At 39.3% G+C, this 127,521-nt stretch overlaps 2 protein-coding genes across 5 annotated transcripts; one reads left to right on the top strand and one right to left on the bottom strand.

Moving 5' to 3' along the window:
* Positions 1 to 26,900: 26,900 nt before the first annotated feature.
* On the top strand, positions 26,901 to 86,989 carry cntn3a.1 (contactin 3a, tandem duplicate 1). 2 transcript variants are annotated; one of them, XM_026368841.1, is made up of 23 exons: positions 26,901 to 27,294; positions 34,169 to 34,309; positions 42,511 to 42,643; positions 45,458 to 45,633; positions 50,701 to 50,796; positions 58,665 to 58,868; positions 59,638 to 59,740; positions 60,102 to 60,286; positions 62,747 to 62,886; positions 66,454 to 66,586; positions 67,542 to 67,692; positions 73,318 to 73,445; positions 75,514 to 75,689; positions 78,451 to 78,568; positions 79,223 to 79,381; positions 79,598 to 79,747; positions 80,398 to 80,468; positions 80,902 to 81,136; positions 81,789 to 81,904; positions 82,163 to 82,349; positions 83,717 to 83,829; positions 84,635 to 84,803; positions 85,487 to 86,989. In XM_026368841.1, exons 2-23 carry the CDS (start codon positions 34,255 to 34,257, stop codon positions 85,576 to 85,578), a joined length of 3,090 nt encoding a protein of 1,029 aa, XP_026224626.1. In that variant the 5' UTR covers positions 26,901 to 27,294; positions 34,169 to 34,254; the 3' UTR covers positions 85,579 to 86,989. The 2 variants fall into 2 exon arrangements, with proteins under 2 accessions (XP_026224626.1, XP_026224625.1); XM_026368840.1 differs by having other exon boundaries at positions 34,166 to 34,309.
* A 619-nt stretch (positions 86,990 to 87,608) lies between these two features.
* On the bottom strand, positions 87,609 to 120,445 carry si:dkey-178k16.1 (band 4.1-like protein 1). 3 transcript variants are annotated; one of them, XM_026368836.1, is made up of 25 exons: positions 120,142 to 120,445; positions 108,419 to 108,507; positions 107,972 to 108,121; positions 102,604 to 102,708; positions 101,738 to 101,780; positions 101,543 to 101,618; positions 100,971 to 101,189; positions 100,776 to 100,863; positions 100,543 to 100,695; positions 99,331 to 99,428; positions 98,468 to 98,643; positions 97,870 to 98,114; positions 97,297 to 97,335; positions 96,178 to 96,207; positions 95,452 to 95,607; positions 94,067 to 95,188; positions 92,894 to 92,944; positions 92,170 to 92,579; positions 92,123 to 92,126; positions 91,176 to 91,397; positions 90,972 to 91,031; positions 90,680 to 90,763; positions 90,416 to 90,496; positions 90,163 to 90,279; positions 87,609 to 90,049 (listed from the first exon to the last, which is right to left on the bottom strand). In XM_026368836.1, exons 2-25 carry the CDS (start codon positions 108,488 to 108,490, stop codon positions 90,044 to 90,046), a joined length of 3,807 nt encoding a protein of 1,268 aa, XP_026224621.1. In that variant the 5' UTR covers positions 108,491 to 108,507; positions 120,142 to 120,445; the 3' UTR covers positions 87,609 to 90,043. The 3 variants fall into 3 exon arrangements, with proteins under 3 accessions (XP_026224621.1, XP_026224622.1, XP_026224623.1); XM_026368837.1 differs by lacking the exons at positions 92,123 to 92,126; positions 94,067 to 95,188; positions 96,178 to 96,207 and having other exon boundaries at positions 92,190 to 92,579; XM_026368838.1 differs by lacking the exons at positions 92,123 to 92,126; positions 94,067 to 95,188; positions 96,178 to 96,207; positions 97,297 to 97,335 and having other exon boundaries at positions 92,190 to 92,579.
* Between the last annotated feature and the right edge of the window lie 7,076 nt (positions 120,446 to 127,521).

The raw sequence follows: 127,521 nt of genomic DNA, 5'->3' as shown, positions 1-127,521 counted from the left end.
GATCTCTGTGAAACACTCAAACAATAAAAACATCTCAAAATCAGCAACTCTTTCCGAGTGAATGAAGCATCCATGACATTTTATTTCATGTGACAAAAAAAAAAAAAAAGTCAAATTTTCAACACAAAAATCAAAGATGTGTTGCTATGGAAACTGTGAATTTCAGTGCGCGTGCGCGTGCACGCGCGTGTGTGACTGAAAGTCTGTCTTGCGGGCACGATGGCTCCAACATCACTCTGGAGCCACATCTTATCGCACTCCTTGCTTGTTAAAAGTTTGTGCCACTTTTTTTTTTTTTTTGGTGCCTGATCTCCATTCTTCTTCTTAGTTCCAATCAATGTGCTTGACATTTTGGTTTTGCCTGAGTGAAACTTCCATTGATGCGTACACTTTTTAAAATGCTGGTAAAAATGTGTCAATTAACACCTTCTCCTGGCGCCGCTCATAGATTGTATATGAATTCATAGTGCTGCTTCGTTATCTTAGATGGCACTGGTATTAGCAAACTTGTTGTTTTCATTTTCTTTAGTCCTTCTTTCACAGAGAAACTTCATTTATTTTTGCCCTTGCACATGGAAACTGCTGATAAGAGCCTCTCATTTGATAAAAGCCTGAATTCTAACTCAGTGCAGCTGGAGAGTATAGCTTACTATTGTAAAGCTGACTAACTACACATCAGATACATAACTGTCTACACTGCTCAAACTAAGGTTCTGCACACGCTCTCATTATGTTGTAGCTATTTATGGCATCTAACACCGTAGTAATAATAACGATATTTCGCAGAAAATGATATCTCATTTTGAAATGGTGTTGGGTGACCTTAAGTTAATTGGCTGTGCTCTAACAGTGTGTTTGCTTCACCGCATATCAATGCAGTGACATGTACAGTGCTGGGGAGTTTTAGCTGCTCACTGGAAATCTCACAGAAATCTAGACTGTCTGAGCTGTAAGATGTCTGACAGTGAATCAAGTTTGACCAAGAGAAAAATCACACAGATTACATATTACCCATGTGCTTCCAGAAACCGGCCGTGCAAGGAGAATGTGTTGGGCATCAAGGTTTTTGTGTATCATACTGCGCAAACAAAGCTCTTATATGCATATATATATATGTATAAATATATGTGGGTTATAGGCTATATGCCTACATAATGTGAATCATTCAACTTGATCTGGTGTGTGGACTTGTTCAGCACATTCTTACCAATGTGAGAACACAAAGTCTGACCTCAAGACCCAGGAAAGCCACTGAATATTATCATTATTAACCTCGGTTTACCCCCAGAGGGGATCACATCTCCTCAGAGCTATTGTGTTTCCAGCTCACTCCTGCTTGAAACACAATATTTGCGATGATGAGCTGTGAAATTCGCTACCTGTGAATCCTTGGTCATGAAAAATTAATAGGGGAGTTGAGTATTGACCTAGGTAGCATCTGACTTTCGAACATGAAGAAAAGATACAGTAAGTAAAGACGTATTTACAGTATGGAAGTATAATTAAATAGCTTCACCTTCGTCTCCCACTGAATGTTTTTCTTCACAGTTTGTAATAACAGAAAGAACACGGTCTGAACTTGTGAGGAGGGGGGAAAAAAAAAAGCTTTTTTGTTGTGTTCCTTTCACAAAAATAGCACTCGCTCATGAAGAAGACAAAGTTTTTTGTGGAATACACAATGCTTCGTATTCATTATGAGTATCCCATTTTTCTCTGCGGTTTTCAAATAACTAAACAAAAAAAAAATGTTCTTGAGTTCTGAAAACAGACAAAAAACAGGCATGAGGTTAGGAGCAAAACGCCTTTGCTTTTTCTGCTCACTTTGTTCGCTTGATTTTCTGAGAAGCAAGGTCAGAATTGCTGCCAGAGATTTCTGTCTCCTCTATTTATGCGTTTGTATTTTTGTCAGGTCTTTGAGAGTGGATGACTAACGACATGGAAGGATCGACATGCCGCTGCCTCAAGCTGTGAGAAAGATATGATTTATCCCTGTTATTAACCTGTGTCATTTCCCTCCACACTTATTCAAATTCACGACTATATCCATCTCTTTTCCCCGACCCATTTTTTTCATCAGTGTCCTTTTGCATTCTTCCTGTTTTGATCTATATTCCAGGATAAAGATTTGCTGTTTATACAAAGGAGCCATTTAGATGGCACCCGCTAGTTTGGTGGAGCTATGGATATGAATCTGATATGACAATGGTTGTGATTAAAAGCAGTGTGAGGTGTGAGCTCCAGAAACGGCTGTGCACAAACACGCACCTACATATGTATGCACAGGGGTGAGTCTCCTCCGGTTGGGTAGCTGACTGCTGGCACCCTGCGAGCTGCACAACACACAGACAGTGAATTAACTCAAACAAAAGCCTGCAGTTTGGTTTAAATTGAATTTCATGTCTCTAAAGCTATGATTCACAACAAAAGAGCATGTCAGGAGTGCTGTTTTGACAGGTAGAGAGCGGTTCAAGATTTATTGTAGCTTTCAGTCTATATCAGCATCTCACTGTTCACACATCACATCATCACTGTTTTCCACACTGTATTTTTCACTACTCTAAGTGATAAACTGTCCGTACAGCAAGGCAAGGTATGATTATTTGCATAGCAGAGAAACACAGAGGCAATTCAAAGTAGTTTTACCCAGTTCAGTTAGGAAAACATAAGTGGAGAGAAAATAATTAAAGGCACTGAAGAATTACGTTATTTCTCTTCTGTAGTACACTGATTATATTACATTATGATATTATTTACATTACACTGTTAAGAGGGCAGTGGTGAAAGTATCTTAGGTAAAAATACTAATACCATACTGTAATAAATAAATAATAAATACAGTACTAATGTCCCTAAAGCAAAAAGAGTAGTATGTATTGACTTTTGTTATTATTGTTATTGCAATACATTAATATTACTTCTGCATTAAGGTGTAAGCAACATTTTTAGTTTTTGTACCAATGTTTTTTATATAAGTCAGCAACTAATGGTTGTTTTTGATTGATTTCCTCGATTAATCTATTGATTTATTGTTTAATTTGTAAATTCTAATGTCCAAAGTGACAAATTACAAATGTAAAAATTACAAATTTACAATGAACAGTCCAGGTTACACAGCACAACGACAGACTGGTAGAGTCGTTTCAGTTTGTATCTGTCCGCACACTTGATTTTAGAAAAGTGTAAGGTGTTTTTACAAAGTCTGGGTTTCAGCTAGCTCTGCCTTTCAGAGAGACAGGTTAAAAGAATCATAAATTCAGTCATGAAACCAGTGGTGATATAAATAGTTGTTTTATGCTGTTGTAGGTCTAACAGCTCCATTTCTCACCCACCTCTTGGCAGTTGAGACATGTTCTCAGTGACTATAACAGCCAGAAAAATCCATTGCAAGCATGACCTGAAACCTAAAACAGCCCTTCAGTGGCCCTAAAAGATCCGGGAGCGACTCTATTCTGCCTTTCGTGGACTTTGTTATATGAGTTTCACTCTGCCTTCTTGTTCCTGCAGGCTTCTCAGCTAACTCCAAAGAGATTTTTTAACTGATTGTTAATTGCATACAAGTCCTCAGAATCCAATTGGCACAAGTGCACTGCACAGAAGTGACCTCATGATTCTGACTTTCAAAGAAAAAAACTGTGCAAAAACAAAAGTCAACCACAAAGGAAACATGTCCTTGACATTGTATTTATAAATGATGCCATCTCTCTGCTACGTATTATCAAGGAGTGTTTTTGAAGTCACTCTATGCAGAATAAAGTGTGGTTGGCTGCATTGAGAGATGCAGCTCACAGCAAGAGCTTTCTTCAAAACCATGTATGCATGTCAAAATCGGAGACTATGTTTAATATGCATCAGCATGCAGACCACCACCACGACTGTGAGTAATAAAGCATTTAGTTTTGTGCTCTGTTTGGTATGTTGTCATAATGTAATGGAGAAAAAACCAAGCAAAGAGGCTTCTAGCCTTTTAATGACCTTGACTAGAATTAAAAAAGTATTCAATTTTGTTTTTTTGTTAAATACTTGTGTGAGCCTTGCACAGATCGAGCACTACCAACAATCCAAAGCAAATTAAAAATTTCAAGATTGATGGCAGAGTAATTATTTTAAACTCTTCTGAATTTTGCTGTTTGAAGGGTGTTTTGACAGGCAGGGTGCGATTGCTGAGGAGGCTAATTGACTTGCAGCAACTAATTAATTCAAAGGTTGCAAGGTTGTGATAACAGCGTAATGAGAGAAGGGAATGTCAACACCAGTTGATATTAGCCCCGCTAAATAAAGATGAGATAATGTTCGACAGCTTTTCTATGGGGAACTGGAGTTCCAGATGTAAAAACAGATGGTGATAACACAATGTAGAGACAACAGGGATGTTCACACTGTAGCTGCACAACAGGTTACACAGTCATGTTAGAATAGACCCTCAAATTGAAAGCTTTTATTAATGTTTTATCATGTGTGTTTTCAAAGTGAAATGTTTTATTCACCTCAACACACTGGCCTCTGCCCAGTGGGACTACAGATGGAAATGAGCTTTTCGCTATTTCGGGTATATCTAGGCCTACTGTAGTCTGCACTGTCCCTGTTAAACAAACTATAGGTGAAGTGAAATGGCAGTTTATAGTAGTTTATAAGCAGGTCATTGTTGCATTTATGGACACAAACATATATATGGATAGTTCCTTAAATTCGTACTCTACATAGAAACATCTTGAAATGTCTTTGTAAATGTCAACAAATATAAATTTGAATAACTAACTTACAAAAGCTTAGTTTTCTTAGAGTAAGTAGCCAATACCGAAGGTGTATCGCTCCATCCCTTTAACAATCAAGATGTATACATTAAATAATAAAAAGCAAAACAAAAATCTGCCATCCGGACTCTATTGTCACCCCGACTTGACATTCTGTAGGTGGATATGGCTCTAACTTTGGTTGTAATAAGACATCTCTGCAACTATAGCTACCTGTTGTAATCCAAACTGTCAGAACCCTGCTGGCTTGTCTCGGTGAAAGGCAGTAAGCCCTTTAATAACCCGAGCCACTGACACCTGGCTGTTCGGGTATTTGACTTGTGTGAGAAAATTATAACGTTGAGGAAGTTCAACAAAACCAAATAGTTTAATTGTGACAATTTACTTCAACATTCTGTTGTTGATGTGACATTAACATTTCACTACATATTTAAACACGATTCATTTTAAAGGAAGAAGTCAAAAATTACATTACACAAACATATTTAGTACAACTTAATTTAAACAATATCGAAATGTATATAAAATAACATAAGTACTGCCTTTGGAGTCTGAAACAGTGACATCAAACTGTTAAACTCTAGTCTGTAGGGTCCATTTGGTGGAGTGTCTGTTAAGAAAACTACTATTTGTTACACTTTCTACTCAAATAAATCCTCAAGGATATGGTTTTAAAAAAGAGAAACAAAAACGCTGAGTAACTCACATGAGCCACCGGTGTACTCTCCTGAAATGAACCGCTGTTTAAAACACAATGTTCCTTGTACGCGTCTTAAAGAACAAGTGAAGCTGAAAATCTCGAGAGGCATCTTTTGGCAACCATGCTGGGCTGAACTTGAACATATTTTCTAATTATGTCCTGTCCCCTTTGGCTGACAGAAATGTTAAGGGAGAAATAAAGTTGTGACATTTTAAAATGAGGAATGCCAAACAATTAAGGCTTATAGTGGGATTACCTCCTCATGTATGACTATAACTTGCATGATAGGATGGAAAGCTGCACACAACCCAGTAATAAACTCTTAATTCTGGCTTCATATGCTTTTTTTTTTTTTTCTTTTTCTCATCCAAATGTCACCTCAGATGGGGGATTATTTTTTGTGTCATGAAGTGCTGGGGCAAAGGCGGCTTCTCATATGAGTGTAAGGCCACTGACATCAGTTTAACCCAAGGGTCTGTCTGCTAAATGTCAAGTTTTCTTGGCGATTTGAAGAATAAACCTTGCAAATTGTGATGAAATGACCTTAACCAAAGATCTGCACATTGCACCGTGGCTTGTTGTTTTTAACTTCACTGTCTTATGTCAGATCCTGACTTCATCAAAATTAAATCTGCTTTTCCTGACATCACATTCTTTTATGTGGCTAAAAAAAGAGACTATCTATGATGCCATCTTGAGCTGGTGTCAGAAAGTAACACCCATCCACTGCCTCTTCTTCGGTGGCTGCATAAATAGCTGCTCAGATCGCTGATTGATAATTATCCTTATCTCCAAATGTCTCTTGTTACGAGGAAACAAATAAGACGAGACAGAAGCGGGAGCTGGCAGACAGAGGTCAATGGAAGGACTTCTACATTTCATCAGGCTCATACTGAGAGATGGAGGTGCCACAGAGTGACAGCCTCCGACCCTTAGGTGAGATCTAAAAGGGATGATAAAGGCAACTGACAGAGAGAAAATTGGCAGATAATTACAAAGGCCAGAGGGGCACATTTTGTGTCGCATGTCTCTTTCTCTATGTCATATAACACCTACACCAGCATACACACAAACACATACATATGCATTCAGCAAAGGCTGCAAGTCAGTGTGAGCAGCAGAGTCCACAGGTAGGCGCCGAAATTACCTGAGACTCTTGTTCCATTATGATACCTGCTTGTTAGTGTGTGTGTTGGCTTGTTTTCAGAAGGTAAAGTATATTATTTCACAATATATATATGTGGAAATGCTGACAAAGTGTAGTAAAATTATGGTTGAAACTACATCAGGGAAAATGGAACCATGTTTGTGAAGTTGTTTTATCTCATGTTTGGTTTGAAAATGCCACCGACTGATCAGGTAATACAAGGCCACACTACAGTAGATGTTTCCCGAAGTAATGGAGTTACTCAGCCGTCGCACTGTGAGACAGGCAGGTGCAATCTGACAAAGCTCGAAACTTTTCCTCCACAGCAGAGAGCTCTGAATCAGCCTTGTATTCCAGTGAATTAAGCACAAATTGGATTAGTCCACATCTCACAAATTGCTTTCCAGTGCCATTCAGAGCCGACACAGGAAGCAACGCTCCCTACAGTATATGTAGGAAGGTTGTGAAAGCTGGGGTGGAGTTCCGGTACAGTATGTGCAACACAGCTGACTTTTCAAACCCCAAGCAGGTGTTACTATAAAAGAGTATGCCACTGCTTTTATATCTTGCACTGGCAAGTAAAAGAAGTTGCATGTAAATCAAGATTAAAAGATGTTTAATATTCATATGCTGTTAATGAATAACTGCATATATTAAACTAAAAACATTTTAAAACAAGCTGTAATAGAATATTTTTCCTGAAGGTGATCGTACCAAATCTTCAGAGGGACACCTGCGTGTGTCTTGTCTTTCTGCTCGTTCATTTACTCCGCACCCTAATTTAGAATTTCTCCTAACGTGATGTTTGTGGCTCTTCTCCTCTTTCTCTCATTAGCTACCTCTGTAGCCCATTAATCATGTTACGTGTCACTCACTGCGATGAAGCCCAGGGACTGCCGAGCGGATCAGAGGACTGAACTGCACTTGAACTGGGAAAAATGCGCCGCAGCAGAGCAGCTGAATCAAATCAAGTCTTAAGAAAATCGCATATGTGTGTGTGTGTGTGTGTGTGGAGGAAAAAGTAAAGTGTTGCTCCTGTGCCTGCGCTGCTGTCTGACTGGCTATACTGTCCAGAAGGATATGCTTGCCTTTTAGTAATGTAATTCTTTCTGAAGTGTATTCTTAATCCCAAACATTGTTTTTTTTTCTTCCCTTCTTCACAGCCACCCTCGCTGATTCAAATTGACAGAGGTAAGGTGGGCGCAGATATATCACATTCTGTTTCAGAAGTGATGGCTTACTGGGCTCCTCTGCGAATGTGAGAGAAACTGCAGACGATATTGTTCTCTTTAAAACTCCACCACATTCCACTGAATAAATTGAAGGCATGTGATCTGTGGATATCCGAGGTGTAAATCTTAAATTACTCTGTCCTCTCACCGGACTGCTGGGCTGAGTTTATTTGTTTCCACACATTAGGTTGTTGTTTTGTCTCGGTGCTGTTGTTTTATAGACAGAAACAAAATGAGGAATAGTAGGCGCCACAGTGACGCCTAGCTCTGAATCAGATACGCAACCTATACACAACAGTTTACTTCAGCATTTTCACACTTATTCACTTTCTCGCCGAGCGTTAGATGAGAAGGTTAAAGCCACTCTCACACCTGCCAGGGCAGCAGCCAGCTGGGATTTAACTCAGTGTTAAAACTCACTGTAGGTTTAGAGGAAAGTAACCTAACTAGCAGCTGGTTGTAGCCTGGAGTTGTTGGAAATATCTGGGAGTGGTGATCAAGGAAAAAGAGTGAATGCATCACAATTTAAATAAATTTTATTGTGTATGTTAGTAAATTAAAGCATCACCGGCCATATCTGACTGTTTGAGTGCATTAGTCCTGCATGTTGGGTCAGTTGCTGGTTAATGTCGTTATGTTGAGCTCAGTACAAACCAAGCCCCACACAAGCACTGCACACAGGGCTAATAGCCCAGTGAACAGCAGCAGTGTATCGCATCATGATTGTTTCTGTGGCTTTTGTAGCCTTTTAATCAGATCCGCTTTTAAGAGGAAGTAAAGTACAGTGAGGCTCCACTGTTAAAAGCCACTGAAAATGCTTGATGGAGTAGAGCCAGTCAGTTTAAAGATTCATTTACATACGTGCAGGGAAAAAAACCCATGAGAGTGTGACACATTCAGGTCGTTTATTTGAACATTACATGATGGATTCTGATTGTAATCAGTATAGCATAGAATAAATGGAAAAGTTGTATTTATTCAAATTTTAGTTAGTTGGATAAATAATATGGGATAAAATCCCTGATCCACAATTTAAAAAAATAAGAAAATGAATTGATACTGAACCATTTCCAGATCAATTGTCTTGATGACAGAGAATCTATACGTCCCAGCGTTGCTTTAGCAAGGGTTTGCTCCATTATGCTAGGGTAGACCTAATTGTCTAAACAACACACACCACATTCTTCATTTGATGCGGCATTGACATCTAACATATTGGATTCCATGCTGGAGCAATCAGGCCAGGACTGCAGCGATGGGGCACTTTGAGACACGACCAGGAGCCAGGATAATTAACATTTATTGATACATGACTGCTGTAAGCCTGTTTGCCCAGTGAATTAAACCAGCTCATTACAGGCTTAATGGTGGGTAGGGGAGATAAATAATAGATGCCAGTCCACTCACGGGCACTTTAGAATGCATCAGGAGATCTCTCCACCACTGTCCCCCTCGATTCCACCATTGCTGACATCAATTTGCCCTACACAAAGTCAAGACATCCTCCCTTGAAACCAAAACTGACATCACCACTTCAATCCAATCAAGTGGTCTCATGTGGTCTTGGTTGGAGGTTTTAATGACGGTACTTGTGGATAAAGGTTCGGGTTAAGTTGCGTACTAAATCAGAAATATGCTCATGTGCAGACACATTTTTAATAAAGTGAGAGAGCAATAATTGGCAACATAAACAACATTTCTATTATTTAATGTGTTTATATTTTATGTTGTTCATTTAATTTGTGCTTCTGGGACACTCCCGGGAGTGTTTAATGACAAATACACAGATGTCAAGACAGAGAGAATTTTGTGCTGCAGGTGTCGGCAACACCAAATGGAAGCATTTTGACCTTACTCTTAAAACACAGCGTTATCTCTGCTCACAGAAATGAAACATGGGAAAAACCAATACATTTTAGTAAAGCATCACAGTAAAGCATCCTTTCCTTCCTGATAACATAACTTTCACAGTCCTGCTCCCCCGCCTCCCTCCTGTTACCCCCACATTATCGAATTCTAACACAAAACACAGCAACACGCGTCCGTGTTCTGCTCGGCCTTGTAAAATTCACTCAATTCACAAAGTCAGAAACACACAAACACTGACAAAAAGGCTAGAAACTGGCTGGATGAAAGCTTTATTTGTCTATTTATGCATAACACTGCCAAACCCAGCCTCATCTTTTCTGCAATTGTCCAGACTTGTTACAGCTATGGAAAGACAGGTTTTGAAGAAAAGTTTATGCTACATTTTGATCTGAGGCATCACAAATAACATGGATATAATAAAATTCTCCAAAGAATAAAAGTTTTGATAAAGAAGATTAGAATTTCCTTTTTATTACAGCACAGAAATTAAAGATTTAAAAAACTTTTTATCTGTGTTGTGTGTTTATTAAAACAGTCCATTGAAATTTGAGATTTAATGCATATTTACATGATCAAATATTTTCCTGCAGGCGTAACGTCAGCTTTCATGCAAACTCAGCTCTTATGCAACTTTCCGCAGTGCTGGTCTGTTTTATTTAGGCACTGGAAGATCAACTTGATTGCGCTGGTGCGATAGACGAGGCGCAGGTTGGGCTGTGTTTATGCAGCTGAGGTGACGGGGTGCAAATTTTTGTGCACACACACACACACACGTGCGCACACACACACACACACACACACACACACCAACACACACACACACACACACACACACACACACAGGTAGTGCTTCAAATTAAAAATAAAAAAACTTTTTTATTTATGTCATTAGTGTGACCTCCTTCTGTTTGCTAGACTTTTTCATCAACGTCTGATTAATATGTATTATTGTATATTAATGTATGAAAAGAAATCCATCCATCAATTATTGTAACTGCTTTTTCTGTTAAGGGTCACTGGGGTGCTAGAGCCAATCCCAGCTGTCGCACATGCTGGACAGGTGGACAGTCTATCACAGGGCTGACATATAGTGAAACACATCCATTCACAGTCATATTCATACCTAAGGGCAATTTAGAGTCACCTGTTAATCCATACCACATGTCTTTGGACTGGAAATCAAACTACCCACAGGAAATCCACACAGGGAAAGGGAGAACATGCAAACTCAACACAGATAATACAGAAACTGAAATTATATATTGGAGACATCTCAACTGCAGCCTCTGATGTTGGCATAACAATATTTTATTAGTTAAATGTCTCCTTTGCGGTCATATTATTATTACCATAACATGCAAAAATTGTGGATGAAACTTCAAAAACAAAATGTTAATTTTTTAACTGTAATGATTCTTTAACAGGAACTGCTGAACTACAAAAAGTTACATGTCTATATCTTTACAGCTTCCTGGTCGGATCTAATATGACAGAGACAATCTGGCGAGAGATAAGCATGGGTGTGATTTGATGAGTGAATCATGATGATACCCTGGCGCCTGCGTAGGGGGAAGTCTCTCTTTCCGCTGAACAATTGCTTCTGTTATGACCAGATCCCAACTCATTAAGACTCGATAAGTCTTAATAAACGTTAGTTGCTTGAATTATCTGTACATTTGTGGAGGAAGTACATTTAGGCTGTGCAGGGACTATACTGTAATGTGTATTGTGTATTCTACAATAGGAAATCAAACAAAATGCCACTATCCAGCACATATACAGCTGATGAACTTTAGATAGTTCAATATAAATTTGCATGGAGCCATTTCTTACTAGAATTAAACATGACACACACACTCCAGCTTTTTATCCAGACAATGAATGACTGATTTTGCAGACTGATTTTTGGAGTTTACACCTAAAGGAGGTGGAGATGGGGGCGCTCGTCCGGCACCTTAATATTGAGATCTTCTACACTAATGGTCATTGAGTTGACAGTGAAGCAGGCTACACTTCAAAGAGTTCAATTTCAATAATCACTCATGATTTAATTTGATACTGCATGCGGTATAATTGTATCAATACACATACTGTGTTTCATTTCCTTTTCCACACAGGTCAGTGGATGGAATTACAACGCTCCAACCTTGTCTCTCTCATGGCCAGTCAGCATTCAGTAGTTCAGCTGTAAGAGATGTTCTCTCATTGTCCTCATTATGTCACTTCTGACATTTGCTATGCTTTTGCCGGTTTGTTTGTTCTGCTTTATAGGAGGACTCCTCCAGTGCCACCCATGAGGGTCTATCAGTATCAAAGCAACACGTCAGAAACCTGACAATCCAACACTGCCAAGGCTGCACTGGGAGAACGTTGAAATCTATGTGAAGCAGGCTTTTGTGAATTATGTTAGATGGATCTAAGACACCTCTGTTATACAGTTATATTGCATGTGAGTATATACAGTACATGGCACATAGGTGTGAGGATAAAAACAGCTATATCATGTTGTGTTGCCTCAGTACAAATACAGAAGCTGGAATTGTGTTTATTTTGCATGTACAGTATTTTACCAACAGTCTTACAGAACTTCTCACATTTATAAATAGCTTGAATACAATTTGTAGTCTAGACACCAAACCATATTTAGATTTTTGGTTATATTGCTTCCTATAATCTAACAGGTTATCTTATAGGGAAAATGTTGCCAGGTTTTCTAAAGCAAATACAGTTTGCTGCAAACAGCTTTGAGAAGGACCAAATCAAGCGCAGTTCATGTCTGTCAAGTGTCCAAACAAATTAAAGTTTAACCTGAAAACTTTTTACACTTTTTCAAGTGTAGTCAGATGTAACTGACTTTGCTGGAGCACAAAGGAGTTTTATGTTTAGCTGAGTTATAAAGAAACATTGTTCACAGCTGCTCACTTTATCACAAGTGTAGTTTGTCTTTAATGTTCAATTTCCTGTTTTGCTTATATTTCAGGCACTCAAGCACAGACTCAACCCTCATGTTAAGCACATGATACATATTGGCTCAGAAAAGTTAGAAAAGTATTCTATTTGATCCCCATGTTGTATAATGAGACTGAAAAAGGCACATGCCCAAAAATGCAAATCATCCAAGTAATTTAAGGACTAAAGTAGTGAGTGGTTAAACATAAATTATAGCATATATTGTTTAAATGCACAGACACTGTAAGAGTAACTCACTTCACGGGATAAGAGTAAAGTCTACTTCCAGTAGTATCAGCTAAATTACTCTCTTCATGGAATCAGATGAGTTAGTATCTTTAGGTTAATTATATAGTTCACGTAGCTCTGGTGTGGTGACAAGGCTAATAGATTAGTAATGCTAAGAGCAAGTAGAACCCAGTTTATGGCATGGTTATGTAAAAAACATAGACAAATAAAGCAGGCAGGGTCAAACGCAGAGATTCAATATGACAAGGAGCAAGCAGAGGCAAAGTCAGGAAGACAAGCAGGTGATTAACAATGAAGCAGGATGAGAAGACTGGACAGTCACAAGGGAAGGTCGCATGAAACGCTGAGGAAAGTGACAAGCAAGTTCTGACAAGACAATCTGGCAGCCCGTGCATGCTGGGTGCCGGCTTAAATGCAGAGTGGGGAAGGGAGCAGATGCAAGTCAGGCGTGTGTGTGTGCAGGCAGAGAAGGATCGACCAAGTATTAGAAGAGGGAAAACAGAAAAAACAAATCGCAGACAAGGGGGGCTGAGTGAGTAGGTGGCTGGGTGATCGTTCACAGGGAAGTCAGGTGTGTGCGCATGTGTGAAAACCGGGACACCCACTGACCGCCACCTTTCTTTCTGTCTGTGTGCACTGTGGCATCTTTTTAATATCTTGATGTTCAAAGGCTATATGTGCTTTAGTTTCTAAGAATTGCTGTAATGCTAACACTTCCCTTTAATTCCAAACTAATAATTAAAATAATAACATCCTGGGAGGTCAGGGTAGTAACATGTGGCCCTGTGAATTTACTTCTATCTGGAAGATCAGCACCCAGTTATACAGAGCCAGGTGGCTCCTCAGCCAAGATGACTTTTGAAACTTGAGTCAAAGTGGGAACATCAGCTGCGTTTGGAACAGTTTAGCTATTCCAAGCTCTGTAGGAACCATCGATTCTGAGTCTCAGTAATATTCCTCATTAGTGCGTGTGCCTGTTTTTCTCTCTCTGTCACTACGTGTTGCTCAATCTTGGTTGTACTTATCTGACCCCATGTCTAGATGGCAAAAGCTGCTTCAGCATCTCCACAGTGACTATTTCTAAGGAACATTATAAGGAACTTTTTTATATACCATGCCCACCATTCAGATAGATGAACCTCTGCTTTTTAAAAATTATATTAATTTGACATCAGTTGACATCAGCAACAAGTGGAGATTACTTCCCTGTGAAAATAGCTTAATAACTTTAAAATAATGATTGCTGGATTAGAAGCAAAAATTTGATTCCAAGAATGGATTTTGCCTTTGGTTATAGTTTCGTGCCTATTTACAGTATTTGCCAGAAAAGAGCAAACACCATTGACAGTATGAAAGTTTCGCCATTTGTCAAATATGAAACTTTCTACTTACTACATTAGTTGTTTATGGTTATTGGCAACTGTTGACATTCATAAAGGAACAAAGGTGGTGGACTGGACTAGAAACACTGACTTTCAACCACTGTTCTCTAGGTTATCCCTCCCTTGATTAGACTTAAAATGGTCATTTCTTTATATTCTGATGTCATATTTACTTTTGCTAAGTGTCCATGTTACACACAGTGGGAAAGGTTTTGCTGTATTTTTTTTCCTCTTGGAAGCATCGATTTATATGAGGTGTACGGGGACCAAGTCATGTTTAATATCATCCTTGGTACAGTATAAGAATTTGTATTTCAGTTTAGTCAGATTTTAATCCCATGACCGATTAGAGATTTGTGATTGAACATCTTCAGAAACTTCCACACTGTCTTGGAAATTCTCAAGCATTTCAATGACCTAACACATAGCACTCATATTTCAAAAGAAAGAAAATATAGGAGAAATACAATGTGTACATAAAATGGACTGAGGTGTCCCTGGGGTAGTTCTCCGGTTATGCAAGAGTAGAAATATATAAGTTTGATAAACCACATAGTGATGATTGTGGCTGTGCCTGTAATCCAGCCATTAAACACTTAGATTAAACAGGTCTTAGTTACTGCAATGTTCCCTTACAAAAAGGCATAATTATTTCTCTAAAATACAACAAAGATACCCCTACACCAATAAAAAAATACAAATAAGTCTAGTACATTGTTTCTCCAGTCATACATTGCACTCCAGTGAGGAGCACTCTGGTCGAGATGAGTCAGATAAATTTCCTTTGGTAACCACTTGATCCCAGCCTGTTGTTCAGTAGAAGCAATCGCCTTTATTTACAACCGAACACAATAAAATGTATCCACCGCATTCACTAGTTTCCACTATGAGGACTGTTCTGCTAAATTATTGGTGATTAAACTGATGGTGGTAATGGGGACATTTCTGGAACAATTCAGTTCACCAAGTGAGCTTCACCTTATTTAATGAATGTTAACACCCAAAATTAGTGCTGGCAGGAGAACAAATGTTAATTACAATCAAATTATGTTTTAGCCATGCTTCACTGATTTTAACTACATGGAAGAACAGGCGGAAACTGGTGGACGAGTTGAATTGCACTGTGACAGAGTCATTTTCCGGAGAAATACCGGTCCATCTCAGCTGAACACCGAAACAGCTGGTGAGATGTTGTTATGATTAAACTCTGTAATGTGGGAAAAAAAAACTAGAACCACATAATAGCTGTGCATGCTTCTACACATGCTTACATTTCATATGAGATGTACTGTCTCTGCCACCAGCAGAGTACCTCCACAACCTTCTCCATGTTTTCATCCTCTCTGTGTGTCTATCTAAAGTCTGGCCAATTCAAGTGGCCAGATGCAGCCTCTTCAGAGTCGAAAACACATCAGCCCTCCAGTCCCTGTGTTCTCACCAACACTACAATCATATGTGACAAATTATTCTGCTGTTTCACACTCCAGGACTGAAAACATCAAGTTGGCTATCCAGTGTTTCTTCTTTAAAATTTTGAGACCGATTACAGAAGCCATTCGGACTTGCAGGAGATCTTTTCTTCTTGCTTTTCACTGAACTTTTGCTTGATACCGTTTGTCAGATCTGGGAGATCTAAATAAATCCAGTCGACATCCTAACAAGCATTGTTAAATACTATATAGTAGACTTAACCTATAATTGTCAACTTTTATTAAAATGTCAACTATAATTGACATTGTTATGACAAAGATTCAGACGGTGTGTGAGATGTGTTGCTGGAGATTAACCTACAGACAATTATAGAGAGTTTCAGATCTTTGTTTAGCTCCTCTTACCTATTACCAGTTGCTTTCAGCAGCACAGCTCCAAAATCCTGCTGCAAAGGAAACCAAATGGCATGCAGATCCAGCTAAAAGACTTGCTGGTGAACACAGTTTCACCTTTACCATCAAGAGTCAACCCCAACAGAGTTAAGTGGGAGTAAATACTGGACCTCTTTTCATCCATTGGCCAGAGACTCAACTCAAAATGGATGGAAAGTGCTGTATTTCTAGATGTTTTCCAAGGTATTTTCCAAGGTGTCCATTTAATTGAAAAGGTGTTGTGTTCAGAACTTGATTAATTTTCCCCTAAACAGCCGAAATGAGGAGTTATTACATGTTAAAGTTTAAAGTCTAATGGGTGGTCAGAGGATTTATGGTGGTTCAGAAAATACTGTTCTCTCTGACGTTGTGAGGTCGAGCCACTGATCCCACAGCAGTGCCTCAGGGCTGTCCATCCCAAGTCTGTGTTAGCTAATGGTTTATAGGACTGAATGGGGTCAAAGGGGGGGTTCCTGGCATAGACACTATATCAAATAAAGCCAAGGTCTTTTGTTTCTGCTGTCGCGTGACCTATGGTGACACTGTGACTGCGGCTGAACAGAAAACATAAAAGGATGCCTCTGACATTTCCAGTGGCTTCACACAAACCTATTCCAGTGACAGTTAGTGCTCCACAACATCACCCAGGCTTCACTTATGTGCTCGCAAATGCACTATACAGCCACAAACAACATCTGTTTAATTATATGCCATTAAATCATTAGCTGATGTTCATATAATGAGGTCATCAGGAGGGATGTTATCGCCCAGTACATTCCTTTTCCTGCCACACACAGGCTCCATGTTTGGCCAGCTCAGCATGCCAATCTATGTAATCAACCCCCACCTCCCTCGCCACCACTACCATCTCTCTCAGCCATTCTTCTGCTCCGTTGAGTACAGAGCCACTCGCGCCCCTCTTGTTCTCTACTCAAGCAGAATCATTGGCAGTGACAAACTTCATTACAATGTTCCTCAATGAGCACTCCACCTTTAGCTGCATGTTGTAGCCTGCGGGGGGCTCTTCTCCTGACCGAAATCTATGTGCTGACCCATGTTCACATGCTCACGGTTTGACTGTTCACTCCAGTGATTCACACACCCAAGCCGCTTCCCCGTCCCCATCGCCTCTCAGGATATTATGCATTAGCTGGAAGACTTGGGGGAAGAAGATTGACATCATGTAGCCTTTTCACTACAAATGAGTGAAATTGCAATGACAATCTGCATGAATGACTAAACAGCTTTACTGAAAATACAAATGAGAAAATAATAAATAATGTGCCAGATCATTGTTTGTTCAGCAGTTTTTGTAAAGTAACTCTGCAGTGATTGAATCTAATCTAATTTACAAAACTCAATAATATATAAAATAATAATATTTTTAGTGGTGCATTGTCAGACGAATCAAGATGAAGGAGGAGTGGGAGCCTCCACCCTGACTTAGGTAAAGCAAACATTTAGTTAGAAATCACTGTTCAGCCTTTGATACACTAGTGACATGTTCAGAAGTGTACCCCTCCTCTCCCCTCATGCAGCTGGGATTGGCTCCAGCTCTGCTACAAACCTTTACTCAAAAAGCAGTTAGGATAATGGATGGATGGGCCCTAAAATGCACGATATGTTAATCAGTGGACCAATAGAGACACACTGTCACCGAGACTGTTGGGGCTTAAGTGTTCATTACGACAGAACTGTGCTTGGAGAAAGTCTCCTGCAGACTGTTAAGTATTAACGCTTTGGGCCCTCTGTGAATTCGGCATAAATACTGAGCTCCAAAAAAGGAGGCAGGCATTTCTCTGGGAAAGATTTTTTATTAATATACTCTGAACATATTATTTCATTGATTCTTTTACACTCACACATAAACTATTTTATGGTCATTTTGACTGCACCAACATTATTGGTAAAATCCAGGCCATAAAATGAATATTCATGTTCAACAACAAAATAATAATGGCTGATTCTTTGTCTTTATACGTCTAATGGGTGGGTAGTGGAGGTAGATCAGTAAAATGACTCTGCTTAGAAAGCATGTGGTGACTTTGACCTTTTACAACCTTGGCAAGATGATGCTGTGGCCAACTGTGAGGCCGGCTGTCCGTCTCTCACTGGGTCCTTTTCTTCAAGTGACAGCCCTGGAAATGTTGCCAGCACATTCCTTTTTCCACTAACGTATATCCTAATATATGTACAATGTGCTCGTTAAGGTAGTATGAGAATATCTTTGTTGCTAAATTTAACCAATTGTTTTGATAATCACAAGAAAACTAAGACCACGCTGTGACTGCACAGTGTAATCCTGTTTATGCTGACGATGTTCCTCTACCCCTTGTTTGTGCCATCGAACATAGTTCTGTGGGTCCTTCATGGAACAAATCACGAGGAACAGATGTACCTGTTGTCAGAGATGGAGGCCCCTGCAGGGCTTTGCTAGCTCTGTGCTCTGGGATCATGTGTCCACTCTGTTAGCGAGTCCAAGAGGTGTGTGACACATTTGTGACAGGTGGATTGCCAGGTGTCCTGGTAGGTGTTCACACTTTCATGTCCTCAGCCAGCATTTTCCTGAGTACTCAAGCAAACAATGAAGTATCTAAGCAGGTCTGCATGAGGCAAAGAATAAACTGGTGACCAATGCAGCTTCACCAAGCTGCCCGGCTATGCACTTCAGATTTTCCTCCCTGATTCCCCTCTAGAATCATTAATACGTTAAATATCTGTATGACATGTGATTCATTCAGTCAAATCACAAACAGTATTACATATATTTCCAAGCCAACTTTAAAGTATCTTAATTTCAAAGTATGGTACACTCCACTCTCAAGAGTTGTGTGAAAACAGCTTCCCCTTAGAGGCATGGACAAAATAAGTGACATGCAAAGTAGAAAGGTGAGACGACTCCTGAAAGCTAATGTGACCGTGTGTGTGTTTGTGTGTGTGTGTGTGTGTGTATATATATATAGGAGGTAGAACACCTGTAAGCCCTGCACTCACTGGAGCAAAGCCTATTAGAACAAGCTTAAGACATAGCCCTCATCCTGTGAACTGTAAACACAAACACACACACACACACACACACACACACACACACACACACACACACACACACACACACACACACACACACACACACACACAGGTAGATAAGACAATGCAGGCATGAATTACCATCTTGATCATACCCACAGCAGCCATGATGTCATGCAAACTTATTGTTCTGTCCGATGCTGAGGTCACCTTCAGCAAGACAGCAAGTCTAGGAGCGGTGTTGTGCTGTCTGCAAGTGTGATGCTTTGTTCTAGTCACACGGCGTATTTTTCACCCCTTGCAAATGCTTATTCATCAACTGACAATGAAGAATCCAGTGGCTGTCAAGGGTAAACGTATTGTTCTGCATCCTGCAGAGACTGCAGGGATCTGAGCAACTGCAAACACAAGGTCTAAAATCCACTTGATGCTACAGTAATGCCTTTCCACACACAAAGTTTATTTTTAAGCCTTTCTTTAAGGTTAGTCATTTCATTGACACCAACCACTGGAACTGTCTATAGCATTTAGCATCTCAGACTGTTTGGTGCGTTGTCCAATATTTGGTGCAGATTAAATATTGATTTCTATACATTTTGCAACACTGTGAAAAATGTTCCCTTGAGCTGGATTATACGGGGCATTACTGGAGGCCACTCATCATTTTTCTGATTCCTACAATTTGGACTCAAGAGGTGAGATTATTCCATACACTTTGCTCTCGTGGCGTTACAACATTGGAGTTATTTGAGTATTCAGTAAGCCTTTCTCAAATGACTAGCAGGAATGAAATTCACTAAACTTTCTTTCCAGTGTGCTAAGTCTTTAAAGCAATCAAGGATGATGAGAAAATAGACAATCTCCAAGAGAAAATCTCACGCTGATTTGCTCGCCACGCTTATCCAAATAGCCTGGCTCTTTATCAAATTGGATTGGTTTATTTGAATGGAAGTGAAGTCCCTTTTGGTCAGCAGAAGATTAATATTGATTAAATCTGAAATTGTTAAATATAGGACAGATGGTGTCAGTACAAAGACTCAGAATTCTGACTTTAATACACTGTTCTCTTGATGGCTGTCTGTCTTTTCTTTATAGAAGTAAGACAAGAAGAATCTGTGGACTATTAAAGAGTTCCTAATATATAAAAGCGAAAAGAGAGAAATAGCCTTGGTTCTGTGTCCTCTGTACGTTATTGATCTGTAAAACCAATAATTTCTCATGCAACACTGACACTTGTCAAATGTTTGGATGCGCCATCTGTTGTTGTTGATGTCTGATTTAATCTAATAAGCAAAAATTCAAGCACACAACTGTGATAGGAGTGTGAAGACTGAATTAACTCAATCACAAATGAATAAAACATTCCTGTTCCCATCATATCCTGCTATATGTACAATAGATGTTGCTGATGATCATTTCTCGTGAGTGAGTGATGCTGTGAAAAATTCTAATTGGTTTCAACTGTAGAACGGAGGTTGTTGCCGCATCCTCGTCCACAGCTCATTAAAAGCTCTCTTCCTGTGCCAGCAGATAATTACAAAGGATTTAGTACAAGCTCTCACCTTGAAATAAAGTAAGCCTCCTCAGGGCTAAATGTCAGTTATCTGTTTTAAGGACGATAACAGCAAAGCCGACGGCGTCACCTCGATTGAGTTCGGCTGAACTTGTAATTACAGATATTATATGTACTGTGATCATGTGGCCTCTGCATTCATCTGAGCACCAGGTAGTGAACTACAGAGTATCCACAAGTGCACTACAAGCTTTGTGCTCGCCTTGTTGTTGTTCTTTTATCCCTGTACCTCACACACAGACACAGCCTTTGAGCCTCTGCAGATGCTGGTGAGAGCTTGGAAATCAATGCACTCAAACAGGGATAAGAGGGGCTTGGTTTTGGATAACTCAGGGTGTCTTAGTGTGCATTATTCATTAGACAGAAGAGAGACAGTCACAATTGCTGCCACTGCAGAGGTGAACTAGACACAAAGAATGTGAAAGCTAAAACATATGATTCCCTAAAACACAGAGCAGAAGTATTGCACAGGTTTAGGTTTCCTTTTCTGTAATAGAACGACAGGGTTTTTAAAAATATATATATTTAATTTATCTTTATCACAACAAAAATCTATTATAGTCATTTTTCAAGTACAATACTGTTAAGTTCATGCTAAATATATACATTTCTCCTACATAAGATGTTCCAAGAACTTGGCCTTTGTGTGCTCAAAGAACTTGGCGTGCACTGCAGGAAAAATAATATAACACCCATATTTCACGTGTGCTTCTCATAAATTAAGTCCTGAAAATGTTCCACGGCCAGGCGCTTACTCACACACTGGCACAACCACCCTGCAACATGCAAAACACATACAGTGTGCAACTTTTTCATATGCTCAACAAAGGTTGAAGCTGTCATTTTCACTGTCAGTTTGTTCTTTGAATAGGTAGCAGTCATTTCGAATCTGGAATATTGCTCAGCTGCCTACTAAAAGCACAAGAGAGTGTGCCTCTTTGTGTTGCCTTGCAGACTCTCTTTCTAAAGTGTTTTGTTATGTCTTTTGGAAAATATTTAATTTGTGCACGGGCACAAACATGCACAGACGGACACAAATCAATATTTTGAAGTCATTTCTGCGTGAAGGTTTTGCTTTGGAATGTGACAAATTCAGTGGGTGACTTACAACGTTGCTTCATCCCCTCTGTATGGCAGACCTGTGGTTGCATTGAGACTGGATGATTGTCAAAGTAAACTTTTTAAAAATGAGACCAATTAAGTGATGATGATTCCAGCCGATCACTTGCTATTCCAGTTGAAATGACAATAGTTGATTAATCCTGAAGTAGTCTGGGTTGTAACCTCCGACGAAAGAGACAACTGCCCCTATTTCATGGTTCAAGAACTCACCTTCTCCAAGTGAGAAGACAGATTGGCTCAAGGTTAAATGGTTTGGCAAGACGGTCATTAGTGTGCAGCAAGCGAAGGCCAGTGGTAAGAGAGAGAAGTCTACCTCTTGATTTTCTGTGAGATATCTCCCACACAGACAGTTTGGTCCTCAGAGGCAAGAGTCACAAGCCAACATCAAAGTCCCTGTGTTGAACCATTTCATACTAATATCACTAATCAGGAAAACATAGTCGCATTCTCATTAAAGAATTACATTCTCATTAAAGAATTAGGTGCTTGTTTGGTGTTAGACGTCATAAGATAAGGATTTAACTATCTCTGTTTGAATAATGTTCTTTTTCTTACAGTATTTTTTACTGTGTAAAAAAAAAAAAAAAAAAAAAATCATTTAGCATGTGAATATAATAATTATAGCACAACACAAATATAAATAAAATTGTATTTATATGCATTTTTTCTGGTTTGCTCATTCCCAGTAGTTAAAACAAACTTCAATATACAAAGTATAAATTGTGTTTTTACAAAGGCAGTTTTAGGAATGAAATAACATAAGAAAAAAAAAAGAGAAGAAATTTACCTATACACATAAAACTTTCTCTTCTGGTAAAAAAAATATATATGTATGAGCACATCAATACTCACAGAATAATTCCACAAGAGCTCGATATAGATTTTACTCTTTGCTTCTTGCTTGAAGCCTTTGTGGGCTTCACCTGTATACTATTATCCTGGAGCTGCTCCACAGCCATGTGTTGCCGCTGTACGTTACTCCCTCAGTGAGTGGGTGGGTGTGGGACTTCTTGACAGATCGAAGGCAGCTACCTGTCAAACCCTGAGATGCAGCACAGGTGTGCCACAGGGTATGTGTGTCTTTTCCTCTCCTACACTCACAGTACATCTGTTTTTGTGTGTCATAACATGTCCATCCAGCTTCCTCAGTTTACCAACAACACTGACTACATCATCAGTAACCGTGAGGTAAAACTGAGGAGATGGGATTTGAATGTCATAGGTTACTAGAAAAACTAGAAGAACAGCTAATGACAGGTGAACTTTTATTGTTGCTTAATTGCTTGTGTTGCATAATCCTAAGGTATCCAGTTCCCAATGTTATCAAACAAGCAACAAATCCTCACTCTTTGTATGGAGGGGATGGCCTGAAATCATATAAACACAACTGCAGTTCCTATCAGAGCAGCAGAACCTGACAGAGCCTTTAAGCTTGTTGCTTTGTTTGAACAGCAAAGTCCCCAACTTCGCTGTTTGATTCACTTTCTCCACTCTCCATGCTGCTGGAGCATACGGCTTTTACCTCGAAACAGCTCTGGCTTAGCCTCAAAATCTGTCCAGGGTTAGACCAAATCAGTGCTATAAAAAAGGGGGGGTTCTGGACACAAACAGGAATCCAAATGAAATGGCAAAACAAGCAGCAAGTTCATCATACATAACATACAAGATGTGTATGTTGTCGTTTAATAGCCTGATTGTAGATCTAATTGTGTTTGGTGGCATGTGAGGTTCACACTATAACTCAGGTTAATGGATATTCAAATGCTTCATAGCCTTTGAATATTAAAGGACAAAATAACAGGTCAACCTTGTAGGTTTCCTGCCTCACTTTAATAATAATGACGTACTTTATTGATCCCCTTGTGGAAATTGTTGTTTGGACAGCTGCAGTAGATGACGGCGCTACTGTGGGGTTTCGATGTCTTGTCTAAGGACACCTTGACATTTTGGAGGAACCAGGAATCCGACCCGTAACCCTGGGGTTAATAGACTACTGTGCTACAAACTGAGCTAACGTCCGCCCAAATAGGATATCATTGGCAGCGGTGGGATTTAAACTCATGCCAGTGTAACGACTGGAGCCTAAATCCAGCGCCTTAGATTTAGATTTCAGTTAGTTCACTTAGTTTGGGGATTATTATGTCTTGTTATCCTCTTTAGTAGACAAGAATCCATCACTGCAAATTGTCCTGAACCAGTAAATTCAGTTTAACAGTTTAGGGCGATAGTGAAACTGAAACTCTGGATTTATTTCTATAGACATATTTATTGCCTGGTTCATTGTTGATCACATTCTAAGGTTTATAGACACATATTATACAGTGGCGAGACAAAGTATGTAGAATTTCATGGTTTTCTAGTGGCAAAAATTAATAGCACAAAAAAAAAATCTGATCTTTCATGTCCTTATTGAGATCAACTATAAAAACCTCATAGTGTGAGTGGAAAAAGTATGTGAGCCCATTTAATAATGACCTCAAAAAAGCTAATTGGAGTCAGGTGTTAGCATGAGATAAGAAAATTAGTTTGGAGGTGTGGACTACATACAATAAAGACTTTCTGTTATTATTTTAGGAACATAATAGTTAATGCTCTTGACTTAGATGAAGATCAGATCACGTTTTGTGACAAATTAATGCGAAATAACATAAAATTCATAAATAAATTTATTTCAAAAGGTTCAAACACCTTTTCTTGCTTGTACAGGACACATCAGGCATCAGATTCATCTTTAACTCCACATCTTCCTCACCTAACAATAAGTGAGCAGGTGACTGAACTGAGTGGTTGACTGTGCCTCATCTGATTAAAGCTGAATGGCATCATGCAGCAACAAGGACGGGAATGATTGACCTAACTCAGTCAGCGCACACACAGGCTACCATCTGTGCTGTGAGCTTTGCTCGGTGCAGGTGCAACATAAAATCCTCCTTCACCTCAGTCACTTCTCACAAGCACCACTTAAACCAGTTTCACATAAAATACAGGTTGAATAGATGAAAGAAAATACATCCATTCAAGCAAAAAGGTTTGAGTTGGGTATAGTATATATACACTGTGGCTGTAGATGGCGTTTTGTCCAATGATTAGTTTCTGCCAACAAAAGTACTGGTGATTTTCTATTGATCATAGGTGGCAATAAACCTGTAAAGGATCCTAACATATAACAGCACAATGTTTGTAACGTCTTCTATTTAAAATCATTGTTCTGCACGCGTCTAGAGCGGCGTCTAGCAGTGTGACATCTCTGCAGTGAATAATCTGCCTTTTCTTGCACAGACGGCCTTGAAAATGTTTGTCTTTCTGTCTCCTGGCATCGCTGACATCAAGTGGCTCATTCCAGCATCTTGTTTACTGCCCCAGGACAAATGCAATTCATGTGTTTAAGCGATATCTTCCAAAAACAACAGCGAAAAAAGCTCATTGTCGGATAGGACACATGCTACATTTGTCCTCTTGGAGAGCAGAGAGAAACGAGTAAAACTGCACGACGCAAATTTCAGTTGTTTTTTTTCTTTTGGAAGAAATCATCACAGTAATGTGATAAGAAATTTTCCCTCTAGTCTTGAGAATTTAAGGAATTCATGAAATATTCAAGCCTAGCTGCAGATATTTGTATTTAGGGTGACTATACTATTAAGTGTTCCTTGGAGCTTTGATCTCCCATTATTAGCTGTGTGCATGGGTGGCTTAGGAATACTAAATGTTCATTCCTTAGGTTAATCCAAATATTCTCTTTTTCCTCTTGCCTTTCCAAGGCCCAGCAGGGCATTCATTAATTTCTTCTGTAATTATCCCTTTCCCATTGGCTCAAAGAGAAGAAGATTCTCTTAAATCCCACTCAACATTATGAGTGGATTATGAGCCGGAGGCGTAGCGCGTACAGCATTACAAGTTCTGACTGTTTAAACTTTGTGAGCTTCATGGGTATCTCTCTTTTGTTTTTGTTTTTTTTTGTAGAAGTAATGATGAGATACAAGTGCATAATGGCACATTTAAATCTCATATCAGCTGAAACAGGTGTGTTAATCAGTATACAATGATGTTTTCTTTCAATTGTTGTGAAAATGTTGTGTTAATTATCAATAATACACAAAGGCTGTGGAGAATATATACTGTATATAGATATACATATATTATCACATATATATTCCCTATATATTTCTTAACAATGTTGTTTATTATGTCAGTAAAATAGTCCTGAAAGCAAATGTTAAACATTCACAGCCTGGCTAACGAGGACATAATGAACCATGAGTCACTTAAGGGTTAAAAGAAAGTGGCAGTATAATAATACTACTGTACGGTGCACTGTACAAAACAGTACAATGTTCTACAGCACTATAAATAATATTTGACGGCTATGGTGTTTAGTTAATTTGCAAATAAGCCAAAAAAAGACTCTGCAAACCCACAGGGGTGTTTTCACTCAGACCTCTGGTCTAGTGTGTGTGGGCTGCTGGGTGGAAGTATAGGGATAATTAGGTGATGTCACCAAACCTTGATGCACTAAGAAGGAAACTAGTGTGATAGGAAGAGCTCTAATAAGTAAACACAGAGGAGGGAACAGACAGTCTGCATTCATCATATGATCATTAGTAAAAATATGAGGCAGCAGTTAGAGTTCACTTTACCTTAATTCAATGTTCAATGTTCTAATAGAGCATCAGCTGATTAAAAGAAGGAAATCAATCTAATTAAATAAACTTTGACTGTACTGCTTCTTCAGTTTGAAAGAGACGCAAGAAAACCATCATAATGGAAATAAAGAAATAAAGATAATAACTACATGTATTGAAGATCATTAGAACCCTCGTTTCACTTTGGGGACGTGGCGACGCCGCGGTGAACGTCGTGTAAACTTGCAGCGTGTTGGGGAGGGGGAGTAGTGGTGTAGTGGTGTGTGTGTGTGTGTGTGTGTGTGTGTGTGTGTATCCACCTCTAATGGCCCATGTACCGTTTCCGCCGGGCGCGCAGGCTGCTCGTCTCGACGCTGTGAATGAGTCGGACACTGATCGCCGAGCGCGCCGTGAACGCTGCGCACTGGGTGAATTAGTGAAGCCCTCGCTCCGCAGACCTCGGTAGAAGCTTCCTCTGCGGGCTGGGTTTGTCTCAGCCCTGTGGCGGTGTGAGCAGGACGGCCAGGGGTGCCCCAAAATGAAGGCTCCGGAGAATGGAGCGTGTGCGGAGTAGCCGAGGAAGGACCGACTGTGGAGACACCGACTGCACCGAGGGACGAAAGCGTGGACGCCGGCTGTCACTGTAGGCAGCCCGGACAAGCTCTTTGAAAGCCAAGAGGAGAGTTTGGCTCCGTTTCTACGAGCGCGACACTCCGCACTTTAAAGAGAACTTCAGAGGCACAGGGAGATGCGCGGTGTAACATGGATATCAGAGAAGGGATGAACACCGCAGGGACCGTAACGTCACTCAGGTAAAAGCCGAACTGTTCCCTCATTCATTCAAACTCTTATTTCCAGCAGTGCGAAGCCCTCCGTGTTTCTACTTGTACTCGTGTGTTTATGGCCCATCAGAAATGCCCAGTTCTCCAGTTCCCAGCTGACTTGTGCCATTTGGATAATTTATCAGAGACGCGCTCTTTGTGCCGCGGCCGTTCGCACCACGCATGTTTTCTGTCAGCAGGGCGCACAGTCATCTATCAGAGGCTGCTCATTTAAAACCTCTGGCAGAACTCATTTGTCGCCAGTGATCAACAGGGGATTGGACTCGCTCGCTTCTCCCTTTTTTTCTTTGATTGCACCGTGCTCCGAGCCCTTTCCCGTGCTGCTCCTTTTGGAAAAAGTAGTTCTCATAAAGTCAAGTGTCCATATGTTTGAGACGGAGCTGCCTTGCACATTATAATTCTGCCATTAAGTAAATTGGAGGTGACTCTGAAAACACTCATTGACTTATGAATCCAACACAGCAGCTCTGCTAAATTCTTCTTTTGGTAAAATTGCCAGAAAGGTGATAATTCTACTGTGTGTTTGCTATTGAGGCCCTAGTGATGTAAATAGAGCGGCCAAAACATTAGAAACACCTGCTATTGTAATGATGACAATTATCTGTGTGTTTGTAGCTTGTGTCATCTGAATGATGTAAGTAGTGAATTTAGTTTGAAGTTGATGTGGAGCCAGCTGAATGTCCCTGAACACAACAGTTACCACCTCCAGATAAGGTTTAATTCCCTCCACTAGACACTACTCTGGAGTGCAGTTACTCTTCATGCCTTATTCAAGTGGTTGGAACAGTAGAGCTACAGTACAGTACTACACATCTCTTTAGGGAAATGCGCTTATGACTGGACTAGTTTATGGTGATGTCACTGTCTCAAAATGAGGAGGAGGAGGGGATGTTCATAGTATCCCACTGAGCGGAGCCTGGTTTGCATGAGAAGTGGGAGAAACGGAACATAGCCCGAAGATAGTTGATGCAGGCAAAATGTTGTGCTTTATGACGTGTGCAAGTAGGACTTGTTGTTTTTCAGTATTTTATTGCGAGTGATCAACACTGGCACCATGGTTTCTTTAGAAACCAGCATTTTACCTGCACATACTATTTATGACGTAATTCAATTTAAATAGTTGGAGAAACATCAGCCACAGCTACCGAAGTCTGCAGCGTGTCTCTACAGGATGCACACAGTAATTCTGTACAATATGTAACCTGAAATGTGGAGCTGGAAGTATCCTGTTGGCTTCAGATGTTTTGAATCAACAAGCCTGTTTTGTACTGATAGGAGTAGAGGTCACCGTCCCTGCTTTAGTCTTTCTCCACATTGCATGTGTTGATTTCACATTTTGTCATGCACACCATGCACACTGCTCGTCGGGCAACTGTAAAGTTCATGTTCCGACCTCCTCCTCCTCTTTTTTGAGTCCGTCACAGAGACGTGTCCATCCATAAACACTCTAGTTACAAAAAAAAGATTCTCCCTCCTCTCTGAATGTCTTTCAAGGTACATTTGTAATATGCAAATGTTTAAAAGTAATGTTTTCAAGTGCTAACTGAAGCACGTCTTGGATTATTTCCAGTTTTTGCAAGAAAGAAAAATACATTAACTTGTTGTGCAGTATCTGGCAAGATAATGTAATGTCACCATTTAACCATATACTATTTGTACTGTATAGTTTCACTGTTTGCCGCATTTGTATAATTGCTGTGCTTCTGTTTGTAAAGACACCTTGAGCTGCCATGCTCACAAACACTTAAGCTTTTTTTGTTTGACACTAATAACAGCTTGTGTTTCTCCACCATGGGCCTAAAATTACCTTCCCTGTTAACTGCTGAGTTCAACCAAAGTACTCCACAAAGACCTAAATCTGTGTATTTAAGGAACTATTAATTGGCAGGCTCTTAAATCCTAATGGGATCCTTAATTACTACCTCAGTAAAGGCAGGTGTGCTGGAATTGCCAGCCACTTGTGCCTAAAAAAACTCTTAGTCAGAGCTAGCATCAGTTGTAAGACAACCACGCAGCATGTTTGCTGCAAATGCACAATTAGAGGGATTAATATCCAGTCACATTTAGTTAATTTCTATCGTCACAGTCATTTATCAGTTCACTTACATCTGTTACTTATTTCATTTGCTGTATTTGTATTTGCTGTTTGAATTATAACCATATGCCATGCATATTATGTTAAAACCTGAGCTTGGAGCATGCAAACAAGCAGTAAGAACCTTTTTCAGTTGGTGTTACCACAACTGAGACTGGGAGGAGGAGTGTTCCTGGTGCGGTCTGGAGAAATGAAGAAGCTGGCATGTGTTATGTCATGCCTGCGGCTTGTGTGCTTAGATCAAAACATCATTAGTCTCTTTGTCTTGTGCCACTATTTGAGGTAGAATCTTGGCTGGGGAATATGCTGGCACTTCCATGACTCCCATGGTGTGCCATTTGTGGGGAAGGGAAATAAATGGGTTGGCACATGTAAAATCTTTAGCTAAAGAAAGTTTTGAGCTCGCCGGTTATAGCTACATAGGTTCTTGAACAGCAATATTGGCAGGGGAAAGTTATAATAAGTCTATTTATTTTCAACTTTTTCCATTTATGCGGAACTTGAAAAGTACCCTTGAGTTCAAGGTTTAGAGTCGGTACAAACAGAAGTACCTTTGAAAGTACAGTCAGTCTTTTCATGTTAAAGTTGTACAGCAGGCTACAGACATGTGTATGCTTCCAAATGATATGGCATATACTTGAACACATAACAACTGTGTCTGTTCTATGATGGAAAAGAAAAAATGAGACTTTTAAGGAACAGCAGTACAGTCCTGATGACTACATAACTTGTTGCCATAATGAAATATAAATAAAAATGATTGTCTTGAAGTCGGTTACATGATTGAATACTGAATAAGTGTAACAGATCCTATAGCTGTAAAGTGCTAACATAAGTAGGAGTTGACATCATTATCACTCTTCAGCAGAGCCGCTCTGCAAATCTTTGATTTGTATGTGCGGTGAATGAAAGTATGTAGTATTAGGGAGAAATTTCACGTTTCTTACTACTACTAGTCCCAACTCAAGCAGCACCAGAAAATGAATTTTAAATGACTGGAGGCACTCGGAGCCATGAGATGAGTCTCACATGCAGAAAAACACCGATCGAGCTGGTGTCTGCAGATCAAGTAAAGTCACAGCTCAGGTGATTAAAGATGCAGCATTGTATGCCATTTTTCCCGGTCTTGTCTCGTTCCTGCAGAGTGTGGGAGTCTGGTCTCATTCATGATTCAGATCCCAAGAGGGTGTCTGTGTGTGTGTGTGCGTGTGTCTGTGTGTGGGCTGTTCATGTATTTTAGTGTGAATTTTATCTTCATATGCACTCTTCAACCAAAAGGGACCTGGAGTACCCTTTTATTAATACATTTTTGAGCCCTGAAAAATTGATGGCAGCGGAGAAATCGGGTGTAGTGGAGAGGGTCGAATCAACTGCCATCACTGTCAGCTTCTGTGGCTGACTGAACTACAATCTGTGGTTTATCAACTCCAGCTGGCACTGTCAGTGAAGAAGAGGAAAAGAGGTGTCACTTTGACAACAGCGAATTTTGGAAGAAGCTCTTTGTCTCCACAAATCTGAAGCCTCCCTCAAAGCAGCTGCATTGAAATAAAACAAAGTGTTCCGTTTTCTATCCAGGCTTTCTGCTGTTGCAATACATAGCATTGATTCCATGTGATTACATACAGTTTGAATAGATTCTGCAGCGCTGCAGGGCGTAGTCGATTCATTGATTGACATATAATTGAAGACAAAATAATTTCAATTTCACATGTTTCTGGCTTCTCAAGTGTGAGATTTTCTGCTTTTCCTAGTGTTGCATGATAATGGTAAATTGGATATTGTTTTTTATTGTAGACGGTTGGTCAGAAGTAATTTAATGCCACTTGATTAGTCAAACAAAAACATAGTTGACCAAATAATGAACGAATGTTAGTTACAGCTACGTACTGTGCTGTGCATCCCGTGATATTCAGTGCACACTACAAAGAACAGATCATAAAAAAATACAAACGCATCATCTGCACAACAGTCCAAAACATAAAGATACATTTAGATATGAGCCTAACTGAGTGAATACTTGCTGTATAAATTAAATTAAGTTCAATTTATTATCATAACTTATGTTGATTAATCTTCATTGGAAAAGTAGTCAATTAAATTGATATCACCATTTATGTCATTGGAGATGTTGGCTATTACAGTAACGGGACGTTTGGGCATTTCACACATTTCCTTACAGAAAAAAATATTAATATTACTACTATATATTATCCTGAATTCAGACATGACATAGCTATGCTTCACCTGACATTCTGCTGATCTCCGCTCATCATCAAGACTTGCTTCTAATAAATCTTTTCATCTCTCGACATCGCTCAGCGGTGTTTTGGCACAAACTGATGTCAAAATATTTGAGTTTGGCAGATACAGTTTATTGAAATTGACACACTTATGTAAGTGCTTGAGCTGAAATGTCAGCTTCATAGCTAGGAGTCAGTCATCAGTGGCTAAATCATTACAGGCTGAGTCTTCTAAATGTTATGAGTCTGAATTCATCACTGTTGTGTTAAATGCAGCAGAGCTCGCACAAATTGGGTCAGAAAATGTTTTGCCCAGGACTGTCATTCAAGCCTTGATCATATTCAATTTTTTAACCATTAGATTTTTATTTTGCAGAGACATGAAAGAGGGGAGAAGTTGAAAGGAACATTTGAAAGTCTTCCCTGTCATTAACCTACATATCATACAGTAAACAAATGAGAGAATCAATTTGGAATCAAAGGAAGTCATTGTCCTTGCCACTACTACTTAAGGTCACGAGAGTAATTAATTTGCACTGAAGAGGAACTCCGTGGATCTCTATATGGACACTCCCCTACTTACCCCGCCATCATCTTTTTGCTGAGCTATTTTGGATCAAAAGGCTGCCTTTTATCCCCCCCACTAAGCCCCCCTCCCCGTCTGATGTCTCAGGGCTTGGGAGTAATGGAGATCAAGAGATTGCCGTCAGACGCCAGCGGATACCTGGTTGTGTGAATGGGTGTTCACATGTGTTGTACTATAAAGACAGAATGAATGAAGTTAAAATGAGGGTGTCAAACATTGACATGGTCGAACAAACGATTACCTAAACATCTTGTAAATATGAAGCATTTGTCACGAGTGTATCAGTGTCGAATTGCATCAACAATTCAATCTGCAGCCTGAGTTAACAACTGTATTTACATGACTTACAAATCACACTTTGTGAGGTAGCTTATGCACTATACCTACAAAGTGATGTCTAAATATTTAAACAACATGGCACACCGGACGTGTGAAGTTGAAATATGAAGTTTTGCTGAATTTCTAGGCTCCTCTTTTTCTTTTTTAAACATTGTTTAGAGTAATCTATTCAGCACATCCCTCACAATGATTCCCTCAAAGGAGGAGCACTCCGAAAATATCCAGGAGCACAAGAAGGGATTTGAAGTTTCTCTTTCAGTTTTGTTATTAAAAGCCAACATTTATATATCATATTTGCAACCTAATAACTGCAAGATAAGTTGGAACTGGGACGACACCGTAAACCCAGTCTCCATAATGAGATTTATAAGGGAAAATGTTGCCTTTAATGGTTTAGTACACGCAGAAGGCAGAGTAGTGTAGGCGAATGTGTCAGGGACGCAGTTGATAGATTCACATAAGCATCAGTATGCTCTGTCATGCCTTTCAGTGGTGCAAAGATAAGAGGCGTACAGATAACTGAGAAACTATGAAAGCGTAATCTTGCAGTTGTCTCTGTTTTTTTGGCACTTGCCTCTTGATAGACTGTACTGTATGTTCTTATTAATTTTCTCTTATTTATTTCAGCATACTGATGGTGTGTACTCAGAGGAAACTGTGCCATCAGTCAGTTAAATGTACCAGGGAGAGTCGGTTTGAGCAGAGACGATGGTTAATTTCCTCTCTTCATCCTTTCTCACTCCATAACCACCTTATCGTACACAAACATTTACCCGATGTTTTAGGATCACAGCTATGACCATATTTAGGGTGTTTAGCCAAATAAATACATCACAGTTCCTCAGTGACAGGAGGAATATGTCTCATTATCATTTTACAACTTTGCTGGGACTTTATTTGAGACTAAGCAGGGATAAATTATGGTTTAGTCCTTGAGAAAATCAATTTGTGGTAAACTCCCATGGGACCAAAAATGGTTTTGCGCTGTGTACAGTCAGCTCTTTATGTCACAAATGCATAATCCTCAAGGCTCAGAAGAATTTGAGGAGCCAGGACAGTGCTTTATTACATGCTAGGGATGTGTCTGACAACCAGCTTGGTTTTTGTTTTGTCTCAGCTGGTTTTAGTACAAGCAAGCAATCCTTTTATGTTTCTCTTGTAGACATGATCCCTTTTATGCAGTGTTAAGCACACTTAAGCAAACTCTACAGCACCAGTGGTTTCTAAGGCTTTTCTTGGACAAAACATTTTTTTTTTATGTGTGTGTTTTCTCAACACAGAGCGTTTTCTTGATTACTCTATATATCAATATACAGTAAACACACAGTACGTTCAATGCCAAATAGAGCCATGAAATGACATTTAGACAGAGAAAATGTTTGCAGAGATTAAATGCTATTAGCAAAGATTTTTAGGGTTTCAGGATGTTGGTCTTCTGATTATTTTTTTTACTCATCCTCTTGGAAACAGGGATAATTACTGTCCCTGTGAAATAGAACAGTCTAATGAGACCAGTGACCAGTGGCTCTGAATGTTTAATGGTTTCCCCCCCCCCCCCCTCCTTTTCTTTTTATTTGACAGAAGAATGGTGAAAGTGCTGGAAAGGACAAATCCATGATTCTACACACTTGTGATTGGATGTGAGCGTGTAATGACCAGAGACCGTTAAAATGGAGTTGCTATGGAAACTTACCCTGCTGCTGTCATTGGTGGAGTATCTGGCAGGTAAGCCTCCCAAACATGAAATGAACTTTAATATGTTGTTAGCACAGGGGCCTATGAATTGGTATTTCTTGACTTTGTTTTTGGTGATTGTGACTTGACATAAAACACAGATTGCACTTGAAAATGTACTTTTTATGGCATCCTAAGCTTTCCACCAATTACGCAAAGATTTGTTGTTGTTGTATTGTTACCGGCAGATCAAGGCAGCAAATCAACATTCCTTCACTTTTTTTTTTTTTTTTTTTTACAGGCAATAAATTCCTTTGGGAAAGAAAACCAACCAGGTTTCTAACTCTTTAGGTGTCTTTATCTTGCAGCTGAGTGTGCAGTCATTCATTTTAAAGAGCACCTCAATTGTTACCCTAATTGAGATTGCGCTGGTAGTAGTATAGAAATCTTGTCGTTGATCTTGCCTTTAATAAGGGACCTAATTTTCCTCTCTTACAAATGTTCAGGGTCAAATGCTAGCTCTCTCCGGAGTATCAGTCTGAAGCTGAGAACAAGATGAATAAAGGCTTTGTTGCACGACCACAGTATCTTGAGGAATGCGTAATCTTTCATGTTGCCTTGCTTCAAATCATCAGCCCCTTCTCACAGCTGGGACCTAAAATAATTAGTATGTGTGCACGTGTGTCTGTGTGCTGTTACTGTGTGTAATTATTTGTGCACATACTTCTCTTTTAAAAATTGGCACAGACACCTAAATATGCCTACATGGCAATTAGCACCACTTATCACTAAATCCAGTACACATCAGTGGATGAGGTTTTCTTTTGCAACCGTGACTCACTGGGGGATTAGGATCTTCACCACAAGTGTGGATCACATAAAATATTTAATATTTAATATTAAATACTTAAGTTCTCTTAAATACACATCAGTGATTTGTTATGATCTGTGTTTTGATCTCAGTCTCAAGGACGCAGTCAAGTCTGCAGTTTCAGTCAGTCACACTAGATCCATGCAACTGTATTTACTCACTCTTGAGGTGCAGAAAACAAATTCTGTTATGTATTTAAAGCAAATTAGGGCTTAACAAAGGATCAGAAGCCAGAATGTTTCTGAAAAGCATTATGTTGCACAATCCTTGCCTCACTCTTGAGGCTCACACTCACAGTTGGTAACACACAGTAACTGAGCATTAATATTCAGTATGGGGGTACATTACATATGCTCTGCTTGCAAGACAAGTATGGTGCAATATAACGATAGACCTCTAAAGCCTCTGTGTTCAGACAAAAACATGATAAGCATTTTAGTATGCAGGCACGCAATACTGGGTAGAAAAGGCACATTGGGAGCGTATGGATAGGTGCTTCTAGGTGAGTTATTTACACAGACTTGGAAGTGTTTTTCTTAAAACAGTAGGGATCGACTGTGTGGGAGAGCAAGGGGGCCAAGGGGAAGTCATTCCCATAGTGAGTTCATCTGGAGTTAACCACCTCGCCCCCTTCTCACTCCCCGAGGGTTTAAACCACCCAAGGCAGTCGCATGTACTCTATAGAGTGTGTGTGTTAGTGTGTCGGAGAGAGAGAGCGAGAGAGACAGAGAAAAGAAGTCAGAAGTGATTTTATAGGTTGCTAGAGCCTGTTTACAAAGTTGTATAACCAATTTTTCTCATAAAGTAACTAATTATCTCTTATCCAGAAAGAGGACATTAAATTTAAGTTCAGTTCACACACTACAATATTAAAAAAAAACATTAACATATATCAAAGTTATGTACAAGGGTCTGGCCATTAGGAAGAAATCAGCATGAGAAATAATAAGGTGCACATCTTCCCGTCTAATAAACTACTTGTCAAAAAACATAAGTAATAAGATGCAGAATATTGATATCAGAATATTTTTGCAGCAAACAAGTATCTGCCTAAAAATAATTGGCATGAGTGCAACAGTAGAAACATCTGCAGTTGGCATTGAAGGGCTACAATTTAGCAGCACTGGAAACAGAAATGTAAACACATCCAGTAAGATTGCAGCTAACGCTTTACCCGGCAATCAAAAGTTATGTGGTCTCAAAATAATTCCAAAGTAAGAAATCTTACATGGTTATGTGAGTGGGTGTCTACAGCTTTAGAGAAGTAATGCATTTTTGGCACAGAGTCTTGATATTTAAGTTGATGACAAATCAATGAAATGTCCGGGATTTGGTCAAATTGCAGTGATATTATGAAATGTTTAGTGTTCAGAAATCACTCACCTGAGACGAGGCAATCAGAAAAAAGTATTCAACAAAGCTATAATGAGTTTGCATTGTGCACAGCTCAAGTGCCTTGGCCAACCATAGAGGAAAATAACACTTGTGTCACAGTTTTGTCGAATAACAGGAGAGTTTGTGGCCATGCAACTGTACCAGAAACCTGTAAGCCACTAAAAGATAGGTATAACAGTTTTTCTCGTCCTTCCTAATCAAATACTGACATATAGAATACAAACAATATTTGTCACTACATTATCCCTCTATAGTTTAACTTTGGGGTGTGAGAGCCTATTGTAAGAGCACCTGTTCTTAAAGTGATTTCAGTTTTAGGAGAAAAAAAAAATCCTTATTCTGGGTGAAAATGTGTTTTGAAGTGTTGAAACTAATGTGACGCTTTGACAGTTGAGTTGATATTAAGTGAACGTTTTTACTTTTTTCTTGTTTCCTGGTTCAGTAGCTCTTACTTGCTGAGCTGCAGGAAGACACAGAAACAAAATGAGTAGAATAATATACCTGTAAAATAGTAATATGACTAAATGCACTACTGAAGACTAATTTGTAAACATTGGTTTGTTTTTGATTTAGCTAAGCATGTATTGTTATGAGGCAGACTTTGTGGCACAGATGTCACTCCAAATAAATGCTAGCAGGACACGTCTTAGAGTTCCCCACCACCCCATTTAAAGCAGGTTCATAATAGTTCATAGAGTGAATGGCTGCCAGCATTACAATCTCCTAGAACTACTTTTGCTTTGCTCTGTATCCCCATGTGTGCTTCCCAGAGACTGCTGGAGTTTCAAATATTGACTTACCTCATTGATTCATCAGAACATGGCAAAGCCTTTAAGGAATCCTTAAGCAAGGATTTTATTGCATCTTTGAAGTTCTGTATATGCGAAGATGTGGAATATTCCCCAGTGACTTCTTCTCCCATCGTTGGCTCCTTTTTCACTTCATCCAGAAATGAAAAATCCTCCATTTTAAAGACATTTACATAGCTAGTGCAGCAATAATATTAGAGCTCAATATTAGATCTCTTGTAAATGCATCACCATCAATTAATGAGGATTATATATTAACATATTTGACCAAATAAGTACGTCCAGTAGCCTGGAGCACTGGTGTGAGCTGTTTTTACTGGTATATTTCAGTTTTACTCTCACTTAGACTCCAGTCTGTTGCTCATATCAATGTGATGCAACATTTTACCTGTATTAAATTATATTTACAAAGCATAGGAATCCACTGTGGGCTGCATGGTCGAAAACAAGAAACCCTAATGGTCAAATCAAGCATTTTGTGTGTTACTATAGTTAGAAAGATTATGGTACAGTTTTAAACCATGATGAATGTGTCCATTAGTGTATACCACAGTGGCTGGTAAGTGACAAATAACCTTCTAACCAATTTTGAGGAGGATAGGTAGGGCTATTACTACAATTAGATGACAAATTGCATTCTCTGAAGCAATATGTTCCTGGGTTTATGTAGACGTTCAATACAGGGGACAACAACAAAAAATAGCTTTAATTTGCCATTCCCAAATATGGAGTTGGACCTAATTCTGTGTTTCCCCAGTTATCATGACACTGGGTATTATTGAATTTCAGATGCAATAGCTGTGACTGGCTAAAGAATGGAGTGCCATGGTTAGGTATTGGGTGGGAATGTGTCAGGCACAATCCCCTTTGTACGGACGAATTAGCTTAATTAATCAGAGTCTGCAGTATAGTACAGTACAGTACACCCAAGCAGTTAATCATAACATGGCCTGGAACATTTTGTATTAGCTGTTTCTTGATTCCAATAGGCCTATGTCGTCTCACAACTTATGTATTGCTCAAATCATGAGAATTTCCTCTTTTTCCTTTTCCCCTATTTTGTAGGTGAAATGTTAAATTATTAATTGTTTTAGTTACAGTTCAATGGTTCTGTTTTTCAAGGACTTTGAAATACATGCCCCGAAAAATGCTGTATTTCAAACATTTAGATAAGATTTCATTGAATTGCTCGATACAACACTAACCTCCTGTCTGCAATGGAGTAACATTTGCAACCCCTGAATGAGAGACCTTAAAGGTGTACCTTATCGGCATGGACAGAGGGGAAAGATGCTTTAAAAAGCAAGATTGGCTTTTTTTATTTGATGCATAAAACCCTGAGCTGAAACGAATGGATTTGGGACCTCACAAACGACTGATGCCTCCCCCACAGCCGACTCCCCATGTGCCTGTTTATTCATGCTGAGGTAAGCTGGAGGAATTCATTTGCTGTCAGCTAGTATTGAATTTGAGATTAGTTTTTATTTCAACTCCCAAAACAGCTCCCTCTGCCTTCCACTCGTGCTCCGATGCTGAGTCTTGCGTTGTCTGAGGAGCCTTCAAAATGAGCACCCATATCACCATATGGCAGCAGGTGAGGGATGTGAGTGGAGATGGTCATTTTTCATAATGACCTCCATCTCTGTCCTGCGGCATTGTACGGTCAACTTCCTGTTAGGATTCGAGATCAGTGTAGTTCTCAAAGCACTGGTGTGCAGCACTTGTGTGCTATGTTTTATTAGCAGAAAGCAAGCCTGAAATTATTCTGCTTTTCTCCACCTTATCTTACATTCATTCGTGTTAAGGCAACGAAAGAGTTTCAGAGAGTTTGCATCAGTTTGAACTGAGCCCCCAGGCACAACCCTGGAGCTCAATCCTTTCTCATTACTTGACACTTATTTACCATTTTAATAACAGTTGCTATGGCACTGCCAAAGATCAGGTCTGCTCAGCGCTGCCATAACCAAGAATACGAGCTGCAGCCAAATATCTATGGTGATTAATTTTCCGTTAATTGAATATTGAGTTAGGTTTGTATTCTGCAATCCACTGAGGGATTTATTAGGAGTGCAGTACATAACAAGGTTTTTCAAAAGTACTGCCAGTCATGGTTCAGTGAATTTTGGGTAGTGCAAGTTGATCCGTTGCAGTTGTTCTTTAAGCGTAGCAACAGCAGGGCACAAATGACAAGGGATTGGTGCAACACATGAAGTAAGAGTCACAATTCATTCACTGTGCTCACAAACAAATGATTTTAAAATTCTTAATCAGGAGGTCATGAAATTAAGCTAAACATGAGCAAGAGGACTACACTGTGCAGTTTTGCTCTTTTTTCCGGCATCTGCTTCATATGAAATAATTCGTTTTTTATTTTAAAAGTTATTTCTTATAATTTGCACTTGACGGTTCTTTATTTTAGTTCCTGTACACTGTACAAAAATATTACTGTATTTTTTGTATTAAACAGCCAAAAAATAACGATGCTGTTAATTTTAATTATGTGAAAAGTAATTATTTATTTTAAAGTAATATGTTAACATTTTTGGCAATAGTTGACTTACTTAAACTAAATCTCTATTTTTTGAAGTAGGCTTTAGTAGAATCTTGAGTTATGATTGTTGTTACTCTGTGTCAAACTATAACATGCAGAATTAAGGGATTGTATGACTGGTTAATGGTTAACAGTAATATAAAAATCTTTAATTGCTGTTCTGCTTTGTAGAAAATTACACCCTTTAATTGTGAACTAAATATACTGTATATAGATTCTACCTGACTCATGCTCATTACCTGAATGGCTTTAATTGAAGCTTTCTTCACAGTGATGCTGAATGTACAGTAAATATTTGATAACATGAGAACTGAAATCTTTTATCAGTTATAGTAAAACAGTGTTTTGTTTTGTTTAGTGCAGGATTTTTAGTTTTTGTGTTTAAATACAGACTGTAAAACAAGTGTTTTCTGGTAATCAATCATCTGTTCACAGTACTTTGGAGGACACGCTCCATCTAACAAATATTAAAATCAGATGGCCTTTTTTGTGCAATTTTCTGCCAGGTTTATCCTTGTCGAGATGAACAATCAGCCTACAAGGTCTCTTGTCAAATATCTCCTGCTTCTCAGAGAATTATTTTGAGTCTTGAGGATAAGTCTGTACTCCCTGGTCGGTCTCCAGAAACTTGAAAAGGATATCTGCCTCTCATACAAATGAGGAAGCCTGACTACAGAATCTTTCTACTTCTGTCCTATTACAGAAATGCAAATACCTTCTGACAAATCCAAATGAATTCCTGTTCTGCCACAGAAAGAGCTGTTTATTCCAGTCAAGTGTCAACTATCCTGTGGGTCACTGTGTTACTGTCAGCTCTACCTGCACAACATGCATTAACCATCGTACTTTCAGAGTTAGTTAAGAAACAAATGACACACTAGACATACTGGAGACATTTTGTTCGGGTCTTCTCATGGTGTCATTCTTACAATGTCTCAATTTTAAAAAATCACTCAAGCATATCTAGCGTGTCTATACTTTTACTTTATACTATTGCTTACATTATTATTTCATACAGTTTATATGCTGTAAATCTAAACATGACCTACAGTCGAAAACTAGTAAAGTCTCACTGCTCCTGTGTGCTTTGTGTGGAGCAGCTAAGCTCTGCTCTCGGTCACAGAGACGCAGACACAGAGAGGAGAGGCTGCAGCATGCCATGAACACTGTAACTGTATTTTCAGATCTTCTAATCTCATTCACTGCTCTTTTCAAGTGCTAATAAAATGCACCCAGGTGAGTCACACACAATGGCGCACCCAAACAATTTTTCACATCAATGCTCTGTAATTTTCAACCGTGTACACACATGAAATGCTCACAGTGTAGGCCACAGATGTGTCTACAGACATTTATATTAATCAGTCAGCATGAATGCAGACGGTGGATGATGCTGATTAATAACAAATGTCAAAGATCGGCCCAATTATTCAGCCAATCAATCAATCGACTACTAGTATAAAATGTTAATTCAAAAAACACTTCCACTGGGGATTTGAAATGGATTTAGAAATGTGCATTTATAGAACAAGTGTTTTTTGACAAGATTTTCTAACTGGTGCATCTTTTGGGATCAACTGTGGCCTCTTCTGTAAATGTGTTCTATCCAATCACATACTGTTTTGTTTTGGCTGTAACATTTATTCATTTAAAATCACAGTCGTAATTCTTGTTGGTCAGCTCTTTTGACTCATGTGATAATCAAACTGCATTACTGTGTGACAGAATGCTAATAGACTTTGCAAGTTATTGCATAGAACATTTGGCTGAACTAGGAACATGCAAAAGTGCACCACTTTAAATGAAAAGGCTATTCTGGGTTTCTAACACAGATGAAACGAGCATAATTTTAAAAACCAAATGTGGCACAATAATTGTTCTATCTTGATTATCTTGTTTTCATAATAGTATGAAGACAAAATGGTAACTGGGGAGAAAGAAAAAACATTAGTCACCCAGCCCAAATATGAATCATTGCAAGATTACATTATATGTAATAATGGGAACTTGAGGATGAAATTTGAAATATAAGCAATTTGTGCTCCACTTTGTCAGAAACCAAACAATTTTGAAAGAGGCCAGGACCTTGTTTTGATTTGTTTATATTGCAGCAAAGAAAACAACCCCTCTATCAAGTATTACCATCCCACGTTAGAATTGATATATTTTTTTTTCCTTATCTGATTTGTAAAGGGCACAATTTTAATGTCTCAAATAAGAAGGGCACAATTTAAAATGAGACCATGCTATTCTCAGATTTCCTGTTTATTGACATCGCCTGGAAAGGTGGTCGTGAGTTCGAAGTGTTGATGAAATTGTGCTGAAGCATGATGGCAGTGCAGTGTACCTTTTGACAAGTCTGTACATTAAGATGTTTGCATGAAAGTTTTATGAAGCCTACCAGCTTATTATGCATTACCTTAGGGATCAAGCAAGTTTTTTAGAGTAATGGAAGAAACGCACAAGGCTCTGCTCACATGACTAATGGACACTGTTTTTCCACTTCCTGCATCCCTTTTCCCCTGTAAACCTTCTGTATCTGGTTGCCAGTAGAAAAAATTGAAAAATGGTTTTCAGGCTCACAAGGACATCAAAGCTGATGCACTGTTGATGGTTCTCCACCCAGGAAGCGGAGTCCTGCTGAGGCCCATGTTCACCAAGCAGCCTGGCAGTGTGGTGTTTCCTCTTCAGCCTGGCGAGAATCGCAGAGAGGTGGTTTTTAGCTGTGAGGCCCAGGGATACCCACCACCCTTCTACAGGTAACACTTCCAGGCATTTATGTAAACAGTTTATTTAGTTGGTACATTGAACCTTTCAGTAATACCCGAGGGCTTTCAAGTGCAGCATTTGGACTAAAAAACAAATAAGCCTGGATTTATTGCGCTGCTAAAACTGGGGACATGTGGACCTTATTGTTCTCTGCTGCTCACTGCCTGTAGCACTTGGCTTTGCTGCCAATCGCGGTTCTTTTGAGAATGATGAATTAATTGGCCTCAGTGGCTGGTCCATTATATATTTGTATTGTCAGATGGACGCAGATCTGCTGTAGAATTCATTTGGAAAGCTTCCTGTCGTCAGTATCGGTCACCACTGAAAAGATAAAGTGCATGCATAAAGCCTTGGCTGCTGTCATGACAGAGATTGAGTGAAGAAGAAAAATGGAGGAATATATTTCACATAACGGAAATAATAGCATAAGGTGTATTATGTCCATATCTCTGCTTTAGGCCTGCTACACTTTATGTCTTATGTACAGCATCACTACCACAGACTGCTACGGGGCAACTGATTTGATTGCTTATTTGAAACGCAGGATACAAATCACTTGATGGACTGATGTGCATTAAAAAAAAATAGTTGTCCATTGTCTTTGTTTAGTACATGGGCCCTGTGTGGGTGAAGAGTCCCTTGGTAATTGTGTTAGAAACAAATTGATGCCCAGTTCCTCTGCTGCTAAAATGATGACAAATGAAAACAAATGATGATTTGCTTTAATGTGCATTAAGCGCATAAGCTATTAATTAATAATCTATCAAATAGGGCCACATTCCTGTGGTACTTCTGTCAATGTAATTAAATGCAAATTGCAAAGCCAAGCATTTAATGTGTAATAGGTTGAAACGATCCCTCATAACATCAGCGTGCGGCTGTTAATGTAGCTTGAAGATCCTTGGTGTTATGCCTAATGGACACAAATTGAAATGAATGTACAAGATCTTATCACTTGGATCAGCTGGAATACTTATTAAGCAATTAGCGGCTACTTCACTATCTAGATAGTCCTACTTTTGAAATGAAAACCATTTTATGAGTTCAAATCTACAAGACACCCCCACCACCCCACCCCCCAACACACACACACACACGCTCTGAGTTCAAGTTCTGAGAGTGTGCCCGGCTCCATGTCAAATCAAATATTGCTTTAATTATCCCTTTAATTACAGCAAGTGCCACCAACTGTGGCAGTTTATATACCACATTAAGAAGTAATTTTCAGATCGTATCATATTTTCAGATCTCAAACTTTTTTGATATCATATTTTCCTCCTTTCAGTGATGAGACTGATATTTAGATGGGTATATTGCAGTTTTGTTAGTTCAACCAACCAACATCATAGGGCTGTCACCGCCTTGACAGTTTTCTGTTTTTTCCTAACAGAGGTCACTTTTGCCAGCATTGGAAATTAGTTTTGAAATTGTTTTGGGTTCTTGTGCGTTTCAGCGGCAGGACACCATATGCCGAGTGGGTCCTCACTGCTGTGAATGTAGAAAGGTTTATTCCAGACATGCCAAGGACAAATAAATTTTTCTAAGACTACCCAACGACTGCTGTCAGCTAGAGCCCCCACTTCAGGTTATCACCACGGCCCCTTGATTTTTCTCATCTGGAGCTCTTGAACCAGTTCCAGCTGCAACGCTAAATCACTAAATCAATCTAATCAGCCAATCTTTTGTTGAGCACCGCACCACTGCATATGTCCCCCCACTTTCTCTCCGTTCTTCAACCCTACCTCCTCCTCTCTTTGTCAAAATTCTCACCACTGAAAAAGGAGAAGGAAAATCAGAAATAGAAAGAGCTGTGAAAATCTAATCATGACAAGGAGCTAACATTCAACCTAATCGTGCCTTATTACTTTGATGAAAAGACATTTCTTCAGTCTCCCTTTTTCAAGTGTCCCTTTTTGTGCTAGACTGTGTTTACTCTATCTGTGATTTGGTTTGAGAATAAAAGTTCCATTTGCACACTAACGTCTAAGCATAATGCAGACGATTTCAAGAACCTGTTGAATTGCTAAGATGAATCCACTTAGAAAGTAAAACAAAGTGAAGAAGTTCAATTCTTTGAACTGTGTTGCTGTAAACTCTCAGTTAACAGGAAATGAACCTTGTAGTCTGTAATTAATTAGATAAGTTAGGGTCACATGCTGAGTATGGTTAAACTAGTATCATCAACTCTTCAGTTTTTTGTGAAACACGAGTCTTCATTCTGCTAAGTAAACAACAAAAGTCTCTTGAATCAAGCTACACATTCAGGACGTTCAGTAAAAAAGCAATTTGCTGGCGAATACATCTTGTTAGTCTTTCTCTCACACACAGCCACAGCCACTTAGACACACACATGCTAGACTCCTGCTTCTACTTTAAACAAGAGGTTTAATCAGAAAGCGTCGTTCTCCTGCGCTTTGCATGTGGCAATTTTGTTCGAGCAGTCCTGGTACTTGCCCTCCTGTCTGATAATCACTATGATTGGAGGGGAGGATTCTCATTTGTGAAAGGCCCTCCCAGTGGGGTTTTGATAGACAGACAAACATAGAAAAGGGAAATATTAGAGGGAAGTAGAACAGTTGAATGTTAAAGTTGAAGAAATTAAATTTAAATTAAAAAAGAAAAATTAAATTTTGGAAATTGTGGTTACTGATGGCCTTAATTTCTGTTCTATCCAAAGGCTGTAGGTAGTGTCTAGTTTACATTTGGACTCTATGTCATAAAGCTGTGAGTAGGAGAAATTACAAGGAACCTAAACTGACTCTACTAAAGACTTGTTGGTCTTTGTCATGTGCTTGCATTCACAGGTGGAAGCTGAATGACTCTTTCATCCAGCCCAGACCAGGGTCACGTTACACTCTCGTAGGAGGAAACTTACACATCAGCCATATGAATAAGGAGGAAGACGTTGGCATCTATCAGTGCCTGGCAACAAACTCTTTTGGCACCATCATGAGCCGAGAAGCCAGTTTGCACATTGCATGTAAGTTTATATAACATGGTTAAAGGAGGAGGGGCAAATACATTTTCACTATATTCTTTGCTGCATTGTTTCTCCTTTCAGTGTTTGTTTTACTTAAATTTACTACGCAGGATAAAAGTTGAAGCTCAATCAGTTTTTTATAGAACTTGAAATATCACAGATCCAATCAATCCGAGCTCGTGAAAATTTGTACAAATACAAAAAACAATTTGGCTCGCCTCTATTAATCTATAAACATGTGGCCAAAGCAATGTCCCAGACCCTCGAGCCTAGACTCAGGTAGTGATCTGCCAACGGAGACTCTCACAATAAGCTAATACTTATTATTGAGAAATCCCAACTGAACCCACATGGATATCACGTTTTTGTCCTTTAACCCTGGTTACATCTCCAGTATTGTTCACTCTGCTTGATTGATGTGACCTTTTCATACCCATCTGATGAAGACTGTCTGATTGTGTTTTGGGCCTCGACAAACTCCATGTAGTAGATGCTTTACTATATATTTTACATTTTATAAGGCATTTCTGATGCTAAGGTGAACTTGAGGCCTCCACTCTTTATGGGCAGTCCATATCAAATGACAGGCCTGATATCTGTGAACAGATGGTGCAGCTAGATTGAATTGAGTCTGTTTCTCTGCCATAGCAGACACAGAGGGCATAGCAGAGGGTGAGCATCAGAGGTATCCATCTTGCCACTGTTTGGTGCTTCTTTGGCGCAAAGCAGCTTTAAATCGTCAACATACAGTATAGTTCAAATCGGTCTCCTGAGTTTCTAGCAGGCTGTCGATCTCATTCACATTTAATCTGAATTTTTGAGGCCTGACCATCTAAACAGTATGTTACTGTGATCGGTCTCATCCATTGCCTGAGCCCGACCTGGAACCTGCTGCTTTAGTCAACAGATGAGAGGCATCAGTGCTGATGTGTCATACATCTTATTTATTGCTCTTGGTTTAACTTAATTAAGTGTGCTGTGTGATTGAGCGGGTCTCAGGTCAAGGGAATAATTCATGGAGGAGCAGCCTGTTATGAGAGTCAGTATCGTGTCATTTGTAACGGGCTCTGACTCAGAATAGCTCAATATGCTCTTTCAAACACCAAGGGGCTTTCACCTCTCTGTCTTGTAATAACTCTGTGAGACAAAGACCAAGGTAAAGGCTATTAATGAAGGGAATACAAGGATCTACAACAATAGCTGGTAATCTCATGTTGGGCAGCCTACATCACTCCCATTATTAAAACCACCATTGTACCTTTGTTAACAATATCATGTATATTTGGTGTTTGTTTGTTTTTTAATCCTTGCTGATCGTGGTAAAAGTGATTAATACCTTAAATATGAGCCAACCTATCAAATGTCATACATTGATTTTGCATTATATGAATGTATAGTGCAAATGAGTTAAGAGTCTAAGTTTTTAATCCTCTGAAAGATGGATGATATAATAGTTTCTCTACCATCTGTTAGGGGTTTAAACCTCTAAAAGTATAAAGGTCCTTGATCCTGTTGACAATACAGACTTAAATGTTTAAAAGGTTTTTTTGCCTACTGGGAGTGCTGGGAGGAATAATCTAGTTGGTAATCGAGCCAGATTGAATTTCCTAATCTCCTGGGGATATTTTTGGTGTAAGTGAAAGGATTTTCACTGATGCAAAATGCAGCATTATACAACATGCCTGTCCTAAGGAAGGAATATATTACAGCCCAGATGCAGTGCTGCTTATGTGTAACTGTTTAATGAAAGGTGAAATAGTTGTATTTATGAAAGCAGCGCATGAATTCCCTGTATCTTCAGTGCTTATGATATCTTCTATCAAATTCATTCCTGTAATTACACATCATTTGCATTTTTTTCTTACTGGTTCCAGTCTAACCTGACTATCCCATCTGTGCAATTACTTTGCAAGATTTATATCTTTTTTTCTTGAAGTTTTAATTCGTTGCTTTGCCTCAAGGGAAAATTAGGTGTTTTGATGCAAAACATTTGAGGAAGGGACATTTGTTACTATTTTAATATGATGTTAGATGTTATTAAGTGCTCTATCTGGGTATTCAATCATTTTTTAAGTGATGAGGGCAGTGGGCATTTCATTATCGCTTGGTAAGAACTCCTTTGGTGATCATCACTCCTCAAATGCCATGTGTCACTCGCTGTTGCAGGTTCAGTGTGTAATGCTTCTCTGAGAATAGAGGAGAGGGAGGGAAGGACAAAGATAGAGGGAGATCAAAATATAACAACTTACCTTGTCTGCACCTTTTTGAATGCTTAGTTCTGTATTGATCAGCCATCACCTACAATAACACCACCTGTTGGTTTTAATGTTGTGGTAGGCAGTGCTGAACATTTAATGCTGCTATGATCAATATGTGTCACAACACACAGTGCATCAAACCCCCCGCGTAGCCTTTGATATTTAGGATTTGACAGTAAGTATTTCAACTTGAGTCATCACCTGGTTAAGATTTTACTTCAATAATCCAATACATGAAATACTGTATTTGAAGCAAAGTAACAAAGTCAACGCCCTTCGGCCCCTTTCAGGGGTCGCCACAGTGGAACCTGTTCTGCACGTTGGTTTTGCATGTGTTTTACGACAGATAAGCCTACTGCCACAACCCTCCCATTTTTTTATCCTGTCTTGAGACTGGCACTAGGGTCGCCTGATGCCTTCTGTATCCCAACCCAATGCTCTTCCACTGAGCCACAAGGCCCCAGTTGAGGCAAAAGCACAATTTGCTATAAACCTTGATTGATACATGGCACATACTGTGGTGTCAGATGGAAAGTGACATCATCCGAAAATTCTTGTGGACAGGTAGCTGCATTATAGGGTTCAGTGTCCTGGGACATTTGAATCATGGTGATCCAACACATTTATTAAACAGTTAAAAATTTTACTTTGCAAAGCAGTTGTGTATTTGAACATTTCAAAAACACAAAGGGAAATGAAGTGGTAAACATGAATACAGTAATAACATTTCATATAATATCAAAAGTACAGGCTTAATATATTTAAAAATTCAACATGAAATGTGTGAAATATACTTTTTTCTTTACTTTTTTATGTGCCACATTCAGCCTCCAGGTCCTCTAACGTAGTCTCAACTGTCTGAATTTGTTTTTCTGTCAACGAATGAGTTGACTTAAAATCTTGCAGTGTGTGGCTGTAAAACATTTAGTTACAGAGGCACGTTATTAACTAAAATTTTTAGATTTAGTGACGCACAATTTGAGTTGATGAAAACTTCATCATTACTATTTCAACGCAACTCATTGAAGCAGGTTTTTATTTTAAGTTTATCTGAACCAATACATTAGAAATTTTATCTTGTGAACATGCATTTAGTTAAGTAGTGGTGAAAGCTCACTGGACTTTTTTTTTTTTTTTCATTGAAAATAGCACAAAAATTTAAAATAGGACAAAGTGTATACAGTACGATGTTGAAATTGAAGAATTTCAATGTTTTTAAGTCATACACTTGTGTCTAAAAAATAAAAATAAATAAATAAAATAAGGTCACAACCTGAATTTGACTAAGTAAACCGGTACAAGCTTTGTGTTAGATAATTACTGCAGTGATTAATGTGTTTCAGTTGGCATCACAATGAGGTCAGCTGACCACCTGGATGTACTGAAAAACCAGGTTTTTCCATCAGTAGCTTTTTTTCTCCCCTGAAGGCATGGACATCTTCCAGGATGACAATACCAGGATTCGTAGACTCAAATTCTAAAAGAGTGGTTCAGGGAGCATGAGGCATCTTTTTTTTTACACATGGATTGGCCACCACAGAGTCCAGACCTTAACAGCTTTAACAATCTTTGGGATGTGCAGGAGAAGAGTTCATGCCATCAGGAAATAAATGTGGTGGCATTCTGTAGGTTTATCAAAACAAAGCCATGCATTTAGTAGTCAATGAAAAAGATGGTCCAAGAAATATTATAGTAGTTTTGTTGTTGTTATTGCTTATTATATTGCTTATTTATAATGATGGGTAACCTCCAAACACATCCAAATCTAATTTAATTAATTTTAAACTACTCAAAAACGCTGGCATGGTGATGCAGAACCATGACAGGCTTGATGATATGAGCCTACAGGGGGCAGAGCAGCTTGGGTCGTCAGGCATTGTCGCCAGAAGAACCTAAAACATGCTGAATCTGTTCATGCACAAAGAGCCTGTATGTTATTTGTGTGTTATCCATGAATTGGACATAGATTGAGAACTGAATTGAGCTTCCACTGCATCCAATCTGTACCAAATATGAAAAGCACTTGATGATCCAGTAATTATTTTTGAAGTCATACATTGAACCAATTAAAATAATCTGCTTTCAATAGTGATAATGTAATACTGTTTCGCCAGATGAAATGTACTATTACTCATATAGTCTGCAAACATCACATGCTGTATTTATTATGCAGAGGCTCATTCTACTGTGCTTGTGCACAGGAGGTGTCAATTTTGCATCCTTTCTTTCGGTCTTTTAAATTCAGTCTTGATTATGTCATTTTGTGGCAGCCACATATTTGGCTGCACTTCCTGCGATATCTCCAAGAGCCGCAGCAGGCAAGAAAAGGCAAAGTGTTCAAGGATTGCCGTCTCTATTAGCTTTCTCTCAGTAGGTTGTCAACAAGCAATTGGTCTCCATACAAATGATGTCTCAGTCTTAGTCATTTAATTGTTGCTGGTCTGTGTGCAGTGGATGAAACACAAAAAGTGATAACAATAAGCAGTTCCAATTAAATTCACTCATGTGTGACTTATACTTGAAGAATTGCTTTCTGCACCAGTCAGAAGTGTTTAGGACTCTGCAGCACCATGTCTGCATTTATGCAAACATAGCATGAGTGTTTCATGAGAATATGCACAAGTTCCGCATCATATCTCACTGCTCACTCTGGTCAGTAGCTGGGCTCTAGCCAGATATGAAATTATTGAGCAACCACAGATGTTACTTGCTTTGCATTTTTTATCTTTGCAACAACTAGCTATGTGCATATGGCTTCTGTGAAGAATGAAATGACTGTTTAGTTTTGCTTTTCTGTTGTGCTAAACAGACTTGGAGAACTTCAAGACGCAGAGACGAAGCCCAGTGAGGGTTCGTGAAGGCCAAGGAGTGGTTTTACTGTGTGGCCCACCTCCCCACTCCGGAGGTAAGCCTGAAGTTTTTTTATCTCATGATTTATATTTTAATCTCTAACTTACACAGTCAGTCTGTGGTGCAGATCAACAAATTCAGTATCAGTGAAGAGTCACTATCGGTTTTACACAGAAATGTCAAGATAGTGTGGAATGACGGCTCTGATTCCTCATCTGCTCTGTGGTTATCTGAGCAAAGTGGAAGTCATGTTTGCGCTGTTTTCCCTCAGATCTTCTGGCTGTTTGTTTGTGTTGTTGAGGTCAGTGGAGTGAGTCATTTTTACTTTGGGACTCTGGTCTATCAGCCTGATTTTCAGTAGGGATGAGGAAAAACTTTGGCATGCAGACTGAAGAGGCAGTCTGTGGCTGGGGCCCTGCCAGCCTGAATAATGGAGCTTCTCTCTAAAGGTGCTTTGTTTGCATCACATCAGCCCTTTGCATCCATGACATTATCAATGGCAGTTAGCATCCAGTGCTATTAACTACCATACAGGGGTCTGAAGATGGGCTTTTTGCTCCACCAGCCAGCAACACTGAGTGTAATTCTCATGCAGCATCTAGATGTACTGCACACAGTAGCTTATATTGTGTAGACGACCTTTCAGCCATTACTGTATTTTAAACATCAGTTTTAAAGAGTGCACAAATTCAGCAATGTATTTTTACTCTAGGTGCTGACAGATTTACACCAAATTGTTTTGTTTTAACTTGCATTCTTTTCTTTTTTTTGTGATGTCAACAAGAAGTAAAATTAAATCTAAAGCGAAAGCTATATAAAATAATTTGTCTACTACTAATTCTACTACTACAGTAATTGGAACAATAACAATAACAATATAAATTGTTGGTAAAGTTTTTAATTTCATTTCATTATTTCAGTTGGTTAAAGCTGGGTTTTGAATCAGTGTTATCTTTTGGTAGAATTGTATCACATCAGTTGGTCATAAAGTGTTGTGTTATTATTTTATTCAGCTCTGTTGCTCATATTATTTAAGTAGAATTACAAATATTGCTGTATATGTATGTATGCAATGAATTTTGTCTCATGTAATGCAGAAGAGTTGAAGACAATTGTGTTCAACATATAAATCATAATGTCTACAGTACGTTGTCCAAATCATGGCAAAAAATATGACATTGTGACAGCTCAGTATTTGTGGGAAAACAAAAGAATTACGTTTGTAGTTAAATAGCTATACAGTGTGTTTTTGTGAAGTGGTTAATAAACTGAAGAAAGCTCTCTGTGTTGGATGTTAAACTGCATCCTGTACATACTGAGCACCAACTGTTATGTGGTGTAATTTTGGGGAAACTTCAGTCAACTAATTTATGTGCTGCTATTGTGTAGAATCAAGCTGTTCAGCTGCTGCAGTGGGACTAGGCAGAGGTGTTTTTATCACACAGTTACTTGCAAAATCACAGTAGGCCTACAGTTGTAGTGTTTTGTTCTGTATATGTTATAATGAGAGATCAATGAGCCATATGCTCGCATTTTTAGACACTTGCTCAGTGCAAGGTGTTCAAATGCCAACACCCACTCCAGCCAACTAAAAACAAAACAGCAGCTCTGTTTAGAGTGTTGGACTGTAGTTGCAGAGTCATGACAGTGTCCAAAAATATTAGATTTAATAGTTTATTCATTATTTACAAGGCAGCAGCACCGCTTTAGTCAGAATTATGTTCCATATTCACAGTTCATCTAGTTTCTTTGCAGCAGCTGAATGCATTGTTTGTTATGTAAAGGCAATCCTGCATTCACCGGGCTAATATTTGCAATTGGAGGAGGAAGATTGATATATTTATGTAAGAACATTGACCTTTATGGTTAGCAATGGGTACAGAAATTAGTCAGCATTGACTGACATATCCTTGAATAGATTACATGCGTCAAGTCCTTGTGCGTGATTTGCACAGGTCATACTTACAGGCTACAGATATCTGCAGGCATCAAATGGAGGAGACAATAAATAACCAATTATTTATTTACGTTGAAATGTATTGATGTAGCTTAATGAGCAACCTTTAAGTTATTTTTGAGTCCAGAAAAATAATCTGTGTTGTTAAAATCTTTAATTAATGCTGAAGTGAGCAACTACACTGTGTATGTTTGCTGCACCGTTGTTGGATCTGCTCTAGTAGAATAAGTTATGTGTAGTGACAGTACAGATGTACAAAAAAAAAAAATTAATATCAGCTGTAGGTAATGTGTCCTACTGAGAGCAGGTGAATTGTTTTGAAATTTGATATTGTGTGATTTGTAGTCGTGTTTTTGGCAAACATAGACCAGAATATATCAGCTAAAATGTAACTGAAGATACATTAAAGTTGAGTTTTAGCCAGTTGTGCTATGGTGGCAGAATAAAAACATGAAAGTATTTTAGCGGCCGAGCAGCGTAGGCAGCTAGTGCCAGGTGCATTATGAGAAATGTTGGCGTAAAATATTGGTAACCTCTGACATAATAATAATAATAATAATAATAATAATAATAATAATAATAATAATAATAATAATAATAATAATGTCAATTCCATAGATAATATAGTACAACATACACATTACAGATACAGACTTTGACTAATACAATAATGAAAATACTTGGAGCAAAAATATTAACCTTCTTGTATGTGTTAATGATGCTTCTACGTTCAATGCAGGCTTCTTGAGCGGATGGCTCCAGTTCTTTCAGGTTTGTTGGGTGTCTTTGAGGTCACCTTAACACTGTTTTTCTTGGTTCTTTTTCCATTGGAAATATTCGAATGTTCAATCTGGGGGCAATTTTCCACTTTCAGCCACATCCAGGGAAGCTGGCTACAGTCCAAGAGACTTTAAACTTCTTATTAATAATAGCAGCAAGTGTGGTCCGGCTACTTGGACTTGGCCTTGTAGCCTTTACCTTGACCATGCTTACCAATTATTTTTTCTTTATCACATCATAAATTGTTTTGTCATCTTACGCTTGTCTCCATGTCCATATGACACATACCATGATACCAGACAGTACAGGTCAACTCTCCAGTACAGGAGTGGTTGAATGGCCGATGATAAGATTGAAGACATCACAGTCTAGCAGGGATTTGTGGCTTTTAACTTAAACACATTTGAAGAATAACCTTATTTTCAGTGAGCTGTAAGTATATCAACACTTCCAGCCTGTATTGGTATTGGTCAGGTCTGTACATTACACATGGCATAGAAAAACTACCTGCTTGATAAATGAAAGAATTCTACGTCCAGACCTGCATAACATCTGTTGACCTGTCATTATTTTATTATAGGAAGCAGAAGAAATGCAAACTTCTACTTATAATGCAGCACACAGTCATATTGTTACTGGAGAAAATGATTCCTGTCATTGGATGAACATATTTTTTTAGATTTGATAACAGATGTATGTTAATGCACACTGGATAGCAATTGTATTCATGCTGAAGGCCGTAGAAGGCGAACTCAACAGACTTCTACAGTACATTGTGCTCTGGGTGGAAAAAAGTGTAGATCACACAGTGTACTGTAATAAAAATGTAAAGTAAAAAGTGTGGCAGTTTTATGAGCACGTCAAATTTATGCATCTGTCTTTTTTTATCAAACAATCTGTGACAAAGTGCCGTCAGCTGCCACCTGCCTTTGTTATTTGGGGAGTAATTAAAAAAAACAAACAAAAAAAAAACTTCCTTGGGTACTTTTTAGAAAATAAAATGAAACCAGTAACATTGTAAAGAAACATATTTTGACATACTATTCAGCAGTTAATTATTATTATTAACTAATAAAGAATGATGTTATAGACTGTGTGATGTCAGGAGGCAGAACAGCTTTACAATATTCAGCACAGTGTATAAAATGTAAAATACACAGATGTTAAAAGTCCAGCGTGCTTTAACAAAGCTCTCTGTCAGCAATAATTGTATTTGGAGGATTATGAGTAATTGCTAATCTTGTTTAAATTCACTGAGACTTCAGGGTTTTTATTCCCCTTCAACATGCCCTTCATTCCTCCCTGTTGTGATGGATCATTGTTCTTTTGAACAGTGCTTATCCATTTTCTGGCAGCTGTATTTCTGCAGCTGTCATCATAGATTCTCCTACTAATGACAATTTTGATAATGTTGATATTTGCTTTTGGATGAATCGGTTTCAGTTCACATCCAAATTAGTTATCTTAATCTGTATCCAACTATCTTTAGTGTAACAACAAGGTTTTGTCTTGATTGAAAGGAAAATGTTTTAGTATCAGTAGATATGTTATCATGAATTTAGTTGGATTTTAAGTTAAGGATTAGATTTAGCAGAAACATATCACTGAATATTTCACTAGTGGACAAAGACACCAGAAAGTATCTGCATTCAGTGCTATATTTATACCACTATGACCATATCGCTGCACGTTTGAAACAAAGAAAATCCTGACTGGCATTTAAATAGACTCTCGCATTGCTGGAAAAGTGAGACGCATGCTCTCATAAAGGGTGACAGGATATAATTCATGATCAGCACATTGCAGCCATAGACAAGGATCTGCCTCATCTCCCCTTTAGAGGGTTTCAGTAGCCCATGCATGATTCAGGGAGACATTATTTCATTTTAATGATGCCTCAAAACCCCCAAGACAGCTGCAGGAAGTAGTTTGGTGTGGCCAGGATGCTCTAAAACTGTAGTGCAGTTTGAAGTTGCACTTAAAGAATGACCAAAATATTGGGAAATATACAAAAACAGCTGCAGCAACTTTGTTCCACTTGGCTATAACTGTATCTGCATTAGATGTCAGAATGTGTCAACCTTTTGCTTTGAGGGGGTCTGAATGAATATGGTTAGTCCAGGACCTAATGCATCTGACCTCCTTTTGCTAATGGAATGGGCCTTTTAGATTTACTCAAGGCTGAAATCACTTGTTCTCTCTATTCAGTGCATCTACCCCCCAAAAAAGAAGCTGCTTGCTCACTAGTAACAACACACATAGCTTGCAGGGATTTTTCCCATGTGCGTGACCTAAGCCATTTCAACTTGTGTGTTATGAATACAGATAGGTAGCCCTGGTTAATGGCTGTTATTGTGGAAGGAGCAGACTTGCAAATACAAGCTGTGTCAAAAACCATGCACACTGCACTAACCCACTCTGGATTTAGTATGTCCTTGGTCTGTCAATGTCCATTTCTTTTCCTTCCAATCAGATCATTAAGGGGGAATTGATGCTGCCTGTTCATTATACAAGGGCTAAATGGAACCACAGTGAAAACCTGCCACTCACTGTCACTCATGATTGCATTATTCCATTACCATCCATTCTCAGAAGGCCCTAAAGTCAGATACAACCAATGGTTCTTTACACTTCCTACTTCCTGGTTCCTGTTTTCAAGCATGAATTTTTAATTAACCAATTAGTAACCTCTTATTTGCTGTTGTTCCACTTTGTCAAGCTCTTTGCCATTGGTTGATATTGTCTTAAAAACAGGCATTAAATATAGATGACCTCGTCAGGATGAGAGCTGGAATAGATTATTTGGGGGAGAAAAGGATATTACAGATGTATCCTCTGTGGGTGAGATACATCAAGCTAAGACGTTATGTATGATACAGGGTTGGTACACTTCATGACAGAGGAAACTGCAAAGGATGTTCATTAACCATAAGCTAATTCAGTGTATTATGCTTTTCAGATCACTTGACAAAAGATATATCAAGGCAATAGTTAAATAATTAAAAGGAGAAATATGCTTGTTTGGATTTATTTTATCTTTTTTCTCAGCTGTGTTCAAATGTAATAATTCTAAAAGCTCCTCACTAATCTGTTATGTCTTCCTGGTTGAATCCATACAGAAGTGAAAAAAATAAACTTGATGGTGACTACAAGACTCCAGGATTTCACTGCTTTTGATCATACAAATGTCCAACACATATATATATATATACATAACACATCATATTTCCACTTTGCTGGTGTTTGTGCTAAGCTATGCTAATGTCTGATGGCTGATGCTTCTTATTTACTATACAGACACAAGATTGGTATTGATCTTCCAACTCTTTGCAGACAGCAAACAAACATATTTTTATGTCAAACAGCCTCTTATGCTAAAGTGTATTTATAAATAACTGCGGATTGTTAGCAGACATATCCAACAAGACTCTTTACACACGATTTGAAATATGGAAACATTTCTGTATTCATTATTAAATGTAGAAAGTCACACTGTGCAGGTAACATGGGTATGGGCTACACCCACTCTGAGGAGCATCTTTATAGACATTTCATGTTAAGAATGTATGTCACGTTGTGATTTGCAAGGTTTGCAGTAATATGTCAAAGCCCACACATCCTCTTGCACCCTAAAGGGCAAAAGTGAAGAATACTGAGTCAGTAGATGAGTGTCCAAATCACGTCTCAATTATTCCCTGTACTGTAGTGCCGAGTCATCGCTTAGACAAGTTTTTACCAATGGCCAAGATTGCTTTTGGGACAGGGATGCAATATGGTCCACAGCAATCTATCCTTGTGTCAATATGTCAAAACATCATCATTCCTTTTTATAATGTTGCTGATTGTTAATCCAAAACCTCTCTGACTGCATTTCATTTGGTTGATAGTACTGGGAGTATTTTACAGAAACCTGTTATCATAGATGATGAATAGTGTGGTACCAGAGTATTACATGATTTGTAATACATTGGTTTTATTGGGCATTATACAATTTTTTTTTATGCAGGAGCTGCTGCTTGTGGGTTGATTTAAGCTCCTCTGCTGCTACACGACAGCCACAAAGGGAGATGCTTGTTGTGTTTTACGTACAACCACTGCCTTCATGTTTTTAAATAAAGTCTAATTAAGTAATAAATCCAACAAGAAGAAGGTAGGTAAAATAAGGAAATCGTAAATGAGATGAAATAAACCAGGAAGTCATTTAATCATACAGTGATAGTACAATTATGAACTTTTTATACTCAGCCTAATTTCCATATGGTTCGCACAGCTGAGACATTCTTTTTAAGTATTGCTTGTTACTCCTATGTGAACATTGTGACAAAACAGAAGAGCAGTGACAGCTGTTTAAAAAAAATAATAAAGCAAAGGACTGCAGTGATGGGGATGTTTCTTCAGTTACTATAGAGAAAATGAAAATCACTACAATCTAAGAAGGCCTGTTTGAGCGTGAGATTCATTTCTTTGCATACTCATTAGATAGCACAACACCTGAAAGTGTGCTCACTGGTTTTGGTACTTGATCACTACATATACTGGACGATTTGGCATTGTGTTGCAGCAAAGGTAGTGCTGGGTTTAACTGTGCTGCTGGATGACTTTGCATTTTTTAGACCTCTCCATTAGGACCCCTACTGTGTGACCATAATGGTGTAGGTGAAACAGTGAGCACGATGCACTTTTTGATGTTGTCGGTGTCAATATGCCATTATGTTGTTGTCACTGAGCATCCTGCTGGAACATATAGGAGCACATACAAGCTTTCTTTGTTGTTTTATTTTATTTATTTATTTTTTTTTAAGTAAGAGACAAATCACCACTTTTTCAAATCACCCCTTAATGCAAATATGCAGAAAAAAAATATTCCTGCTCTGGAACTAAATATCTCTTGTACATCATACTCTTAGCATCATGCTACATCAATAGTGAACCTGTGGACTCTTAGCTTATTAAGGGCATTTACGAAGCAGTGAGTAAGATTAATTGCTCTTCAATTATGAATTGTGTTTTTAATCATGGAAACCAGGCACTCAGTTCAATCCACTAATTGCTTTATCCCTGGAGGCATCCTTTCAAACTCAAGTGATGGCACTGCTGATGCAACACACATGGTGATGATGTTTAATGCAATGTGTTTTTGACTAGTAAAGAGTGCTGAACATTGATGTTCCTCACTTTATTCACAGAGCTTACCTTCACATGGATCTTCAATGTGTACCCATCATTCGTCATCCAGGACACTCGACGGTTTGTGTCCCAGAAGACAGGCAATCTCTATATCGCCAAAGTGGAACCATCTGATGTGGGCAACTACACCTGTGTAGTCACCAACACGGTCACCAAAACTAGTGTCCAAGGACCACCGACTCCTCTAGTGCTGCGTGTTGATGGTATGGAAATATCCTAGTTACTCAAGCAGCTATAGAGAGTACAAAATAAGGGCCAGAAGGATGGATTATCCTTGTTTTGAAACTAAAATTCAATACAGTGCAACTTTCAAATTGCAACTGCAGTCACTTTAATTAGCTATAGAGAGACAACAAGTTTTACAGGTGAAAGCTTTAGCTGGCGAACATCGATTTCTGCCAGCTGCTGGCTGGTTAAGCGTTGCCAGAAAACTGAATCATCTTTTCCTCATTAATGCCACTGTTTTGCTTACAAAAAAGAAACTTTTTGCTGTTTAGTGTGTTTCTCATTTATCTCTGGTTGTAGATGGTTCTGCAAAAGTAAACACCAGTCTGAGTGTTAGTGTATTTAAGTGGGCTATGTGGTTTTGATGATCAGTACACTCAAGTCTCAGTCTTACCGATCATCATGCTTTTTTTAAATTAAGTTTTATTCTGCTGACTGGTTTGAAGAATACAATCCTAGGAGTGCTGGCGTCATGCTCTAAAAGCAACAAACAACAGGATCGTTACATCAGATTTTTTTCATGTTGAAACGAGGTAGGTTTGTAATTATGCATGCTACAGTAGGTGTTGTAGTGCAGACCACTATACTACACTACATCACTGTCTCAAAAGCGACAAGATGGTTTCCCCTGCCCTTTTGGACTTTAACTTTCTTGTGGCTAGGCCATGACCTAAACTAAGTTTTGATTTAGCTTCTTTTTACCTGGACTTCACTGCATAAATGTTGCGTTTCTCTTTCTAACTCCAGGTGTGATGGGCGAATATGAGCCAAAGATTGAAGTGCAGCTTCCTGAAGTTGTCCCTGTCGCTAAGAGCTCAACAGTCAAACTGGAATGTTTTGCACTTGGAAAGTACGTCCCACTGTGTATTATTATGTCACAGTTGTATCTATGCTGTTGGTTTGTATACCGAACGCATATGAGGTTCGTGCTAATGTGTGAGCGTGGTGTAAAGTGATTTTCAGGGAGGGAGATTTCACATTTTAATTACTTCTTGTGCTGTACATCCACAACAGAGAAGAAACATTTAATAAGAAACTACAGTAATTAATGGTTCAGATCAATTATGATTGATTATATTTTAATTCTATCAATTTTTTTCTTTCCTTTTGTCTTCACTGATCTGCAACTAGGCCAAGCCCCGAGATAAAACCACATTCATGAGTGTTCTATATTTTGTGACCTTGCTGTGTGTTACATTCTCCGCCTTTAGCCCAGTGCCAACTATCAGCTGGAGAAGAGTCGATGGAACCTCTTTTGGCAGGAAGGTGGACATAAATAAAGCCAGCGGAGTTTTAGAGATTCCTTACTTCCAACAGGAGGACGCAGGGACGTATGAATGTGTTGCTGAAAACAGCAGAGGAAGAAACTCGGTTAAAGGAAAGCTGTCCTTCTATGGTGAGTAGGGGGATGGTTATTCACTGATTTTCATCTAAAGTTTACTTCACACTTCTTAGAACAGGAAAGTATTTCATGCCGTCAACATGTCAGTTGTCTTCCTAACATATCATGTCATTTATAGACTAATAGACCGAGTGTTCTACACATTGATTTGTAGCCTCAAAGGTTCACTACTGCTGATCGAGATAGAAACTCGTGCGGAATAAAAGTGTAGCTTTGGTGTGAGTCCAACAAAAAAGTTTTATTTGTTGTCATGCAATCTGTAACTTTTATTAGATCCCATACATAACTGCATCATATAGTGGAATGGGGTTGTAAATTAACCTATTACCAGTAGGTCATTTCTGACAAGCTTTTTAATGTGCCAGCAGCTTACACGAGGCTGTAGTGCACACAGATTTATACCACCTTTCATGGAGAGGTTTTTTTTTTTCCCCCCTCACCAACGCTGGACTTAGGGGCATATTCTGAGAAAGCTTTTAATAGCCTTTGATGAAGGATTTTTATGGTTTCTCCCTCCATTATTTTGCAGTTTATGCATTGATGATGTCTGCCCACAAGGCCCTATAGGGACGTGCTTGCCTGAAATCATCTACTCCAGATATTTCTTTCCTATGAAGGAGGATGTCTTTGATATGATAATACAGTTTTTTTTGTGGCACCTGTGGGTAAGATGAAATACTCACAGTACCTGTAGGTATGCTGGGGATTGAACATGTTTTACTTTAAAGAGAAATGCCTGTTCGTAAAGCAGTGTATAGTAGCATCGCAGTACTGGGTGGGTCGGAAATGGAATGATCATGTTATGGTCATTTTGTAACGTAAGCTGTCTTGGTACTATGTTGCATGGTCTTAACACACCTTTTCTATACTGTACTTGCCATCTTTCTCCTTTTTAAGATTTATGCCTTGTCTCATCTCAAAGCCTCACAGACTGGCCCGTCGCCAGGTGATAAAAATCTGTAATCTTATTTTAAACTGCCATAGACAGGAGCTTGTGGGACATCCATCAAATCTGCAGAAGAATAGGAGAATCAATATGTGGATGTGCTTTTGGTGACTCCCAACCAATGTGTGCAAGGGAACAATAAGGAGCGGCCTCTCCTTTCGATTTCCCACTTAATTGTCCTTCTGTAGTTCCAGGGGATTTATGAAATTAGATCATGGTTTAGCAATTGATGGCATTTGAACGGGTTCACACACAATCAGATTGACTTTGTGTGGAATCTGTTTGCATCATGTCTTCCTTTCCATTACATTATCTTTGGCAGTCTCATTTGTAATAATGTTAACAGCGTGTCATGCGCTATTTGTGCTTTGTATGGTGATGCATTTTCAATTAATTACTGTTTGCTCATTTCCTCTCGTGAAAAGAATATGAAGAGAGTTTGTTTTTTGATAACATTATCTCACTTACCATGTGGGGCTGTTTTTTCATTGCTGCCTGCTTTTTAAATATTACTTGAGTCAGAATGTGTTAAACCAAGTTAAATGCACTTCAGGCGATGCATGCAGCACTGTTACCAACGAAATAGAGAGAGAAATAATCAGCAAGAAACACTGCCATTCATTTCGAAAAACACTGCTATCTTTACACTTCCAGACATTTTTCCGTTATCTAATGGTTTCGTTTGTGATTTTGGCTTTTAAGTTTATAGAAACACTATTTCTAAAAACCAAATGTTAATGAAAGGATATGTCAAATTCTCCCCAAATAAAACTTTGATCCTTTTCCATGCTCCATGGAACACATTATGACTGAAAGATATATTGCATTGTTGTTAAGATTATTACCTTATCAAAATAACGCAGCTAGGGAAGCAGACAGACTGACTCAGATACCTTGATCTTCCTGACCTTGTATGAATGCGTGTGCTTCACAAAGGCTATGAATCTCCTTACATTTTGCCGGAGATAAGCTGCTAGTTGTTTACGTGACCACAGAGCCACCATCATAAACAGAGGCTTTTTCTCTGTGGATTTGTGATATTTCAAATGGAAAAAGAAAATTATAACTTATTAGCTGCATTGCTAAAAAGTCCATTTAAAACCCGTTCATTGCAAACCTGGTAAAATATGTACAATAATATGGTCAGCAAACCAGATTTTCTCAAAAGATCTTAATGAATATAGCTAATTCAACATGGTTGTATCGAATCCAGTCGCTCACCTTGTAGCTTTCAACTGCACAGTAAATAGTTTCAACTATTCACTATTGATCCTTCTCAGTTTTATGCTTATTCACTTGTTTTCATTTATACATTTTTTAAGTGGAGGTCAGCTTTGGGTTAATTGCAAGTGGATTTATGATTTGTGCCCTTGGTTGCTTCTTTAATAAACTAATCGCTTGCTTGGTTGGTCTATTGATTTATTGTAAAACTGTAGCTCACTAGTAATCCTCAAGAATTTCTGCAGTGTTACAGTGTTAATTCACAGTATGTGGTGTGTGACTCTTAGCTGCACCTCATCTGACCGAGAAGCCCCAGGATGTTCAGAAGACCATCGATGACAATCTGGTGTGGGAATGCAAAGCCAGCGCCAAACCCAAGCCCTCGTATCGCTGGCTGAAGAATGGAGAGCCTCTGGACCCCATGGAGGTATGGCATCTGGAAATCCTGTTTGCAGCAAATAAAAAAAATAATCAGTGCTAATTTTGTTTCCCAACTTTAATAAACACCCAGTTTTATGAAGGTGTAAGATGCTCTTCAGACGGCAAACATATTAATATTAAGACTGATGAAAGCTGCAAGGCTCAGGTTAACAGGCGTGTATTTAAATTTTATTGCCAGCAGAGTGTCGATATTATTTGTCATTACAACAGCCCTTTAAGCGGCTTAGCGAGTGTAGCGTAATTTAATGTTTTAGATTAAAGATAAGATTACAATATTCAAGACCTGCTCACTTAAAGGAAGCACTTTGTATTTTCGTGTTGTTTCCTGGATTCATTTTGCTTAGAAGCACATAATGGTTCCAGCTCACAGGCCTGTACTTGGCAAGTACATGTCACTTTGAAATGGCTGTATTTGCTTGGGACTAAAATTGGCATCAAATGTCGGCGTGTATGTGCTGGAGGAGGGTGTTTGTATGTGTTTTGCAAAGAAGCCAAAGTGATGCCTTTTTCTGCCTGTCATCAACCAGGGACTCTGTTGACAGTTTGGCTGCTCAATCTCTCCTATCTGCTACTCTCAATTTTATCATTAAGTCTCTTCTCTCTGGGGAGGGTGAAAAATGCCTTATCATCCCAAATACGTTTCCCATTTAGGCAATTTGCCTTGTTTTGTATCACTGTGCGGCTTTCTGTCTAAAAACAACAGCTACATATATAGTGAGTCAAAGTCGCTGATAGTGTCAGTATTTGTATTGGATAATGAGGACAAAACTGGATTGTGGATTTTTTTGGGGGGGCGGGATATGTCTGTAAAGGGACTAGTTTTATGTTATTTAGACTGATATCTTGCTACTTTAATTCAAGATGAATTTAAATGCACATGTAGTAAAGTTACACTGTTTGTCCTCTAAGTACTTTGGTTGCTGGTTATGACACAGAGTCCTCGCTGTTTCTGCATAAACAAGTGTCCTTGTCGTGAATATTTCCTGTCTGTTATTTGTGGCTCTCTGTAATTTTGTTAATTTTTAAAGACTGACAAAGGTCACTTCCTCTATTTGCCACACATCCTTAACCACGAGAAACCTTTATCACTTCACCTGTGCATCTGCAGTATTGATTTGTAAATAACATTGTAGAAATTCATTTAGCAGGTGACCAAGGTAACATATTCTCTGTACATGTGGCTATATTAATGAGGTGGGGTGTTACCATTTTCAAAATGCCACCATCAACAGCGGCAACAGTAAATCAATTTCTAAACTCAAAGGTCAGCGATGTAGAGAGAGAGCAAGAAAGAGAGGAAGGCCAAGGGGGCCATTTGTTATTCCTCATTAGAATGAATCAGTCCTCCTCTTCCACTCTCTCTTTATCTCAGCATCTGTGCTACTCTTGCTCCTTTCAAGCTTTTTTTTCCTCCCACTTTTCCCTCTCTACACCTCATTTTGGGTGCCCTCCAAGGGAATTAAATGGCACAGAGGAGGGCTGTCACTTCAAAATGTCACCCTGGCGAAACAAGGACCCACTCACGCCTGTATTTTTCCACTCTACCATGAGCTCCCCTTTGAGTCACATGCACGAGAGTGTTTTTCATATTTTTCTACCTTTGACCCGCAAAGTCGGGCAACTCAGGCTTTACTCGGTCTCAGTCAGGCCTTCATCTGCCTTTTCACAGCTGCTTGAAACAGTGGTGGTATCAGGGAAGGAGTCAAGCATAATTAACAAGTAAAGTGGGCAAATGTAACCATTTGTCTCCAGAGCTACAGACATTGTGATAGAGCTGCCACTGGGTATAAGGGGGTTTCTAACAGGGCAACGGGTACAGATTTGTGTTGTGTAGCACTAGCCCTTACTGCACTTACACAGATTTATATCACCTCTTTCATCCCCCTGGGCTCTTGCACTGAAAAGGACCTATCATCTATTCAAAGTCACCGTGCTCCGTGCTCTCTGTCTTTCTTTCTCTGTTCCTTGTTCATACATTTCCCTTGAACACACATGAAAGCATCGAGCCCTGGCCAAAGACCTAGCGACTGGTTTTGTTGCACTTGAAAACTGCAGCATTCTTCCACACCCAGGACCCCCTCTGGCGGCAGCTTCAGCGCCAGGTCAGCCATGTGTCCATCTTGTGACCGGGCCTCAGAAAGATCCTATTTGAGGAACCTCAGCAGTGTCACTGACTGATGTTAAGGGACAGTCCTTGTCTTTTGTGGCAGTACTGTAATGATTCCAGACGACAGACAGACTGGCGGCAGGACCCTCTGGACTACTTTGTCAGTGACATTAAAAGGCCTGACTACACTCAGTGGGAAAGATCAAGGGCAAGAACAGTGAGTGCTGCCACACTTAAATTGACACAACTATTAAAAGGGAGCAGAAATCAGTGCCAGACCTTGTTAAGGTCAAAAAGGCCAGTGAGAAGAGAAGAGGTGCAGGTGTTATTGCTATCTATATAGAATTTTATAATTGCATGCCTTTATTTTTAATTAAATTTAACATACTGAGCATTTTGTTCAGTGCCTCCTATTACTTTATTATACTCAGTGGAATGAAAAATGACCTGTGTGCTGTGGCTCTTTTTTTTTCTACAGAGGTTTGATTTCACCCACTATTTGAAAATGTCTCAATCCTATACTAAGCAGAGGGGGGGGGGTTTACATCTATTCACTATTTGCCTATTAAGACCACAGAAAATGAACAGCATTTCAATTAGCAACCCCCTGAAGGAGAGAAAAATGTCACTGAAGCTTGAATTAGATCAGGCTTCATAATGAACATAGTTGTAGTACTTAAAATATCTATATATGGCCCTAATTACCTACCTCAATTAGGTGGTTCAGCATTCTCATATTCTCATATACACTGAGTATGTAATACTGTTACTACACTAATTAGGATGTTTATAAGCTTGACTACTGTCTAACATGATGTTATGGTTTGTCTTGAAACAAAAAATTAAAAAAAGACATTTATATAATATGATGAAAAAATATTCATTAGCCAATGGTTGTTGACTCCAGATTACTATAATACCATTACTGTATAAAACCAGACACAGTTGGCTACTAACAGCAAATACGTCAAAGGGCTAAAAAAAATACAATTGTCCAGAAAAAATTCCAATAAATGCTCATTTTAATTCATGTTTGCTGGCTGTACAAAGACATAACAGGTTAATATAGTGAGTGTGTTATTTATTTATTTGTTTTGTTCCTCTTTCTCTTGTCAAGCGTCTAGAAAATTAGCTAACAGAGATTTAAGCAAGCAGTGATTAAAGATGATTTTGAAAAGTGCCTTTATTATATAATTATTGTGTTGGTACCAATGTCTGCAGCAGTACCAACACATTATAGTTCCTGACTGGATCAAAACCTTGACTTGTGCTGAGGCACATTTTAGTGCCGGAGGCATCCACTCAAGAAGCTTTTGCTGACTGTTGCCCTCGTGTAAACCGGTTTAGTGTTTGCTGTCAGGTTAGCGCTGCAGCTTCCATTTCAAGTCATGCATTGTTAAATGCATACGTGTGTGTTTGTGTGTGTGTGTGTGTTTGTCTTTTCAGCAGGACAGAGTTCAGGTGAATAATGGAGTACTAACAATCAGCAACCTGAATCTGGCCGACATCGGCATGTACCAGTGTGTGGCGGAAAACAAGCACGGCCGAATCTTCACTAACGCTGAACTCCGAGTCATAGGTGGGACCAAACACACAAGACGTTGTTGATTTGTAGCTGTCTGTCATATTGAAATGATCTCCTGATGCTCCTGGTGCTGTGTTTAATTTTAACATATAATCCTTTTTTTTCTTTTCTAATTTTTATCATTATTACAGATTTGATCACGTTGATTGGACTCATAATTTATTGTCTGCTGGACATGCTTAGAACCAAGCATCTATTACATTCCTATATATATATATATATATATATATATATATATAGACATGAAAATAAACATTTTATTCAAACTATAACTTCTAAGTCCTGCTTTGAGATTTGTGTTTATAGTGCATAAATTCCACTTAGTGCCAAGAAATAATCAGGTGCATTGTGTGTTTGAATACATTTGTACATTTGTATCATTACCATTGTGTATGCACGTGCACCAGCAAGCATTGGCAGGTGCTCAGCCATGTTGTTGGCGCCAGGCTGTGTTCACTTTGAAGAGCTTTCTGCTGAGTTGGTGTGCATACGAAACAGCTCCAGACGACGGCGCCTTAGTAATTAAGGCCTAAAGGAGCAGCAACAAAGCCTCCCTCTCATTTTACATTCGCTCATTTTTGCTTCAGAGTCCCTCGGCTTAATTCTTAATGCATAATGTCCTTTTCAAGAACATTCGTGGAATTGGAAAACCCACCATCTTTCAAACTAAATGTCTTCTTCTTAAAAATACCATGTTCTCCTGAATGTATGTGTGAGGATACCGTACAGTAAACGCACACATAGAAACGAAGGGACACGAGAGCTGACCTACCTAATGGATGGAGTGGCCTACGTGTTTTTAGGATGCTCTCTCATTCCCATTTCCCCAGTGGCTCTAATCCCCTTAGCGGCTCTGTTTCTCTTTCTCATGGAGTAAATTGAATCTTATCTTTCCTTCTTTTCTTCTTTCTTCTTCTGTCTCCTTTTCTTCTTCCAATATCCCCGCTAGCTATCGCTCCAGACTTCTCCCAGAACTTGTTGAAGGCCCAAACTCTGGCCCGGCAGAGTGGCGACGTTCTGATTGAATGCAAGCCCAGGATGTCTCCTTGGGGAGTGATCTCTTGGAGGAAAGGGAAGGAAGCCCTGAGAGAGAACCACAGGTAGTGGGTTTATTTGTGTAGAGCAGTAAGTGTGTTTTGTGTGTTTCTTTTGTCTGCCCTCCTTGCAGAATAGCATTTCATGGCCTTTTTTTTCCCTACTTGATATTCATGGTGACAAAGTGTAAAGAACACAGCCATGGTGTGACACAGTTGGAAATGCATAACAGATTCTGTATTCTATCCTTTCCCCCCCTGCAATCTGCATTTCTTAAAACTCCATTGTACATGTACTTTGCTATTCTGGCAGTGCTTAGAGGTGGTTTCTGCACTGTTTATTTAAGGTAATTGGCCTTTCCTAGACTGCAGCACTTGGATCGATGCGCTAATCCATCAGCTCATTAGCAGCATGTAAGACCTGGAGGATCATTAGAGCACAAGGCGAACGGTGATCCAAGCAACCACTGAGCAGATAGAATTCCCTAAAGGACTGATCAGTGGTCAGCTGCTGAATAACATGCATTCTTCTGTGATAGTGGTGGTGACACCAAGGGGAACTAGCTGGACACCTTGTTTCATTAGAAACCAGGTTAAGTACAGACCGATGTAATCAATAAGTCTGTATGCTGGAGAGGAGAATAAAAAGGGAAAATTGATCTAAGACAGGTGAGAAATTCCGTTTACTCCAGAAGTAATGCTGGTCTAGTATGTAGAATCAGGAGTCTTTTTCTTTTCATATAGAAACAGAAGGCAGCTTTAAACCACATGGTCATTACTAGTGAAGTGAGCATTCTGGTTCACTTTCCTGTTCATTATAAAATAAAATAAAAAATATTCAAATATCAACATTTGATGCTATTTGTGCCGCTGCAGTTCCCCCAAAGTTTAAAACACTCAACAAAATTATGTTGAAAGGGACCAAAATAGTTGCTTTGTTGCTTTTACAAAGTCTGATTTTGTTTGTTTGTTTGTTTTTTGACTTATTAGCTTCCAGGTGTGCTTTCCACACTTTTTGCCTGAGAACGTCTTTGTTTTGTGAAGGAGGGTACCAGCAGGAGGAAAAGCACACCTGCTGGCACATGCTGTGACATAATGGGGGTCCAGGTTTTTAATTTGATACTGGACTAATTGTTTGACTGGCTTAGCATCTTTTCCACTCCTAACTGCTCACCTTCCCATGTCAGACAGTGTGCCAGGGAAAATAATAATAAATAATACCAGGCTGAGACATCTTGGTTACTGGAGAGAAATTTTTTATTTAATGGGCAACAGCAGAATCAGCACTGAGATTATGTGTTACTAATGCCTGCTAAATATTGGACCCAGCTTGCAGATTTATCATCCTCTTAAGTATTAAAAGGAAAATGCATCCTTACTGCAATGTGCAATATCAGTTTTGCCCATAAAGGAAAGATTTCCCATTTGAGATTTGACGTTACAGCCTGAAGTGGGTGAGCTGCATACGAGATGTTAGGTTTTGACATTATTGCAGCATCTCTTGCAAACCTATTCCCCGTGTCCTGACTCGTTAGCATTTATTTTCTTCAATATCGAAATGGGGCTGCTACCAGTGCTATTACAGCAGTGGCAAAACACTAATCCATCCCAGTGGCTCAACTAAAATACCCATAATTCCTTCTAATCTTCCAGGGATAAAGTTTTCAAGGATCTGGTGCAGGGGGGAACAAATCAACTAAGAACAAGGCAAGATCTGATTAATGAAATCATGCAGTGGTGATAGCTACATCAGCTCATATCCCAGGCACGTGTAATAAAATACTGTAGCCTCGTAACAGGGTTGTAGTGCACTTACACAAGGAGCTATGAGGTTAACAAAGAACTTTCCCTAATTTGATTCCACTGCTGACCACAGCTAGAACTTGTGAAACGGATATAGGCAACAGCTTTCAATAGTATTACTGTACCCTTAGATTGAACCACTGTGTTTAAGTTTGTTATGCTGAACAATATATAACACTCTATCACATAATGTGAATCCATTTCTAATCTTAGTATTATGGTCTTTCCGGATGTGTTGCCGAACAGACTGCACATCAGTGTCGAATGACTTAAGCAGTAATTGAGAACACTGCAAGTAATATACTGAGTTAATTATGCAATCCTTCTTAAGTGGTTAAAATAATGTTTTTCATTTGCAGTCTGTTAGGTTTTTGTTACACCATGGAGAGGAACAGCAAGCTTGTAGAGAACAACAAGAAACTCACTCAATATTGGCCAGTAGGTTGTGTATATTACTATATAATGTGTGTATTTACTATATGGCACTGCTCAAGCTTGTATTTATATTATAGAAATTTCCTCAATACCTTCATTGCTCCAAGGCAAAGTATGGGTAACAAGTAAAAGCATATCAGATAGATAATGCTTGTAACGTCTTTAGCTTGCACCGTTTGTTGGCGAGGAGAAGGCCAGACATCGGTTACAGCACAGTTTAATAGCAAGTCTTATCCCTGTGATATCTCATATCCATAACTCTTTGTTATAGTCCATTACAAAGAAAGCCCTCGGTTCCGTTAGGAGAGTATACTCCCGGCTCCACAGGGAATGAACTCTGTGGAAGAGACTAATGTATTTTAATTCCTCTAGCCTTTAGGGAGATACAGGTCATTTTTTATCATTTTGGGAGACCATGTTGCCTTCGAGCGATCTTTTAGAAAAATGTTCAAGACCAGTTATGTTTGACACATTGTCTCAACCCCATTACATTGTTGTGCTGTATAAAAGACTTGCAGGGCAATGTTGTAATTAATTTGTAACAGTCATTATGTAGCATCCTAAGCTGAATAATGTTTCACAGAAGTTTTATTGATGAACAAATACATGGTAATATAGATTCATGAATAATGCATTCAGCACACTGCTGATTCTATGAAGATAAACAAAATTCTACTAAATAGTTAAACAAAATAGTTAGTCTAACCCTCTTAATCCAAGCAGGCGTCACCTCATATACTATATGACATTTACAGCAAACTATCACACTAACAAATCTTGATTTCTTCAGACTAGCAAGCTCAGTTTGACCAAGGAATGATAACCACTGGTTAACAGAATTACTCTATATTGTACATGATATACTACACAAACAATGTATTTGTGTAGTATACATTGTTAATGTGTTTTTATTCTATCTATATTATTGCTTTAAAAAGCACCAGCCCCTTAATAAAGGTTTCATGATTGGGACAAAGAAATCAAACTATTTAGTATCCCAGACCATGAATTATAAAATAGAATTCACACATTTGAGGCCCGATGCATTAAAGGTTTAATGTGTACCAAAACATTTGCAAACTAAATATAACAGATCGGCTTAGGGTGCTCATCGAGGACTGTTTTACATCATGAAATATTTATCTATGTTCATGAAGCTTAATGATAATTGTTTGTTTGTTATAACTTTGATAACTGCCAGCCAAATGAATTATCAGTTCAACAAGCAGAATGTGTCTTGGTAGCTCAAGGGGGTAAATTTTTTAACAATATGATATCTTATTGATCTTTCTTTATGTCTGCCCTCAGTGGGGGTCAGTAGAGACTCAGTTGTTGCTCTCAGCAAGGCTGATTCCTGACTTTGTGACAGAGCTGCAGAATGGGCTCTTTGAAAACGAACACGTCTTTCTTCTGTTGTGTTTTTATTAGACATACCACAGATATTGACTGATGATCAGTAAGTGCGACTGACCCTTTTCTCCAGTTTAATGTCAGACCAATGCCAGTACACACTGTACTTTAGTTGTGTACTTATTGTAATTTTCCTTACTCTTGTTGTGAGATGATGTGCCTGATGACATTTAGAAGATCTGCTTTGCATTGTCTAATACCCCTAATTAAGGCCTAACCCCCTAAGAAGTTTTTTCCATCTTTGTATCATTAGTATATGATGACTAAAATGTTTGAAATTGTGGCAGTCTGCAAAAGGTCCTCAAGGAGATTTGCTGGGCTCTCTAATTTATTTTTGTTTTATTTCTCTATTGTGCCGAAGACAGAAGGCTTTTAACAAATAGACAAGATGACATAATCCTCTCTCAGGATGTCTTCAGGTTGGCAGATGGGCCAAATTAAGAGAACTACCTGAGCTACTATTAATGAAATTAACACAGTGAGATAAGAGGAGGAGGATTCAGGAATACGCAAACACGTCAGTCATGTGTAAAGGACATGCCCTAGATTATCTACAGAGATCAAAAATATTGAATTCTGAATCAGCTGGAATGTTGTGATAACAAGAAAGACGACAGCATTAAACATAACCAGCATGTAAAAATGAGTACAGCATCATACTAAGCTGGAATTAGTGATATCTGATATGGCTTTGTTCAAATAATGGTTTTCGTCTGCATGCTAAACACATTAAAATTAATTCATCCTTTTTTACGGTGGCCTACGGTGCAAGCTTAAACACATGCAAATATGCAAAAGATGCAAAACATAAATAAAATAAAAAAAACATTACAGATTTGACAAAACATGCAAAGCAGTTAGAAAAAAAAGTGCCACAAAGTGGGAAAACAACCAAATAGCTGCTGAAATGCTTCAGGGTTAACAGCAAATACCTGGAAGTGTTGAGATCTCAGGGCCACTGTTTTACCATCATTTTAGCTGTTGAATCAATATTCTGTGAGGCATGTGTCCCGTCCCAACAGTGTGTTTCTTAAGCATGATTGCAAATGGAATTAAATCATTGTATTGTTTGCTCCATTGTTTGTGACCTTGTGTTTAATTTCAGTTTTGTAAAGTGTTTAGAAAGCAGATATCGCCAAACATTTGTCCCCTTAAATATCTTTTCTTTTTATCTTCCCGTCTTGACTTTGTTTCATTTTCTCACTGGTGAAATATTTTGTAGAAATGTAGTTTTCTTTCATTTTCACACAGTCAGGTCTGTGGAATTAGTTTCTCTGTTGGTGAAATGTTACTGACATGCTACTGTATATACAGTACACAGCTAGTGTGGTTTGATACCAAGTGCCACTACACTTAGATCTATTAAAGCATTTATCCAGCTTAGACGGCTGCAGAGCTCTTAGCAGTCATTGCTTGTCATCGGATTGTCATTGTATGAAGAATATTATGGTAATGTTGTTAGAAATTGGGGTTTAAATTGGTGCCTTCTTATTGATGTCTAACTAGCAAGTAGCTCTGGATGCATGGCGGCTGTATTACAAGCACTGATTTAAATATTGTAGATGTACACAGTAAAGCAAGGTATATGTTAAACCATGTTCCTATTTAATTAAATTATATTTCTGTTTACTGAATAATAACATGTTTCGTTATGCTTATGTGATATGAGAAGATCTAGAACATTTAGTTATTTACAATTCCACTTGATATTCCCATGAAGGCAGAGTGAGACTTTCCTGCCGTCAAGTGATCTTACAATGTTCTTATCAACTCAGTGCTGAGAAATCAAACTGTAACTCTTCACACTAAGCTTTCTTTCTGTCACGCCAACGAAAAGGGAGCCAATTAAAATCCGCTGAGATAAACACCCGGCCTAAAGTTAAAATGCTGTGGGACACTGCAGTTGTGCATAGATTTCATTGCACTTTGAATATATTTAAAATGACAGCCATGCAGGCTTCCACCAGTGTAGCTGTGCTTTATTCATTATCAGTTTGTTGGAACAATTTGGTGACATATATGTGCTCATTTTACTCCCCACAGAGTTGCTGTGTTGGATAATGGAAGTTTACGAATCTCCAATGTCACTAAAATGGACGCTGGGCTCTACACTTGTGTAGCCAGAAACCAGTTTGGAGTGGCGAGCAGTGCTGGAAGCCTTTTTGTTAAAGGTAAGAAACTGTTTTTGACTTTCAACCAACCACCCTCATTAATCTACCATAAATGTCAGTCGGACACAGCTCGTTGTTTATTTTAGCCTCATTATTTGGACACAAGTCTCACACCATACAGTGTGAAACAGAATAATAAAGATCTCTTTATTAAGATAATATATATTTTTTATAACATAGCAGCCTTATTACATCAACAACAACATATGAAAGCTTTAGCAGCAGGAATATGATTGGTACACTAGTTATTTGTTAAAACCTTTGTTGTAATCCATTTGACCACCGGCCCTCCCGCAGGTTTGTTATCGTGCTCTCGTAATAAAGTCACACATCATTTATGTTGTCAGTGTTTTGGAGGAACACAAAACAAATGATCTGGCAGTCTGCACAGGAGTGTGAGACACAACAGATCAATGTTGTATTTAAAATTAAACAACACTGACCCTCACTACACACCTGATAAACAGTGAAGCAGAGCTGCTATTCTGAGCAGTCCCTTCTTACCTGGCAGATATACAGTGTGCAGTCCAATTAGCTGATTGGTAGTGACTGAAGGAAGTGAGACAAGATGTTTATTGCATTCATGGGCCTCAGTGTTTCATTCTTTCCTTTTTTTATTTTATGGTGGCTCATAGCCATGCTCATTTTATTTAAGTTCAGTTCATTTAAATCACACACTTCTGCAGTGCAATGAATTTTCTAGGTCTTTCTAAAGAGCAGAGTCAACAACAGTGGTCTATTAAAATGCCTTTTGGTGATTCCTCTTCAGGTTTTTTGAATTGCAAATGGGTTCGCATAGAAGTGCAATTTTGCTTGCTCTTTTTCCTCACAACCTCTTTACATGTACAGTATAAACAGAGCTCTTTCTAATGTACAGATTGAAGTGCATATGCACCATCGCAGTATTCTGCAGAACAAGGTTTTACATGAAAACGGAAAATTCACAAGCTATTATTCCTTATGATTTGTTACCAGCTTACAGATTATAGTGAAATTAGGTGTTTTTCTCGACTACAACTTCATCCCAGGCATATTACTTCAAATTTTTCACCTTAACCTCAGGCACACTGTTAAGGCTGCTGTGGCATAGATTCAGGCAGTAACAATGAAACTCCAAAATTCCTGTTAAGTCTATTAACAACAAAAATCTGGTCTAACTACTCTTGATTTAAAAAAAAAACTATTCATAGTTGTTTGAAGAACATTTTTTCACATTCAATCCATAGTTTTACAGATTGAGAATCGCCATACAAAGCAAACTGTAGTGACCGACTGCGATTTGTGATTTCTCTGGGAAATCAGCGCGACAGCTTTGAAAACAGACACATAAAGTTTTGCTCTTCTAATTTTGCATCCGGAGGAAAACTTGTTTCAAACTCACCTGGAATGCACTGCCATGACCAGTCTGTTCTCCTTAGAGGTTGCAAGATAAACAAGCTTGTTTTGACAGAGCTGAATATAGACCTTTACTCCCCCTGACATGCTGCATTGGCTCGGCTGTCCATTAGATGCTTATGACATGCATGCATAATTCACATTGGACTGGTGTATGGGCCTCTCAGCCTGTGCTATATTCTCTGCACCACACTGCTGTTGAATGAGATACCCAGCTGAGACGGACAAAAGATTATATTGATGCGCACAAAGAAGATGAAATAGGATGGCTTTCTGTCTCAGCACAAACAGAGCCAAATTATAGACTCGGATCTGACCTGCGGTAATGGATGAGTTTTCCCTTTTTGTTTGTTTCTTTCACATCCTCTCTGCTGTTGTTTAGTGATATGTATGAGCATGCTGTGAATTATGAAGCCCAAAGAAATGGATGCAATAAAAGCACACCGCAGACTGCGAAGTAAATCTTCTTGTTTGGTTAACATCTGGGAGAGGATTTGATGGAGGACAGGATTTGAACAGGAGTGTGGGATGTTATTGCAGGTATTTCTCAGGTTCAGGAAATAACACTAACACCAGCTGAAGGAAGTGTGTACTGTATCTATACAGCAGGCAGCCCAGAAAGAGCAAAGCCTCTCTGACCACCTCTTCTAACGTGCTGCTATTTGTATTTCAGAGCCAACTGTTATCACCAGTCCAGCAGGTCATCTGGATGTGACTGTAGGAGAGAGCATTGTGCTGCCCTGCCAGGTATCGCATGACCCCACGCTAGAACTCAAATTCACCTGGTTCTTCAATGAGCAGCTCATCCACTTCGGAAGCCATGGGGTTTATTTCGAAAAAGTTGGTGGGGTAAGTGCATCTGTGTATTTCGATTTGTCCATGTTTCTCTGTCTTCAGGGTAAGATATGAAGAAGGTGATGTATAGAAGTTGCACATGGGCGTCTTCTTACAGCGCAGTACACAAGCTTGGAGGCTCTGAAGTACTAAACGTATGCAGTGGTTTGAATTGACTGACTAAATTGACTGGAAGTGGGCTATTAGAACTCCAATAAAACAGTAATTAATATGTGTAATTTCTCTGAAGCATATTTTTCAGCATCATATTTCAAAGCATATTGAATGCTTGTTCATGATCAATCATACAGATGAGATTTGTTTGGATTTTTTTTGTTTTGTTTTTGTTTGTTTTTTTAACAACAGGGCTCTGTGATTTTCTGTTCTGCTTGTTAAAAACATCTCTTCCTTTGACAGAAGCGGCAACTAAGGAATTCATTATGTGTTGGTTAGTCATAAATTTCATTTGATCATTTAACACCAAATATAATTTCTTTTTAATTAGGAAAAGCACTTATTAGGTCCTGGCTTCTTTATCACCCCTTGTTTCTTTCTTTCATTTGACTTGATCGTGAACAACAGGAGCTTTTTAATTGCTCGTAGCCCCGCAGTTCATTTCAACACTTGACTTTCATACACACACCTCTGACATTTTGGTAGAGAAACTAGTGACATGTTAATGTTGGATAGTCACATTACTTAAACTTTCCTGATCTCTGTGGAAAGGGCACTTCATCAGTAGAACAACATTTGCAGATTTTTTTATTTTTAATTTTTTTGCTTTGCCGTGTTATTAATAGTCGGCACTGAACTCGAGGAGCACTGAGTAATTTGCTTGTACTGTATAATGATGTTCAAAGGTCTGAGACATTGAAAATATTTATTTAATATTTTCATGTAAACTTGGAAATAATCAGAAGGTTTTAGTTTGAGAGGATTTAAAAGACGAATAGACATGACATGTCTGACCATGTTAAATGGTTTGTATAAAATATCAAATCTCCTCCAGTTTTACTCTACTGAAGCAAACTGCTCAAGTAAATCAGCTTGTGGTCATTATTCACATGCTCTTATTAAGGCCTCACGTTTCCAGCAGAAGATTGTTTGCCAAGTAGCATAATGACGGTGGGGAAAACGTCAAAACACTTTGCGAAAGCGTAATCAGTTGTATCCAAAAACCGATCAGGCAGACCAAACCATCAGGCAATCAATACCTCAAGCTTTGTTCATTGAGACATGGAAAAGCAGCAGACTCGGAAGAACACAAGAGAGTAAAAGTACTGTCAAAACAGTATTGATGGGTAGAAGCCTCTAAAATCCTAATCCGAACCTTACTCTACCTAAGATGTACAACTGTAGAGGTTATGAGTACCTCTCTCTTGAACCTTAAATCTTAAATCTTCACTTCACGCCCTTAGTGATGTTCCTGTAACGGTCAGATTTCTGTTTGGACATTTGCCTCCTTGATCCAGAATAAACAGTTGTGTTGAGTACCTTAGGGGCTGGAATATTATACCTTGAATAAACATCAGGTAGCAGACTCTTTGAGCAGTGCAGTACATCTCAGCAGAAATGAGACAGATTTGGTTCAATTATAAATTAAAGTGCTGTTTATTTTCACTGTTAACATTGAGATAATGGCACAAGGCGCTAATGGTTAAAACCCTGCAGCTGCATCATTTTAAGTCTGCTGGTAGAGAGCATACTGTTTCCTGCAAGTGCTACAATATGAAAAGCGTATTGCCTCCAGCAAGATTAACAGCTGTATCACTGTTAGCTACAACAGCACTGTCTTGTGTAGTGCTAAGCAGCGACATGCTTCCTGCATTTTATATGGCTAATTGTTACTGCCAGAGCCAGAGTCAGTGATACAGTTACATCTCTTTGGAGCGCCTGTGTGGAATTATATGCTGAATATTTTCTAAAATGAAGGATTCAATGGCAGACCCAGGTGAAATAAAGTCAGTGTTTTTTAGTATTAGGTAATACCAAACACCAGAATGACTGCACATCTTGGTAATTATCTGTTTGTTTTTTGCAGTCACACAATAAATCATGACAGGGTGGCCTTAAAATTAAGTCTCTGTATTACATTATATATACAGATGAAATGTGCAATGGACCGAGAATGTAATTTACCTTTTTATTTCATGTGGGCACACAATATGTACATTTCTGCATTTTGTAGGACTTCTTGCAGACTCACTTTGTTTAGTAAGTCAGCTTTTAAGCTCTTTTTTTCTGCTGTATATAAAGATCTGTGACCCATTGCATCATAATGTAGTTCTATTATCTAAGGTGACAGGGAGTTTCAAAGAGTGAATGACTGAAAGCAGCTGAAACTGTCCCTAATTATTCATCAAAATAATGTGAGTCTCCTCCTGAAGATAAGACATCAACTTAACATTAGCTGTAGCTTGAAAGTTCAAAGCAGTTGGGCTAGAATGGTTGTTTATAGAGTAAATGGAGTTAGATTTAATAAAAGGCATAGTGCCGAAAGAAGCTTTTTAATTCCTCACAAAGAACTGTTCTCATAAATGATCATAAAAACCTGCACTCAGTCATTTGTTGTTGTTCCTGGACTTGTGCTGTACTTTTTTCTTCCTCAGTAAACTAAAAGCCAGAAGAAATCACTGTGACGCTGCAGTTTCTGCAGTTCACTGCTTTCAGTTTGTTTTGCAACGTTATAATCCTGCAATTTTACTTTACTGTTTTCTTTTTGTCCGTGTGTTTTTAAAATGTTTATTTTGTCTTTTTCTGCTTTCTGTATGGGCAGCGCTCAGCTGGAGACATCATGATTCGAAACATTCAACTGAGGCATGCTGGGAAATATACGTGTGCTGTTCAGACCAAGGTAGACAGTGTGTCTATTGCCACTGATGTGGAAGTCAGAGGTAAGGATGTCTGTCCCACAGTTTTGATAAACATTACATTTATTTCCATGTGGACTTTCACCTATTGCATGTACAACAATGTATGTACCCTTTCAAGCTATTATGACTACTCTGTTTCATTTTCCAAAAGCATATCAAAACTTTCACCTTGACTTTCTTTAGTTACATACTGTACACAATCACCAGTTTAGAATATGATCATGCAATCTGATTTATTTTTTTCTTTCTTGTATTTTTGCACTAACCTTGTGCTTTATTTCTATTATTATTATTAGCTCCACAGCTTTGATATAGACTCTTAAGCTTTATGACATTAAATACAAATCATGCGATTAAGCACCTTAGAAATGTGTCTATGCATTAGGGCTACACAGAGATACCAGAGAGGCTCATTTATCTTCTTTGGGATGCTGATGTACCCTTTACCTTACTGGAGTGGGGAAAGCACAGATGTGTATTTCCTCAGTTATACAATACCGCACTTTAAAAAGCACATGATGACATAAAAAAGACTACATGCGTTCAAATCAATCTGCACATTTTGTATATTTTTGAGTTTCCTATCCCTACTACTACTCTGCAGTTGTACTTGCTACTCTACAGTACAGTATACTGAATGCCCTCTTTTATGAAATTAACTAATGATGTTTCCAGGTCCCCCGGGCCCTCCTGTGGACTGTCAAGTGGTCGAGATGACAGAGACCACTGCTTCGCTCTCCTGGGGACCTGGGGTTGACAACCACAGCCCCATTCTCAGCTACACCATCCAGGCTCGAACGCCCTTCTCTCTCGGGTGGCAAGCTGTTACTACTGGTAGGCTGGTTTCATCCAACACTCTGTACAGTGTGTAGACTGTGTGAACGTGGTGTTTATTGAATAGATAAAAAAAATAGTGAGGTGGCCCGACTAGTATACTTTTCAAACAGCACACATGAAATGACAGTAAATAACACATCATCAGTCTGGCTTGTTTTCAGTGGCAGATCTTGCAGGGCTTTGATGAAAGGTTATTTGTGTGATGTCTATCAGTTCCTGAGATGCTCAGGGGAAAGCAGCTGTCAGCTAGTGTCACTGAATTGAGTCCCTGGGTGGAGTACGAGTTCAGAGTCCTGGCAACCAACACCATAGGAACAGGAGAGCCAAGCAAACCCTCCAAGAAGGCCCGCACCAAAGAAATGCGTATGTATCCCATTTCCTCTTTTGGTAACTGTCACATTAATTGTTTCCAATCTATGCACATCATATGTACAGAGATTCTACTTCAGGATGGCAAGAAACATCCCCCCCAGGGTAAATGACATATGAATGAACCAAATTCACAACATATTTACTCATGCCAGGCACTTTCAGTCATACAGTGGCATGTGTGGGGGAGAAAAAAAACAAGATGTGTTTAGTGCAGTGCATAAAAATACAAATAATAGATGTAGTATGTTTAGCTCACAGCCAGCCTGCATCAAATCTAGTCAAAGGAGGAGATTACTGAGATTTACATTTAAATTTCACCATTAATTCTTCTGCCAAAATGTGTAAATAATATATACACATATACACGCGACCATTTTCAGGCACTCACTTAAAATTAAAACAGTGTCACAGTGGCCACCCCACACAAACAAGTACAGGGCTGTACTTTATGGTTTTACCAAGGCCACTAAGTCATGGAGTTTATTAGGCTGCATATTTAGGTGTGAATTTAAAGCTCTGTTGACATGTTTAATAACACTAGCTCAAACTTTTTCCATGTATTTGTATTGGAGATATATACTATATAAATATATGAATAGTGCATGACTGGTGCATTCTTCCAACACTGTGCTCGGATTTAGTTCCCAGGGTGACTCCAGCCAGAGTGAACGGTGGTGGTGGAGGACGTTCAGAGCTGGTCATCACTTGGGAGGTACACGTACATTCATATACAAAACAATACATACAAGAAATGATGTTTTGTTATTATTGTGTTTGGATATATTCACATGACATATTTAAATATGTTCAAACATAAAAATTTATTATTTAAACAATATGTATGTTCTATATGATACAACTCTCTCAGCTATGATAAAAAAATATTAGTCTGGTCATTCAGTTCTTTTAATAAAATTAAAAACACACTGTATAGAATTTTCCAACTCTGTTTGAATAGTTCAATTTCTTTTATAGTTTAAAACCACTTAGACAGACTGAATGGTAAGTTCATGTAAGGAACTTACCTCTCAATACTATTCCACTGAGTGCCCCAATTTGTGCACAGCTGCATTTGTTTCAGATATTAATAACTTTAATATCAGTCATCTTGAGTCATCCCTCTGAGTCATCTCATACCTCCTTAGCCTGTCCCTGAGGAACAGCAGAGTGGTCCAGGCTTTGGATACGTGGTGGCTTTTCGCCCACTTGGCGCACAGGGCTGGATGCAGGCCGCTGTCACATCCCCAGATGCCTCCAGATATGTCTTCAAGAATGAGAGCATCCCACCTTTCACCCCTTATGAAGTCAAAGTTGGGGTTTACAACAACAAGGGAGAAGGCCCTTTTAGTCCAGTGACCACAATCTACTCAGCGGAGGAAGGTGGGTACTATTACAACTAAATGTAATCAATCATCAATTTCCAATGATAAATATAAATTACTCAATAACTGAATATATGGTCTGAGGAACGTTAACATGATGTTTAGTGAATAGACGAGTGGTGGCCTCAGCAGGTTTTGGTTTGTCACTCAAACAAAGAGCAGGATGTGATTTGGTGCTGAAAAGCTGGCACCAAAACAAACAGTCATTTCTTTCTGCCAGAGGTTTGTTTCTAGTAAAATAATCAAATACCAAGGTACTTTCTAAACACACATGGTGCGTTAGAAGAGTTTACAATTGCTTTATTTAACACCAGCAATGTTTTGTGCGTGATCCATGTACCTGTTTGTATTTTGCATGCAAAAAATAAATACATGGTCAGATGTCCTTTTCATTCTTTCTATTTATCAACATATAGTCTTCAGTGAATTTGTGCTGAGCCTGGTAGAGGCACCACAGTTGGGGGCTATAAAAGCAGCAGTTAAACATGAGATATTTAAGTTATAAATTATGGTGGAATAAATTTTGACAATTTCCAATAACGTATGCTGGAAGTACTCACAAATATGGATAGAACTACAGTGCATGCAGTAAGTCATGCTGTAGATGTGGGTGTATGTCTTTCCTCTTCCGACTGTCTTGTGCCTTTCAGAGCCCAGCAGAGCTCCAAGCAGGCTGAGGGCAAGGAGCATATCAGCGTCCGAGGTAGAGGTCACCTGGAAGCCGCTGGCCTGGAGTAACAGCTATAGACGCATCCTTGGCTATGAGGTCAAATCAACACATGCCCACACAACAGGACGATGTAGTCAACAATGCCAACAGCTAGTAACATTACATCAATTTTGATGATCTTGTCTAAATGAATATTTATTTGAAAAGTCAATTACTATATATAAGCATGATGAAGCCCTCTGGTATTTATGCCCACAGTTTCATAGTTACATAAATAAAGGTATAGGCATTAAGTAGAACATTAGATAAAGTAACAGCATAACTACAACAAGTGTATTTTTTCTATGTTTTTAGTTGCGGTACTGGAGGGAGAAGGAAAAACAGGACACAGCCAGTGTGATCCGGACAATGGGGAATAAAACTTCAGTACTCATTAGAGATCTGGAGGGCAGCAGCACCTATTACGTGTCCCTCCGGGCCTATAACAGCGCTGGAGTGGGTCCACAGAGCAGCATAGTCAATGTCACAACCAAGAAACCACGTAAGAACAATATACAGCTGGACCTGACTGTGTGGATGTTTTTCTATAACTGTTAGTTTATTTGATGGTTATACTGTCACTTTGGAAAGTATTTAGACGCCCGGCCATTTTACTCACAACACCCTCGTCACATTCTTCACACAACCATTCATACTTCCTTCAGTTTTTACCTCCATCTCTATCTCCCTGCTGCTATGATGCCTCCCCATGGCCTGATGCTGCCACCACCACGTTTCACACCTTATGGTGTACTGTACATACAGTGTTGTGCAAAGCTCTTAGACCACCATTAGATTTGTTGTTTTGTTAGATATTGTGGCCATATATATTTTAGTTCTTAGTGTCAAATATTTAGACCAGAATCCAGCAGCCTCATCTGGGCGCCAAGTCCTTTAAATGCATTGTGAACAGTACTGTGATCCTTACTAAACTATTTCTAAACTATGGCACAATTGTGGTCGGCCACATCAAAAAAGGTCTGACTGACTTTGTTGTTGTTTCATAAATTGTCTAAAGATGTGCTTTCACTTTTTTCTTTATAATTTATTGCATATACATCTAGCAGGGGCCATCACTGGTCCTCAAGAGCCACTTTGCTGCTTGTTTTCCAACAGACCAATTTGCTGCTGATTACCTGGATCAGGTGTGTTTAGCCAATCAGAAACTACAAGTGCAGAGATGATTAGAAAACAAGTAGAGCTGTGGCTCTTGAGCATCAGGGTTGGCAACTCCTGGTATAGATTTATGGGGAAAAGTGAATTTTTATATATATACTACACTAATAACTAGTAACACTAATATTCATTAAAGAATAATAACTGAACAGCTGTAAATATGTTAAAGGCCATGTAGCTAAGCCGTTTTTTAAGATATTTAGTTGTAAACTGCATCATCTGGTAGTCAGCCTCTTACCTCCTGTTTGTTGGCACATTGCTTCGTTTCTTGGCGTTCCACCAAATCAAGTGTGTGAAACTGCGGGGCATCTCATAGCACTTTTCTTCCTTGATAGACACGGTCAATTTTTTATGTAAATGTCAGTTGAATTTGGCGTCGTGCTCAGTGATTTGACGCGTAGGTCAATCTGGCAAACGATGAGATGCTGCCAGCTGAGGTAGGCTTCTCTAAAAAGTTCAGCCATCTCTCCTCCCTCCTGTTTCACCTGTTGGTCACCTTCTGGTTTTATGGTCAGCATGCGTTACTTTATCTCCCTCTGCAGTTGACAGGAATATGTAGCCTGTCAGCTGTGTGCTCATGCACGTCCTTGCAGAGTGAACAGGCTCATGGAGGCGGTTAAAAACTTCCGAGGGTACCTTTAACTCTCTTGTTTTTCTCTCTCTCCTTCACCTTCTCCCATCCTCTTTCTACAGCACCTAGTCAAGCCCCGGTCAAAATAATGTGGAACACTTCTGACTCCAAGGTCATCCTGAGGTGGGACCAAGTACATGCTCTAGAGAATGAGTCAGAGGTCACAGGATATAAGGTACAAAGAAAGAGTTTGGGTTGGGTATTTTTGCCAGTTTTAGATTTTGCTAAAGGAAGCAGCTAAACAATTGTGGTTGATGTGGACGTACATAAAGTTCTAATTCATGCTGATGCTGTTTTAGTGTATTACTGTATATACACAAATTGTGTTATTTCCCTAAAATAACCTCCTCATTATTACCTACTTCTTATTATTTTAATTCATTTTAGCCACCCACAGAAATGTACAACATTATAAATTGGACAACGTGGAGTGTTGTGATGTTTGACCCAGTGACATTTGATATTATCATATTATTTGAGTTAATATGTCATTTTATGATTACTGAGGGATTGGGTTTTCAGGTTGTTAGGAAAACGTCTGAGGCATTATTTGGCTTATCGGTCTAAAAATACATTCATTTGCAGCCTCCAACATTTTGAATGTGAAACTGTGAGTCACCTGCAGTCCTTGCACATTATTCTCAGCACATTGAAGGGAACATCCGAAAGTCACCTTCACTTTGTCCACAAACCAGATCCAAGCTGAAGCTGAAACTTCAGGATTGATGCATTAGTACTTAAACCTCACGTCCTCTGCACCCTCTCTTCTGGTGACCTAGCACAGTCATGTGCACGTACACTACCAAATTGGATTCATCCTTTTACTTTCAGATGCAGCACATTACAAGAAAGCACACAAGCTCAGATTTTGTTGTCAGAGCATGTGGAAGAACACTTTGAAACGTAGGAAGCATGTTTGCAGTGTCCTCAGACCATGCCCCACGTTGTTGTTGTCATCTATCCCTGTCTGCTTCGTGTAGGTGATGTACAGCCAGGACAAACACAGCCATCCCAGTGTGGTGGAGACCAACACTACATCCTTGGAGTTGTCACTGCCAGTCAACCAGGACTACGTCATTCAGATTAAACCCTTCAGTGAGGGAGGAGAAGGCAGCAGCAGCCGCCAGATTACCATCCCCAAGATAGCAGGTGGGACAGTCCTGACACGTGAAACATGAGAGGTGACATCTCTGTTTGTGAGACGTCAATGCAGAAAAATGAGTTCAGCTGAGCTAGTGCTCCTGTCTGCCTGCACAAACCCATACAGGTACAGGTGGTGTGTGGTGCATACAAGGAATTATTCTGTTTCTCTAATGAGATCAAATTTCACCTAAGAACAATAGAGGCTGTTGCATTGAAAAAAAATAAAAAACACCAGTTCACGAGGGATTGTTCTCCTTTAAATGTTCAAATGAGCAGTTCCTCTCTTTTTTTCTGTTATCTTAGCTGTAAAATACAGCTTCCTATCCACAGACTGATGAGTGTGTATCATCAAACAACAAAATGGACTCAGACGAGACATGCAAGGAATATTGCCAGTAGCCGGAGAGTTGTTTTTTCCTTTTAATCAGACAATGTCTGTTGCTGTGCCTGCCTCGCATGTCTCACTCTTGGAAAATCAGGCTGTCCCATAGCTGAACACAGTGCACTAGTGCCATCTATAGATGTAATTGTGTACTCACACCACACACTTTTATGTACTGTAAGCATTCCTTCTAATTGAATTTTACCATGTTCAAAGAGGTGATTTTTATTCATGCATTTTTAGATCACACCAGTCATTAAGAATAAAAGTTTGGACAGTTTGGATTTTGATTGTTTGTGCATTTCAGGCTCCACTTCCATAGGAGCAGCGCCTGAGTCCTCCGCATCTCCCTTGGTCAGCTTTGCAGCCCTGATCCTCACAGCCAGGACTGTACTATGACAGAAATGTGCGAGAACCAGGCAGTGCAGGTGCTTATTAAGAGGAGAAACAGCGGGTCGAAGACAGCAAGAGGTTGACGGAAGCATTTTCACCTGCTCCTTACCCTAACCCTGCTGAATCTTTCCTTCATCTTCTACAAAGATCTCTTTGTATGGAAGCTTTTCCTTAACCTATCTAAAGGAGGTACTGAAAGGATCTGGCTCTTTCAGAAGTCGCTTTTATGGAACTGAAAGGACACTGTGACTCTGCTGCGGTCTGTTTGAAGATGTTTATTTTCTCTGCCTCCTCCTAGCCAATGGATATTCTCATGTGGTTTTAACCTTGGAGGTCCAGTATTGTGTGATGCACAATAGGATGTGTATGTTTTCTCTGTGGGGCTGTTCAGTGGATATGTACAGCATCTGTGTACCAATGCACTTTTCTTGGATGATGGGATTTTGGGATAGGATGGGATTTCATCTTAACTGGACATAAAGGAGACCTAGCTCATAATTTAATGTGTGAACTTGTATTTAAGTTTGATTAAAGACAAACATGGACGAAGTTATTTCCTCGACCTAGGACTGTTTTTGGGAAATATCCTGAACTGTCTCAGAAGGAGAACAACTGTTACTAATCCCTGCCCGAAAAAACAAAACAAAAAAACAAAAGAAAAAAAAAAAAAAAACAGGGAGAGACTGGAAACCTCATTGCTTTATTACAAACCATCAATTTGGACCTTTGTAACTTTGCCTGGATTTTAATCATGCTTTTATGTTACAACATGTAACACTGAAAAACTGAAACCTCGGAGTTGCAGTGAAACAGACTGGAACCAAAGGTGTCGAGCCAACAAGGTTCAGTTCAACCTGTTGTATCATTGTGAAAGAGTGCAGTGTGTACATCCCCCCCCCCCCAAGCAGCTTCCACTGTAAACAGCAGACTTGTGTTGATTCGTTGATGTCTTACCTTCCTCCCTAATCTGTAATAAGTGGCTGAGCAGTGTGAGCCACATTGTTGTACGCTGTATGTATGAAATCCTCAGGTCCCAATTGAGCCTTAAGTCTTATGATTATTATTCAAGTTATTATTCCAGAGCTTTGTATTTATTTTCCTCCTCCGTGTTTCTGCATTGTGGCTCACTCATGACATCATTTGAGTAACTGACCTTACTGTACGTAAAGTTGAGATTTTTCACTCGTTTGATTATATTTTGGGGCGTTTTGGGCTCAAACAACATGCCTTTCTCCTGTGTCTGTCATGACTAGCATTGTAATACAATGTGGCAGTGATTACAGATTTTTCTAACATACAGTAGCTTATTACAAAGTAGGGATGATATTTTACTGTCAGCGGCTGTTTGGCATGAGATTGATCAGTATATGTACCTGCGTTGCTTAGGATGTCTGAACGGTTAACCCTGCTTTCAATAAACATGCCATTTTCCTCATTTCCTTGTTTGATATCAGAAGGGGACTAATGTATTTCAAATGTAAATGATTGTTCCTCATCAGGCAATGTAATTTGGTCCACCTCAGCAGATATGAGTTTGTTTTTTCCCCCTTATCAAAATCCTTTTATAGTATGTTGTCGATAAATTTCAGTGCTCAAGTATTACCACAGTAAATAGACAGTAGGCCAATAGGTAAACACGCCCTAGAAATAAAACATGTCATTTTGCTCAATTTTCCAAGAAAAGCCATAAATGTATTGATATTTTTCCTTAACAAACCCTAGAACAAGAGGTCCTTGGCACAGAAACACTTTTGATATGTAAAATCCTAAAACCTCATTCATACTGCATTTTATTTTCATGATTAAAAAATATAGTTGCTGTACTTCATTATAGGGCCCAGAGGATAAATACCACACCCGCTGTAATAAGAAAGAAACACACATCAAATAGAGGGATTCCCTTCTCATCTCGCTCTTTTTTTTTTTTTTTTCCTCTCCGCTTTATTAATTTTTAAGGAATGCAAGTACGATGTACAGCAAAGACACAGCATCAAGCGATGGAGAGCAGCGGAGCAAATGAGATGAAGCTGCTGAAGGGGAGGAAGAGGAGGAGGAGGGCTCTGTACAGAGAGGAGTGTGCTAGGTTTAAGGATCAGCTAGAGGTCATCCAATGGGACTTCAGCACCTGATGTCACAACCACAGCCAAGTGTCTGCGATTAATCACAGTCTGGTTATTACTTGTCAGACTCCCAAGAGCGGGCCTTTTCCGAACAGAGGGAGGTAAGTTTGACCTTCCAGGTTGATCCAAGGATGATTTGGATAATTTTGCCCCTTAGTGAAAGATGGTGAGATGGATTTCAGTTGGATGTGCTCGATGTTGTTGCAAAGCTCTGTTTCTTTTAGATAACGGTGCCCCCTAGTGTACATCAAGCCCGTGGCCTTTCACTACTTTACGTTTTCACAATCCACCAAACGCCACCAAATATACAGTACAAGGTATGCATGGCTGCATTTTTTTTTTTTTCCACACCTTCCAGTTTGACGCCTACATCCATGAGTTAACGGCCACTTTAAAGAATGCAGAATCAAAATATGAAACAACAGGAGGAGGTTACGATACACATGTGAACACTGACTGTAAAGCTTAGTGTCTGAAAGCCAGAGTTATACCTCAGCATACTTTCACAAACCTGACATGACAGGTTTTAACATTGTTTTTTCAATGTTAAAAAGGTGAATGATTTCGCTGCTGCATGTGCTCATTTAAATACATTTGCATAAAACCATTTTTGCAAGGACACAGAAATTTTGCAGGTTGTGTGAGGACACAGTAATAAGAGGAAAACCTTGCCATGTCAGGTTTTGTGTTTGACTTTCTGGCACTTGTGTAATTAAAAGTAGCTAGTTCATATAAAGTTCTCATACAAAATCAGAGTTTGTACAATTTGACTGTTACCATCATTGGCACACTACATGTCTATGGCATCCCTCTAACATTCAAACCACACAACTAAAAGTTCAAAGATGCTGCTTATACTCTACGTTTTATTTCTAACACTGTGATTAGCTTGAATTAAAATTGGAAGGACTCTGATCCATAATACAATTTCAGCAGATAAAGAAAGTTTGTAGAATAAAAAAAAAAAAAAAATAGAAAGCTGTAAAGAAACAGTCAGCACAGCTAAAAGGCTTTACAGGCCTATTTTGTGTTCCTATCAAACTGATATGATGACATGTATTTAACAACACGGTTGGTTGGAAATGAGAGGAAAACGTTATCAGGAGATAAACAAAAACTGAATGTACTGGGAGCTTGATATTTCACACTTTTTTCCAATTAATACTCTTCATTTCCTGTGCAGAATCTTATAGTATCAATACCATTTCCTTCATGATAAAGGATATTGTGATCCTTCCTTACGTTTTAATATCCATATTGCTCAATCACACTCTAATAATGCAAGAAATTATCATGCAATCATTCCTCAAATACTAGTTTTACTGATGCAGCAGCCTGTTCTGCAACTTTACCAAGGGAATGAACTTACTCTAATTAGTTCCTTCACAAAATGGCCAAAGTGGTTTTATATCCAGCTGAATTGTAAAAGTCTGTCTACAGGTTGGGGAACAGAGAGAAACTGGGGCTCATTCGGAAACATCACTATTCTCAGAAACTACAACACTGCAACCATTTGAATAACGGGGATTCTGTATGTCGTAACAGCTCATAATATCCAGACATATGTGTCAGAATACAATCAAAATCCATCATGATGCAACAACTCAAATCGCATCCTTTCACACTTGGCACCCACGCATCAGAGTGAAATATTACAAATGAGACTTACAGGGAAAAAAGGTGATCAGACAAAGTCTGACTTTGGCCCTTAACACTTAAATAAACACCTCAAGAGGACCTTGTGGGACCAACGTGATTCTATTTCAATGATCCTTTGATCAGTGCATCCTCATCTAAGCCATAGCCCATTTGTTCATTTCATTGGTCATGAGAGAATGAAAACTAAACCAAGGATTTGTGAATACTTTACCAGTACTGTAGCCTTTACAGTTTTTTTCTGCACACAGCCGAAGTCTAATGATTTCCTGTTCTTCAGTGAAAAGACATGTAAATTAGATTTTGTTGGTACCCATGAGATGGAAACTAAAACATGATCTCTGATTTTCTCCACAGTTTTGACAGATTATCTAAAAAAAAATCTCTTCTACACAAATTGCCTCTGACTTTTGAGGAATACTTTAGCAATTGGTCAGAATTCAGAGGCCCGGAGAACTTTGCAGGGAAATTAGTTGGATTATCACATTTGAAATTATAATTTATGATGTAAAAAGAAAAATGTGTAAATATAAATAAAGCTGAGTTGAAAGGAGTCCTCTATCAGCTTTGTGTGTAGACAAGCAGCTCCTTTCGAGCACCACCGGCAGTGGCCTATCAGTAGAGATGGTGGGTGGCAATTTCAGGTCCAGCACTTACACTTATGGTCCAAAGGGGGGCACTCTCACCTCAGGAAATCAGGACTGCAGGTAACAAAGGGGAGATAACAGTAGTCAACCTTAAATCCCTGAGGCTCTGAGAAGGTTATGGGGCTAAATGTTGACTATAAGTCAAGAAGTCGATATGACATCTGTACCTCCGATGCGCCATGACGATCCTCAGTAGATGACTCCGTTTCCCTGACAACGATTGCCTTGGTCACCTGCATGTCTGGATGCTGCTGCTTGGCTTCCTGTATTGCAATAGCCAGAGCCTGCAAGAAAAGAGTCAACTGTATGAGTACTTGATACGAGATTTTAACAACACAAATTACACCCAAAATCAACAATAAGTAACCGTGCACACGATTGTTTTGACTTTAGTGTTTCATCCACAGTTTATTTGCCCACCTGTTCTTGGTCGACATCATCATCTCCTGTGATTATAATCCTCTTCTCGATCCTGGTTTCTGAATATCCTCCTTTCACCGTCTGTAACATACAATAGGGTTTGTTTTTTTTTTTTTGTTTTGTTTTAAACAGCCCTCATTCAACTCTATTCAGACAGAGGGGATTAGCTGCACCTCCTCATTTTGGTAAGTGGCGTGCGATTCCTTTTTATCATAGTTATACATTATATTATGTGTTCTATTTTTCACTTTAACTCTTCTCCACCTTGGTGACGTGAGTGGTTGCAGAGGTAACATTTTCGAGGATGGGCGACCCTGACGCCTCTCTCCCAAGGCTGCCCATGTGCACCTGAGAGAACAGGAGAACTGGCTGTAATAAATAAGGTAAACATACACACACACACAGAGTATAAGACAACAAGTCTTTTTTTATGTGAGGACATGCTGTCATGCCAATTGATGCCTGGTCTTTGTAAGTAGGTTTAAACCTTGGAGAGCAGGTCTGAGCATGCTGCAGGTTCAGTTAAAATTGGAGAGGTCTTTTTGCTTGTACTCACAGGGGATACGCTCTGCCTTGTAGAGTAAGAAACTTCACTCAGCCCGGCAATACCGTGATCCTGAGACAGACAAATTTATTACGCCACTTGTTTTATTCAGGACAACTGCAATACAACTTCAAACCACGACAACAGAACAAGGTGTTTACAGTTCAAATATTCTTCTTCACCTACAATTTATCTCCACTAAAATGTGTAATTAACCTGATCTGTGAACTCCACAATGGTCGTGGTGACTTCCGACCCATTGGGCTGAGTTTCCGTCCTCACGTCCGTCTTCCTCACTGTTGGCGTGGGCATGACATCACTGGCCTCCCTGCTCAGCGGTGCGGGGGCAGGGAAGCGACTGGTTTCTTTCTGTGGCTGCTCTCGATCCACTGATGACGACACCGGCACTGACCTCTTTGGTTTTTTGGGAACTACAGGCTGGATAGATGGAAAAAAAAAAACAAGTTTTAGTATTTAAGTGAGACATTTTATTTATTTATTTAAAAACTGTTTTTTTTCCTGCTGCAGAAGGTAGAGGAAGATTTATGCATGAGCCACATTCCACCCATTTCTTTATAATAGATTTAACTGTACTCAGTGACTTAGACAATTTAATGTACCTATTTTTCACTGAGTTGCTTGGAGTGTTCTTTTGTCTTGATGGTGGTTTTTGGTAAGGATACTGATTCTCTCGAACCTCTTTTTTTATCAATAAAACTAAATTCATGGCTAACAGCTACTAACAACATTCAGAAAAACACACTTTGGGTGTGATCACACCACTGTGTGTGTAATTTTTGTTTCCATTTGAACTGCAATAAAAACGCTGTCATTGCTCTATTTATTCATATTTACGTGATTCATCTTCTAAACAGAAGTTACATGAACTCATCAGCTGCTTGTTTTGGTCGTCTGTCATCACACTTTGCTGGTGTTTTATGGAGGGGATTAGGAAGAATAGAAATCCAGTCTCACTGCCTACACACTTACCTTTTATGCATTTTCATGTCTCTAGTTTCTAAATAAGCACTCTGTGCTCTTTAGATGTGAAACTTATGATTTCTAGTACACTCAGTTTATGTTCACACCTGTGCTGCAGTTTGATTGAAAGAGGACAATAATGCGTATTTTTAGGTGCCTAAGAATAGTAGCGTTTTTCTCACCTGCCTGAACAAATCAAATCAAAGCAGAAGCTCTTATATTCCCAAACACATCTGACATGAAAACTACCTGTTTGACCTCTGGTCGAACCTCTTCAGCCGGGACTTGTTTGGCCGGGGGGCTGCTGCTGGCTCCTCTCGACAGAGGAGCCGTCACTAATGGAGGAGGTGGTTCAGAGGGCCCCTGCTGCTGGAGCAAGTCGATGCCCATGCACAGACCCCCGTCGGGTGACAGATCCCTCTCTCCCAGCTCTGACATGCCCCTAGAGAACTCCTCCATGCCTGTGTGCAGATCTGTGAGGACTGTGAAATCTACTTCAGCCTCCAAGCTGGAGGTGGAGCTGACTGTGATGCTGGAACATTTGCGCTCAATGCCCAGGTGGGTTTCCTTCAGGTACAGGATCTCGTGGTCCTGGTCGTCCTCCGAGACAGAGCCCAGACGTCTCTCCCATGGTTCCCTCTGCAGAAAAGAGACAGATAATGGCTTCCTTTATGATCAGAACTCCATACTGCTGGCTAATTTAAAAGTCAGAAAGAAATCATGTAAGCCTGATTTCTAATAATTCCCAATCAAAGCATAACATTCAACATTATAATACGTTATAAATGAGCCATCATGTACTGTTAGTGTCACTTTAAAATCCAGTTTTTTAGTTCTGTTAATGCCAACATCTTAAAGAAAAATGTGTTCAATAACTAAAAGTTATTTGTTTACTCAAGAATTGCTGCGACAGAAAACAAATAAGAGACTGGTAGAGCTGAAGGATGACTCACTGAGGCTTCGTTGAAAGGTTCCTCATGAATAGCAGGTGTGGGAGGTGTCTCCTATAGAGCAAAAACAACAACAAAACATTCATGTAAAAACAAAGTATGTTTTAATTCATAGATGGCACAATAGTCACAGACCATAATGCAATCTCTACCACAGCTAATGCGTGTACAGTAATTGAGTAAAAAAAAAAATTAGGTAGTTAAGAAGTTTTCATTGTCACTGAATTGACATCATGGTCTATGGCTGATTTAAGCATTTATTGTCATATTTAGAGAAAACATCAAAAACATTTGCCATATATTAATATTTATAACATGGAAACACTTAATTCATCCATCAACTTCAGGAGTTATGATAAACAAAAACACTTTCCCAGAGAGAACTCCCAGACGTTCCAGCTTAAGGTCTACTGTCAGAAGCATGCATGTAGGGTATATTTCACAGGTTGACATCATTAAAAATGACGGCAAGTGCAATGGTAATGCCATGCACTGAAAGGTTAGATTTTTTTTTTTAAGTCCCTTTCAGGAAAAAGGTATTCATATTCATAAATGTGGCGTATGAATGCCTAAGCCCCGAAGTGGTTTGGCAGCTCTGCAGCCTGTGATTACATCTAATCGCCTTATTCATTTTCTACTATTGCTACAGAGGTGCCAAGGCAGAACATTTGGTTCAAATGCCCTTCTCAGCCATTTTAAAAAGGATTGAAATTATGTGAAAAAGGAGGTTTCAAAGAAAAATGGTGGAAAGGTCTTGCGCTCCTTGCAACAGCAGCCACCTTTACTCTGTGAGGATGTTGGAAGGAGGGACCCAAGTGTTAACGTGACAAGTTAAGGTGACATAAAAGGGACGCCTGAAGCTTAAGCAATGGGAACTTTGCTTAAAGGCCCGCAGGGTTCTGAAATGGCCAAGCAGATGTCAAGCTTTGCGGACGGGAGCAAGGGAAAGCAAAAAGCTCCTTGGCCCCATGGACGTGAATTGTGTCGGTCAATAAAGCGATGCGGAGGAACGTGAACTTTTGCTTTCTCATGAACAGCCACATGAGTTCTGAAGTATGCGTGTGTTTTTAAGATGGTAAAAAAAAAAAAAAACAAGATTTGCACGACATCGCCTGAAGCTCATGCAATGTTTTACTTTCCGATGACTGACAAACAGGTTGGGGGCAAATGTTTTACCGCTTGCTTCCTCTTGGCTGTGTCTTGCGTGGGTGTCCGGTAGTGAATGTGGCTGTTGTCCATGTTGCTCTGTCTGTCTCTGGACCACTGGGTTTTCAGGGGAAGAGTTCGGGGGGGAGCGGTTGGAAATTTGGAGCTGCACGGGAGATTCTCTTTAAACTCCGAGTTGTTTTGAAAATTATCTTCATGTAGCACAGCTCCTCTCGTCCACTGACTTTGCCCTGGTAAATCTCTGCCGTCTCTGAGCTCCTGCTGTCGAAACAACTCATTCTTCATCTGTGGATGTAATTGAGTTTGCTGCTGATAGACTATTGCAGCTTCACTGTGGTATTTGGTTGCTGCTGTGTTTTCCTTGACAACATCTGTGGCAGATTGCGGTACAGTATAATCATCCTCTCTCCTTCCTGTCTCACAGATTCCATCTTTTGATTTTATCATCTGTACATCCCCAGTCGCACCAAAGGTGCCTCTATCAGACTGGCTTTGAGTTTGAGGGTTTACAACACCTTTGTTCTCTTTATTCAAAGACTTCTTTGATCTCTGTGGCTTGAGAGGGACTATTTTGGTGACTTCGGAGTGCGAGTTCCCAGTTTTGTTGCAGTCTTTTGCTCTCATGGGGCATGGGTCTTTTATTTTCCAGGTCTCACAATGCATCATGTCAGTCTCAGTTCTGGACACGTTGTCCTTAGGGAGAGAGTCCAGAGTCACCAGAGTTTCAAAGTTTTTTGGTCCCTCTCTGTGAATGTGTTCATACTGACAATCCCTCACATCTTGGTGTTTCACTGAGCTCCTCTGTTTGTCCTGTGGAGACCCATATCCATTTTCATGAATGACATTTTGTGCTAATAAAGAATCGTGATGCCCATTAGTTGCTAAGGCATCATCCATGGAGTCCATATTAATTAGTCCTATTGCTATATGGCCGGTTTCCTGTTTCACATATGTTCCAGGTTTAGTTCTTACAGGATCCCAGGGCATTTGAAAATTGTTTATATTTGCTTCAGTCACTGCAAATGTATTTCTGCCCAAAAAGGAGGCTTTACTTATTTCCACTTTAGAGTAAGCATCCAGTGCTCCTTCATAAGCATCCTGCTTGTCAATCAATTTGGCACCACCGATCGCCTATGTTGACATAGAGTAGACAGTTTCATTAGCCTAGCTAGAAACGCTGGCCTGTCATTTTTGTTATTGTTACCCCTCATTATAATAAATTATCATTCAAGATGGAGAGTCATTAACTGGGCCACTTGATGTTTTTTTGTGATTTTCTGCATTTTTGACACAATATAGTAGACAGGATTGTAAAATCCAACATTTAAACATATAAAGGAAACAGTTTTTAGTATAGTAGTAAGTATGATGGCTTAGGAATAGGATGTTATTACCGATTTCCGCTCCGGGGTTCCTCCTGGAGGAGTAGCTGAGGAAAGACGCTTCTCCCTCTGGGCCATCTTGCTGTTAGGCTGCCTCAAAGTCCTCTTCAGCTCATTGATACTGGCCTGGTGTTTTTGCAGAACATCTTCTGGCTTGTCCAAGAACTGCTGCTCACACAGTGAAGGGCCCATCAAAGACACACATTAACATACTGTCTGTCAAAATCTGTTACAATTGTTTCTAAAGTTAAAATTAAAAATGCTGCACTGTAATTCTGTTCTGATGCAGGTGTGTTGCAAATTGTTCTGTTTTTAATTTAAGCATTCATTTTGATTTACAAACTGTCCATCTACGAGTACAAACTCAATTGAACAGTATATTTTCAGCAGTAACTACTTTGCTGCACAAAACTATGTCTTAAATATTATCATGAATCACAATTTGTTCTGTGATTTAGTGAGCACCTAATAATGTTTGGAAGATACATCACAAAAGCTAGACAGATAAGAAATTTTGAATTAAATTTTGCTCAAATATGATAATTGCTATTTGTGGAGTAATCCAGCAAATTATCACAGTAGGTCTGCAATAGGAAAATCTAACCAGTTAAAATAAATTCCTGTTTACTCTGTTCTAATAGTAAGAGGCAGGCACAGTTAGCAATAAGGAAACACAGTGCACCTGGTGAGGGTCACACATACTGTAGCGCATGCCAAAAAAGAGAGGACAACCAGTACCTCCTGTTTAGGCCGAAGGATGGCCAGATCCTTGTCCAACAGATGAGGGAGCCCAAGGTGGGGCAAGTGAGATGAAGGGAAGGGTTTGAGCAAAGCAGGAGGTTGAGGATTGGGTTGGGTGGAGAACAGATGCGTGCAAAGACAAAGAGTTCAAGTGCTGCAGGTGAGTCAAAAAGGCAGGCAGCCAGATGGACAGACAAACAGTAGACACTATCGGGCTTTGGACAAAGAGCCTAAGACCTTTAAGGCATTTTAATGTTCTGCCAAGAAGACAGGGACAATCCATCCCAGTGTCAGCCAATTGACAATTAATGCAGTCATGTATCGACTGAAGATAAGTGCTTGGAGACGGGGATTATTCCCATACTTCTTCATCCAAAGATTTGGTGAGAAGGCATTACAAAACCACAAATGAACAGACCAGTTTATGACTAAAGCACTACTTAACATAGACTGACACAGGTATAAAAACAGACAGGAATAAGCTTTAACATATAGATAAAAACAAATTGAACAACAATGAAACTAATTTGTGCAGGTTTACAACAAATGAGAGAATTTAGAAAGCCAGTTTTGTGAAAAAAAAAAAATAATTAAAATAAATTTTAATTAATTAAAAGTAATGAGATTTTTATGCATCTCATGTATTGTACCAAGAGATTTGTTAACAGGGGAACCACAGATTCATTGAATCATCCACAGTGCTTAAGGGCCATCTGTTTATTCTGCTAATAACAATCAATCTCTCTAATTTCAAAGAGTGACACTGTTAAAGATGTATGCTTATGAACATGTGTTGGCAATAGAAAAATAAAGCTTTTTCCACTCGAGTAGTTCTCTAATAATATCTAATCTGAATTTCCACTGAGACCATTTCCCAGTGGGCAGGAGGGAAAAAACAAACTGAATCAATTTATATAAAAAGAACTTATGTCTATTCATTTGAAGATCAATTCATGCAGTTTCCACGGATTATAGTCAGTCAAATCCTGGAACGCGTGACATGAAAAGAAATAATATCCCCTCCAGAGACAGGACAGTACGTGCTTAACAAACGGGTGCACAACCCACAACAACCAAAACTACACAGACAAACACCAAGGTCTCAGGCCAAAATACCTCTGGTTTGGAGTCTACAGGCGAGCCTGCCTCCTCACCCTGCAGGAGAGGATGTGGTGGAGAACAGAGGTCAAAAAAACAGAGGAGGTTAGCTCAAAGTGTTAACATCAGTGAGAAGACGGGGTGCTGGGGTGAAAAAAAAAAAACATCTGCAGCAAAGAGGTTAGATATTGAGTTAGATTTGGGAGGCGATTTAAGAAATAGTAAGTACAGAAGAGCCGTTCTAAGAAGTTGTATAAGATTGGAGAGGGGCAGAAAATGGGCAAAATTAGGCCAAGAAGGGAAAAAAGAACTGGCATGTTGATAACAGTCCTAAATAAAAAGGAATGTGAGAGAGGGGAATGAGGAATGTTTGTAAAATCTTATGCCAGAGGAACTGCTTTGCACATTTCTCTGCGCCGCCCTCAACTTTGTGATATGGTTGTCACATTTTCAATACTTCAGCTCCCAGGTAAGTGTTAACTGACAAGGCTGTAGCTCAATAAAAACGGGTATAACAGCTTTACATGCATAGAAAAACATCTGCAACAACAGCACATTTCTGTGCATTTGTTGTGTCCTCGCATCTTGTACCTTGAGCTCCAAAGTCTTTGTGGGTGTTGCGACGATGGCGCCCCGTGTCGTCCTCGGATCTTGACCTCCATGCCGCTCCAGCTCCTGATCTATGTACTGGTCCTGGTCATCATCATGATAATGGTAATGATCGTGTTCCAGGTCCAGGCTGCCCTCTTGGTCCAGGTCTTCTCTGGACATGAACTGTGTGCGTTCACTGGAGCTCCGCTGGGACAGCTGGTCCATACTATCACCTAGAGCTGAGGCTGGGAGAGTAATGAGGGGAAAGTCAATCAATCAATCAATCAATCAATCACCTACTGTAGGCCTGATATAGACATGTGATATGATCAGTAAAACATTTAATTAATTAATAATTGATTATTGTAGAAGAATTTTAGCGTAACATTTAACTCACAGAGAACCAGTGGGCACTAGGAGAACAATAAGGGAAAATCAATAAAGTCCTTTTGCTAAAATAAAGTATGTTTTCAAGCATATATTGCTTTCAATATCTCCACTTTCTAAACCTGAGGGACTGGAGCCTTTTTATTACCTTACACAACATAATCCAGGAAACACGACTGAAACTCAGAACAGACTTAGTTGAAGAACTCACCTCCATCGATGCTGCGAGGCAGCATGTACCTCTTGCTAACAGACCGATTGAACTGTGGGGCAGGCCTGTCAATCAAAGCACTGGCCTGTCTGGTCTGGGCTTGGGTTCGTCCACTGTAGCGGAACTTGGAGCCAATCACCAGGAAGCCCTTGGGAGGCGGTTCTGGAGAAACCAACCTGCAGGAAGATTCATTTTGTGAAAACCTACTGTACAGCACTTTGTTGAGTGCATTTACTAAATTACAGAATTCATAATGGAATAAGTAAAAAATAAAAGCACACCAATTATAAGAAATATTTATATTGTTATTGCAGTTCAGTCAGTTGATAAGTAGGTGTTGATTTCCAGAAGAATTTCCTTATTAATGTTACATATTTTCTTTCTTAGTTCTTGTTAGTGATGAGAATATGATACTATATCCATATCTGTATATTAAATATGATATAACTTGGCTTATCTTTGCACAAAGACTTGAAACAGCTAGCCTGGCTCTCTACAAAGGTAAAATGCCTCAAACAGCACCAGCAAAACATCCTTGAGCTTGAGCTAATGTACAGTAGCCAACTCCTGTGAAGCTTCATACTTACCATGCAGACATTACAGTGTTATTGTTCTGGTTTGGTAACATGCAGACCAAAGTATAACACTAAACAACTAAGTGTTGTTTTGTTTGTTATTTTTTATCCCTCTTCAGGAACCTTTCTATGAATTGACGCTTGAATATATATACAATTAACTTCAATGAAATTATACAGAACTAAAAGTTAAGTGTCACTTTTAGGAATGCTCTGCTTTGGTGTTAACAGTGCATGCTGGGTGCAATGACTACACCGGTCAGTATATCTTTGTCTATCAAGTCCTACCTGAAGAAGGTGTGGTGCTCAATGCAGACCTTCCACAATCGCTTTGATGCCCGATGGTTGGGCAGCTTGAAGCCTATGGTGCTCTCAAACTGTTCATACTGAGCAGTGAGGGAGACAAGTGGAGGTGTTGGAGGAGGAAGAAAGGAGGTGAAGAAGAAAAGCAGAGTGAAGGGAGTGTGTGGGGGGGGGAATATGGAGGGATGGTGGCAGGGTGAATTGTGTTTACTCCGCAGCAATGGAAAAATCAATGTTTTTCTGTTTACTCGTAGAAATATATTCTCACATCTCCCACCGCCTTGTCAGGTAACCAGCCTACAAATTAGCAGTTTGTGCATTCCATCAAATGTTCAGTGGTGTGAACAAAAGAAGATGCTTTCAAATCAATAGGTTATTAGCAATATACCAGGTCTTTAAACATTAGAAGCAGTCCACTCATAATAAGAACTTCTGTTCCACACAAAAAACTCTATGGGGACAGTTTAAAATAAAGAAGCTTTAAAAAAAAAAAAAAAAACAATGACGACCCTCCAGGCAAATTTGAAGTGACAACTGACTTAAGAGGATAGATCTGCAGAACAAAGTATATTCACAGAATGGCCCTGGATTCACAATAAAGATGTCAATGTCAGTTCAACAGTGAATATAAGACACGCTGCGGATAGCCCGAAGGCCGAAGAATGAAGGAAACAAGAACAGCAAGTCATAAGAGTTTTAGAGCCTTAAAAATTAGAGGGAGCATAATATGGTTCCAACACTTGCAACTAAAATCCTTGATGAGAGTGCAAATCCTCATGACTGGCTAATCAGGCTTTGAAGTCACCATGGCGGCAGAGGAGGAGAAGAATAAAAACATGACCTATCAGCCTAATCTTTAAGAACAGTATCTCTGACTGCTATAAATAATATCTGAGAATATACTTCTCATTAGTTGTGATGTGGTTTGCAGCTGAGATAGTAACACAGACCATGAAATGACTGTTTATGCTGCTTTGGGCCAGTCAAGAGAGACAATGATGTCATTTTAACAACTGTAAAACCATGAAATAGAAACGTGGAGTTTACCAAATGATGCTGCATTCCACTTGCCTCTGCTTTGCCAGGGTGAATGTCATAAAGCTGTTCTAGTGGGGTTGGGCATGCAATTACTGTGCAGTGAACTCCTACTAAGTCAAGCAAGATGCAAAAGACGAGATAATGACGGATTCTGTTTACCTCTCCGGGGCGGATTTTAATGTAGAAGTTGCTTCTTTTGTAGGAGATCTTGAGGATTTTTGGCCAGGCGAACCGGTTGATCCTGAGGCGGTCTCGGTAGATGAGCAGACCGTTGGCGCTCACACCAAGCATTATGTCAATTCCCTCTGAATCCTGGTGAACGCAGGCGCAGATCATTAAAAAACTTCAACAAAAGTGGGATGACAGTTGAAAAGTGAGTATGATCTCTGTACCTTAGCATGATGCAGGTCCACCCCGTACATTGAGAGCTTCTTGGCATTTTCTAGAAAGTTTACCTCTGCCTCAGCTGGACTCATTCCCCTACAACACAAATGGGGCACATGATTGATCAACAAGTCAAAACCACCAGCATCTCCCATCGCTCTCATGGCTTTTGATTCAATCGAAGTCGTCATATTTCCTATGACCTGTAGTTACGGTGAAGCTCCATCACTCTCTCCTCAAGCTCACGCGTCTGGTTCGGGGCAAAGCGGAAGTCACTAACATAGTCTGGGCCATGTTCCTCTGGCTCATAGTCTCCCAGTTCAGCCTGGACAGTGTAGGAGCCCAAAAGGGCGTGGGTGACAAACGAGCAGGGGAGACGACCAGACAGGATGTCGTCCCTCAGCTGCAGGCACAGGTAGTACCTGACAAAACACAGAGACTCTGTCAGAAAACATCGGGAAGAGTCTCAACAACACATGCACAGCCATGCTATTCTATATACGTTTCATGGTGCATCCAATGTGCTAATGCTAAACAAAATTAATGGCAATATGCCTTCTTAGGAAAAACATTTATGGAGAGTCCGTTTAATTCTAGGTTCAGCAAAACTGGTCCCAAAGGAAACTTCCAGAATAACAATGATGCCAGCAAAAGCTGTTTTTCAGTAGAAAATGAATCAGATGCAAACGTGAAACACTGTATTCCTGTGACACATAAAGCTAGAACAACAAAAGTGAACTCCTTGTCTTCCAAAAACTGTGTGTTTAACACCTACCTGGTGATGTCTTCAATAAGCACAGACGGGTCCGGAGGGTAGAACTTGACAGAAAACCCGAAATTCCAGGAACCAACTGTGGACAAACCACCAGCAAGGTTGCTCACTCATTAAAATACTGTTTAATATGTGTGTGTGGATATGCTGGAATGTGTAGTGTGTGTGTGTGTATTTGTGTGTGTCTGCTGCCGTTACCCCGAATTTGCTTCTTAATCTCTTTGGAGGGATCTAACCAATTCTAATAAAGAAAGAAAGAGACAATGTCCTTTGAGAATTTCAACCTCACAGAAATCATCCATATTCACATTTTTTTAAAGAGGCTCTTTTAAGTAGTGTACCTCGCTGGCTGCTCTTCCCTTTTAAAAATCTATTCCCTAGTCGAGAGCCAAATATATTAATGCTACAAGAAAATGGATGAAGGCTGAAAGCATCAATATTGGGGCTATAAATGCCAGTTGTATCCGGCTCCCTCTGCTTAATGTCACTAGAGGTTTCATAGTGTGTGGTAGACTCAGCGCAGCGCATTTAAAAGGCCACACTGTCTAATCACATTTTAAAAGGTTAAAGGTCACGCATGCCACTCTCAGGCTATAAGAGGTTAAGCACAGCTAAAATGGCAGCCCGTCTGGAAGGCTGGTTGGCATTTGTTCTTAAAAACACTAAACAATCTATCGCAACACATATAAACATGACTCTGAACTCTAAATACAGTAATCAGCTCTAACTTATAACTTAGAGTGGAGCATTAAATACAGAATGAATGGACAGAACTGGAGTTATTACTTTTTTACTTAGAAGGTAATCACATAACGTGCCTACAGTATGTATTGTGGTTGTGTAGGTTTCATAGGTCCCATTTGGAAACAAATGTTGGATTTCATACCACAAAGGTTTCTATCTGGGGCAAAATCCTGTATTTGATTTAACTGCACCTGCTTGTGGTACAGGAGAACAGACGTTCAGTTACAGATCTTAAAATAAAAACAAATAGCCTAATTAATATCCCCAGGTATGCTATCATAGTGTAAGTATGAATGAATGAATGCTTTTGTGTGCCTGACCTTGGAGTTGTCTGTGTCCTGGAAAGTCAAGCCGAAATAGTCTCTCTCCAGCAGGTTCAGATGGCCACACACCATGTCCAGCAGGGTCTGGCCCTTGGCAAATTTCTGTTAAACACACACACACACACACACACACACACACACACACACACACACACACACACACACACACACACACACACAGCAAAGTAAGCAGGTGACACAGTGCAGGTCTACAGTAGGTGTATGAACATTATGAACTATAAAATACACAAAAGGGGTTGGTGCAGGGGTAATTAATACAAAACTGTTGCGCGTTTACTAGATGTTTCAGATCTATAAACATATGTACTGTATGTCATATCCTTCTTTCTCCCCGTAACTCCTGTGTAGAACTTAACTTTCGACTGGCAATAACACACAATTTAAAAAAAAACTGTAAAACCGCTAGTAATGGGATCTAAATTTGGAGTCTGGCTGTCGTGTGAAACAATATCTGGGTATGTACTAGACAATTTCTCTTCTTCATCACATTAACATATTTCATCACACAAAGGAGTCAAAAATATCAGTGGCAAAAATTCACCCCAACTGCAGTCTGAGAGATGCTTCCAGGTCCCTGTTGAGAAGGAGGAGCTACACCCCGCACACGGAGGAATTGCATCTCGCATCAGTGGCGTTTTCGGCAGACCACACCTATTTTCTCTCCAGCCCTTCAGGGCTGAAAACAAGGTCTCTGTGGGTTGCACAGACGGCCTTGGCAAAATGCTATTTCCACACACAAACGCAGACACACAGGCACACACACGCCAGATTCATCTCCTAGGGAAACCTGTCTCCTATGGCGACAAAGCAACCAAGCAGCTGTTACCATGGAAACAGAAGTAATAGGTCCCCTCTGTATGTGCGTGTGCCCTCTCCGTTTCTCCATCTCTAGTTACTACAAGGCCATCACACAGCTTTGTTCATCGCTTATAATAAAAGCTGGCGGTACAGTCAGCATACCTTTTAAATATTTAAGACAGGCTAATTAATTAACCATTATAAAGTCATCTGTCTCTCAGTCAAATAAATAATATTTTACATCCTGCTGCACCAAGGCTGCCATCGGCAAAGTATAAGAATAATGCTGATTAACAGACAGAGGTTGTCATCAGATATTTTTGGGGGAACAGCGCATATATTCGATTTTCCAACAAAATAAAATTGCAACACACATCTCAGGTGGTCCCCCAAGCATGGCAACCAATTCAGGAACTGCTGATGAGATTTTGCTGTCACTGCAATTGGCTCCAATCACATTTCTGTAACTAGTTCTGTGGGCTGATTGCGTTAGCAGCCATTTGGCGTAATCCTAGAAATCCATTTTGTTGATTGCTTCACCCATGCAAACAAGATGATGAGCAGAGAAAGCGTGTACGTAAAAGTGTTAACGGCTGGTCGAAGACAAAGTAAATCTGTTAAATTTAGTCACTTCAACTAATGCAAGCTGAGAGATAGCACTGTAGAATCAAAAAGCTGCTGAAAAGTTAGTATAACTCTTATCATGCAACATTAATATGCTGAAATGTTTTTAATACCAACACCGTGCTCAACTTTAACAAATCCCTTCAAAAAAAAACTATTTTGCAGTGATTTGTGATTGGATTTCTTGATAAACTGATGAATGCACATTGCATCAGCCGCGTTGTTTTCGCAAATTTAAGAGAGTTCCCTGCAGGGCCAGAGAAGACTTCATTACTTTCACTGGCCAAGTAGAAGTAGTTCTAATAAAGAGTAGTAAGTGGTGCTTTATATTTAAGATAGGTGGAATCCTTCTTTACCAAATTCACAGCATAACGTAAGCAGCTTAACATTGTTCTTTGAATTGTTTTTTCTTGATTTGACATTGATGTCACTTTTCAAACACAGTTTAGCTGAAGTAAACAGAGTGTTGTACTTTACGCTGAATACATTTCACAGCATCACATTCAATGCTGCCATATGGTGGAAAGGCAAGAATGCAATAAATGGAAATATTTAAAAGCACATGGACCAAATGTCCTCTGGTTTTTTAATGACTACTTCCTATTAGTGTGGGGACAGAAGTAAATGGCAGCATCATGATAGGACATATGGACAGAGGAAGTTAGGAAGCAAACTGATGAGGGAATGACCTGTCCTACCTCCTGTCTCACACCGGCCTAAAAACCTCAAAAAGATCTGTTGTTTAACTTCCTTCATTAAATTATTCTAGTAGTAGAGAAGTCAGATTTCCTAAGTATATTTGTTGTGTGTCTAGAGTATATTGTGCTTAAGACTGTAGCAGCTCAAAGCACCATACAGACACAAGTTCACACGGGGTTGTCGAGCACTGTTTGTCATAGAGAAGTGGACAGGTTGAGCTACAGTATCGGTGAGTATCGGTTCTTGTTCTTGAGCACTGAAGGAGTAACACAAAATGCAGATAAACATTTAATCATCATGCATGCTTTAATAAAAGGAGGCTGAGCTTGACCTAATTGTCATGAATCATCAATTACTACATGATCACATCAACCTCACATGTATGGAGCTTGTGGTTTCCTCTGATGAGCCACTTTGAATGTAATCCTGTGCATGCATATAGTAATATATATATATATATATATATATATATATATATATATATATATATATATATATATATATATATATATATATATATATATATATATATATATATATATACTGTTGTCCCATGTTGTCCCATTTTTTTTTTTTTTTTATTAATTTTTGCTGCTACTGCTCTCGAGAAAAAGAAATTACAGAAACTATTTATTTCAGCGATATTATTTATTTTACTATTCGGGCACCAGAAAAATGAAAATTTGATCAATTTTAATACTTTTAATTGTTTCTCACTGTGTGGGACAGTGAGAGTGGTCAACTTCAGCAGCTAAAGACTTAAATATCACCAGCACACAATGCACCAAATCCAAGAAAGCAGACCTCAAACAGCTCTGCCCTTCTAATAAAGTGGAAATAATGATGGTCCTGTGGTTAACCAGCAGAGATGAATGAACTGTGAAAATGAGCATTAGCATTTCGTGAGTTGGAACTGTAGAAAAAAAAATTAAATTCAGCCAAAGTTTAAGTAGTTTCAATATGAGTACAATGGTGTCAGGATTATATTTAAAGAGGAAGAGTTTTCTGTGTGAGGACGGAGGCAGTGATGCATGGTGGTGGACTCGACAATGTAAATCCAATGAGCTTAGTCAGTATATCTTCACTGTTGTGAGCTAATATAAGCTTTAGGCTGCCTTCCTGTGTCTTTATCATTAATACCTGTTCATCCAGTTGAAATCATGCCTGTCATTAAAGTAATGGTTTGACTGCATCCATCACTGCGTCTGCACGTCTTTTTTCCATATACACACACACACACTCTTGTACTGCATGTACTACAGTACACAAAGCCAAACCATGTATCTCCTACCTCCTCATCTCCTCCTCCAATCATTTCATCTTTTCCTCCCCCTCTTTCCTTCTCTCGTTCCACGTTCTCTCCAGTCAGACCTAAAAGCACTCATCTGTCAACTGTATGGATTTCCTGTCAAAAGCCAATACCCCTAGTGTCACTGGCCAGGTGACACTAAGAAATGTGTGTGTGTGTGTGTGTGTGTGTGTGTGTGTGTGTGTGTGTGTGTGTGTGTGTGTGTACGCATGCACATAACCGAGACAGGAGAAAAGATGGGAAGAGGGGTTGAGTTAAAGAGAAATGTGTGTGTTCACAGCCAGGACTCCCGAAATACTGTACATTATTTCCCCGCTTACTCTTGTAAGTAAAATACATGAGGTCATGTGAGAGGCAGTAAGCCATAAAAGGAAAATAGTTGACATGAATGAGGTCGAGCAGCCTACAAATTCACTCCCATCACATTCCCTCAACAGCAGCAGCCAATGGCTTTCCAGTGCTGGCTTTAATGTGATTCATGCAGCTCTCCAAGTCCTGCCCAGGGTCTCCCTCTGGTGTGGAACACCCCCTTCGACATGTCTCGCACTTCCTCCAAAGTCATTTCATGTCCAGGAGCAGGTTAATTTTCTCTCCATCACGATGAGCATGTAAGCCACTGTGAAATTCAAATAAACCAGGAGCGCTGGGAATTCACTGAGCCACACTAGTCTGTTTACAAACAGTAAAAGGCTACAGAATCAAGATTCAGGGAAGCCAGGGATTGCTCATCTGAGCCTTCCATCCCCCACAATGCAGAGCTTGTCTCACCTCCCTACACCCATCACTCCCCCTCTCAGTGAGAACAGCAACAGAGCTGCGTTTCCTGACTCAGTAGAATGTATTACTAAATCCCACTGAGGAGACTAAATCCCACTGAGGTGTACTGTGATGTGGTGTGCTGAGTCAAGGGCTCCATTGAAAAGGGGAAGATGCACACCACCTTCTAAAAATACTGTATTTTTTATCACCTGCTCAGCAAAAATGAATTTTAATCATGTGGGCATTTTACTATAGAAACCAGCCAAACTGGATTTGAACAGCACTGCAAGACAATTCCTTTTCCTTCCAATTATGTTTCTGCATGTTTGCAAAATTTCAAATGGTGAAACAATTACTGAGTTTAGCTGTGAACACACTAAAGTAACAGCTAGGATCTGGGAATATGGTGCTACCTGCACTGACGGAGCAAGAAACAAACGATCACAAAGAAACAAACGATCACTTAGACTTATTCATTTGTTTTTTTATATATGAAGATTCTGTAGGTTCATATATTTAACATTATTACAAAATGTCTAACCCCTTTAGTTTGGAGGTAAAACTCAAAGTTGTCATGGTTCTATCCATATATAGCGGATTTCCAGAAGATCTGCAAATGAATGCTCGTTTCCATCCACTCCTAAATCAGGCAATAACCCACTTTACTAAGGGGAGCACACAAATATCCCATATATATAAAAAAGAAACAAAAAAAAAAAAACAATGTGGAAAATATGATGGGCGTGTTTGTTTCTTGTATCTATTTGAGCTTGAACTTTCCACATAGATCAGATGTTGTGGAGTAGAAGTTATTGACGTGTACACTAAATCCACATAATGATTTATTCACTATTCATTTCCATTTTCTAAATGGATAGTTTGTGGAAGGTTGCTATCGCTCTTTGTTTAGTGTTTCTTTGTTTCCATGCAACTTTGGCTAACCCGGCTGCTTTGTTTAAAACCTCTGCGATCATTCCACTACTGACACCTCATGCTTTGTTGGACTACGTTTTAATGATGTCCCAGATCTCAATGCTGTGCATATGCTGGTACAGTATAAACAATGGCCTCATCTATAAAAATAAGTCCAACGTTGTAATCATTATAAAAACAAATCCTCTCTTCATACTTCCTGACAAAAAGAGACCAGCTTACCTCAACTGCAGTCTCGTAGTCTGAGCCGTCTAGTAGAGTGACTTTGACAGGTACAGTTTTAGGCCGCTTGCTGCTTTTCTGAGGGGATTTAGAGGCTTTGCTGGGGGTCTTCTCGGAGCTATCATCCACATCCCCTTGGTCCTCCGGAACCTGGGAGAGAGAGACAACGCTTTCTGAGTACGTGCTTCATTTAAATATTTCAATTCAGATCCTCAAGAGGCATTGTGTACATGTCTTGCAAAGTGATGTAGATCCAAAATCTTTGATCATGTAAAGCAATAATCAAATAAATGAACGTGAGCTTGTGCATTAAGATGTTAAGTTACTGGCACGGGCAGAGGCAGCTAGCCGCCTTGCATATCAAACAGAAAGCTGGAAGGCCCCTGAATGATTGAGAGGCCTGAGTAAAATGATGTACAGCTGCTGTGAGTTCCACAGCACTCCCACCTGATTGGTTCTCCTGGCGTCACCCTCCAATGCACTCTTCATTTCCCCAGCCAAAGCCTTCTCTGTTGTCATAGAAATGGATTGCAGTCCTGCAACAACACATAAACATATTCAGTCAGCATCAAATTGTTTCCTGTTCTAAAAACCAATGTTTACTGCTGCTAAATGTCCAAACTAGCTATGGATGCTTGATGGATGCAGTTCATGGGATTGCAGCAAAAAACCTTCCCATCTGTCTGCATCAAACCGAATCTTCACTGACATTTTGGTGTAATGGGTGAACTGGAGATAGGAGAGCAGATACCTGTGGTGACATCACATCTAATTTCCTTTGCAGCTACTATGTGGTATTTTTAATTATCCGCTATCTGTTACCAAGGCATTTTAACTGTCTTTTTCACATGCGTCGTCACTGTGCATAGGATAGTGAAAGGGAGAAAGGGTAGCTCAGTCAGTGCTGGCTCACAGCCTCCCACAGGAGCACTCTGCATGAAGAGTGTTGGCTTCAAGACGCTCTCTTCTCACACTGGCAAAGGAGATAGCATAAATTACATCAGCCAGAGAGCCCTGCAGCACCGCACAAGACAGCAGACACGCACAGATAGAGAATAAGAGCGAGACAGAGAGAGAGAGGGAGGCGACAAGGAAGGGTGAGGGCACTGGGAACGTGACAACAATCTTTGGATGAGACAGGAGGAAAGAAAGAGTAGCACAGAATAAAAGCCAGAGGTTACGAGGACAGAGGCACCAGGGAAAGGAAAATAGAGAGGCTGGAGAGTGAGACATACAGGACTGCTGATAGAATATTCAGGTGAGCCGGAGACAGATTAGGTTTGTTATTTGAAGGTGACCACTGCTATAATCGAGCTGCACTCCTGCACCGGGCTCTTTCTCTCAGTGACATACTGTAAAATAGCTGTTACTCAGATTGGGTGCTGCAGCTAAGAGAATCAAATTATACAAGATAAAGCTGAGAGTCAATCTCAAGCTTTACGAGGACGGGGTCACGGGTTTAACATTCTTTATATATCAGCTGAAAATTTGCCAAGATAACATTAAAAAATATATCTTCAGAATTAACAGCTGTGCAAATTCTTTAAATAGTAATTTTCTCATTTTTTACATTCCTCCTTTTCCTAATTATATTGGTTGTCTTAGAATATCCCAATATTTTGACTCTTAAGAGAACAATTGTGAACGGGAAATGCTGCTGTATAATAATTTCTTCATTAAAGCCCCCTGGAAATGTGTTAGCCTATGGCATGTGTAAGATTTAGAAACTGCAGAGATCCCCACTTCTTCATTAACGACTACCTATAAAGTGTAAAACATGTCGTAAAGTAGTCATTCAGTGGTAAACTAGACTTTAAAAATATAGATTTGAACATGAGAAGATGAAATATGGTATCTAAGAAAGAACTTTAGTGCAAGTGAAGTTGTGTGTGAGAAAATGTGGGGGGGAAAAGTATCAAATAAGGTTACTGAGCGGAAAGGATTAGTGAGGAGAGGACATGAGAAGCTCAGATAAAGAGTACAAAGCTTCGAGGGAAAACTGTCATTAAGGAGGAGCAAAACACAAGCTTAATTTGGTCTAATAACAGCCAGCAACATGTTGGTTAAGGAAAAGAAACTGTAGTATTTTCCCCCAAAAGAAGAAGCCCTAATTAACTAATTTTTCTCCAACAAGTTTCTGAGGAAATCTCTATGTTTACAGTTTTGGAAGGCAGAAACACAGCGTGTCTCAGCTTTCATGATAGGTCAGCCTGCCTCTGCATAATGAAGCTGGATCAAAGAGGAGCGCAGTCTGGCTCTGGAAAGGCTGCAGATGTCACATACTCACACAGAGCGCTGTTACTCCACAGCTCGAAAGGGCTTGAGCTGGTTTAATTAATCTCTTTAATGAAAAAGAACATATTCATAAACTGTGCTATACTCTTCTTCTACTCTATTGTCTCATGTTATGGTGGTAAAAATATAGTAAGATTCATATATTTTCCAAAACAGATTTCCCATCTGTAATTTTGCAGGATAAGACTAATGTTTATGCACTGAGACAATGTCAGAGTCACACAGGGGAAGCTGCCAATTTACATGAATGGATTTACATAGAAACTAATTCACGTGGAAGTAGAATGGCTGTCAGAATTTGGTGCTTATTGAAGCTATTTTATAAATAGAAGCCTGCTAGTCCACATTTTTAAGTCATAGAGCTCAATAATAAAAACAATAAAACTCTATTTATGGGTTAATCGTGACAGGAATATCACCATCATCATATTGGTGATGTATAGTACATTACATCTAACTACAGACCCTGAGAAATCAGGACAGCATATTTGTTAAATAACAATAAACTGCACAATAATATCAGAAATCTGTGTTTTGAAGTGAGAATATCACAGATTGTACAGTTTGACACCGGAGCACTAACATGTTCTAGCTGTGGCTCTGTAGTCCACCATTCTGGTCTAGACTAAAATATCTCAGCAAATAACTGCATGAACTGTCATGAAACCTTGTAGAGGCATTCAAATCCCCAGCAGATAAATCCGACTGACTTTTCTTCTAGTGCCACCATCAAGTTGATGTGGTTTTGGGAGGATTATCTCATGTCTCTGTTGGATATGATGCTCAAAATCCCAATAAATTACAAACTTTGGCAAGACTTCAACTTTTCTTTCGAGTGCCACCATCAGGAAAAAAAAACAAAAAGTAAATTTATGACCAAACACAGCCCCGTAGATAAAAAGGGGGATAACGTGCAGCAAAACTGTGCATGATTTAAATAGGGGACACTGTGGTTGTATGGTATGCTTTTTAGACCCCACAGCCACATTATTGCCCTTCAACCTTCCATATGTTTCAAATTTCTAATGCATAGTTTTACCACCTCTCTAATCCGATCTAATTCCTCTGATAAATATCAGTTCTCCTCAGCATTCACGTGAACCAATCCGATCTTTCCACTGCAATACCAAACCCACGAAGCAGCTGTCAGAACAATGTGTCGGCGAATCACCAGCAAACTCGAAATGAATCCTAATAAATCAGTGTCAGAGACTTTAGGCTGCTCATTTCACACACATCATGGTCGCGAGGCCAATCAATTCTTTCATTTGGGTCACTTTGTGATTCAATCACACCGGCTCCACATCAGTTATGGTGTCCGCACACCTAATCATCTGTGCGAGGGACACGTTGGAGACTGAGATGTGGGAGGTTCTGCGGCTGCTTCGACTCGAGATTTCTATAACAGTCATTGTCTTCAAACAGACTCCCATTAAAGGTCTTTCTTCACCAAATCATCTGGGGCCCTTTAGTTCTTGAACTTCAAAGTGTGATCATCATTGAAACTGAATGTGACAGCACTGAGTAGGCGAAACTCTGAAAACTGTGCAAGACTGAATGCCTCCAAAAATAGTTGTGAGCGTTTCGTTTTTTTTATTATTTAAAAAAAACAGACAGAAATGCTGTCTTATTTATACTTCAGAAGTTTATAGACGAACGTATTAGTGTCAAACTAAATTTGGGGAAGTGCTTATATTAGAATGGTTATCTAACTGATTTCTTCTCACCCACCACTGCAATACTGTACTACGGGTTTCAACATTTGCCTGAGTCGCAGTCAAAATAATCTCAGACTGCTTACTCTTGACTCAACTCTTGTCTATTAATGTCAGTACATGTGGGCTGTGGGGTGTATGTGTACACAAGTGAGCGAGTTTTGAATGTGTTTCTGTCTTGATGAAAACTGATCGCGGCTACTGACTAAAGGTCCCAGCAGCTCCTGACAGCCATTCATACTAACTGCATCAGACATCAAGGGACAGACGTCAAGCTCATATTGACAGAGGAAGCTTTGACATATTTGTCTGTCTTAAGTGATAATTTCCTATGGGTTCATTAGCAATGACTAACCCCCTTTTTGAGCCATGGAGATATTAATTATAGACACTTTAAGATTTAAAGGTTCCAGGCTCCAAACTCCAAACTCACTTGTAGCTATAGCATTGTTATGGCTATCATATAAATGAAATACGCACACATATATGGTGGTGCACACATGCACCAGTTATTTTTGGAGTACAAATCCTTTAATTTATTCAGCATGAGCGGGAGCCATGAAGCCATGACTTATTTACACTTCCAGGACTGACTGTCACAACACAGAAGAGAGTACAGATGGTCTGCCACCGTGCTAAAATGTGAGACATCTGTAAACGTGTCTTTTTCTGCAGCGACATACTTGTCTCAACACTTCAGACATTTTTTATCGCACTGCATTTTGTTTCAAATATGTTCTGTCTTACTGGGTGAAAAGTAAAGACGATAAGCCTTCGTGGATGTCTGTGATGTACAGTATTTGACTGTCAAAAAGAACAGATTGTATCTTCAAATTGAATGAATATTCTTTGTTGTTTCTTCAAGTGTGTTACAGAACACCGCAGGCATCAATAAGATAAGCTGTGGTTAGCCTATCAGTCACAGTTATTGCAAAAAATGTTAAGAGAAACAAAATACTATTATCATATGCACACATACACATGCACACAGGCATCCCTATCACCGAGTCATTGCATTCAGGAGTCCATCAGCCTTGCCATGTCAGCTTGTCTTTAGCGATGACCTCCTCTGTTCTCTACATTTCATGTCCATAATCATTGCAGAGCACCGCAGCAGTCCGGATGTAGGCTTGGATTAACCATGTTTTAAAACACACTCTCTGAAATAGAAACGACTCTCAAACCGCATCATGCTAACTCTATTCCATCAAAAGGAAGGCAAATTGCAGACTACGTGACACCCAAAAACATCATTTGCTGCAAAGGCACTCAGATGAATTGCCAGGTAGTAACAGACGTAATGGCTGATGATCCAGGACAAATTGATGTCCATGATGCACTATTCACCGCGGCCTGCCTGTGCCCATTCGTCTTCACTCTATCTCTAAAACAATGGGTCTGTCAATTTAGAGCCCACAAAAATGTGCATGCCTTCAGGCAGGCGTCAGTTCCCCACAAGCCCATCATCAGCAGGTGGGCAGGAGAAATCTGTCAAATGTAGTAGAAGAGGGGAAATACTGCAACAACAGCTCTCACTTCTCAAGCACAATATGCTGTCAGGACATTGTGTATGTAATAACTAAAGGTGTTAAGTGTAACACAAGGATTCTCTGAAAGAAACTCTCATAGTCACTGTTTTAAGTTAATCTAAAAATATTTGTATATATTCCTTTGCCGGTTTTAGATCAACGTAACCTCTTTCAGTTCAATATTCCCACTTTATTGTGTAGCTCTTAAGAATAGCTTTTTAATTCAGGCAGTTTTGGCCATATATCAGTTTGTTTGTGCCAAAGAAATAGCCAAGATTTTTGAAATACCAACATTTACCAAACAAACAAACAAAAAAAAGTCAAATTCTTCCTCATCATTTTGATGGTTTTTATTTCTCTAGCTGTTCAATTACACTAAATGACAGCTTGTAGTTTCCTCTCACTCCTCAAACACAGTATGCTGTCCGGAAAGTGTGCATGTGCTGCCAGTGTCAAACTGTCTGAGAATGAGAGCAGAAAAAAATAAATAAAATAAAAATAAAAACAAATGACGAAAGCAGGGGCAATCAGCTCTTCCCCTGGTCACAATATTGAAGCTTGGCGAGAAAAGTGTTTTTGAAATAATTTGCAAGAAAAAAAGAAGAGAATAAAATAAACTCTGGAAAGATTCGAGCTCCAGGTTTCTCAAAGCAACAATGCTGCGCTGAGCTGTTTTAAACTGATACTCTTGTGGTTTTGAACGAAACATCACAGGAAATCCCCAATCCAACCCCGCCTAAATTTAGGTAGAAAATCTGCATGACTTCATAAAAATAACCCACTGAGATTTTAGAAAACATCACTTAGTATGATTGTTTTTTTTAATTTATAGAGCATCGGTATAGCAGACCCACCCACACAACACGATGGATGCTGCTGATTGCTCCTTTTCTTACCTTTTAGATCAAAGCGTAGCATTTAACGCTGCAGATCGGACCCAGAGACCTTGAACAAGCTAAAGGGCACATGTATTTGTCCATTTTTGACAAATCCAGTGGAGCTGTTGTTAGACGAAAAGTGTCATCCGCACAACATCCCCCCAGGGTTTTTTGCCCCTATTCTGCAGTTTTGCTTGTTTACTGTTTACTTCTAGCAGCAAGCTTTTAATAGTGTATGGGGGTGGGAGTGTGTGTGTGGGGGGGTTAATTTGCAATTAACTGACCATTTAATGAAGACACTGATTTTATTCAGCTTGCTAGATTTTAAGCTACAATCATTCAGCAACAACCATTTGACCATTTTGATGTTCTGGCCCCTCTTGTGATTTATAAAGGTGATTTATTTTTATGCTCAGCCTTTTGTAAAACTGATTTATTTTCATCCCTTGTGTTTCTCTAAGCAAACAATTTCACTCACCTTCTTTATCTACTCCATAGTTTAGTAGTTTAGCATTGCTAAATAATTAAAGTTGCAACAAAAGTGCCACAAAAGCAAAGCAGTAATAGTGGAAGTAACGGTAGTAGTGGTAGTGGTAGTGGTAGTGGTAGTTATATGTAATGTGCTGCAGATGGGAGCACTCTGTGTCGATAATGGGCTTACTGATCTCCAGGCACTGTTCTTCCTTTGCCAGAATGTCTTTTGTGAGTGCATCTTTTGCAAAAAATGAACAAAGCATGCCCCAAACTGTACTCCTGTTAATTAGGCTATTCATTAATTTGGAATTTTAAAAGGGATATTACTAGCTCTCACAAACAAAGACCGTTTGCACCAACCAAACCATCTGTCTATTTCAGGATGTCCTAAAAGAAACAGACATTCTAATTGATTATAAATATAGATTAAGGTTATTTTTGGCCCAAGTGTAAAAGTACCCTTGTTGTTTTCCAGAGAGTGTACTGGACAAGTTGGCTGCTCTAATAGATTGTTGGCACTTTCTGGAGGTTAATCCCTCTCCATGGTGCCTTTGAGTAGCACAAACAGCAATCTCTGTGTTTATCATTTGATGCCATCAGTGCAGAGGGACTGATAGTCTTTGATGGGAAAGCTTTAGTATCCAATAACACAATGATTCTTGGAAAAGACAGGTAATTATCATAGCTCACAGTATCATTTCAGAATAATAATTTAAAAAAAATAACAACTTATTAGAGGTCTAGTCATAAGAAAACAAAAGTCTAGACATGAGTTTGTTTTCCTATTTGTGTGTGAGAACCATCACACAGCCAAGTGCAACACACAATTCACAAGGATGGAGAAACCGTCTGCTCTCCAGCTAATATTTTGAACATGAGATGACACTAAAGCTAAGATACAAATGTATATGAAACACCCAGTGTCTAATTTGGTCATTCAGTATGGTCATTCAGTAAAATAAATGTTTCAAATGGCATTTCCTGTGAAGGGATATGGTTCTATGCACATGATCCCAATAACTTTGGTGATCCCCAGAGTTCACATAGCTGTAGTCCCTGGACAAGACACTGAACCCCAAACCCTTGAGGCCTTAAGGGGGCAGCCTGTCTACAAAGAATTTCCACAAGGGGATTAATAAAGTATCAATTATTATTTATGTTTATATCTTAAACTGTATGCTATTATTACATCCGCAGACTTCTCTCAGTGCTTTAACCAATCACTGAACATTTCTCAGTGAGCCTTGCCATGTCATCATGCAGCTCCTGCACATATCTGCTTAATAATCACGGCTTCCTTATAATGGCACATACAGCCACTCCATCAATCCTTGCTAGGCAGAGGCTGACTCAGAGAAACTAGGTATAGGACAGTGGGGGTTTGGGAAGAGGGAGTGGCGAGATGCCCTTGTTCACAGGAAGCCACATACACACATTCTCCAAACCTCTGGCATTCAGCAGTCTGGGAAGCAGATTGCGTAGCCCAACTGTTAAGTCTGCTGCAAATCATGTCACACCCCAACCGAGATAAATGATACGACTTCTGAACCAATGAGGCTGCAAGTTCATCCTCCCAAAGAGAAGGCAGCCCAGGGGGAGTCGTGCTACCTGCATCGACATACAATATGAGCACATTCTTGTGGAAAAATTGTCAAGGGGGTTATTACAGTTTCCACACATCTGATGCACTAAAGTCCCCGTTTTGAACAGATCTGAAAAGACAGACTGTGTGATTACAAACGTATCTGTGTCGGCTTCATTATCTCTTAGAGTCAACGAAGGTGGCAAACTTGCATTTCAAAATTATTAGAGCAGGTGGGCAGGTCACTGCAAAGTTAATCCTCACTGATTAAAGCAATCTAGCGGCGACATCTCTCAAAACGAGCAGTCGATAAGCATTATTTGATATATGAGATGAATATCTTTAAAAAATGTTACAGTTTACACAAGTGGAGGAGCCACTCTCCTCCATTCTACACCACAAAGTATTCTTTAATCTATTCAGAGAAGGAAGGTCATGTCAGGATATATAACAAGAGATGAGAACATCACATTAAAGGTCAAAGTAAAAGAGGAATAAGAACTCCTAGGACACAGCTGGAATACCCAGATAGATAACCTATTTAGAGTTTGAGATTAAAACCCTGAAATTATTTTAAGAGCCATTACATACACATGAAAGATGTTGACATACTATTGCAACATGTACTAATAAGCCCAGTCCACAGTAGACAGACGGATACTCTGCAGGACTTCACATGCAAAATTAAACGAAACCAGGCGGATTAAACCATAAACTATTCTTTTTACAAAACATGGGAAGTATCTCCAATATATCTTCATTGTCACAGCATAGGACACAGCACAATGCATTAAATTAAAAAAAGTCAATCAAGCATATAGTTGTGAAATTCCTAGAGGTCACATTTAAAAAACAGAAGAACATTACCTTTCCTCCATTTAAACAGTAAAAAGCCTCCATTCTCATAGTGTACAGTGATCCCCCACCATGCATTTCTGCAGACCTCTCCTAAACATATCTTCACTCTTCATGGCAATGACAGGAAAATGACGGGCACCACGCTGCGCCTGCGGTGCTCTAATTTTCTTCTATTTGACTGAAGAGGACACTGTCGCCACTAACGATAGTTAACACTTAGAGATCAGGCGTGCCTGTTTAAAATGCAGTTACCATGGGAACCCTAGCCCTAACATCATCTGTCAAGTGGATCAAAATAAGATGAAGAATAAGAAAAAAAGAGAGAACAGCCCGTGGGCATTATTTCACCAGTAGATACATACACACTCATGAGATGGAGGGAGAGGTGAACCATCACATGGCACAGTGCTGAAGAATGTGACAGCTCATGTAGACATAGGTACACTGAAGTGACACGGTGGAGAAAGTGGTGGTGGAGGAAGAGCATGACCAACAGTTTCAACTAGGATGTTGGTTTCTAGTCTACTTTAAAATTGTTTGCCACAAACACAAAGCTCAATGAAACAGTGTTTCTCTAGTACACTCTGTGCCACTGGAGGGGTACAAGGTTATGTAAGATTCCAGTTTATATAGTTTGAAGATCAGGGGTTAGACATGTTAGATTACTGATGTTATTATCAATTCAAATTCAGCTATTTCAGTATTTAAATGAAGCTTACAATATGTAATTGTCAAAATAAAAATGATTCTAATGACCAACTAGATCATTTATTTGATCTCAAACAACTATTCCAATACTAATCATAAATATATCCTTCAAAGCAACATTTCAGATTTTAAACACCATCACTGGTTTGGAGCCAATAGAATCTACCCATGTGAAACTGTGTTACCACTTGCTGAGTTAGGAATTGTACCCTTCAACACATGGTTCACATACTGTAACTTGTGTTGATAATGCCAAAAGTTATTCCATGTCGTTATCTTTGCATATGAGTCTTTGAAAGCTCCTCTCACGTTTAAGTGATGCAGGGTTTGTCTTGTGGAGAATTCCAATTTGGCTGTGAACAGACCACTGGCCCCGCTTCAATGAGCTATTACAAATCGATTATACGATAACTTGAAATAGGACTCGGGGGAAATTTGTATTGAAGTGCGCCACCTTAAACAAGCAGGCAAACTGAATTCTTTTGCACAAAAACACATGCACAAAAGTGCATCCTGCGCCCGTAGCAATACAGTAAGACACTGAAGGCACTGGTGACAGATTGCACCACCTGTGAACACTGTGTGTACCTATGCACACATATGGACTAAATAACCTTGATAGCACCTCCTTTAAGAGTTTGACTGAATGCCTGTTACATCTTATCAAACACAGACGTGAGGAAACTGTGGGAAATGTAGCATCCATTTCCAATATTGTGTAAACTACAGTGAGGCTAAACCACTTTCACAACGGCTTAGAAAGAGGTATTGAGTAATTTCTAACACAATATGCACCTGCAAGAGGCTGTGCCCTCTAGCGTGAACAAACAGAGGGGTGTGACAGGAGAGCACCACGCTGCTTATAGTTGCACCATTGTAATGCATGCCAGGGAGGCTCGAAGTGGAGCAGGTGAAAGAAAAAGAAAATGAGCGTGGAGGATGCATCGAGGGACAGTGGCATGGACGGACAGGCAAATGGATTTTAGATCTAACTGCCCCCTCCCTGATTCTGCCTCCACAAATTCGGACAGACTGACAGTCTGTGTGAGTAGGAAGAAGGCCTAACAGCAGGATGCACGACTGATAATTATAACATGAAGAGTCAGATTTGTCTGTAGGTGTAAAGTAAAACTTGGTGAATGGTGCATTAGGGTAGATTTTTCTTGCAATACACGGTTTTTTATTTAACTACTGTGTCTTCATTCTTTGCTAAACTTTTACCATAGTATGTGTGTTACATGTTTGAGTCAAAATCATCGATTGTGTTTCTTGCAGATCAGTTTTTGTTCCTGCTTTGTTCCAACCCAATCTCTAAATTGAATTTGACTGTCACAGGGGAATGTATTTTAGGACTACAGAATGTAGGACAAAGGGAATCTGTTTGGAAACACATTTTTTAAAAATGTATTCCAAGTAAAAAGTAATCTGATGCTTTGAATTGAGGTCAATTTGCCCTCTTTGTTTATCTGTTGAGATCTCCTTTAGTTTCATGGCATGTACAGTTTAATAGCCCACTCTCTCACAGGCCAAGTGACGCGTTCAGGAGCCCTGATCGCTCGGGCTCCCACGCTGCCCTCCGTGCCACACCCGCGAACATACCCTTCAATTAGCTCATTATCTCGAGCATCAGCTGTTAGCCTATAGCTTCACGTAGAAATCCAAATCACAGTCCTCAGCCTGCGCACACTGGCATGTCCAAGAATAGGTGTGAGCCGCTGTACGTGGGTTGAATGTGTACAGTAACGGAGCCGATCAGGCTCCCGTCAAACGATAAGAAAGGCACACCTGCTGCCTCGTCCTGCCTACTGGGCCTCGGTGTGCATGAAATAAAGGAAGCCCTGGTTCTGTGCAGCTTATGAAAGCAGCCTGCCGACCATATTGGCTGGATCAAAGCTCTGTGGCAACACCCTCTCCATCCATCCATCCATCCATCCGTGACACTTGAGGCACAAAGCGGCGTCTTCGCGGAGCGCGCCGAGCGCGGCGTTGCGCGAAGCCCGTCACCGGTACGGAGACGCTTCCAGTTCCCGTTGCCAGCAATGTCATTTCGAAACAACCGGCAAAATGCAGCATGCACCTGTTCCGCTGTCATCGGCGCCCCCATCACAAACCAATAAAACGCATCTCCTACCTGTCCTGTCAGGTCCGGGAGTCGAGCTTCACAGCAGATGCTGCAGGAAAGCGAGAGACGGACGCCGCCACCGCCTCGGAGCGTCTTTCTCTCGACTGCCACGCCAGATGTAGCCCCTGCAGGCTGGGACAGCAGATAAGCACAAGCCGCCAGGGATGGCTCACGGTCGGGAAGGACTAAGAAGGAGAGTAGAGGGGCGTTTTCGCCGTGGAGGCGAGGGAACTCCTAACGTCGTGCGTGATATGTGAGGACCACTCCGCTGATGACACGCAGCGTCTTCTGCCACATGCTTTACTGATTTGCGGGTCGTCTTGTCCCACGGAAGGACACAACCGAGCACTTTGGCGTCTGCAGAAACAATGATCACACGCCCAGTTCCCACAACCTCATTTCACAATAAGCTAAACAAAATGCAATCATCATTTCTGTGATCACCTGCAATATTGTGCATTTGAATAAACCTCGTCTTTTCAGGTTTAATCAAATGTTGCATTTCTAAATGTTCTCACTAGAATCCTAATATCCAAATTCAAATGCCCCACATCTTTAGGCTGAGGAGAGGAGGACACCTGCAGAACTGCTGCTTCAGAGCGTTTAATAAGACACACTGCTGCAGCCTATCTGTGTCAGAGCGCCCTCAAATGTTTTTAATGCACCTGCCAATTACTAAAAGTCCAAACGCAAAGTGAATGTGGCATCTTACATTGGAAATCAATGCTCTAGGCTTTTGCATAAAGTGGGAAATGTTGTTGACATACGCAAACCAAAGAGCCCAGAAGACACAATGTGAAATGTAGTTTTTGTTGTGCTTAGATTTTTATTTCATCCGCTTTATTGTCTCAGAAGAAATAAGCTCTTTTAGTCAGCTTTTAATGAGACACTAATCCAACAAACTTAAACTTCTGACATGTTTTAAATTCAGTAGCATGTAAACACCCTGTAGCATGAAGTAAATCTGATCTGTTCCTTGTAGCATGCACATGTCTTGAATGCATGAGGGCTAAGTGGGTAATATATTGCACTGGTGACTCATAGGAACCTTCTGTGCCGAACGCCCTCTTTGGCTTTCATGCACAAGTGTTCTGTTCAAATGCAAATATGCATACAGGAAAATCAATTTCTGTCACGCATCAGTGGATCTCCTTCAGATGCCGGCAGGATGCAAAAAAAAATGAGCAGTGGAATGACTTCCTCGCCATATGGGGAAGATTTCTGGAGCACAAACTAACGCTAGAGGACATGTTTTAATTGATCTGTTCTGTATAAATTAAGTATGATGTTGCAAAGCCTATATTGAATATATGGCAAATTAATTAAGGATAATAGTATGGCTCCTGTGAACAAGAAACTTGTGAAGAAGAAAGTGAGGTCACCCCAAGCAGCTGTGAAATGACTTCTCCACATGGTGGCGATCACATGCCACCTTCACACACCTGGCAATGCCAAGGACATGAGTGAATGATCTATTGCTTAGTCTGTACATGTTTTACCTCCACACAGGCACATATTCGCTTTTAGTTGTGCCCCTGGAAGCGTTCTATTGCAGCTACATTTTAACGTGTACACACGTATCTGCTTGTAGTTTAGTTTCACCTGATATTAATTATGTCGCTTCGAGCTCTCACATTTAAAGTTTTATCCTTTCTGCAGTGATTCTCTCTCTTATATTGAGACTGTAGACAGCCATAACTCTCCTCAATACTTAAAAAAGACTTCCTTTAATGTAATTGTCATATCCTCATATTTCCTGGAGGCACATGGAAGTTGAAGTCATGTCATCACCCCTTTACACAGGATTTATATTTGCTGCATTTTTAAAAAGTAAATCCAACACCCCTGTTTTGTTGCCACAGTGTCTCTACTAATACTGTGGACATCAAAACTATTACCAAATTATGTAGTCAGCAAAAAAGCTTAACAATGCAAAATATGTTTAACACTTTAGATTCTTCAGAGCAGCTACCTTTGGCTTTGAGAAGAGGTTTGCACACTCGTGGAAACCAGCTTCATCACGTAGTAACCTGGAACGTACTGTAGTCTTGAAGCTGTTCCCACATATGCTCAACACTTGTTTGCTGCTTTTCCTTCACCCTGTAGTCCAGTTCCTCACAGACCCTCCCAGCTTAGTTTGGGTGAATGTGGAGGCCAGGTCATTCGATGCAGCACCCCCATCCATTCCACACTTATGCTGTCATTGGCTGATGATGATGATGATGATGATGTTTTTTCACCATGGATGACAGGGTGGAGTGATAGCTGGGCGTGGGCCAGGTTTTGTTTTTTGCTGTCTCTTTGTGACTGGTGTGTTTTAACATCTGTTGTTATCGTCTGTTTTATAGTTATCATAGGTATGTGTTCCGTAGCAGAGGTGGTAGAAGCACACAAACGTTATTCAAGAAAAACTGAAAGTACATGTCAAGAAAATACTCCACTCCCCCTTCAAAAGTATTGGAACAGCGAGGCCACTTGCTATGTCCTGAAAGAGAAAGAAAGCACTGGTGTACTAAGTAATAGATATTGAAAGGGGTAGACTGAGGATGACAACAGCAGCTGACAACATGTCAAACCCAAATGTTTTCACTCTACCGCGAAAATAAAGGAACTCGCCTATTCCAATACTTTTGGAGAGGAGTAACACTTGAGAATTGTCCTATGTGAAATGTGAAGCATTAATTACATGCTCTAAAATATGCTTTTATATGCAATGTGTAAGATTTAAAGGGATATTTTAGCAGAAATTATATACAGCATTCATGAAATCACATGAATATAGATATAGAACATTTACACCTGACAGACAGCACAGAGTAGGTTCCAATGGAGCTTGGAAATTGAGTTTATGGTGTGAAGTTGCATACTGCAATCTCACCACTAGATGCCCCTAAATCTGTCCTGTTTTACACTTTTTAAGTACAAGTACTTCACTAAGAAAAATAAATATTTAAAACAATGTTAAATTTGATGCTGTTGATAACATGTTTAATTGAGTCTAGTCCAGATTTGGTTAACAAACTTCAAATGTGAAAAATAAGTTCAAGCGAATTTTCTTATCTAGTGACAGACTGTAAGCTCAGTTTAACCACTTCCCAGTTGGTTTCTCCATATTTAAACATCAGCATTTACGTTTTGGTTATTTATTATTTTCTGTATTAAAAATCTACCTGTCAAACATTATTTATAATAATGTAACAATATTAACAATACAATTTTTTTTCCTTTAAGGCAAGTTGAAAGTTGAAAAGTTTATTAACTTAAAGTTTATTGTAGTGGAGACATAAAACTTACATGATGGAGATGTTGTTTTATTAGATTAAGCTGTGGTCTCTGTGGTAAAATTATAACTTCTGTATTTAGGAATTCTTACCCTGACACACTGGTTGATTGACAAACAGCCATATATTCTGTATCGTGGAAATGAGAAAATATATCAACACATCTGACTGTGACTGACTGACCATGTCACTGAGACAACAGCCGCTAATTGAACTTAATACTTTACATTTACTGAAGTTGTTTGTTTTTCTGTTAACATAACTCTGACACAAACAACACAAGGTGACGTTGACATGGGAGACAGCTGGTCGTTTCCTCAGTTTACAGCAGCCCTTTGCCTTTTTAACGATCATTAACCTTAACCTTATCCAAGTATTTATTAGGTCTCTCAACCTTAACAACATGGTCTTTTTTTACCACAAACCTAATGTTATTTTATACTTAAACCTGGTTAAGGAAACATTTATCACTGCCTTGTCACAGATTAACACACATTAACAACAGATTAGATGACAACATTTTATCACTAAATTTGGAGGGTCTATTAAAACGTTTACTATTTTCACACTCAGTAGTTACTAAACGGCAATTATTCCAATTTAGTTCAGTTGACCCACATTTTCACAGCTGCAGGGTATTTTATAGTTCAACCAGCGTAACAAATAAATAAAACATGCTGGTATACACAGAGCAGTTTTATTCTGAGCAAAAAGCAAGTGTTTAAAGTTTTACACAATCTTAGGAAACACAACTCATGGGCTGTCCTGTCAAGACGTATAACAGAATCTGCCACTAAAATCACACATGTTGCTGTGACAAAGACCTTTAGTGGCCGTGATAATTGTGACCGAAGCAAAGGAGGAAGTAAAGGTGGCATTGTTACGTCAGACTTGGACATGGGCAACAGCTGCCTCTCCTTCTACAACTGTCCGTGCTGTTTTTTCAAAGAGTGACCACGACCGTTGAGCTTAACCTTAACCCTTAAGCGTTTATTAGGTCCTATAATTTGAACATCATAGTTTTTTTTAACCCAAACTAACAATATCTTAAAAATAGCATTTTATTTTTGTTATTTTGGTATTCAAATATTAGATAGAAAATAAAGAATTTCAGCTACTTCACTCAAACTCAAGGCCAAAATGTAAGATTAACATGCACCAAAGCTGTAAAAGTAAGTGTGATAGAGGGGCCTTGGCTTTTCCTGTTTGAAAACAATGAAGATTAATTATTTGTGATGATCGAGTTAGTTGACGACCAGAACAAATGGTGCATCCAAGAAGTGCTGAGCTTCGTGTAAAGTTTCACAGATCTTTTTTTCGTTTACTATTCTTTACAAGTGTGTTTGAACCCTTTGCCAAGTGCTCCCCCATACAAGAGTTTTACTCCCCTTTGTTCTCCAGTAATGATCCACTCTTTATGAGTGAAGGTCAGGGAGTCCAGAGGAGCCTGAAGAAAGGAGAAAAACACTCACATTCACATAGAAAAGATCAAGGAAGCAGAAGGCTATACTAACATTTTAAGTTCAAAGACAGCACAGAGAATAATTTTATTTATTATTATCTTCCAAAGAGCTTGAATTTGTGTTTGAAACCTCATCATATGAACAATGTTATGCTATGCCAAGATAATTCTTCAATTATTCATAAAAAATCTTAATAAAAACCTCACAAATGAATGATTATACATTCATTTATTCTCCAAAAACCTAGAACTTAGGACTGTATAATAACTATTTAGTTTTTGTCACTGCATATAGTTAAACAGCAGATATTCATATAATATTGTTCAGATTTAAGGAAAGATGCATGGAAATAGATTTTTTTTTTTTTTACATTTCATCACAATAAATTTAGTAACACCATAAATCACAGTATTATTGCAAATGTGAATTCTAAGAAACAAATACGAAGACTGAAGTTAAAAAAAAACAAAAGATCTGGTATGATGTTGCTGTAGGAAAATAAATCATAAACAGAAAATAAATACATAAAGAAGATACACGACTGAGATCATGACAGGCTGCCAGTGTTCCTGCCAGGACTTAATTAATCTTTGAAATGTCTCAATCACCGCACCTTTCACATTCATCTATAAAGCACATCCCCAGCTCCGCCTCAAGCCAGGCAACTCCTCAGGTAGCAGCTTAAAACAAAAACAAATACACTTTTAACATTCTTGGTCTCTAAACATCCCATATTAATCAGACTTGGATGACACTAAAGAATGCTCTTAAGCAGTAAGACTTGTGGAAATGAAACTAGTCCAGGAAAATTAGTTGACATGTGGGACGTAATAACTGGGGTTCTTGCAGCTTTAATAAAACAAAAAGAATAAAATATAGTAACAAGAATATGATAACAAAAATATGTAACACAAATATGGCAGTGTGATTATGAAACAAACCCAAAGATAAAACAAATGAATATTCACCAATCACCCTGAATGCAGACTAACCTATAAAATCAGTCACATAACTCCAAGTTAACTGCAGAGTGTGCAACACAACATACTGTTAATTGCCCTAAAACAGAAAAAACAAGCCACTTTACAGTAAACTCTGAACCTCTTCCTTAGTCACTAAATACAAAAGCATGACTAGGCCTTTATGCACACTAACATTATCTTACTCACCAGCTGAAAACACAGCCCTTAACAGCATGTGGCCAAACTTCCCATGACATCTACTCCTATCCTATCTAAACCAAAACCTTCCTGTTAAAAGCATATTAGCAGAACAATGTTTTAAAAGTGTTATACATGTTTATTTTACACAAAAAGAGCTGTGTCATCAGTATTCTTAGTCCGCTCTCAGGCATAACTTCATTAATGCTGCACACATTCACAATTGAACCTTATACATTGCATGTGTCTGTGAACTCAACACACAGAATAAGAAACATCTGACATAAGGTATGTCATGGTTTGCTTCTATTTTTTTCTTGCACAGTTTATAATATACATGTTCAGAACTGTCATTCCTGAATGAGAAATTGATTTACAGACCAGTGTACTGCTACAGCAAATCACTTCATTAGTCTGACAGTAAAATGTCTCCTTGAGGCTTGTTCAGAGGTGTCAAGAGGAATTTTGACAAAAAAAAAAAAAAAAAAAAAATAATCTGCATAATAAGCTGATCGCCTCAAATCATTTTCATGCACTACTAAATAGTCTGATCTGTTTTCCAGCATTTGCCAAAGCTAGTCTGGATTTGGATTTTGGATTTGTCGCTTAATAGCAAAATTATAAAATCAGCTTAAATTTTTTACTAAGTCTAAAGAAAACAGGGATGGTGTAGGTATTTTCTTCACAAAAATGATCCTGGGAAATTGAACAGGGTTTTTTTTTAATCCCAAAACAACTAACAGGTACGTACTACAAGTGTTAGGTACTGCTTGTTATTGCAAAAATAGAGCTGTTTGAGACTAAACTTATTCAAGCCCAAAGGCCAACAAATCACTAATTCATGCTATTACATTCTTAGTAGAATCTTCACACATAAATACATCTGCTTGATGTAGGTGTGATGCTGCAACATGTGCACTTCTCAGTTCCCTGTGGGCATATCACAGTGTAAGGCTGTGACAGAGTCAGATAAATGATATGCAATCTTCATCCAGAGCTGCATGTTTCATAGCGCAAGTGCAAATATGTAATCCTTCTCTGCAGCTAATAAACATGTTTTCACTTTAAACACTAATGTGCTCCTGTTTCATGCCTTACTCTGTTGTGTAAACCACCATTTTGTAAAGCATTTTGGCAAATGGAGGTGTTGAGGTTTTGATGCAAATATCCAAATGAGAAGGGAATAAAGCATGCATAAAAAGAAAGAAAGACCCCTCAATAGATTGGAAACCCATTGCTGGTTTTAGTGCAAATGTGCTGAACAAATTACTGTAAATGTCTATTGTCCAAGCTCATGTTTTCTTTTTTTTTATATGTCACATTCAAGTACAGTTACAATTTTTTACTGTCCCAGTGAAAAGTCCCATGTGAAATGAAAAAATGTTTTCTGTGTCATTTTGCAAATAAAACATGTTCATTTAATACAGGTGTTTAAATAAATAAATGTAGTCTGGAAAGAAACTAAATGAACTGAATGGTGTTATT

This window comes from Anabas testudineus, chromosome 7, assembly GCF_900324465.2.
Source record: "Anabas testudineus chromosome 7, fAnaTes1.2, whole genome shotgun sequence".
In the NCBI taxonomy this organism is placed as follows: Eukaryota; Metazoa; Chordata; class Actinopteri; order Anabantiformes; family Anabantidae; genus Anabas; species Anabas testudineus.
The sequence above is the reverse complement of the archived record's forward strand: the minus strand, read 5'-3'. Positions and strand labels throughout refer to the sequence as shown.

Bases quoted from the DNA above. Each gene is read 5' to 3' on its own strand.
- si:dkey-178k16.1 (XM_026368836.1), bottom strand. From the start codon at position 108,490: ATGACAACAGAGAAGGCTTTGGCTGGGGAAATGAAGAGTGCATTGGAG. The intron at 99,429-100,542 runs GTAAACAGAATC...CTCACTGCTCAG, and splicing joins TTAAAATCCGCCCCGGAGAG to TATGAACAGTTTGAGAGCAC. The intron at 96,208-97,296 runs GTATTTTGGCCT...CTGTTGGACAAG, and splicing joins CTGTAGACTCCAAACCAGAG to GATCTGGCCATCCTTCGGCC.
- cntn3a.1 (XM_026368841.1), top strand. From the start codon at position 34,255: ATGGAGTTGCTATGGAAACTTACCCTGCTGCTGTCATTGGTGGAGTAT. The intron at 62,887-66,453 runs GTATGGCATCTG...TTGTCTTTTCAG, and splicing joins AGCCTCTGGACCCCATGGAG to CAGGACAGAGTTCAGGTGAA. The intron at 79,382-79,597 runs GTAGGCTGGTTT...GATGTCTATCAG, and splicing joins GTGGCAAGCTGTTACTACTG to TTCCTGAGATGCTCAGGGGA.